Genomic DNA, 144,179 nt, shown 5'->3' on the forward strand with positions numbered 1-144,179 from the left:
AGCTGGTGCTGGAATAGTGTAAAAGAAAACAAAAACAAAAACAAAAAAACACTAATCTCCCTCTTCCTCTTCCTTCAGAGTGGCAGGAAAATCCCCATGGCCAAGTCTGAAGTGCAGTTCCACCGTGCCCCCTGCTGGGGGAAATGGTTGGGCCACTTTTTAAAATGAATTTTATTACAATTTCTTCATTTTGTATCTCAGCTGTAGACCCCTCTCTCGTCCCCTCCCAACCCCGCCCTCCCTCCCTCATCTCCTCTCAGGATCCTTCCCAGTCCACTGATAGGGGAGGTCCTCCTCCTCTTCCCTCTGACCCTAGCCTGTCAGGTCTCATCAGGACTGGCTGTATTGTCTTCCTCTGTGGTCTGGTACAGCTGCTCCCTGCTCAGAGGATGGTGGTCAAAGAGCCAGCCACTAAGTTCATGTCAGAGTCAGTCCCTGTGCCCCTTACTAGGGTACCCCCTTGGATACTGAACTTCCATGGGCTACATCTGTGCAGGGGTTCTAGGTTACTTCCGTGCATGTTCCTTGGTTGGAGTATCAATCTCAGAAAAGACCCTTGTGCCCAGAATTTTTTTTTTTTTTTTTTTTTTTTTTTTGGTTCTGTTGTTGTCCTTGAGCTCCTTGTGGAACTCCTGTCTCATCCAGGTCTTTCTATCTCCGCCTTCTTTCATAAGATTCCCTGCACTCTGCCCAAAGTTTGGCTATGAGTCTCAGCATCTGCTTTGATACCCTGCTGGGTAGAGTCTTTTAGAGGCCCTCTGTGGGAGACTCCTGCCCAGTTTCCTGCTTTTTCCCTCTTCCCATATCTATCTCATTTGCCTTGATGAATGTGGATTGGTCATCTTACCCAGGGTCCTCCTTCTTGCTTAGCTTCTTTAGGTGCATAGATTTTAGTATATTTATCTTATATATCCACTTATAAGTGAGTATATACCACGTGTGTCTTTCTGCTTCTGGATTACCTCACTCAGGATGATCTTTTCCTGTTCCCACCATTTGCCTGCAAATTTCATGACTTCCTTGTTTATAATAGCTGAATAGTATTCCATTGTGGAAATGTACCAGTTTCTTTATCCACTCAATGGTGCATGCACTGGGCCTTGAGAGCTGGCACTGGTTTGACTAGAAGCACATGAGGAGTCTTCAGATGGAGAAAGACAGTCAACGGGTGCATGCCTGATTCACGGAACTCACAATGACTTCTGTGCTGGAGGAAACTAGAAGTTTCCAAATTTATACTTTGGTTCTATTTTCACTACGAAATCTGCAGCCTTGAATCTGAATCTAGCAGGGTTTTAATATTCATCCTATCAATGACGAGGGTGGCTACAGCTAAGGACTTCCCTAAGAAGCTCATACTCTGGCTGCCTGTTCTGTTAAAGGTTCCTGGAATGGTTTTCACCTTCTTATCCCAATAGAACACATACCACCAAACACGCCCCCATGGACTACAAAACTGAAGCAAAGGACTCCATTCTAGGAAGTGTGTGTGTGTGTGTGTGTGTGTGTGCCATTCTTGTTTAGGTTAGCAGAAAACACACAAATAAAGGCATCATTTCTCTACCTGCAGGAAGTCACAGTAAGGGGACTCCATTGGGAATGATTAAGTGCTCTAAGAAGCTCTTTAGCAATCAAAAGCCAATAATTTAGCCATAGCACTGGCAGCTTTTGGTAAATGTCCTTCTTCTATATTAGCTTTAAAGCAGAGAAACTGTCAAGCCCTGAATTTTTGTCACTGATGCAATTTAAATGCCAACTTTGACTCAGATCCCTTCTTCGTATCTGAATGTCTAATTTATTCCAGCTTCTCGTTTCCCTTTGCAAAGGACAAGGACAGAGAATAGACAGGATTCTGAATGGAGGCAGGCAGTCTCTGGAAAGATAGGCGCTCAAAGATCCTCACCTGACCAGCATTCACTGTGCTCAGATAGAAGCACAGAGAGGGACATTTGTAGTCTTTTCAGGCAGCAGAGCAGGGACACACTGACAGTGGCTAATTCATTTCTCTACTTCAGGGCATGAGTTGGTGCTCAAATGGTGGCTTTTGAACCCTGCTAATTCTTTGCAATCAGGAGTCTGGTTATTGACCCCTGGGCAAGGATATTCCACTGACCACCAGCACCCTATAGAGATGCCCACCTCCCCAGGAGCAAAAAGACGTATCTTCCCAAACCAGACCTTAAGCCTATTTCTTCTCTCCTCTCTACTCCCTTTCGAGTTTCTGTCCCAAAATAGACAGTTCAATTACACCAACAGTCACTGAGATGAAGATGATAAGTGGAAGCGAAAATAAATGAAGATGGTCCTTGCTCCTCGAAGAGATCTGAAAGACAGTGAGTGGGCAGACCAGAAAATACTTGGCACAGTCTGATCGAATGATGTGCTACGAGAGGTCTGAACAAAGCATAGCAGAGCAGCCTCCCTGGAGGAAGTCCAACTCAAATGTCACCCCTTTTAAGAATCTATCCCTGTTTGCCCCAGACTGATAGGGCCATCTGTTCACCCAGTGGATGAGTACTGAGAGCACTATGTTGGGATCTAGGAAGACGCAAAAATCAACTGGTCCCCAATATTCTTACAGCCCATGAGAGCCAAACAAAGAAGAGGATAAGCAAGCAAGACATTTGAAAGCTATCATTGCTGTTGTGAATGAAGAAAAATAAAGAGGTCTGGGGTAGGACTAAGAAAGGGAGGCCCATTCTAGAGAGAGTAGGGAGTGGGAGAGAAAGGCCCTCTAGGAAATGGCATTGAAGATTAGCACCCCAAAAACTGCTCTAGAAGAAGGCATGAACTAGCTGTGGAATGGTAGGAGAACTATGAAAAGAAAGGATCTGGGAAGGAAAATGGGTAGGCAAGATGTAGGTACAGGAAGATCTGAAAGGTTAGAAGCTATGCACCCTCCAAAGAAAACAATGGCTATGGCCTGGGCTAATGCAATAGTCGTGGCAATGGAGGGAGAGGGCTTAAGAAACCTTTCCAAGAGAAGGACACACCCGATAAGTCAGCAGATCATAGCTGAGGGGAGAGAAAAGGCCAGGGGCACAGCTTGTATTTCTCACTTCAGTACGTAGGTATGTGGAAGCACACTCTTGGCTGAGATGGGGGTAGGAGTTTGAAAGGGAGCAGGGGTGGATCTGCAGGGGAAAATACCAACTTCTCCAGCATGCCCTGCACATATGCATTGCACAAACAGGAACACCAAGCAGGCCAGGAGATCTGTCAGTCTGGGGGGTAGAAAAAGACCCGAGAGAGTAACATTCTTCCGAAGACGCCAAGGGGACGGTGGTGTGGAAATGTTCCAGCAAACTGGTGAGCATTGGGTTCAGTAAGAGACTGCGCCAAAACATAAGGTGAAGAGTGGTAGTTGAAGATGTCTGATGACAACTTATGCCTCCACGTACACACTCAGGGACGTGAGCATTTACAGGTGTCTACAACACACACACACACACACACACACACACGAGCACGCACATGCACACACGCACACATGAGCACATGCACCAATAAGTCCAAGAAAGTCTACACAGATGTTACACAATGACCTGTGTCTAAGGGGAGAAAAAGGACCACTCCAGCTAAGGAGATATAAAAGGGCTTGTAAAAGGTGAGTGTAGAAAAAAATGTCATCCACTGCCCAATCAGGATATCCTACCCCAGATTCTGACAATGATGCTACAAAGGCAGGATGAATTGGCTGCCTGCATCTTCAGATCATTATGACAGACTACATGAATCTGGGCTATCTAGGTAGGTAGTATTTTCCCTCTCCCCTGAGTCATCCTCCCTGTGTATGCTTGCTAGTCTTCTGTCAATTTGACACATGCTAGAGGTATCTGAAAGGAGGGAACCAGAAAATACCTCCAGGAGATCCAGCTCTAAGACACTTTCTTAACTAGTGATTGCTGGAGGAGGTCCCAACCCACTATGGGTGATGCCATCCCTGGACTGGTAGTTCTGGATCCTGTAAGAAAGCAGGCTGACTAAGCTACAGATCAAGCCAGTAAGCAGCACCCCTCCAATGATCTCTGCATCAGCTCCTGCCTCCAGATTCCTGCCTTGTCTGAGTTCCTTCAGTGATGACGAGTGGTATGCAAGAGTAAGCCAAATAGGCCCCTTTCACCCCAACGTGCTTTTTGGTCATGGTGTTTCGTCACAGCAGTAGAAACCCTGACTGAGACACTCTACCACAGGACTTGTTAAACATGCTGTAGGAAGTCTGAACCAGGAATTCCCACAGACACCCTGCCCTCCCCTGCAGGAAGCCCAAAGCAAGCCATGAGCTGATTCCAGCTCTGATTCTTCGCTTCCACGCAATCTTCCACAAAGATTGATTTGAATGCCCTCACTGACCCGGCCTTTCCCTCAGCATACAAACAGGCTGCACTCACACACATCCTCAAACTAAGACAAAGAACCCAAGACGCAACTCTGCTGCCCTGCGCATCAAATTTCCTATCCACGTCATCTTCTTGGATTGCCGCTCAAAATGATGATGACAATAATAACTTCATGGTGGAGGGATGTCTCAAAGGTTAAGAGCATTTGCTGAACTTGCATAGGATCCAAGTTTAGTTCCCAGCATCCATGTTTGGCAGATCATAACCCCCTGTCACTTGAGCTCCAGAGGACCCAATGCACTCTTGTGTGGACACCTGAACATAAGTGAACACATACATCCCAATACACAAACATGAAAAAAAAAATCTTTCGTTCATTTTTGCTCTACCCATTCACAACCCACACCAGCACCATGACAGAGCCATCGCTTCACTAATTGAGGTCTGACAAAGGTGGCCTTAAAACTAGTTCATCTAATGGCAGCTTTGCAGAATTTGCGTTTTCAGTATGTCTATATCACAGGCGACATTGTCAGCCACTCTGAGACACCAGGTCCCTTTTGATCCCTCTCCTTACATCTCAGTATGCCACAGCTTTAATTACACTCATCTCCAACCTTTCCCAGACATTACCGCTCCCCAGAATTCTTCTCTGGCCCCATTTTTTCTTCAGTTCATGACCAATCAGGATGAGTTTGTCACCTCTTACCATGACAGTGTTGCTCCATAAAGACTGGAATTCTCAAATGAGCCTCTCCACCCAGTTTTCCACATATGTGAACATTTTAGTCTGGCTCATGAGATAAATTCTTTATCTTCTTCCTTTAAGATGTCATTCCTCCATGAATTTCTTCTCTACACATATCCTATCCCCTATTTGCTTAAACTAGAAACCTGAGAGCTGGCTTTCAGTTCTTCTTGTCTCCATAAACACTTGGCCATTGCGCACTCCTAACGGACCCAGAATGTTAACCCTTTGCCCTAATTCTTTCCATTATCTCCTTAACTTGTCCACCTAAACTGTCACTGTTACTTTCTCATGGGTCTCGATGACCCTGCCTCATGCTTCTACTCACTCAGATCCCACCAACATTATTATAATAATAAAGACTCAGCAGTAACCTACAGGTCTACAAAAGGACTGGTTAAATTGATTATTACATAACCGTGCTCTGATTATTAGGTATCAAAATACGTTTTATGTGTGGCACATATCACTATAAGTACAGGTATACATACATATTTACCACAAACGGATACACCTGAAAGTGTTGGGTGAATAAAAAAAATTAAAAAGCTAGCTACAATAGTCTGCATGGGTTGGCCCAGTTTGCATATTAAGGTTAAGATGTTTGCATAGAAAGTTTCAACTGTGAAGACAATTTCAGTGGAACAGGATCAGAGTGGGAGATAGGCTTTGCCTTTGTGTCCTCCTATAATATGTGAAGCTTTTATGTTTGTTTTTAAGGACCCCCATATTTTGTCTTATGGGGGAAATGCTTTGTTAAAAACCTTTTTTGACAGAGGCTACCAAGTCCTTCAGACCTATACATTGTTTCTATATGCAAAATATACTTAAGTGTGCACTGAATCTAATCTATGACCTCCTCACCCAAACAATGGAAATATATACTATCTCTATCTTCGATGGCAAATAGTGGGTGTTATTTATTAAAAACAGCTGTGAAAAATGAAAGTGATTTATAATGAAACTGGCCAGTTTGCTTTAGTTTCTGTTGCCCTACAGTTGAGCCCCCTTGAACTGAGTTGTACTGCTGAAAACACAAATACAGTCTCCACCAGCATCATGGACTCTCAACACAGATGAGAGACATGAAAAAATGAAGGGACACCTGCAGAATTATCATCTCAAGGACTTGGACTGTGTACGAAAGTGTCCCTCCCTCTCGAAACACATCTGACTATTCACCGACAGAACAGAGGTGGAAACACTCAGGCGGCTTTGCAGATGATGACTAAATGCCTTACTGGGGTCACCAGAACAGCAGAGCAATATTCCAGAAGGGGCTCGTCCAGTTTATTGCTCACTTTCCCCAGAATAAGGGCTCCAGGGATAACGCTGGCAGGGATAGAAAAACGTCGGCTGTCAACCCTGCAGGTATTCATAGCAGTTATGCTCTGGCCTCACGATGCTACTGCTTCTGGCCCACCTCATTAAACTCACCATTCCAGACAGGAGTAAGACAAATGTAAGTAGAGTTCATTTCTCTCTCTATGACTCTTCAGATAGAATCTTCCCACTGGGCTTGGGCATCCTCAGAAGGACTTGGGCTGACAGCTGTGTGGGTCATAGCTAAAACTGAGGAAGATGAAAACTTCTAACCTTCCCCATTTCCCTCAGAATGATTCACTCCCCCTTCCGTTTTCTCCCTACCACACCCTTTTAATGCTTGATGGATTGATTGACTTACTTTTAATTGTAAATTGGCAAATTGTTCTATGTAATTGTGGCATACCACGACGTTTCAATATGTGAAGATTATCAGATGACTAACTCAAGTTAGCACATTACTTGTTTTGTAGTATATGTTTTTTTTTGTTTTGTAGTAATAGCACTTAGACTATGGTCCTAGTAATTGTTAAATATACAATACATTGTTATTAGCTGTGGTTCCCATGTTGTAGTCTGGGAACTTGGGCAGGAGAGATGGCCCAGCAGATAAAGTGCTTGCCACACAATCATGCCGACAGGAGTCTGGACCCTCAGCACACACATAAATAAATGCAAAGCAGAGAACAAGTGTAGCAGCTATTTATAATCCAAAACTCAGTGGGCCTGGACAGGGGATCCTTGGGATAAACTGACTATCTAGAATATAGTTTATCTACAATTAGTGAATTTTAGGTTCAACTGAAGAGATACTGCTTCAATGTATGAAGTGGAGAGCAAATGAGGAGGCAGCAATTGTCCCAGCCTTGGGACAGCACACGCATGCAAACACACACACACACACAGACACACACAGACACACACACACACACGCACGCACGCACGCACGCACGCACGCGTGCGCGAACACACCTTTGAACTTCCTCGTTTCATCCTGCCTACCAGAAATTTTAGAAATTCTGTATTCGCTAACTGGCATAGCATATCCTTTTGCTGTAGGTGACAGCACTGGGCGGTCTGTCGTCCACTTCAGTACTCAGACTGAAGGCAGCTTCGATGTTTGTGTTGCTGTTTCTCAGCAACATTTACATGAGGGGAGAAGTGGCCACTGCAGTTCACTATCAAGATGCCCAGGCCTTCAGCTTCAGAAAAGAAGGGCTCATTGGCTTAGTTGTTAGAAGGGTTAAACTGACAGTGCTTGGCTATGGCTCTTTCCAAAACCTTGCCATGCCCCTGCCCTAGCACAGCTTCACTGAGTGTCTGGTTAACAGGAGAAGAAAACATGTAAGTTTCCTTAATCAGAGAGCACTCGGACGTGTCTTCCTCACTCCGGATCATCCTGAGGTGGGCTGAGGCCTTGACTGAGCGTCCAGCTCCACATGCCCATCGCTGTTTCCTTTACTCCAACCCCACAGACTTCCGATAAGACACATGCACGTCAGCCTCCAGCTGGGACTCTGCTGCCTACGTCCCACCAGCACCAATGTTCTGAACCCAACATGTGGGGAAAAAAATCAACACCTAAATGTTTAGCTCAGATGAACTCCAGCAATGACCTATGGCCATACCACCTTGAACACGCCTGATCTCGTCCGAAATGCTTATGGTCATGATCTTAAAATTGGCAGCTCAATTTTATGACTCCACAATGGTTTATAATGTTGGCTAATGGATGACTTTGAACTCCAAGAGAACACTGGGAATCAGTTTCGGTCTATAATTCCATCACCCTCAAAACCACTCTTATAAGTTAGTCCAGCTTTAATTCTTGACATTTGTTTTCTAGGCAACACGGCGCATATAAATATAAACAACAAGAGCCTGAAGCCATCTCCAATGTCATCCGTCCCTACGGAACGGAACGTCAGAAATGTACACTGTCAGCTGATACCCATCCATTTCAGCCCTAAGCAAGCACTTTGCTCAGAATGGCGTCCACCCATTTTTCTATATAATCTGACCATCAAATCCCAACGGGTCGTTAAAAGTAAAGACTGAGATAAAAACAAGCAAACAAACGGATCGCTAAGGTTTGGAAGGGCGACTTCCCCTGGGACTTAATAGGCGCTGCTTTCCTTCCTCCCTGTGTCATTTTTCCTTATCTCCCCTCAGCACTGCTAACCCTGTTTGAAATTCCTCTGGTTTGATGGCTACAAACTGGAATACGACAATAACTCGCCATTACCTAAGCTTCCTCTTACGTTGTTTTACACTGTCATTTTCTCTGGAGCATCCTCACTCAGAGATAAGCTAATTTCTTTCCTTCTTGTGCATACCCTGTGACATTTGTCATAATCTTGTTTCTCCAGGGGCACTCGCTTTCTCTTATCGAAATGACCAGGGACACAAAGGGCACACACTCACAGAAATTTTTTTAAAAAAGGAAGGAAGGTTTATTGAACTTGAAGGAAATGTGAGATAACTGTAAAACGTACAGAATGCTACAATTAGATGACAAAGGGTTGGAGCAGGAGGGCAGGGCTAGGAACCCAGTAACAAGCATTTAATCAAAACTTCTAAGTTTTAGTGTCTCCCTCTCTATAAAATGAGCATAATATTATGAGCTTTTTCAAAGATTAAATTAAAGTCACAGACATGCAGTCACATGAAGTTGACATCTTTCAGCACTTCAATATATGACAATTATCTCATTACTATCAGACTGTGTGTGTGTGGTGGAGAAACTCTATGTAACCAAAAGGGAATGGGGGAATGGGGTGCTGCGTTGTGACATGCTTTGCTGTGCTATGTATGTGTGCTATACTGTGCTGGACTGTGCTGTGCTATGCTATGTGCTGTGTGCTGTGCTATGCTGTGCTATGGGCTGTGCTGTGCTGTGGTGTTTTGTGTGCTGTGCTGTGCTGTGCTCTGCTGTTCTGTGTTATGTGCTGTGTGCTGTGCTATGCTGTGGTGTTCTGTGTGCTGTGCTGTGATGTGCTGTGCTATGTGCTGTGTGCTGTGCTATGCTGTGCCGTGTACTGTGTGCTGTGCTGTGGTGTTCTGTGTGCTGTTCTGTGCTGTGCTGTGGGACCTAAGAGTTCCTAAGGATAATAGGGTTTCCAAAGGGAGTCATTTTCAGGGACCATTACTGCTCCTTACTGCCTCCTGTGGGCTTGAAGGGGGATGGGGGGCAGGGGGCTAGAGAGATGGCAGAGTGGGTAAGATCACTTGCTGCTCTTTCAGAAGACCAGAGTTCAGATCCTAGTACCCATGCTGGGCAGCTCACATCAGCTTGTAACTCTATCCCCAGGAAATACAATGCCCTCTTCTGGTTTCCCCCAGCATGGGCACACATGTGGCAGACACCCAAACACACACAAATACAACAGATCCAACTTCTGAGTTCTTTGCCAATTCAGAAGGCGTCCTGAGGTCATCACTGTTTGCACTATAGCAAAATAAACAACATCAGGAGACTGAGTCAGTTAAATCATAGCCCTGAGTAACCACTCTGATGACTGCTAAAGGCTCAGCTACATTTGCCACAAAGAAGCATCAAGGCACAGCCCAGCAACTGGCCCACGTGATCATACCAAGGCTGTTTCAAGGCACTGTATAGAGATGAGACAAAGCCATTAGCTTTGTAGAAATCAATAATTATGGAGGAACCCTATTAAGTGCAACTTAGGGCAAAGTTAAAGGAACAACAAGAAGTGGTTAGGGGAAGAAGTGGTCACCAGTTAAAAAGAAAAAAATGTTGGGAGCTGAGGAGATGGCTCAGTGTTCTCAGCCTTTCTAATACCATTTCCTTTATGTTATGGTGACCCTTAACCATAAAATTATCTTTGTTGCTACTTCATAGCTGTAATTTTGCTACTGTTATGAATCGTACTGCAAATATTTTTGGAGACAGAGGTTTGTCAAATGGGTCATGACACACATGTTAAGAACCACTAGCTTAGAGGTTTCTGTTCTTGCGGCGAACCTGGGTTCTCTTCCCAGCACCTACATGGCCGTTGACAGCATCTCTATTTCCAGTTCCAGGAGGTCCAGCGACCTATTCCGACTTCTGTGGGTACCAAGCACACGTGTGACACACACACACACACACACACACACACACACACACACACAGAGGCAGGCATTTGTACACATGAAATAAGAACAAATAAATCATTTAGAGTTTCTTGATTTACACATTCTGACAAAGTCTTGCAAGCTCAGGCTGTAAAAGCACTTAGGCAATAGAACATAGTGACAATGTGCCCAGCTTGCACTCACGCAGCAAGCAGTTGCTCATGGAACATGAGTGACATGCCTCCCCAAGACTGTACCCAACCTGAGTGACACATGCTCTGTCACGGGGTTTCTGACAGTCCTCACCTCTGGCTAACCACTGCCACAGAGAGAAAGGAGTGTGGCCTACTATTGAAAGGCATGGCTCCATGACCCCAGGACCTCTAAGAAATAATTACTAAATTATTTTATGCCACAGTTGCTATATCTGGAAAAACAGGACTAATAATAATAATAATAATAATAATAATGTTATATCATATATTATAAGAATTAGGTAAATTTGCAGATGCAAAGTGCTTTAAAAATTGCTAAAGCTGTTGGGCCTGATGGGTGGCACAAGCTGTAATCCCAGGTTCTACAGGGGCTAAGGCAAGAGGGAGAGCAAGACCAACGCCTGCCTGGTCTGTGAGTGAGTTCAAAGCCAGCCTGAACAACTTACTGAAACCTTGTCTTAACCGTGGAGGGTGGGGTGCAGGTGTGAAAAGAGAGAATGGATAATTGTTCAAAAGTAGAATGCTTGCCTATCAGGTGAAATCTGAAGTACCACGTGAACATACCTACATGCATGAATACATACCTATACACGAATACACACACATAAACACACCCTCACATTCACACACACACACAGACACTGGCTTGTAATCACATCATAAATGTATTAAGATATAAAAGTGAGTTCCTTGTCACCAGATCTCCAATTTTCCAGAGAAGCTAAAGTCAGGAATTTGGGACTGGAGTGATGGCTCAATGGTTAAGAGAGCTGGCTGCTCTTCCAGAGGACACAGGTTTGAGTCCAAGCACCCACATGGCAACTCCCCACCACCTTTAACTACAGTTCCAGGGGATCTGAGACCCTCTTCTGGCCTCCATGGGTATCAAGCAGGCATGTAGCACACAGTCACACCTGCAGACAAAACACTCCAACACATACAATAGAACAAAAAAGAAGAATTCAACATTGGAAATTGTTTTCCAAGTAGGCAAATAATTTAAACATTTTCAAAATCCTCAGAGAGCCAAAATAAGAATACACATGGCCTGTAGTGTCCAGCACCTCATTTTCAAGGCTACAAAAAAAAAAAAAACCAAAAAACAAAAACAAAGCTAAGGTGGATAGAGGTGCTGATTCTGTCTCCAGTTCTATGACCCTGAGAGAAAGCAGAGGCTGCGGACCAGGAGGGGGAGCACAGAATTCAAAGTCCCGTGCTGATTAGGAACAGCACATGACAGATGGTCGTCCTGACCAATGTAACAAAAGAAAGTCCCTGCACTGGCCATTTAAATGAATCCCTTAATATACGTGACGCTTAGGGACAATATCTATATCTTTGTCCCCGAGGACTCCATGCAAGGACTTTGCCATCATCCATCCTAGAGGGGACGGGGGTTGACACAGATCAAGTCCAGCTGCCCAAGTGGAGTTCATTCCCTTCGTTCTCCTTTCAAAGGCCAGTCCTTGCTCAGTGAGTCTATAATCCAAAGGCAGCTGGCGACATCACCAAGGACTCCAGCTGACAGTTCAGCCGACAGTAGCCACATCTGCTTGTCTGAGACATTAAGTAAACAAATAGAAGAAAAGAATAAGAAAATATCAATGCCACCGAGAAACAATCTTGAAAACTGTGAGGAAACATTATGACAAAAAGGCACACCCTTTAAAAGGTTAGTATTCTACCTTTTACTCCCTGTCAATACAGCGGGGGCCCATTGTCTGGCTTCTCTGGTGTCATAACCAGGCAGGTTCACAGTGAGATATCAGTCGTTTTCTCTTCTCCCGACAAATATGCAGCCCATCTGCCTCCAATCAATAACGGAGCACGTGGAGACGGAGCCATGAGATATTTTTAAACACTCCCCCTAATTAATTCATTCTAAGGACTTGGCGCTTGGAACGCTGTAGGGTGAAGGGCAGGCAGAGGGAGGGGACAGCAATCCCACAACCTTGGTAAATAAAGAGATTTGCTGTAATCTGGATTCCAAACCCTTTCTACGAGGCATGCCTCCTGCCCACCACCCCCCTCCCACCTCCACCAAGCTGTTAAGGGCAGGGAAGAGACAACTATAAGCAAGCAGGCACTGCCTGACGTTTGTCGGGTGTATTGTTCAGACCGTGAGAACAAGTTCTTGAAATACAAACCTAAATAAGACGTTTTAATCCTGAGGACCGTGCTCCCGCCTACTCACGCTAGAGGATTTTAAGTTATCTATGTTTCATTACATTAAAGCAATGTAATTTGCCGGCGACTGAAATGGCAATTCAATTCATTCAAAGGGGCAAGTCAATCCAGTGAGGGAAACAATTCACTCTACAAAACAATTTGGCTTGCCTTTAAAGGGAGGAAACTGAGACACCTTTACAGCTGATACAGCCACGCGGAAGGTGCCCTGGGAATTGTCAATGAATTAACCTGTGTTGGGCTCCAAAGGGTGAAGAAGCCAGGAATGACCTATGGCACACTGACCCAGGGCACTGCTTGAGCGTTGCTTGTTTGTGTGGCCACAGTCTCATTTCTGATGGGACTCGCCAGGCCTGACACATCAGTGAGTGCAGAAGCCAAAGGAGAGGATGCCTCTTCATACAGCGGGGAAGGGAAACAAAGTGCTCAGACCTGCCATTTGCTTTGTAATAAAGCCGCCATTTCTGCTTTGCTCTCATTTGGATTTAGAAATGATTTCTGGAGAATTAGGCTTTCGACTGCTCACAAGAGATTGCCTTTAGTAAACACAGAATGGCTTTATCATAGCTCCACTCATATCCAGTTTACCCAAGAAAGACAATTTCTATAGTCTCGAAAACGAGAAATGAATTCCAATGGAGCCTGAGGCATGCAATATACAAGCCCCTCTAGATCCTATCTCCCCTACTCCCCAATTACCCCATAATAAGCCCACTCTCAAGCTCATAACGCCTGCTCTCTTCAATTTCATTCTCCGAGGGGGGTGGTGCAGTAGACAAGGCAAATGCTATGTTTAGCATCACGCATTGGGAATCGTAAATTCAGGGGTCTCCCTTGGCAGGGATTTTTTTTTCTGTCAGCAGTTTTCTGTTTCACTTGCTCTCTAAGTCAGACTGAAATCCAAGCCTTCCTGATTGGCGCAGCCCTGACCCCTTGGCTCCTGGGAGCTGATCAGAAGACAGATTGCCAGGAGTCTCTGATGTATGTGGAGACCTGGCCATCCCTAGCCCCTAGAAACATATTTCTAAAATGGTTGTCTCTTCAGCATCTGGCCACTCCACTTTGACCCAGTCAATAACAGACACTAGCCTGCCTGTCACCAGCGACTTATAATCTCTTTCCAATTTGGGTCAGGAACCTAAAAGCCATCTGAGTAATTCCAGCCATGCCTAGGACTCAGGAACAACAAAAACAGCAACAAACGATATTCAACTGTCAAACTGAATCTTGCTCTTATAGGAAAACACTTTCAGAACCTGGAAATCATAAGAGCCACGGCTGAGTTTTACAAAAGCTACAATGATCTTCTCAGTGTAACACAACCAGAAACTTTAGATAACAGAACAGTAGTAGATATGCTCTGTAAAACAGCAAAGATCAAACACAGAAGCTACAGAAATATTCTAAAAGGCAACTTGCTGGAGATGTATACTAAGACTTGAGAGAAAGCTGACAATAGGCCCCAGCCATGCCTCATGCACTCATAACTGACAACTGACATTTCCACACGATACAGATACAAAGCTCTGCCAAATCTCAGAATCTTCCTGGAAAGATGGCATTTTATTGTACACACTTTTGAGCTTTCAAAGTCTATTTTCACTGGATTGCCTACTTTATAGAGCTGTTGAAAGAAGTGAATGTAAAAAAATACAAATGAGCTTTGAGAAGAGCGCTGAGCAAATATATCTGTTGCCTCTAATCATTCTATAAAAAGTAGTAATTAGCATATTCTGTTGATGGCAACTTGAACACCAAATAAACATTCACCAGATCGATTGGCTTAATATACCACCCCATTCCCCCAGCATTCTGGAGCAGAATTGAGCTGAACATGTATAAACTGAAAGCATGTAATTACATTGCTATTTCGGCATTCTTCTAAGTAGTGTATATTTCAGAAAAAAAAAAAAAGCTTTAATATTGTTAGAAGACAAAGGCTAACAAAAGAGACCAGCCTGGGGCCGCTTCCTGAATTTCCTTTACAAGTTGCATTACCCAAAGATATCAGAAGGGGCAAACAGATCTCACCAACCCAGGAGAACAATTTATTGATAATAGTCCTTCACTGAGACAGCCTTCAGAAAGCCATTCTCCAAAGCTATTTGTGTCTCTTTATTTCCACCACAGTGCCTAGCAGGTGCATTCTGCCCAGCGGAGACTCTGCAAAGGCTTCTGGGAGAAGAGAAGGGTTTTGAGACTGTTTCCAGCTGACCAATCACTGCTCTTAAATAATGACATATTTTTCTACATTTGTTTCCCAGTTTTCAGATTTTTTTTTCAGTTCTTTCATTTCTTAAATACAAGCTCCTTTGACAACCATTTCCTAACCTTGCACTGTGGACTAAGATACCACTAACTGGGCTAGAAATGGTTTCATCTTGAAAATCACATCTGTTTTACTTGGAATGTCAAACCATTTGGCAGGTCTCGCTTAGGATGAGGGCAAAAGCAGTGGCACACTGAGTCTGGGGAGTTTTCTTGTTGCCTCTCCCTTTTCCTTTTTGGCTATCAGTTTAGAGACTGAGTTGAATGCAACATTTGGAAGATAATATTTTTTCAAAGATGTTTTCCAGCTGAGACTTGGAAGGCTGAAGTCATTCTGGAAGGAAGGGTTCTGGACATAGCCAGAAATACTTTTATACCTATTCTAAGATGAAAGCACTTTAAATCAGACACAGAGGAGTGCCGGTGTTAAACCATGTGGATCCTTAATATCTAATTCTAGAGGTTTGAGCACAAGATGCCACCTTCCTTGTACAACTGTAGAGCATCTTTTCAGATAGGTAATTATTTCAAAGGTCCACACTGGTAAATAAGGCAATGTGAAGAAATTTCATGCTAGACAAGATGCCAGACACCTTTGGAAGGACTCAGGGGGTGAGAGAAACGAATGGGTTCTTTCTTTTGGATGCACATAGACAGGCTTAGAAGTATTTTTGCTTGTCTAGGGTTGGAATCTAGAAGTCTAGCTTTGAACACCATCTAAGCAGGAGTCATCTAAGCAGGAGTGAAGACTCCTGATTAGAAATCCACCTGTCCACCACCTTATCAAAAGCTCCTGCTTAGATGTGGAGTTTGATTTCGATTAAAAATGCTCCAGAAAATTACAGAAGCAAGAACTCAAGTGTAGAGTCCCAAGAAGTCCCTGACACTTGTTTTGGATGTCACATGTAGTCCCAATGATCTCTCGCAAGCAGCTAGTGGCATTTTGTGAAATAACCCAAAATCAGGGGTCCCCAAACATTCTTTTTTTATTCCTTCCTAGGCTCTGGAAAGCCTGAAAAGCTTTTTATTGGGGGAGGGAGGGCAAGACCAGGATGCCTTGCACTGAGTATTCAAGGGACCCAGTTGCCCTTACATCCCCCTTGTTCCTCTTGCTAAATACAGTTGTGCTTCTATGTCACAGAAGCGATCACTATGCCAACTGAAGCCTCAAGAGGCAAGAGGCAACTCCAAGGCCACAGGCAAAATAAAGAAGCCAGTGCTAGTCCCAATAAAGTCTGCAAACTCTTGCCCTGCTCCAAGCTACAGGTTTTCTCCCGTCTTCTCGGGAAGCACCCAAATCTACTTCCACCCTTCCTTGCAGCTGGCTAGGGAGATTCCAACATCCAAGGGCAAAGAGCGCCTAGGCTGCAGCCTTACCTTAGCCCTTGGCCCCTGACCTGCTCCCAAAGCTAAGGCCCCTCCGCGCTGCTCTTCGCCCCGCCCCGGCCCTGGTCTTTGGTTCATTCATTCCAACCGGTCCCCACCTCGCAGCCCAAGCAATGTGTCCTGCTAGCACCATGGACAATCCTTTATTTTCTTTAAGTCTCTGAAGTAATCCCCAAAGGGCTTCTCTTCACACTTTCTCACACCGCCATGGCCCTTCGCCCCTTTCACTAGAACCAATCCTCTACCTCCTGCATCCTCAAAGGACAACTAGCCCACCAAAGAAATCAGCCTCCTTCCTCACCACCTCCAGCCTAGCGGTAGCTCTGGCAAGGGTTTCCGAGGTCAGAAGTCACTTTTTTCTGTCCCCATCTGGGATAGGGGCAGCACCACCCGGCGCGCGGCTCCCGCTTCCCGGCTGGTACCCAGAAAAAAAAAAACCTCTCACCCTTCCGTTGATGCCATGGCGTGGGGAACGCCCCCTCCTCCCGGGCACGGTCTGGCGACGGTGGCGGCGAGCTGGGTGAGCCCGGAGTGCGGCGGGGAGCGGTATTTAACGGGCAGCCTCTCCCCGCCCTCGCACCCCCCTCCCGAGTAAGCCCTTTAGCGCCTCGGCGCGCGCGGGAGGCTGCTGCCGGCGCTAATCCACGTCCCAGCTTTCCGCCGCGCGCGGCCCGCGTTCCCGAGCGCGGCTCGCGGCCAGCGCTCCGAGGGGCGCTGCGGGGATCCGGCACTGGCTCCTCCGAGGTCGCGCCGGCCGCTCCCGCGTCCCAGCCGCCACGCGAGTATGTGTGTGTGTCTGTGTGTGTGTGTGTGCTGTGCGCGCTTCGCCGCGGGGCAGACGGGTGCGGCGAGTGGTGAGCACCGAGGGGCACCGGGGGAAACCGGGAGTGCGGGTGCGGAGGAGGGTCTGCGTGCGTGCGCGTGTGCTGGTGTGTGCGCGCCCGGGGAGGCGGTGGAGGCCCCTGCGCCCTGGCTCCACGCCGGCCCGAGAGGGATTGCAAGGTTTAGCCCCGCCGGAGCTGGGGATTTGCAGGCGATCCCTCTCTATTTTTGTCCAGGGCTGACATCACCCGCGCCGCAGCCTGGGGCGACTTCTTTAACCGTCGCCCCTGCTCCCCCCACCCCCATCTTCAGACGCTGTCCCTCTTCTGTCGTCCCTCCCCCACCAGTCTCTAGTCAAAAATTAGCCAAAAAAAAAAAAAAAAAAAAAAAAAGTCCCGGTAGTCCGGGAACGCTTTGGACAGCCGGTGGCAGGATCCCAGGATCTAAGGAGTCGCTATTGTTTCCTCTCGAGTCCGACTGGCCCCGGGTCACCCTGTGCCCGGCCAAGCGCTGAGACCCGGAATGCCCCTCCGTCCCCAATCCTTGGAGAAACCTTGGCGCTCCCCATCACTCCCTGGACACCTGCTCAGGCTCACATCGCACAGGCGGGCACACCCACCCTCATCCTACCACTTCTGGGATGGGGAGTCCCACGGAATCTGAGCCTTAGGAACGCTCAGGTGGCCGGAAGGAACCCAGATGCAGGTCCTCCTTCGCTGAGGCCCGAATAAATCCCAGGTATTCAATTATTCATCTAGATTAATATTAATGTGCTTTCCCCGAGGGCAGGCAGGGTCTGAGGGAGGCCATAATTTCAGGGAAGGGGGTGCTTTCGAAACCGAAAGAGGTCTGCCTGGAGGGTGCAGGCTATGAAGGAGCAGAGAAACTGTCAGGACCAAGGGCTGGGGACGCGTCTCCACCCACCAGACTCAGTTCTCAGCAGGCCTCTGAGTCTAGGGGGCGGCGTGCAGAGACAGATGGGCTCCTGCAAAGCGAGAGTCCAAGCCTCCTGCCCAGCTTTGCATAATAATGACAAGTTCTACTCAGCTTTTATTATCTCAGCGGCTGGGACACGGCAGACACCTACAGCTCCGCCACCTGCTGACCCTGTGGCCACATAGGAGGCAAAGCCTTCCTTTCCTCTGCTGGACAATGGGACCCCGAAACAACTGCCTTTGCAGGGCAATGATGAGAATTAAACAGACTCTTCTGAGAGGTTTGCAAAGTGTAAACAAAAATGTCAAAAGGTGTGAGCCTGTCACTTGGGGCCTGCCAACCTCCTCTGAGGAGAGCTCCAACAACATAGTTTCTTTTCTCCTTGTGATCCCCTCCAGAATCCTATCCTGGATGCACTCCTCTCATCCACATCTTCCCCTTCCTTGCATGGAAGGCGAATTGGAGATTATCACCTTCTTTCTCAATGAGTAACTAAATGAAAGACATTCAAACAGTGTTCTGCTAAAACAAGTGTAGCGGTGTGTGCCTGCAACCCCAGTCCTCGAGTTCAAGGCCACTGTGGGCTACAGCCCTTGCCTCAGAAACCAAAAGAAGGTTCAGTTAATTTTAAAGACCCTTTAGAAGACTGTTTCTTGGACAAAAGATTCAAGAAAGACTAGGCAGATGAAAAAAATAAGGAGAAAAAGAACATGGGTGTGGGCCTAGTCTCTTTTCCTGTTTTTGTTTGTTTCTTTGTTTTGCCTTCCAATTACACTGACCAGATCTGTGTTCTGTTCAGCCTGAGAATATAAAGAATCTGACTCGGATTTGAAGAGATGGCTCTTGCAGAGGGCCTTGGTTAGATTCCCAGCACCCACACAGCAGCTCATAGCAGTCTGGAACTCCCTTTTCAGGTGATCTGACACCCTTTTCTGGCCTGCATGCTGCTCCCAGTGCACAGTCACGTAACATATAAATAAAAATTTAAAAGTTTTCTGATGAATCAGAACTAATCTTAACTTGTACTTTCTTTAAAGAATAAAAATAGTGGCTTGTCCCTTCATACCTGGGATTTAACTTTCATTTAAAAGAATATTGCATGTGTGTTAAAGTGGTGTTTTGAAATTTGGCAGTGAGCTTGACATCACCTTCTCAGAAGCCCTGTAGACTGTGACTAGGGATTTTCCTTGCTTTTCTGCTGAGGTAGCAGCCAGAGAACAAAGCCACAAGACGTCTCTCCCAGGCTGGATACTAAGAACCCCAGAAGCATTCCCTCTGTTCCCAGCATCCCGTTTAAGCTGAGCCTAAGTGAACTGCTATACAATGGCAAGCCCTCCTCATCCACACAGACCCAGAGGGCTCAGCTGCACCTTTCACTGGCACTCTGCTAGCACCAGGCTCCTGATGTCCCAAGCACAAAACAAGTTAAAGGATGTGAAAAGAAGGCAATGAAATCGTTTCTATTTTTTAAAAAAAGAAAAAACTCATTGAAAATTAGTGTTAATTATGTTTTCTGTGGTGAGGACCTTAGAGGATTCAGGTGAATGAATCATGAAGTATGCAGGATTAGATTAGGTATAAGTCACTCCTGCTTGCCACTTTCACTGCAAATGGCTGGATCTAGGTGCCCTGACATCGCCTGCTGTGTTAGAGAGACATTTGCATTCAGCTGTCTGGGGAATTAGGTCTATTAATCATGTGGACTATGTCACAGATTATTCTGGCTCAGAAGAAACTGGTTCTCTATTGACCCCACCCTGCACTCCCAAGGACCCATGAACATTCAATATGATTCCGGGAATGGGTGTGAAATAAGATATTCTGGTAGAGATTTAATGTCGTTTGGATTTGTTTAAGCTAGAAATATTCTGGCTGCCTTCTTGAGATTTTGGTTCTGTCAGTCTGGAAGATCTGATTTGGTATCCAACCCCTACCCCAGGTGAAAACTGAATATTCACATGTACTGAAGTAAATACAGATCTTTGTCTCCTACCTTATCCAAATCCACTCAAAATGGACCAGAGAAATTTGGTGCAGAACCTGAAAATGTTAAATTTCTGGAGGAAAACACTTCAAGATCTCGGCATATGCTTCTGAAAAAGACCCCAACATCACAGGAAGGAAGTAACAAGACCTGGCAGATAGGATTGCATGAAATTAAAAAGCTTCACAAAGTGAAGAAAAGCCTACAGAGTGGAAGAAAATCTTTGCCAATGAACACATCTGGCAGGGGAATATCTAGGATCTATAAAGAACTAGAAAATCAAACACCAAAAAGTTATGCAATGAATAAATGAAAAATGAATTGGTTAGTTTTCTAAAGAAGTATAGATAGCCAATAAATATGTGAAAAGGTATTGAACAGCTCACCCATTAGGAACACTCAAAACCACATTCACTCTACATCGCCTTAGTCAGAATGGCTATCATGAAGAAAACAAATGATAATCAATGCTGTTGGAGATGTGGGAGGAGAGAAACACTTACCCACTACTAAAGGGAATGCAAATTAAGTGTAATCACTATAGAGGTTGGTATGGGAGGTTCCTCAAAAAGTAAAAATAGAACAATCATGTGATCCCACTGTATCAATCCTGAATACATACATACGTACATCATACATACATATGCAAATAAATCTTAAGTCACCATATCACAGAGATAATACAGACTCATGCATATTGGTGTGCTACTTGAAAAAGCCAAGATATGGAATGAGCACAGATGTCAATCAGTAGGTGAACGGATAAAGGAGATGTGGCTTATATTCACAATGGAATTTTATTCAGCCACAAGAAAGAATGAAATCACATCATTGTCAGGAAATGATGTAACTTGAGATCATCAGGTTAAGTAAAATAAGCCCGACTCAGAAAGGCAAATATAGCATGATTTCTTTCATACACAGAATCTAGAATATATATGTGAATCAAGGGTAGCTATAACCTCAGCAATCCACTTTTACAGGCCAGGCTCTACTGTGTGGGTGCCCTCAGTCTTGCATAGAAAAACATGAGCCCGTAAGGAAAATTTTAGATTCAAACCAAAGCAGTACCAATGGCCGTCTCAGGCTGTCGTGAGAATTAGACAGGATGACGTGTAGGAGGATCTTAGCCTCATACATCAACAGGCCTCATGGACACATGCACAGGGATGCACACACTGAATTGTATTTACTATTTAGCTCACTTCTCCCCAACCCAAAGAATGAGCTTTTGTCTCCTCATGGCAACCCCTAATTCTCCAGTGGATGGAGCCTTGATTCTAAGAACACAACAAGGCCTACAGATCCTGGGGACATTTTGAATGTTTCTTTGGTCTAGCTCCTCAGGATTCCACACTGCACCAGTGGTAGGCTGCTCTGACATTTGCACAGAGATTTAGCTTCTTAGGTCAAGCTCGTGTATTTTCCAATATCAATGTAAAAACTATTCTCAGAACTGAATAAAAAAAATCAACTATATGCTCTCTGATAGGTGACTTGAGTTATTTTTTTAAGAAAAGGGGATTTTTTTTAAGCTTGTTTTATTGATTTGTGACTTAAAACCTAACCCAAACTGTAAGATGTTACTTAGAGTTGCATTAAGGTTGTGTTTGAATATCTTCCTGCTAGTTGTATAGCATTACCATAACATTTACCAAGAACTTACAATGCATGGAAAGACCGTCATATTCAATGCTTTGTTTATTCTCAAGATAATCTACAGAAGACACTAATGTACCCTATTTACAGAGGAGAAAATCAAGGCCAAAGATATTAAGGCAACTTAAAGTTACACAATTGTTGGTTGTCTGTGTCTGGATCCTAGATAGGAAATGATGGCATATTCAAATTAAACAAATGGTGCTGAGTTTAATTAAGAGACCATTTTGAAGTGTACAGGGAAAGTATGGAGACACTCTTAGTGCTAGGACAGATCTGTGCTAGTGACAATGTGGCACCATTAATCCATTCAGATCCTGATGAAAGATTACCTACCAGCACTAGGACCCAAAGAATATCCAGTCTGGAGAAGGCCACCTGACAGGATTTAAGGCCTTGTGGCTGTGGCAATCCACTGGAAGGGGCACACAGCTAAACACTTCTATCCTGCTTCCTTTCTTTCCATTCTTCTCTCCCCACAGGGTTTCCTAGTGGCTGGAAGTTAGAGGGTGAGGCCCAGAAACAGCTCATAGAAATTCCTTGTGTTTCCTCTTCCCAGAAAACAAGGGAGGAAAAGAAAGGTGCAGAGAGATCTCCAGGACAACAAAAGAGGCTGGAGTTTGAGTGCAAGCTATCTTTTTGCAGAACTTTGTCTTGACCCCTCTGTGCTGTGGTTCCTATTGTAGCAACAGTGTCATTCATGTTAGGACAGGCTGCCCCTATGATATTCAAGGTCACTCCGAATTTCTGGCGGAGAAACTGCTTTGGTTAGATAATTTGTTAGAGATCAGAAAAATGTTCATTTGTATCATAGGAGGACTCACCAAATGGCCCTAGACGGGCCAGGCCTAGGTTCCACAATTCTCTGAGGTCTTCTCCAGTGCTTTTGGCAGAGTGTCACCTTCCCATTGTATCTTCTGAAGGTTCTATTCCTATCTTGCTTTTTCTCCTAAGTGTTTGAAGCTAGTTCTTTTATCTCCATATGGAGGCCGGAGAGGTAGGCTTCCTGATACACGAAAGAAAACATCCTGCGTGGCTTTCCCATAATTGACTGATGAATTATACTGTTCTCTCTCATGGTGACAATAGAGGAGAAATGTTTTAAACTTCAAAGTTTAAAACACAAGAAAATGACCTAAAGAAAGAAGTAAGCACCAAGTGACCCCAACAGTATCCCCTATAGAAAGAATGTGGACTGTTCTCCCATAGACCTACATGTTTCCACACTTGGTTTGGGGCCAGTGTTGCTCTGGGGGAGGCTGTGGAGCCTCTATAGGGAGTGAGGCAGAGAAGGAGAAAGCTGGTAACTGGGGGTGAGCCTTGAGAGTTGTAGCTGTCCCTGCTTAGCTCTCTGCTTTCTGGACAGTGCCATCATATAACATGCAGTAGGCCCCTCCTTTCACCATGGTCAGGGCCTCTCGTGCTGTTCCCTCTGCGGTGGACTCCACTACCCTGAGCTGTGAGTCCAAATAAACCCTTCCTTTCTCTGCCAGGTAGTTAGCCACATTCACTAACACACTCTCTCAAAAGGGACGGTCATTTGTAATGTCTGAGAAGTAGGCATTCAAGTCTTCGCTCAATGCAATTACTGTTTCATCTGCCCTGTTCTTTCTGATGATTTATGCTCTCCAAAACTTATTAATGAGAAAACCGCCCACCAGCAGCTCACTAGGTAAAGCAATTGTGTTAGTGGATTTTTTTTGTTTTTTTGTTTTTTTTTTTCACATCGTCAGAACCACCCAGAGACCAAATTCACTCTTTCTTGGTGTCTAGGCGGGTTTTATTGGAAAGCAAGACTCATTCTATGTTTGAATCTCAACACCTCCAAAAATAACACCAAACATGATATTGAATAGATCACTGAGTCCTATACCTCTAAGGTCTGGTCTTTGTAATATAGAAGTTATTCATGTACCTTTAAAAGTTAGATCTGTAAAACAGCTATCATAGGGCCTGGCATATGCTGTGAACCCATTAAGCGTCTGTGCTCTGATCTCCAGACATACTTGAGGAATTATAAGTTCTGTCAGTCCTGTCTTTTAGACTTTGATGCAAGCTGAACAGGGTGGCACATCCCTGTAACATCAACACTCAGGAGGCTGAAGCAGAAAGATTGACACACTGAGTCACGTAGCATGATCCTCATCTCAAAGAACTAAAAACAAGCAAACAAACAAAAATGCCAAACAATAACTTAAAGCTGTAAGTCCAGACATTTGAAATGTTTAAAAAAATCAATAAAGCTTAAGTTTTTTTTCTTAAATGAATAGAAGTAAAAAGATCCGTGCAGGGCTCCTATTTTCAAGGAAAGATATGTTAAAGTGTTCTCTACAACACTGGCTCAGAAGCCAAGAGCACTCAAGACAGGAACTAGAAATGATTGAAACTAAAAGGTCTTAAATGGAGAAGGGTTTCTAGAGTAATAAAAGGCAAGAGGGGGGTTTCAGCTCCTGCTACCTGCTCATTCTAAGAAAAAGCATGGGCCCTGAAGCTGTAATATGATCTTCAGGGCTAAACCAGCCTCAGAACCATCCCTCCCAAGCATGTTTGGAGCCCTGAGATCCAAGCTGATTTCATCATCTTCTCTTTCCATTTTGAACGACCGTAAGTTACTTAATCTCTGGCCATCCATAAATACAGTAATGAACGAGACGTGTCACACAAAGCTCTTGGCGTAGCTCCAGGCACATGGCAGTAACAATTATCACCTTTATTACGCCAGCTTCCCTGGCGTCACTAGTTTGTCACTCAGAAAGTCAGGAGCAGTGCTTTGGATCCAGCCACACAGTGCCACTAGTAATGAGCCAGCCTGCAGCCTCGTCTTTCCACTGTGGCCACTGAAGAGAAAAGAAAGGAGATTATCCTGTCATGAATGTGTGGAACTTCAAGATACAATTTGAGTTCATTCACTTTTTTTTTCTTGTGAGCACACTTTAGCAAACGACAAATGAAAAGGTTCTATTTTCGTCTCCCTCTCTAAGCTAATGAGAAAAGAGATGCTACTTTAGCATAGCTTCAATTCAGACTGAAAGCTTGGTCTAAATATAATCTCTGCAGGCACGAACCCTCTCATTAAATACCCAGAAGCCCGAAACATTCCAGAGTTACGCTTATTGCCTAATGAATTCTAGTAGAAACAGTGAATTCACTCTTGCTTAGTACAGAGGAGGTGGGAGAGAAGACAATGCAGAAAGGTGAGTTGTGAGGTCTCTGCCTGTCATTCCCAAGTCAGTTTTTCTAGTACAAGATCCCTTGGGGCTCACTGTCAAGGTTAGCTCAGATTTGTTTGTGTGTACCCTAAAAACCATAGCGCTTTGAATTAGAGTGTCTGTCTCTTTCTTGGTAGGCTGATAGTGTATAAAATGGGGAGACTTTCTGAGCATGATTCGCGGTACTTGTATTTCTACACCCAGTTCCTCCCCAGTCTTGGTAAAGGTAGCCTCTCTCTTCCGCTGGGACATCATAATCTTCAGAAGTGATATCCTACCACACAACATGAGGAGAAAAGAGACATGCATTGTTTTCCAGGAGATTTGCTTGACACCAGTTCTTTGTGGTTACATGTTATACAAACTAGGAAAAGGACTGGACCAAAAACCTGGGACAGGTTCTGGTACTCCCAGAAAACAAAAACAAAACAAAACAAAAAGTTCTGTCTGCTCTATTTACTTCCTACAAAAAAATCTGAATAATTCTAAGAGAGGCTGGGTAGCAAATCTCAAAACATTTTTTTTTAAAGATGACTTCCGTTAAATAAGAGTGCTAGCTCTTCAGTATGATTCCAGATTCACAGCTCATGTTTTCACACTGGAGGCTTACGCTGTGCCTTGGCACACTCCAGGGAGCTGGAGCTTACCCCATTTCTCTTCAAAGCTCCATCATTCGCACCTGGACACTGTTTTGTTTATGACTGCATTTCCCCTTCAACTGCAAACAGACTTCCTGACTCCAACTAGGAGCATTCTTTCTCTCCTGTGTTAAATTACATTCCTAGAAACTGTGAGTACAAGGGCATAACTGGCTGGGTTTGTTTTTGTTTGTTTGTTTGTTTGTTTGTTTTTCTCAAAGAATTAAATCTGGAATTTTATTCTTCATTTGAGAATATTGATACCCAATTTGATGTACTAGTTTTGTTTGCTTGGTTGACAAAGGTCTCTCTCTCCCAAGCCTAGACCAAGCCTCTGGATAAACACTGAGTGAATTGGGTTACAAACGTGAAGTGAGCCCTTAAAAACTCAGCCATTGAGACAGTCTTCTTAAAATGCTGGGCCTCAACTGCACATCCGGGCAGAGCGCTGCCAGGGAAAGCAAGAGCCGCTGCCAAGAAAAGCAGAAACAGACCACAGATTGCTACCAAATCACTCCCAAATGTCCTCCTCTCCAACACTACAGAAAACATAAACTTCCCCAAGCCCCAGGGATCCAAAGGATTTCAATCAGAATTGTCACAGGATCCCAAAGAAGCAGAATCAGGTGGGAGTGAAACTGCTGGCCTTGTCTACCTAACTGTGCTTGTCTAGTTTTCCCCTTGAACTTATCTCTCTCGTGTACAATAATTCTGTGTTCGAAAAGCACAGAGTTGTGGCAGGGCTGAGTCTTAAGGTCTTTGTTCACACCCAGGCTAAACAACAGAAAAATCCAAAGCCAAGGGTTATGCCTGATTAAAGCCTCATTACTAATTCCTAGTGCACATTCTAGGAATTCATAGGATTTGATGAGTACAGAGCTCCCCACCCCACCCCGGCCCAGCAGTGTGCTCTAATCTGATCTTCACGGCTTCCAGTTCAGCCACGAGTTCTGTGACTCTGTCCCCACTCTGTCTCCAGTCTTACACTCTACCTCCCTTCTTCCTGTGCGTGCTTCTGAAGCCTTACTGGGGTTCCCAACACTCTGCTCAAAGATGCCAGGAGCCTACTTCAAGATCTCTCCATGTGTTCTTCCCTTCTTCTGGAATGCTCTCCCTCATTTCCCCTCCTTATTCTAGTACTCACATCCTCAACTCAGCTTCAGGAAGACAAAACTATTTTCCTCAGCTCTTCCAGATTAAATAAGAATCCTCATCCTCAAACTATACATCCTTAAAGCATGCTGTCTTTTCCTCCCCAATACTGACAGACATTGCTTACTTGTGCACACACACTCTCTCTCTCTCTCTTTCCCTCTCTGGAATTTCATGGCTTAGTAAATTTTTTTCAAACATTATATTTTGATCATGCTCTTTCTACTCTCCCAATTCCCCTCAGATTATCCCCGCCTCCCTATTTATCCAGCTTTTCATGTTCTTTCTCTTTCAAAAAAAAAAAAAAAGGCAAAATAAAAAAAAAGACAAAAACAAACATCAAACCAAAAGGAACAAACAAAAATCACACCAAAAATATGTAGTCTGTTTTGTGTTGGCCAACTACTTATGGCCATTCGGCCTGCCTGGGATGTGGCATATCAAATAATGTCACCACATTGGAGAAAACTGATTTTCTTCTCCCACCAGGTATAAATTGCAAATAGCTTCTTGGTTAGGGGTAGGACTTTATGCCATTTTCCCTTCTCTGTGCTGGGATCTTTGTCTGGTTTGGACTTGTGGGTTCTTGTGCATAGTGTTAGTTTCTGTGTGTTAATATCTGACCATGCTCTCTATTTCTGCATGTGTGTCTCAGCTGATATGCCTGTTTTTCCAACTTAAGTGTTTCCCCAGCCATTATAGAGGGCATGCAAAAGATTTTGGTTAAGGAATGAATGAAAGACAGGTAGAAATCTTTGTCTGAACTCAAGATGGAAGAGATTTTTATTGAGTAAGACCTTGATGTAGGCAGTAAATGTAGAAGGCCCACTGAGGGTTTTTGGTAGGTGACTGGATACCATGAAAATTTTTAAATCCCCAAACTGTCAAGATTCATATTCAAAGATTTATAATCAAAATCTATTTGCATAACTCCAGAGAATGGTGGGTCCTTTAGTTGGGGTTTTTATTGCTGTGAAGAGATACTATGACTATAGCAACTCTTATGTAGAAAAACATTAATTGGGGTTGGCTGACAGTTTCAAAGGTTTAGCCCATTATTGTCATGGCAGGAAACATGGTGGCACAGAGGCAGACATGGTACTGGAGAGGTAGCTGAGAGTTCTACATCTTGATCCACAGGCAACAGAATAAGGATTGTCACACTGGGTGTGGCTTGAGCATCTGAGACCTCAAAGCCCACCCTTTAGTGACAAGCCTCCTTCAACAAAGCCATGCCCACTCCAACCTATGGGGGCCATTTTTTTTCCTCCAAACCACCAAGCGAGTATTGTACTGTAACAAAGAGGATTTGGTGACTGCAAACTCTGACTGATCCAGCTGAGCCTAGTTCCTTTTACTAAGTCCAACATATATCACTCTTATCCGACCCCACTTCTGCACAGAGAGGAATGTGTTTTTAAAATCTCCACAAGCCCTGGCTCCTTCTCTCAAAAATGTCAACAGATGACTCTTACTGTCTAAGATCTTCCAACCCTTGGCCTCATGGGTTTCTGCTCATCCTTTCTCATGACTGACCCCACTCCAAACCTACTTGCATATGCTCAGACCTTAACTGCATTCTAAAACTTCTTTTCCTTTGCAAGCTCCCTTTCCTCCCCCTCTTAACACTTCTCATAAATTACTTCTTGAACTCCAGTGTGTTCCTTCTGGGAGACAGAAGAAAAACAACCACTGCTTTAATAGCAGAAAATATTTTTGGAGCACAATAGGCCAGGTACTGTTCACATCCTTAGTCCTTAGATGCATTGTCTCTTTGACTTAAAATCATGTCACTCCCATTACAGATGAGATACTACTGTGGGCTAGATAGAGACTGTGTCCTGTTCAGGGTCACACTGTGTAAATGACAGAGTTGGGACTAGAGCTCAGGCTGGCTCTTCTAACCTCAGTACACTAATGCCTTTCTAGAGCAGAGCTTCTGTCTTTTTACTCTTCTGACAAAATGTATTTGAGGAGATGGCTCAGTGACTAAAGTGCCTACATTGGAAGGATAGAGACTGAATTCAGATCCCAGAGCCCACCTGAGAAGCAGAGCAGGGTGTTGTAAACTGGGGAGGTGTAGACAGGAGAATCCCTGACACTAACTGGCCAGCTATTTTTACTGCACTGTGAGCTCCACATTTATTCCGAAGCCTTGCATCAAAACACAAGATGGAGGAGTTGGGAATGGTACATGCCTTTAATCCCAGCATTCCAGAGACAAAGGTAGGTGGATCTCTATGAGATTGAGGCCAATCTAGTCTATATAACTAGTTCCAGGCCTGTCTCAAAAAATGGTGTGATAAAAGAAGACACTTAATGCCAATGTCTGTTATTACATGAGATGCGGAGTGGTGTAGCTTGTATTGATCCACCAGAGTCACAGAATGATACTTCATGTTAATGCCATTCTTTGACATGATTTATCTTTAAAGGGGGAACACCATGGTCTTGCCAATAACGTTCCATTAACTGCAATACATGAAAGTCTAGCCAATAGAATATTGAATATAAGGTAATGCAAATGTATATAAGAATGAGCAACCAGCCTGTGAGATGGCTCAAATGATGAAGGCACTTGCTGCGAAGCCTGACAACCTAGATTCAACTCTGAACACCACGGGCTGAAAGAAGGATACTGACTTCTGCAAATTATCTCCAACCTTCACGTGAACATCACAGCATTGTGTGCACTTATACAGAGCATGCACACACATGCACACACACCCAATAATAAATAATAAATAAATGTTTAGAAAACAACAACAAAAGCAACTACTGCAAGAGAAATGAGGACCAAAGCATTGGAAATAAAACAGGGTTATCTTGGCCCTGCCCCCCAAGGTATCCTCAGTCAAGAGCCACTTTCCTGGCTCTAGCATTGTAGGACTTGTCATGGCTTCATGCAATGTCAACCTAAGAGAAGAACTGTGCTGCAAAGCTCTTTCCCTATATGGATCTAAATTAAAGTGAGCTTAAGAGCAACAGTGGAAAGAAGGAAGTCACAGCTATCGGTCACTATCTGTCACTATCAAAGTTGATATAGTACATGAGACACTGTGGCAGTTCACACTGCTTGTCATTGGCAGTTCATCTTGCAGGTGTACAAAAGTACTCAGGCCCCAGATCTTCTAGCACCTATTATAAACCTTCTTCTGGCTTCTGAGACTCTGGACCATGTGAGAGGTCCTGGATTCTCCAGCAGCCACTGATCGTAGTCAGCAAAGTACAAACAGGATTTTCATAAAACCCAGGATGTCTTTATTCTGCCAGATTCACATCATTTTCCTTCCCGAGTGCTGGCTCAATTGATTCAGATCCACCAGCAGGAGCAAAGGCAATGGCCTTGCCCCTACTGTCTCAGCAGCATCCGCTGTTGCATATGGACATTGCAATCTCTGATTTTCTGACTTTTAAGAGTTCCAGTTCTTAGAGAAGCTTCTAACTGGTGGAAACTCCAATTTTCCAGCTTAAAGAAAATCTCTCAGCTCTGGAGTGCTACTGGACAACTCCACACCAGAGATAGAGAGCATTCCAACAGGAGCTAGATATGGCCAAGGGACAGGCTTGTGTCTGAGTCTCACATCCTGACTTAGGTCTTGGCATGGTGGATGCAGAGACATAGCTGCTACCTCAAAGACAACAAGAGACAGTTTATTCTTAGGTCAAATATGAGTGACTGTGGCTGGGTACATGGATGAAGGTTGCTCCCAAAGACAATTCCTTTGTGGAAATTATTATGAGAGATTTTATTACTTACAGAACAAGAAAGTCATAAATGAAGGGCATTTCTCAAGTACATTGATGGGGCTCCTCCAAAGGTGGATCAGGGAAAGTCTGCTATAGGCTTAAGACGCTGTATGATGACATGCTTAGCTTTTGAATTGGTGGGAGATAATTGTTTGCTAAAAATACATTTCAAAGGTTCTGTCGGTCACAAGGCTGTTAGGTCAGACCCAGAGGTGGGCAGCAAATGGCTTTTAAAGGTACTAAAAATAGTCCAAAATCACTGGCTTTGGCCTGCAATAGCTAAACTCTATGATTGTTGATTTTCACTCATTTGGCCTTATAGAATATTTAATTAATGTTTGTCCTTTTTCTGGAAACTTCAGTTTGCAGTGAGAATGAGTACTTAGGTCTACAAGAGCAGTGCAAGAAAGAGAGATATGCTGGGGACTATGGCCATCAAACTATGGATCAAGTGCCGTGGAAGGTATTATGTGACTTAGTAGGAAAATGTGAACTAGTGACTATTCACCTCAGAAAGGGCCCTGGCGACAAACACAAGAAACTGCTCCACCATGTCTAGCCTAGTGAACCAGTGAGTTTACTGGGGTTACTTACAGGAGCGTAGGTGACTCAGGCAGCCCCATTAACAGAAAGTCCACTCCTACCTCAGATTAAACTATCTAAGTGAGAATAAATGGGTCTTCTTGTAAATCACCAAATGTCGGGTAATTTGTAATAAGTAATTAACACACTGCTTTTTGATTAAGCCAGAAGGAGAAGGGTTGTGTGAAGGGAGGAGGAAATGACTCATGGAAAGCCCCAGGAAAGTGTGATAAAAGAGAAAGCAGATGTAATTCTCTTCTGGCTCAGAGAAATGTATAGAGGCACAAAGGTGAAGAGGAAAACGTGATCACATATGTATCTTTACCTCCTGTCTTAGGGCTGACATCATTAAGGTCAAAGTTCACTGACACAGGGAGAGGCAAAATAAAGTTCCTGTTTGGATGGGTAGGAAACTAATGTCTTCCAGGCCTGGGTTCTCCTTTCTTATATGGAACAGGAAATACTTAGAAGTCCCCACAAGCTCCCCATGTAAGAAGAGGATATCACAGGGAATGTGGCTAGGCAGTCTCTAGAGACATTGACGCTGTGACCAGGAAGTTGTTACCACACCAGGGTCAAATAACAGTCAATAACAGAATGCCAGTCCCCACAAGGGCTGAGGAGAAGCCGGGTCAACAGGAAGGACTACAGAGCTACTTGGAAACCAGACAGACCCTCCACTAAATATTAGGAAAACACCGAGGAGTTGGAAAGACCCACCACGCACACCCAACAACCAGCATGAACTCAGGGGTTCCCCCATTATCTCAGTGCTCAGGGATGTGAGCCTCTAAGACACTCTCTTGTGGGCAAGAAAATGGAATATCATCCTTAGCCATGTAGCCCAGACCCAGAAAGACATGCATGGTGTATACTCACTTAAAAGTGGAGATTAGCAATAAAGTGCAGGATAACCTGTACATGCTACAATCCACAGATTGAAAAAAAAAAAAGCCAAGGAAGGCCAAGGGAGGATGTTTGAGTCTCATTCAGAAGAGGAAATAAAATAGACATCTGAAGTAGATTGAGGGAGGGAACTTGTTGAGAGAGGGGGAGGGGAGGATAATAGGAATGGGGATCAGGTGTTGGGAAAGCAGGGGTTGGGGGCAGGGGAGGAGAAAGAACTGAAATTGGTGTGTGGGGGGGCATCTCTGGGACAGGGGAGTCTATGCGGGTGACCCTATCCGAGACTCCTAGCAGTGGGATATATGGTGCCTGAAGTGGCCACCTCCTGTAACCAGGTATGACTTCCAGCGGACAGAGGGGTACACCAACCCACTCATAAAACCTTCCACTCAAAATCCATCTTGCCTACAAGAAGTGTAAAGGTTTAGGGAATGCCAAACCACTGACTGGTACAATTTCAGACCCACCCCATGGGAGAGAGCCAAGCCCTGACACTATTAATGATACTCCGCTATGCTTGCAGACAGCAGCCTAGCATAAGTGTCTTCTGAGTGGCTTCATCCAGCAGCTGATGGAAACAGATGCAGAGACCCACAGTCAAACAATAGGCCGAGCTTGGAGAGTCTTGTGGAAGAGTAGAAGGAAGGATTGAGGGAGCCAGAGGGTCTAGGACACCACAAGAAGACCTACAGAGTCAACTAACCTGGGCTCACAGAGACTGAACCACCAACCGAAGACCATGCAAGACCATGCATGTGTAGGTTGGTCCTAGACCTCCTACACATGTGTTGCAGATGTGCAGCTTAGTCATCATGTGGGTCCCCTAACAATGGAAGTAGGGGCTGTCTCTCACTCTGTTTCCTGCCTTTGGATTTCTTTCAACTATCTGGGCTGCTTGTTGAGCCTCAGGAAGAGAGGATGTGCTAAGTCCTGTTGAGACTTGAGGTGCCAGGGTAGATTGGTACCCCTTGGGGGACTTGCCTTCTCTGAGAAGAAGGCCTAGAGGAAAATGTGGGAGGGGGTCATGAGGGTGGGACTGGGAGGAGAGGAGGCAGGGGGCTGGGATCAGGATGTAAAGTGGTTAAATAAATAAATAAATAAATGAAAAAAAAAAACCTTGTGTTGAGAAAAGAAGGTAGAATGTTAGACGTATCAGTCGATCCCTAAGAGAGAATGTACTGAAAGGTTATAGAAGGTATTTATCAGATTGAATTTGCTTTGTCCTCTGTCCTAGTGGGAAGTGAGAGGGGTCTTCCATGGATGCTCACATAGTAAGAAACCTCAAAGCCTTGGGATCTTGACAGATCAAATCTGGTGTAAGCAAACATGTGATTCAAATTCAACTGCTTGGGAAACACAAACCTTTCTTTGGCTGCTTAGTGTATAATGGCAGCCTGATGATTTGAGTGTGTTCCCTGAGCCCATACAGTGGGGAAGAGAACTAACCCTGAAAATTGCCTTCTGGCTTCCACACTTGCACACACACTCACACACATACGCACACACGCTCACACTCACATGTGCACACACACAAAATAAATAAATACATAACTGTAATAAAAATGTTTAAATATTTATAGGGTTCAAAGCAGTTTTATACTAGGACTGACACAGAATCGCAGACACACTTGGAATCAGCTACTCTGCACTGAACTGTCTTGTTGCTATGACATGAGAGAAATAATTGAAGACGAAAGATTCTCTTTTGCGTCTCTTTTGCGTTTCACTTCATCATGATGGGAAGGAAATGGCGGAAGGGAGAAGCTTGCATCATGGCGGCAAGGAAACAGAGAGAAAATGCTGCACTGCCTGACTGTCTCCTTCTTCCCCTTTCTTTCACCTGAATTAATAGGTTGGAATATGGAAAGCTGAGATGTGCCGATCTAGGCAGCTCTCAGTCCAACTGAGATTACAGTCTAGATTAGCCAGCACATCACTAGTACTTTCCTTTCCATGTCTTATCTGACGTGGCCCATGACCCTCCAATGACTGGCATAGAAAAGACAGCATTTGACAGAAGCATTGGAAAATGATACCCTTTGGTACTATGTTAAGGGGCCCTCACCAAAAAATTGGTCCAAATCCATGTAAGTTATAAAAACAGCAAAAACGAGAGCAGGGCTTTTGTTTTGTAGGTCAGAAGTCAGACCTTGTTTTATTGAAATGTGTACAGAAGATCAGAAAGGAAGAGGATCAGAAAATCTTGGGACGATGTACACAGGAGCATGTGTCATATCCAAGCTCTTTTGACCTGGGCTGTCATGCAAGCTGTTCTTTGGAACTTAGAGTGAAGCTTGGTGCGGCCCAGACCTCCCCAGTTCAACCTTTTCAACCAAAATTGACTATGACACTCACACCCTTTTGAGGCAGACAAGGTCTGGGAGGTTCTCATTCTATTCACACAGTCTTCTTCGAAGAAATTCAGTTCTTGTAGGACCTGGCATCATCTCTTAGATGGTTTCCAAGCAATCAGGAAAACAGTTCCCTGCCAGAAAGTAAACTCTGCTCATCCTCTAGTGAGCTATTATCCCTGAAACCAGAAGCTTTTCAGCAGCCAAGGTCATGGGCAAACTCAGGCTTCAGGTCTGCGCCATGCTACACATCATATGAACAGATGGGCACTAGGAAAAGCATCTCAGTGGCCTTGCAGCTGGTTCATTTCATGTTTCTCTCAATCCAGTCTTTGAAAGGCAACACCTTTGTGAAGGCTGTGGATAGGCCATTGCTACATGTCTTGTCATAGCTCCAGCTGACCAGCCCCACCAGATGCCAACGTGGCTCAGGGGATGCTCGGCCTGGGAAGGACAAAGCAGCGATACCCCCCGTCTCTGCAGTGCAGATGTCGGAAAGGGTACTGGGGTCCTGGCTGGCACAGAACATGTTGTCAGTGACACTGACTGGAATGCCATGGTCTTCATGTTGTTCCTCACAGAGCAGTGAGTCTACCACCCTGACTGTTCCAGAACGTAGTGTGTCATTCTTAAAACCAGGGCTCCTCACATCTGCCAGGACGTTCCAGCCAGCCACAGTGATGTGGGACTCCTGAAAAGAGGTGCTGAGGTCCCGAGTGGTAGCCAAGCAGATGGGTTGGACACGGGTGCTGATGCGGGCCTTGTCTAGGAGCTTCAGAATGGCGATGTCAGTGTCAAGCAGGATGGGGTCATAGTTGGGGTGCAGAATGATAGCAGAAATCTACAAATGCAAGGAAGAGATACCAGTCATCAACAGCCAACTCCAGAGTGGGCAAGAAGAGGCCAGTTAAGGGCCAAATTATTGAGAGAAACTGTCTAACTGACAGCTATAGTTATTTGACAATATGATGTCCCAGGAATCATAGAAAGTAATTGCTGTATTTTCAGAGTTGTCAACTCAAATGTGTACTGGGACCTGGAAGGTGGCATTAAATAAGCGGAGTCTCCAAGAAAGGCTGAAGAAGTGGACATTCACATCTCCTCTAAAGTGGGCAGACAGTATTTTGTACCAAATGATCACTGATGTACAGAGATGTGACGAGCATTCTGATTTTACCAGAGAATGGACTCCAAGTCTTTCTCTGAAACATCTCAATTGTTTAATGTCCAATCAACTGATCTGTAAGGCCTACAAGTTTCTGGTTTACCATCCCTCGCCCACTGTAAGCATTTCATGTACCTTCAAGCCGGTAAGACAGAGCCATGTTTCTTAACAACATTCTCTTAGACTCTGTCCATAAGAATGTTCTCAGAAGATGACAATGCAGCCACTTCTGATGAGAACTGATAGACTAAGATCAGAAAGAAGGAGAGGAGGACCTCCCCTATCAGTGGACTTGGGGAGGGGCATGCATGCAGAAAGGGGAGGGAGAGTGGGATCGGGAGGGGAGGAGGGAGGGGCTTATGGGGGATACAAAATGAATAAAGTGTAAATAATAAAAGTTAAATAAAAAAACAACAAGAAAAGAATGTTCTCGGAATATTCTATAAGACTTTTCCACATGGTATTTCCTAAGTATTTCATATCTTGCTAGTTAATGTTTTTGACAGGAGCTTCTAAAAGCTCATTTTCCTATCTTTCAATTTTTAAATGTATAGTTCTATTACATGGCCTTATTTCCTAAAGGGTTTCTCTATGAAATACTTTCCATAATATTCTGGTCTCTCCCTTCCATTAGACTAGAGAAAATATACATGTTTTTTTTCTATATATATTTTCTATGGATTACATGTTGTAGGAGCTCAACAATGTATAGACAGATGGACAAACTGATGCACGATAGAAGGATATGTAAGAAGAATGGATGGACAGGTGGAAAGAAGGATAGGGTAGGACAGATGAAAAGGTGGAGGAATGGAAGAAGGGCACAGAACAAGGGAGAAGCATTTTGTAGTTAGAAGTATCTTGGATAAAACCTATGTCCTCAAAGCTTATTTGTGAGAATTCCCTATTCCAAGTATGACAGACAACTACTTCTCTTTTTTTTTTTTCATTTAAGAAACACCTATTATTCTATCTTGATATGGGTAGTTATGGTACAGTAACAAGTCACAACATCCTCCTGAAACAAATAATTTCAAACAGGGATATCCATTAAACAAATAGCTTAGAGCTGAGTGAGTTGGCATGTGCCTATAATTTTAACACTCTAGGAAGCAGAGGCAGGCAGATCTCTGGGAGTTTGAAGCCAGTCTGATCTTCAAAGCAAGGCTACACCGAGAAACCCTGTTTTGAAAACTCAAAAACAAACAAGCAAACAAACAAAAAACAAATAGCTTCATCAGTGTACAGTGTACTATAATTTACAGCATATGCTACTAGGTAAAGTAAATGTATATTTTACTGTGAGGTGAATGACTTTTGAAGACTACAGTAATAGTTGATACTTAGCTCTACTGTATTTTCAAAACCAGCAAAGGGGTGGAGGACAACTGATGGCATGCTATCAGAGTCTGTCAGTATGAAACTCTGAGCCTCTGTTGCATGCCAAGCTTTGGGGTGGACACTGACATGCTAAATTGATGTTCTCACAGGAGAACAGGGCTGAAAGAGAGCCTGTTCTCCTGTGCTCACAGCTGGTTGAGTCAAAGCTCGAGTTTCCAAGAAAGCCCCCTCTCACCCGTAAATTCTGGATGGTCTTCTCATCCCGATCATCATCCCTGTAGAATTTTCCCAAGACAACCTTGAGGTCTGCGGTCTTGATGATGGTGAGCTTCCCCAGGTCAGTCACACAGTGGGCAGCCACAACCACAGTACGCTCATTCACCAGGGCACCACTGCAGACCAAGAACCATGCGCCTTTGTGCAATCCATCATCATGTACGCCACTGGTCCTCCGGTAAATGGCTGCCTGCCATGGCCAGCGGGTCCCTTGGGTCTTTGGAGAAGCAACACTCTCAATTTTTCCACAGACTGGAAAGAAAACATCAGTTTAATAGGCTCAGCTCAGACCATTCCCATCTGAAGGCAAATGGATCACTCAACCAAGACAGTACAAATTTTAATGGGAGGACCCGATGGAGGTGACAGCCACTAAGTCAACCAACCTGGTTTTCTCTTTCTTTTGATGTAATTTAATGCATGTGCTGTATTTGTATGTATGCTTTTATGTGTGTACATGTGTGTGCTAGCCCACAGACACATGTGCATATACATATGAAGATCAGTAGTAGATGTTGGGTATTAATACCTTTCTCAGTTTCCCTCCACATTATACATTGAGACAGGGTCTCTCACTGAACCCTGGAGCTCACCAATTTGGCCCAACTGGCTAGCCAGGAAACCCTAGGGATCCTTCTGTCTCTGTCCCTCAGAGCTGGGATCGCAGGCACATGTCACTGTACCCAGTCCTCATGCAAGTACCTGTCACGCTAGTTCCTTAGCACCCATCCCTTCTGTCATAGTCAGCTCTCTTACATGTAGTTGGCTGTGAAATCTAGAGTTAAAGGGGGAAGGTTTGTAGTTCAATGAAACAATAGTAAGGCTTTGGACAGATCATTTGTTTCTTTGTCTAGAAAATGTACAGGGATATAATGATGACTTTAGGGGCTTTTTGAGAGCCCTGGTCCGATGATAACAGGCAAAATCCCATGACTGTCTCCATAAGCGTAACCACAACAAACTTAGCGCTACTATTCTCTTTTCACAAAAAGGATGAGAGAGGAGGGTGAGACTGTGTAAGCGTCTAATCCAGAACTTCCACATAATGTCTCACATTATCTATCACCCCGTTAGTTAATTCATGTTAGTTAGTTAATACCATTGGATATGAAGTGTGAAAGTGGAGCCTTGACAAGGCAGAAGTCTTCTCACAGCTTTAGCTTTATCTGTCCCCGCTTGGTATTTAATTATTGTTTTTCTTTTTCTAACTATTCCTCTAAGATTTAATGAGTCAGTTTCTTCTGGATAGTAAGTTTAAGCAAAAAGGAGAGGAACTCCCATTGTGGAATTCCAGACGTCACTAAAGTAGGAAAAGCAATGGAAGACTGTGCCCTTGTTCAATTAAACTTCCCATAAAAGCCTTCAACAATATAGGTTTGTTTTGTTTTGTTTTGTTTTGTTTTGTTTTGTTTTGTTTTGTTTTGTTTTGTTTCACAAATGGCTGTGGAAAAAGAAAGAGGCTCAAATTCAAAGATGAGCCTTGACTCACTTGGGACACAGGATGGGGCTCGCCCACTCCACTTTCCAGTTCTCAGGCAGGTCCTTCTGCTGCTTCCCAGGCGGCGGTAGAAGGGTGAGATACACTCGTACTGGAGCTGGGTGTGCAAATGTTGGTATCCAGGGGGCAGGTCTCCAAATGGAAGGGGTGGCTTTTTGGTGGAGGCATCATGCAGTTTCTGCTTGCTGAAGGCTGTGGAATAGAGTTGGTGTAGCGGTGTCTCCCTGGATCAAGGCACACAGGACCAGAGAAAGAACAAAGAGTAAGACTTTAGCATCCAATTCCCATGCTGACATTGGTTATAAGTTATAGGTTATAGGTTATAGGAAGCCACCAAGATCACAGAAGAGTCAAAGTGATGAGAGGAAACCACCTCTCATCTCCTATCCTGTTTCTTTCTCCCTGTCTTCTTCTACGCACGTTCTCTTTCTCATCCCTCTTGTTTATTCTTTCTCTCCTTCCCTCCTTCTTTCCTTTCCTTACTCTCTCTCCTTTTACTACTGAATAAATTCTCTTATGTCACTCAATATTGTATTCCTTTGTTCCTGGCATGCTTCCAAGTACCTAGAATTTTAACCAAACAGAATAAAGTCTGACATAATATTGCTATCCAAACGTTGTGCTGTTTTGTAGACACATACGGGTGGGGGAAGGGAAGGGGAGACACACACAGAGGGGAGAGAGGGAGAGAAAATGAGGGAGAAAACATTTAATCGCAAAATTAAACAGGAAAAGGAGTTAATTTGAATGAGAGAAAGCCAGGCACATTCTTTTCTCTAAACATTACCATAATGGGGCAATACTAGGAACTGACTTGAACTAAACTGTGTTGATACAGTAGCTTGATTTGACGATTAGCAAATGTAATTAGTTCACCTCAGAGACTAGAACTTTCTCTCAGGCGACACTGCTTGGGAGAAATACAAAACCTTTCATGTAAATGTGAAAGGGGCATTAAATGAGCCTTGAAGTCGAGGCCCCTAGAGATGCTCTTTGGGGAGAGAGGCACATATCCCACATCTTGTGGCTGCTTTCTGTTGGTGCGTAGTGGCTGTCAGTCGGCAGACTGAGGGTCATGGAGGAACTGATGTCTTCATCCCTGTGTAATAATGAATGGGGACATGAAGCCCAGAGAGGTACTTGGGGGGAAGAGTGGTTTGGGACACAGGAAAGGAAGATGACACCCAAGATAGCACTTAATAGTCACCATTTCCACCCTCGTGTCTCTATGATATTAATTTGATGTTTAAGATGAAATCTATTTCTTGTATCTCTGAAGTGTTTGTCTCAAGAAACATTCAGTCTACAGTGACTTCATTCAACAAATATTCATGCTCTGTTTATAGGCAGGTCTGGGAGCTTCTGAATGAGCGATTTGCTTATCTTTTGGTCACTGAAGCTACTATTTGTTTTGGAAAGCTGCAGAACATGAGAATATTCCCACCCCTTCATCAGCTTGTCTTTCAGGATGATGCCTAAACTAGATTTTAGGCTTTCTCTCCCAATTGCAGGAAAACTCCAGCACCTTGCTTCCTAATCTCCCACTCAAACTGCTGCAACATTAGGAAGCCCTATTGTCTCTTTGTGTAGCTCAGAATTCCTGTACAGGCAGCACCACATAAGCAGGGAAAGCTGCAGAGGTGCCTCCTTGCCAGCCAGGAGACTGCAGTTGGCAGAGTGCCCACCCCAGGGAAGCCACCAAGATCACAGAAGAGACAAAGTCTGCATTCTACTGCCATTGTTCCCAAGGGAACACCTTGCCGGAAGAAAGGCAAATATAGACGAGAACCTGAGCAGGGGTGAGATGTGGCTGGTGATTTTCACTGAAGAATAATCCAAGTCGGTTCTGCTTTAGAGGGACATCTTGTTCAGGCCTTTGAAGAAGCCACTTAACTCCTCTGAACCTCAGTTCCCTTTCACACATGCAAGGAAATGTTAACAAGATGCAAAGAATAATGAAAATACCCAGCTTCAGAGGTTACTGTGAGAACTAATAAACTAATCTATGCAAAATGACGAGAGCAACAGCTGGCACACAGCTTTCAGTGTCCGTTGTCAGTGCGGTTTTAATCCTCACAGCAGTCCTCAGGGACCATTATTACCCCCGTTTTTCAGAAGAGAAAATGAAGGCCCATTTAACTTCAGGAAATTTGTGTAAACATAACCAGTATTAAAGAGAGGCAGAAGCAGGATTTCAACCCTTGGCTCTCAGTAGAAGTTACTCATTCAACGACTATTTACTGAATGGCCTTAATGTAGTTTCTATATGGTTTCAGGCAGGAAAAATTGAGCATGAACAAAGCAAGCAATGTTGCTTTTACTTGTAAGTTGTGCATTTGAGGTGGCAGAGGAGAATAAGAATAAAAATAAGAAGAAGAAGAAGAAGAAGGAAGAGGAGGAGGAGGAGGAGGAGTAGACAGGAATGCCAAGATGAAATCAGAATCATGGTGAAGGCCAGAGAAAACCAGGTAATGGAAGCAAACTGATGTGGTGTCAAGACACATGTGATGTTGTTAGTTTTATTTAAAGTGACAACTGGGGGCTGGGGAGATGCCATAAAGTATTTATCTAACATGCATTAGGCTCTAGATTCATTCACCAATACCACAACAATATTTAAATAATCATAAAAGAACAGTCAGAGACAATCTCTCCACCAGGTGAAAAAGAACAGAGAACTGAAAGTGGGGAGGGGGAGCTAAGCCTCTGTGAGATCCAGTAGAAGCTGTTCCCAGACTGAAAGAGCCAGAAGTTTCTCAAACAGAATTATGCTTGGACTGGTAGAAGAAAACCAAAGATGTTCAATCCTCATTCAGCAGGACAAATGTGACAAACATCAGAAACAGGAGAAGACATGGAACAGGACAAGAGCCTACCACAGACAGCCTTTGAAAGATTCTACTGATCGAGGTATCAGAGAAGAGGCTGATACTCAGCCAAACTTTAGGCAGAATGCAAGGAATCTTATGAAAGAAGGGGGAGACAGAAAGACCTGGAGGGGACAGGAGCTCCAAAAGGAAACCAACAGAGCCAAAACAAACAAACAAACAAACAACAATAAAGAAAAACCCTGAGGGCCCTGAAGAGAATGATACCCAAACCAAGGGCAATACATGGAGAGGACCTAAAACCCTGGCTTAAATGTAGCCCATAGACTCAGTCTCCAAGTGGGTGTCCTAGTAAGGGGAACAAGGGCTGTCTCTGGCATGAACTCAGTGGCTGGTTCTCTGATCACTTCCCCCTGAGGGGTGCAGCCTTACCAGGCCACAGAGGAAGACAATGCAACCAGTCTTGAAGAAACCTAGGGTCAGATAGAAGGGGAGGAGGACCTCCCCTATCAGTGGACTAGGGGAGGGGCAGAGGGGAAGAAGAGGAAGGGTAGGTGGGACTGGGAGGAAATGAGAGAGGGAGCCACAGCTGGAACACAAATTGAATAAATTGTAATAAATGATAATAATTTTAAAAAGAAAACCAAAGAAACCTGTGCAACTGCAATAGAGAGGGTAAGACAGGATGTAGAGGGAAAGTAGAAATGGCCTCCTTTCTTGCTACCAGGTGGGCCTCATCTGTCTTCCCAAGAGGAACACTGGGTATGTGTTCATGCCTTTCTTATTGGTCATTTATCTCTGGCTCCTGGGCTCCATCAGTCTGCCTCATATGGTTGGTCATCATCAAGACCATCTTCCTAAACCCTAGCAGGCTGCTTGTCTTAGTAGAATTGCCAGCTCCTAGAAGCTGCTATAATAAAGAAGCAGTTATTTCAGGAATACTAAAGTATTAAAATCCAACTCCTCAAAGATCATCAGGAAAGCCTTGCTTCTTCTCCCCAGCCATCTGCTTTCCCACGATCCAATAAAACTTGTACTTCTTCCAATAGTAGCTACCTCTTGGCCAAAAGCAGCTGGCTAATGAGCCTCCATCTAACAAGCCCCATTCTTTCATGACCAGCTAGCACTAAATGTCCCTAAGAAATGCCAGGCCGTCTTTGGCCAAACGCAAGTGGAGAAGGGAAATAGCCATTAGCCTTGAAAGCAGAGTTCAGGTGCTTGGTCTTACCTTGACTGAACCTGCATCGAAAGGACTCTCCTTCTCACCAGGTCTGAGATCTTCGGTTCCCGGCATGCTACAAACAGATAAACCATGATATATGATCCTTCTCTATTTTCACTGTTCACATCATGCTATCTAGCATAACACCTGACTCCCACCCTTCCAAACACCACACATTCATTCCCCAGTCTCAAAGGCTGCATGGGTTGGAAAAGCTTCAAGAGTGCAATTAGCAAGATATCAGCTGCTTTTCATCCAACCTGAGAGCTACCTCTGTAAAACTCAGTAGTCCCTCTGGGGGAGGAGGGGGGAACACTCTGCAGTGATGACTTGGGACAGTGGCAGTTCATAGATTAAGGCCATCTGTTCATGGGAATGTTGTTGGCAAACTAGATCATAGAAGAATAAAACTCAAAGTGAAGGTTCCAAAATAGGTTCCCACAAAGGGAATTAGAAAGTCCTTGTTTAAAATCAGACCACAGTGTCAATTATGAATAAGTCTTGAGTAACCGACCATTCCTTGTCCTGTCTCTGCAATGAAGGTCCCTAGCAGTCACCAGAGGACAACTCAGAGCCCAGTTGCAATTCACTGAAATCGTTCTTTTTTTTTTCTTCCAGGGAAAACGAGTCCTTCCCATCTCACTTTCCCAATCTAGCAGCCAACATTTCTCTAATTAGCAACTTAGAGTACTTTGGTTGTATTAATTTGTAAGAGAAAAGTTGACAAAAAAAACATCCAAGGACATATGCAACACCGTTCCCATACTTAATGAAATAAAACACCAGGCCTTGTGCTGGGAGGATGAAAGTCGCTTCTGGCGAAAGTCTAAAGTGATTTATCCCTTTCACACTTAGCCCTTTTTTCTCTTTCATTCCTTTCCCCATGATTCAGGTTGTTGACAAACACCCAGCAGAGAGAGTGAAGGGTGGAAGCAATGGTCTTGACAATCTAGGACATGAACACTCTTTTCTTCTCTGTAAGGAAGGTGTCAGCCCCAAACAACTAATGGATAAAGTCAGGGAGTGACTGCATCTCCACTGTGGGGGGCTCCAGCCTTGTTACACAACAGTCAAGGGGTTTCTGCTTCCAACCTATGTTTTAAATGTTACTTCCTAGATGGCTTGCCTTGAGCTAAGCATAAGACAAATGCTTCCACTTCCGTCTTTTCTTTCTCCTCTCTTTCATCTGTAATATCATCCCAGCAAGTCCTAAATCCTTAAATCCCTCCTGACTGCTACCAATCCTATCTGCCTTACACCATCAGCTCTATTTCAGGAATACTGACCTCTCTTTTTTCTCAGAATTACTCATTTGTTCTTATAACCGCCCTTTGGATGTTTGAAAGTCTGCTATTTTTGTTTTTAGGCATCTACATGAGATAGCCTCTCCTCACATAGGTGGCAAGATACACATGTATATTGGCTCTTTGATTAGGGACACAACCAAGGTAGCTTACAAATTCTGTCCTTTGATTTACAAATATAAAACTCAGCCTTGCCATCTTTTGAAAACTGCTCTTCTCCATCACCTTAAGTAAGGTGAGAGTGAGGTCTTCTTGGGACCCAGGAAAGAAAGAAACAATGGTTTTAAAGGTTTCTCTCCAAGCCAAGAGTTACATATGGTTTGAGGGTGAGCCTACAAGAAAACATTATTCTAGGGACTTATAAAGTAGGCATGGGAGCTGCCAAAGAGTTACAACGACTCCATGCACATCTACAGAATCCAGCGGCATCCGTGAGTTACCTTTTATGCAGATGGGCTGCTTTCCCGACCACTCTCCATTCTGCTGGCAAGTCCTTTTCTCATTGCCACTAAGAACATATGAGCCATTACAAAAGAATGACACAACCGTGCCAATTTTTACATGGTGCCCATTGAGAAGCCCAGGGCCACCAGTGATTTTCTTATACCCATTCACTGGGCTCCCAAGGTCTGAGCAGTTTCTTTCTTCAAGGACTAGAAGTGGAAGAAGAAGAAGAAAAAAAAAGAACTGTTGAAAGTCTGAGTCATCCGATTTTAGAATAGATTCTTTTTACATTTCATTGAATTAAAAATACAGTGACACAGAGCCTGCTAACAGCAGTGCTTGAGAGAGTCTCCCAGAGGAACAGCATTGTGGAAAAGCATGTCTTCAGCGTGGCTTCCTCTTTTTCACGACTTATTCTTAACTCGAGAAATCATTCATTAGAAATATAATAAGCTTGACACTAAATAATAAGTTTGGCCCTAGATGATATCGTTCCATTTCTCTCTCAAACTGGGCAAGCCTGAACAACGTCAGTATGTCACCTAGATTTCTCAGTTATGTATGTGGTGGTTGTTATTTTTTGGTGGTGCTGTTTTATACATTTCATTTCCTAACACTTAGACAATTAACCCAGACTCTTCCGGTTTCCTACTAAGGTTGTGTGTTCAGAAAGCAGAATTGACTTAAAACAAACGTGCCTACCTAAATTGGGTTTAGACCTCTCCAGAAAGAAAATGGTTTTAGTTTTGTTTTAGTTAAAACAAAATTAAACAAAACAAAACAAAAAACTAGGGTGTGAGGGAAGTGCTGGAGAGATGGATGGCTCAGGAATTGAGAGCACTGGCTCCTCTTCCAGAGGACTAGGGTTGCCATCATTCATATGGTAGCTCACAACTGTCTATGACCCCAGTTCCAGGAGGACCTAACGCTCTCTCCTGGCTCTCAGGCACCAGGCACGTAAGTGGTTCACAGACTTAGATTTAGTCGAAGCACCCATATACACACAATAATATCAAACAAAATAACACTACATAGTTGTAGATCTAACAGATGTCCCTGATCTCCAAACAGACCTTTCCATCTGCATGCTTAACATTCATTACAAAGGAATTTCTATTCTTTCATTTCTGTCAGGCGGAGACTTAACAGCAGCAGCAGCTATTCTGAGCATTTCAGTTATGGCCTGGAAATATTCTATTGGATAAGGAGCATAATTGTCTGAAACAGATTAAGACACAGTGATGAACATGAGCAGTCTAGGGAAAGACAGTGAGACTCCTGAAGAATCCAACATTTAATTATTGAATTTGAAACCAATAGTGCTCTCAGCTATCCTTGTTTCTTTTTTAAGAAAATATTTATTTTATGTATAGGAGTGTTTGGCTTGCATGTATGTGTGCACCAAGGCTGTACCTGGTGCTCACAGAGGCCAGAAGAAGGGAATCAAACCCCTTGAACTAGATTGTTCTGCACCATTATGTAGGTGCTGGGAACAAAACCTGGGTTCTCTGCAAGAGCAACAAGTGAGCCATCTCTCCAGCACCTATCTCTGGTTTCTTTTCTGTCATTTCTTCCAAGACACAGACTCACTCCTCTGGAGCAGTCCCCAAGTACAGTCCCATGTACATTCAACAGGCCTTGGTCCCTAAAACTGCCCCAGTCACCTTCCCAGCAACTTAGTTACTCGCCCCCAAGAAAGAAGAGAAGTTCCCTTCAGACAATACCTCTAAAATATTCCAAAATTAAGAATAGATAAATCCTGTATCCCTTGAGAAGATTGCTAGAACTAGCCAAATAAGTGGCTTGACCTTATTTAAAGACTGTCCATGGGCCATATGGCAATAGCTCAGTCATAATCTGTATGCCTTGGGGTTATGTAATGTAAGCAACTCCTCTTGTGAGTGAATCCTAAACTCCTATTTTAAGTGTGAGAAAAGAGACCTCACTGAGCAAGCTGTTCAAAAATACCGAGATGGCAAAACAGGGAAGTGCAATTTTGGCACCTCAAGTGGACTCAGAAAACCCCAGTGCTATGTTTTCAAGGAGTATCTCTGGTGTGGGAAAAACAGGCAGAGGAAGCAGTAGATGCTGCTGCCTTTGCCCGGAACAGACACATTCAGTTCTGAACACACAGCCGAAAGGCCAGTGCTGGGACCCGGAGACGCTAATAAAAGTATAGTGTATCCCGCCTGCTTGTTTAAAACTGTGGAATTTAGATCCTCTCTATGCATTGTCCTTGGTTGGGGTATCATTTGTTTCAGAGCCCCCAGGGCTCAGATTTTTTGGCTCTGTTGGTCTCCCTGGCTCAGTTGTAGCCCATAGACTCATTCTCCAAGTGAGGTCTCTAGTTAGGGGAGCAGGAGCTTTCTCTGGCATGAACTCAGTGGCAGGCTCTCTGATCACCTCCCCTTGGGGTGCAGCCTTGCCAGGCCACAGAGGAAGACAATGCAGCCAGTCCTGATAAGACCTGATAGGCTAGGGTCAAACAGAAGGGGAGGAGGCCCTCCCCTATCGGTGGACTAGGGGAGAGTAATAGGGGAAGAAGAGGAAGGAAAGGTGGGATTGGGTGGAGATGAGGGAGGGGGCCACAGCTGGGATACAAAGTGAATAAATTATAATAAATGATAATGATAATAACAATAAACTGGTAAAACTGTGGAATTACTCATAACATAAACATTGGGAGATTTTAAGTGACTGGCCTTTAAAATGCTTCAGGACTGAAATTCTTGGATTTATGGTCCATATAGCAACAATCAGCTGGAGTCTAGCATTGATAAATAGCGCCTTGCCTACAATAGGCAGAGTTATTCACTTGGCCATGATCCTCCAACTAGACTGCCTAGCTCTGGCTTTTACTTAAATATATAGCAAATCAGTCAATGTAAGAACTGAAGTTTGTGTTATACAAGTGTTGTTCTTCATTTTGAGTTTTGCTCATGGCCTAGAGAAACTGGATGGTACTTAAGGCTCATCCTGAAATACTGAGAACTAAAGAACTAAACTGTAGCCACATCAGCTTTAGCAGAAGGTTAAAAAAAAATCCTTTCTGCTGAGGGTTTGGAGAGGTAAACCAGAGAGCTGGGTTTTTCTTTCCTTGGAAGGAGGCACTGTCCTAGTATGATAGACTGTCACACCCTCCTTGTCATAGGCTAGGCCCTTAGGGTGTGTATCTGCTACCTTTTCTGTGGGTTTGAAAACTGAGAAGTTCTTAAACCTTTGGGGAAAATAAAGATTTAGAATATTCAAGTCATTCACTTCTTTCACTGGGAAAGCTTTAAAATAAGAATGAAAGTGAAGCTAATTTGGAATATATCACCACCTCTACCTGGGATGTGACGATATGACTCTCTTCCCACAATTCTTCAATGTGCACATTTTACTATGTAAAATTAATCAAATCGGGTCATATGTAAACTTTTCATATGGGACATCTTACTTCTGAGTTAAGAAAAGCCACAGTTAAATCAAGAGAGCAGCAGAAACTTGGTGAGACCTTGGGACAGAAATTCTGAGAAGTCTTAGTATTATTTAAGATATTGTATATATGATGTCGCCAATATTGAGCATACTTCTAAATGAAGATCCAATGGAATATTCAATGGAGTGAATGCTTATGTCTCCCTCAAAACCCTTGTGTGAAAATTCTAATAACGCCAATAATCCAGTAGTGTGGCATTCAAAGGTAGAATGCTTGGGAAGCAATTAGATGATGACAATAGAGCCCTAATGAATGATATTCCTGCTTCTATAAAATGGAATCTAGACCTTTCTCTCCCCTGTCTTCTTTCATGTAAGAAGCCAACAAGATTGCACCATTTACGAACTAGAAAGTAGGTCTTTATTAGACAAGTCATCTTCTAGTGTTTTGAGCTTGAACTTCCTAGCCTCTCTATCTATGAGAAATAAACATCGTCACTCAATTTACACCATTCTGTTGCAGCAGCCTCCGATGACCAGATGGAAGGCAAAACCACATAACTCAGAATCAAGAGAAACACAGACAATAGAAAAAGATTCATTAAAGATCCAGATAATGTTGTTTTGTTATACCACTTTTAAAAAATAACTATGTTGAATATGCACAGGGAAAACAAAGACAAGATTGGTAACCTTAACAGAAAACTGTAAGCCTTGAAATATAACAGCAGGAAAAAAAAAATCTAAAATGGAAAAGTACAATGATAAAATGAAAAATTCAGTGGATAATTTAATAGGAAATCCAATGAGGCTGATCAGTATGAATAAGCTGAAAGAATACTTACAAGAAAAAAAAAAAACAACATAAGGAAGCCTAAATGGCCAAAAAAAAAAAAAAAGAAAGAAAAAGAAAGAAAGAAAGAAAGAAAAAGCAAAAATGTACAGGAAAATAAATAGGGATGTATGTAAATTGGTGTCCCTGAATGAGAAGGAAGGGAAAATGGAACAGCAGCAATGTGCTAAGAGATAGTAGCTGAAAAATGCCCTATAGATTCACATAGTCTCAAGTCCCCCAAAACATTTAGAACTCACATATATTTTCAAAGCAGTGGAGGGTGTGGGTGGAATGAGGAAAAATATACTTTAAAATAGTCATTATCTATGACATAACACTGAGACTAGTTTTTGCTTCTTTATGCCGTGTTTTCAAATCTTGCACTCCTTAAATGCTAACAGGCAAAAAGTTTTTTTTTTTTTTTATTTTTGTTACTCTTTCTATTATTAAGCTCTCAATGGTCCTGGATCCTCTCTGTTAAGTATCTAAAGCCAACATTTGGAATTCTGTGCCTTTGGTTAATGTACCATAGATTCTCCATCCCAAGGGGGGGAGGGGGAATCTATTTAAAAGGCCTTGCATAGTCATTGACTAATACAGGATTTTCCACGAAATCTCTTCAGCCACTGAGCACTGGTAGAGAACACTGGTCTTCTAGTATGAGAGTTCAAATAATCACAATTGCTCTCAGAGAGAGAACTGATTCGTTTTTCTTTGGACTGGACAATAATTGGATATTAATTCTCACCTGCGACGCATGACTCTAACATGTATGCACTTGGGCTGAATTGGGGGAGAAAATGAAAAAAAGTTTTATTTTCATATGTTTGTGTTTTAAAAGCAAATTTTCCAAATTTAAAATACTTTGCAAAACATCCCAAAGAGAAGCCTTAAAGGGCTATTATTAGACCCATCAGATCATAATGCAGTACTCTTCTGCATTCTGTGGGCTTTGGGTACCGTTTACCCAATGATGAGCTTCCAAACTCAAGTTGCCTCAGACTTTCGGGTACCACGTGCAGTGTCTGTACCCTCACATTTTTAATCCTGCATACTAAAACCTTAAACTTTTACTCCTGCATCAAACAGAACCTGGACATGGTCTCTCCTCTCCCATTCCCTGTATTTTCCATAGCTGCACAGCCACTTGTGGTGCTTTTGAAGAGAGCCTAAGATTTGGTCTGCCCACCGTTGTTTCTCCTCATTTAGACATCTCCCTGGTGGGTTCCCAGACAGTTGCATTTCATCAGAGGTCCTTCCCACAGGTTTGAAAGCAATCCCCAAGCCTCTGTGTGTTCTCTTTATAGAAACCTTTGTATCTCCCCATTGGACAGATCCATGATTATTTTCTGTTTGATTTTTTTTTTTCAAGAGCTTTATGTCTCATTTCACCTCAGCAGGACAGATACTTCAGACAAAGCCCATGGGGAATTTAAAATATCTCCATCTCCGGCCTAAAGGAGCTAGCAGCCTTGCTTTGCTAAGTAGAACATCCCATGATTAATAATAAATAGCACATTGCCTTGTTCCTTTTGATACTTAGCCCGAGGACATAAACATTAAATTAGGCATGTCCTAATATGCTAGAGAATGAATAAAACCGGCACCAGGGAACTTCTCTGGAATATTGTTTCAGATGAACATATAAAGGTCTTCTATATTCTTAGTCCCTCATCCCTGAAGGGCTCTGTATGCCGTGGTTTGTTATGCTTCCATTTACAGGGCACACATGTGATGACTTCAGAGCTGCTGTCATCTCGAATTCTACAAGAGCCTCCTCTAGGTTCCTCATATCTCTATATCAACACGAGGGCCTGCCCTGACCTTTCTCCAGGTGTGTCTTACCAACTTCAGCTGGCACTGGCATCCTTCAGTGGACCATTCTTGGGGATGAAAACTAGCTTGCCCAACTGAATGAAGAAAGCTGAAAATTACCTTGATGTTGTCTCACTGTTTACCCATCCAAAGATTGCCAATGAGATGGGCGTAGTCCTTGAACTTTCTAAAACCCCCGGTGGGATCAGGCTGCATTTGGGAATTCAACTCAATTCAATTCAATTCAAATGCTCTTGACTGATTTCTTCCCTTCTTGTCTCCTCCAGTTCCCTTCCTGGCTGATCCTGGGGAGTGGAGGCTTCCTTTAACAAAATCCTAGTCCCAAATGCTTGATCTAGGAGAAACTATCCTAAGATAACTCTGCTGTTTTCTTATCCCCAGCACCAGCACCTCTCATGCCTTCCCTTCTTGGTCTGAAGACAGAGCCATCGGCATAGCTAGGTAATGAGTTCTCAGAGAGAGAGAAAAATAAAGGGTAGACCCATAGAGAAGGGCTTCCAACCTCCATAAATGTTCTCATACTCCAAGCCAGATCCATCCCAGTCAACCCACTGTACTCGAAGGGCTAAGGCAGTGTAGACGATGGGAAGTTTTGGGATGTATAATGAAGACTTGCTCAGGACTTAATGATTTAATGCTGCCTACACAACATGCTTCTGTACAGCCTGTGGCAGGAAGAAGGTCCCTGCAGTGGCCAATACTGAACTCCCAATTATAGATCTGAGTGCTAGATTTAGAGTAAATAAAGTTATATTGTTTTTCTCCTTTCTGTTTGGTACCTGAAGAACCACTGCTGACATCTGGGATGACGAGGATCAGAGATCTATGAGAAGTAGACATGACGGCAGCATTATACCATACATCATGACCTTCTGACGTTGTCTTCAGGAACAGTGATTCTTTGCTGCACACTAATAACACTACTCTCCGGTGTCCTCTGACCAAATAAGTCACATTGACTATGACAGAAGGACGTTCATACTGGAACGGCCTCACCATTCCCTGATAGTTGGCAGACACGGGGGCAGAGCCCAGCCATGGAACACAACCACCCCTTTTCCCTTCCATCATTACCCAAACGATATCCCTGTCCACAAAGAAATATATGTTATGAATGAAATAGGCTTTTAATGTGATACACCAATCTTCTATGAAGATTTATCATTTTCCTTAGATCTCCAATCTGTAAGTTCACATGTGTAAAAACTACTTGAAAAGCTGCCGAAAACAAAGAACTAACTTACTTTGTCTTTCCAAAATCCATCATGTCACTTGTTGGAGGACTGAGGAGGTGCTAGCTGATCACTTCATATTTAAGAGCGACCCCTTCTCCAACCCATGCCGAGCATAAAAAGGCACTGGCAGATATTTTTATGTATCTTTTAGAAAACATTTTTAATTGTTTGAGAACTACATACATGAGTATGATGCATTTTGATCAACTATCCTCCATATTCTATCCCCTCCATTTCCTCCCTGTTCCCCACCCCCACCACTTTTCCCTACCACCTTTATGTGTTTTCTCTCCCTCTCTTTTTTAAACCTGGTCAGTGCTGCCCATATGTGAATGGGCATAGGACCACCTACTGGAGCATGGGTACTGCATTCCCAAAGAAAACTTAATCTCCCTCCTCCTACAGCCATTAGTTGCCAATAGTGTCTCAGCCAGGGGTGGAACTTCATGAGCCCTTTCCATGATCCATGCTGGAACTTCAGCTGGCTTGATTCCATGCAGGTCTTGTGAAAACTCTGTGAGTTCATGTGTGCAGACAGATTTTTTTTTTTCATTTCAAAACCAGAAACACAAGTGATGCGGTTCTGGCGTATTCTGCTAAAGGCACTTGTGTGCTCAGCCTCTCCTTGGCCCCACTCAGGCACTCACAAACAAAAGGTAATCATGGAATTCCATCAAGGTCTTTATTCTTCAGGTCTGATTTTTACCTAGCAGAATCTTTCTCAAAGAAGTGAATCCTTAGCCAGGCCTGGTATGATCTCAGGGACCCAGGAAGCTGAGCAGAGGAACAGCTTGGACTAGCTTGGACTACAGAATGGTTTAATGTCAGCCCAACCGTCTCAAAAGAAAAAGTGGAGAGAGGTCCGGGAATATGGCCGGGTAGCAGAGTGCTTCCCATGCGCATGAGAGATCCTACATTAAACCCCTAGTCCAAGAGACAGACAGAGAACTTAGCAGTTCAATTAGATTGTTAAGGAATGTCGCTGTAAGAAAGTTTAATTTCTTTAGGCTGACTGACTCAACTCATTCTGACAGAGAAAAATAAGACACATTCTGACGGGTGTGGGAATAATTACACACACCTTTTTCATTAGCATCAGCTTTCCTGTGACTAATACCTTTATTCTAAAATCACATCAAAAGATAGCATGCTAACGAAGGAATAAGTAAGGTAACCATGGGGGCTTCCTGTGAATTTGAACAAGGTGTGAAAGGCCTCAGCAAACACCAGCGAACAGCAGAAGCTCAAGGTAGTCTGGGCGCAACAAAGATTCCATGAGGTTGAAGTTGCTGGAAATGTCTTGATACCACTCAGCCAGCTATGTGGTCTGAAAGACACCCTCTGAATCTGCAGGTACAAAGCCCAGTGAAATGGACCCAGAGTCTAAGTTATACATTCTGCTCAAAATGACTACTGGGGACTTGTAATTAGGTTTCCCAGTTTTATCATATTTGTGCCATCTCTAAAGCACTAGACAGCGTCTGCCACTTAGCCAGGGCACGTGTTATAGTCAGTACAGCTCAAAAATGCTTCCTTCTGATGGGAGCAGCTCTGTACCACACTGTCTGCAAAATGCTAGGCGACAGTTTCGATGAATTTTTAAGATGATATCAGGTCCCTTGTGAGACAATCTCCCCACAAGTATTGCTGTGTTCTCTACTCATTCCCATGACCTCATGTGTATCTGTCTATCTATCTATCTATCTATCTATCTATCTATCTATCTATCTATCTATGTGTACACATGTGTGTGTGCACTCACATAAAATAAAAATTTCAAAGTCTAACAGATTTTTCAAAAATCATTAATACAGATGTTTCATATTTTGAGTACCCTTCAAATAATGAAACCCAATACATGCTACTTAATCTTAATTAAAAGCTTATCCAATATTTTAGAAATACAAGCAGATGATGAGCTAATTACTTAACCATCACAAGTCCATCCCTTGCCAACTTGACACTCAAACCTATCACTTTTAAGCCATATCATGTCACCACCTGCTCCCAAAAGGTTCATGTGCATCTCATAATGCAAAATAAATTCGGTTCATTCCTTAAGTCCCAATAATCTCTACAGCCTATCACTACTGTTCAAAATCTCAAAGCATTTCCTGAGACACATAGCAAACTCTTAGACATATCAGCCACTGTGAAATCAAAAGCTTCCGTACTTCCAGTACTGGCATAAAGTAAATATTGTCATAGAAAGAAGGATGGGACTAGAGCAAGACCAAAGCCCAGCACAGCAGAAGCCAAACAGTTTCATGCCTAGCACCTATGGAATGTGCTGTCCTCTAGGAGCTCCAAGCGGCTCGGAGGGCCCTGGCCCTGTAGCCTTCTGTTTTACACCTCACATGGCCACATCCTGGCTCCCTGAACTTCAGACTCCGTCACCAGATTCTCTGAGTCTCTACAGAGAGCAGATGGCGGGGCTTTCAGCTGCATAGTCATAATCACATAATCATAGTCATAAAGTTGTATGCACAGACACACACAAACACATATACAGGAAATATAGAAAAGAGAGGAGCTTGGGTCAGAATAAAATAAATGTTCGTGCCTCCAGAAAAAAATTGTTGTGACTTTTGGCTAACCTCACCACTCTCCTTTGTTTTTATTGTCCTTATTCTGCTTCTTGTTTTAAATTAATTATTATCACTTATATCCTTCTTGATTTCACAAATGGTCTATAGTGAATCACTGGGTGATGAATGAAGTACATTTGCCTTTGGCAAATTTTAGACATGAAATATTCGTGAAAGGCAGGTTGCCTGCTGAGGAAAAGTGAGGGTTGTTATTCTCCCTCTATGAGAGTTCCTGGGCGTTATAACAAAGGACCCAGGCCCAATGTCAATAGAAGCTACTGCCCTGTGATCTAGCTTTGGCAGAAGCTGGGATGGAGAGGTATTAGTTTCAATTCTTAGCACACTCTTCACATTCTCCCCCCCCCCATCTCACTCATCACCAAAATCAAGGAAAAAAAAAAACCCATAACAGTTTGGGTTCTGTTTGCAAAAGGCATTAACTTTCTCACTGAGGCGTCATTAGTTCAGAAACTCAACTTCACACAAAGCCAATGCTCAGAGACAAGTGGGTGATGGCTGGCCCCTTTTCTCTTCCATGCTTTTTCTTGTTGGGTTCATGTCTGAATTTGGTATTTCTGGTCTAAAGCACACACGTTTGACTCCCTTGAAGGTCATCACAGACCAGAAATAATAACACCAGCTAAAAAAAGAGGCTTCACCAACATCTCTTTTTATCCCTTTCCAGTCAATAGCCTTCTGCCTCTCTGATGGTTTCCAGCCCTCTGTGGGTGTGAATGAGGTGCTACCCATGTGAAGTTATGCTTGGATGGCACACACTGCCATTTATTCAACTGGCAGCAATTTGGAGACTGGGCTTAATTGGCTATTTGATCTTAATCAGTATTATCTTGGGCCTCTGGTACACTGTGTCTTTCAAACACCACTTTCCGGTGCTTGGATGGCCTATTTAAAACTGCCCGTGTCCAAGAGACGGTCAACATTAACAATTTCTCAGAAAGTCTGAGCTGTTTAATTTCTTGTTCCAAATCAACCTGTGATAGAGTAAGTAGGCCACTTATGTGATCTGATAAGCTCACATAAGAGAGCGGTTGCTGGATCTCCTTGGCAGTAATAACCTTTTTTGGTTTTCCCCAAATTTCAGGAGCTTTGGGGCCATTGTCAAGATGAACACAGGACTGGAGAAACAGCTCAGTGAGTTAAAGTGCTTGCCATGCAAGCCTGAGGACCTAAGTCTGAGCCCCAGAACATGCATAGAAAAGGTATGTGGCCCATGCTTGTATTTCCAGCCCTGGGGAAGAAAGGACACGGGAACACTGGCGCTTTCTAATCGGTAACACTAGCCAAATTTGCAAACCCAGGTCAGTGAGAGACAGTCAATGAAAAACAGGACAGATAGCACCTGGAAAAGACACCCACAGTTGACCTCTGGCCTCTATATGTATACCTGGACATGTGCAAATGTACTCACACACATGCACACACACACACACACACACACACACACACACACACACACACACTAACTCTAAATTACTTGGTGAAATAACTCCCTGTGGTTACCAGAGTCAACTTTTAGAAGTATAAAAATGCTCACTATCCCTGGGCAATGCTGTTGCTTAGCTTAGAGAGTGATGAGAGTTCCCTTGCGATAGAGTCCTGAGATGCCAAGCACATTCAGTCCTTGGAGCTTCCACCCAGTGCCTGGCATATAAGAAGCATTCAGTGTCCAATGTGGTGCAGTTTTATAATATAAGCACTGGGGAATCTGAGGTGGGAGGATCGCGAGTTCAAGGCCAGCCTGGGCTACCTAGTGAGACTCTTCATTGATTAATCCTCATCACCACTACCAAAGTTCTTACTTGTGAAGGTCCTTGTCAGGAAATCTACCACGTGACCCTCTCTTCTGTACTAGGAAAGGGCAAAGTTAAGAGTGTTTTATGGAGACGCTGCACATCATGTACGTCTGCTTTATCACTATCAGTATTGAAGGGGCGCTCAAAAATATTTCTAGATTAATCTGTAATGTGAAGGTGATCCAAGTATCTATTGTGCTGTAAAGTTGATAAAATTGAGCTGGTAACAGTACAGGAAGCACAGAGGCTGGGCTATATTAAGAATAGACTAGCTTAGTCCAGAATGGCTTACATCAGCTGGGCATGGTGGTACACACCTATAATCCCGGCACTCAGGGAGGCAGAGGCAGTCACGGGTCTCTGTGAGTTCGAGGCCAGCCTGGTCTACAAAGAGAGTCCAGGACAGCTAAGGCTACCCAGAGAAAGCCTGTCTTGAAAAGCAAGCAAGCAGACAAACAAACCAAGATTACTTACAGAAGGGCTTGCATCTATAGTGCCAGTACTTGGGAGGCTGAGGTAGGACATCTGAGAGTTACACATTAGCCTGGCCTATGTAGTGAGTTCTAGGGTCAGCCTGGGCTACAGAGTGAAATCTGTCTCAAAAAAATATATACAGAATCTTTTAAAAAAGTATAGAGAAACTGGGGAGCTGGGGAGCTAGCTCAGTCAGCTCACGAGCCTGCCACACATGCATACAGACCCGAGTTTGGATCCCCAGCACCCGCCTCCTGTCTGAATGTGGTGGTGCGCTTTATAAGCTCAGTACTTAGTGAGTGGAGAAAGGCAGGTCCCCAAAAGCTCACTGGCCAGTGAACTTTTTTTCCATGACACAATCTGCCTTAAAAAGATAAGGTGGAAAGGGATTGAAAAAGGCACCAGATGTTGACCTCTGGACTTCACAGATGTATGCAATTGTACATGTGCACCTGTGCACATGAGCACGCGCAGACACACACACACACACACACACACACACACACAGAGAGAGAGAGAGAGAGAGAGAGAGAGAGAGAGAGAGAGGAGCTGGGCACAATGGTGCATGCCTGGAATCTCAGGACTTACAGCTCAAGGCAGGAGGATTGTGAGTTTGAGGTCAGCCTGGGTGACATAGTGAGACCCTGTTTCAAGAAAAAAACATTGTTCTAGCACATGAACACCAACAAGGATGCCTGGGAATTTACAAAGATGACGCTTTCACCTTCTGAAGTTGGTGGGGATCAAGCAAGGAACATTCGAGAAGGCAGGCCTTTAAGAAAGACAGGAGTTTTGTGGCCTACGTCTGGGGCTGGAGTTCATCGAGGGCTGGGGCTGCAGGAATGTTTGTTTCCATTTCAGGTTAATTCTTTGGTGCCCCCACTCTCGATGGGCACACAGCCCACCCCAGCTCTAATGGACTACCTCTTTACCCAGGACCTACATAAAATTTGCCTCCTGCATTAAGTCCTGCCTCAGTGACCTCATCTGCCAAAACAAAAGCCAAGAGGGCAGGCAGATGGACACAGAGCCTGAGCAGCCGTCCAGCAGGTGGGCCTTCTCACATGGTCTGCTCCATCCCATGTTAGTGGGAGCTGTTTAGCTAGTAAGTAATTTCTATGTCTTCACCTATTTCTTCATTATTTGAGGGAGCACTGTTTGCTAACTTGTAGCCGGCAAAACACTTTTCCCCATTACATGAAATTTCCAGAACTTTACCCTATATGAAACAAAAGACAAAAGAGAGGAAGAAAAGGGTTGAAGAATACATGGGAATGTTCAATGAATGCTATATGTATGAATAGAAATATGTCATAAAGGTCCATTCATTATATAATAAGAGGGAGGAGAAACTGTGGTAGGGGTGTATTATATGAAAGACGAATCTATTTTCAATTAAAAAAAATTAAAAATCTTTTAGCTATATAGGCAAAAAGAAAATGTGATTTAATAATAAAATGAAATTAGGCTATTATAAAATGAAAAGAGAAAGGTCAAAAAATATAGTCCTGTGCTGTATCTTAGTAGGATTCTATCCTAATGTATCATTTACATTACTGTCATTATTCATTGTTATAAAATAATGTGGAATATTTTAGTGATTTCTTCACTTCAGTTTTATAAATTCTAATTGGCATTTATTTTAAAATGAGGTATCAATGATCATAATTTAAATTAATAGCTCCTAACGCTCAACACTGCCTCACATGGATCACTAAACTGCTTCCCCACAAACACCATGAGAATTGTTCTGGCATCCTAGACACTTTTATTAAATTCAGATAGAAATTCACGAATATCTAACTGGGAAAATGGAGGCTCATACAAGTTAAGTCACTCATTCAAGGCTGGGAAATGCAGACTCACAGTTAATCCAGAGTCATTCCTCTTACACTACCAAGACCTCACCCTGCTGCACAACACCTCCCATTATACAAAGATGCACCTGTTTGCCAGACATTCAGGATAAGAGAAGTCTTTGGAATTGAGAAGAAAAGTTGGTGATTCCATTTTTTAAAATGCCTCACCTGACAGGTCTCAGGACAGCTAGTATCAATCCCACGACCTTTCATTTACCCCTCTATGGCAGGAGACATGGCTGCTGCCCACCAGGGATCTCCTACATGCTCTTTGCATCAGCATTCGTGTTTCTGTGGACCCTCCCAAAGTTTCCAGTGGCTCATTCTGATGAGAAACTCGGGCTGCTGCTTTGAAGCTCAAGAATAAAGTGTGCCTCTCATCCTGCTCTTTCTCCCTGGACCTTGGGACAGACCAGTGGGAAACCTTCTAAGACTCCAAAAACCCCAATGAGTCCAGATCCACCGTTTTACTTTAATTGGTGAGGACTGATTTGTTTTGTTCCAAGGAGCGTCAGAGCCTGCAGTGTGAACACTGTGACTGGAGATTTAGCCCATTTCATCAGCCTTCATTAGGATGCAGGGGGAGAGCCCAGCTCTGTCAACTGGGCCAGGGGAACAAAGGCAACATGGAAATTGGAGCAGGCTATGAATCTCTCACTCTCCACTCTTTCAAAACAATTCGGACCATTTACTAGAAGACTCGCTTTGTCCTTGTGCTCCATACAATGAAACAGGAACCCTCAGAGGAAAGAAAGGGCTCCGTTTTCTCACATGGTGGCCCAGGGATCCTGGAGGTCGCTGAGGGTGTTGGCAGGAGGCTAGCTGAGCCTGAGGGCTAAGGAGGAGCCAGTCCCCCTAGTTAGGTCTCTGAGAAGGTCACTAGAGAGCAGGGGAAAGATTTCTACCTTGGGAAAAGATTTAGGGAAGGTGAGGCTGAGAGCATAACATCTGCAGGCTCTCTGTTGGGGGCTTTGACTTCCTCCTGACCACTGGAGTGAAGTCAGACCTCATGAATCTAACCAGGAATGCTTTCCTCAGAGTGATGGTTTCCTTTGGGTTTCAATCCATTTCCAGTTTTAAGACAATAGCTCCTGGTTTCTGAACCACGGGTCCCAGTTCTTATTTTGAAGAGAGTTGGTTGAACCAAGGATCATCCTGTAGATTTGATGCCGCAGTGGTGAAGGCCCACTAAGGGGAAACTAGTTACTTATGGTCAGGGCAATCAAATATCAGGCCAGGGGGAGCCTCAACGTTCCCAGCTACCCCAAGTATAAAGGAATTAATCCCAATGGATCTGTCAATCACCTGGCCAGGACCATCCTTCTGGAAGGCAGGACCACTCCTGGAGGCAGGCTCACTTGAAACCATGCTAAAGAAATAGAAGAATTATCCCTTTAAAAAAGTGTCTGAATTTTTCCTTCCCAGAACTCCTGCCCTCTAATATGCACAGTCTGCCTTCTTTTCTGAATCGCTCAGAAACGCCTAACCTTTTCTTTTTTTCAATGCCTTTTCTATCCACGCTATTCCTAACACACAGGGCTTTACTCTTCCTGTAAAGCCCGATCCACACCATGTGTCTGGTGCTACGTGGCTGCCCCGCATGCTGGCGTAACTCAAATGGTATGGTTCCTTTTCCTTTCTTTCTCTTCTCCATTCTCCTCTGGACAGCTGCTGAGAGTTACATCTTTTCCGGTCTGGATTTTTTTTTCCCTTTTAAACTCTAATAAAATTGTCCTCCTTGAATAAACATTGGGATTTCTTGACTTTCAAACTTTTCCTCCCTTTTAATAGTTTAATCAGCAGAGAAAAGAAGCCCTAGATGGTATCAGATTGGATAAAAGCAAATCTTCTAGCGCCCTTTCAGCAATGGCTCTCAAAAATATAATTATGTCTGCTCTCTGAGCAAACAGTTCAGCATCAGTGAATTTAGTTTACATGTGAACAACAAAATAGTGTAAGGATACAGCCCTCTTCATAACAAATAAGCAAAACAAACAACAAAATATTTAAAGCAATATTAAGTCCATCTTAGAAATTAGATGAATGCGTAATTTTCATATTCACCATAGAATAGTCAACAACCATTTTGTCTTCAATGACAAAATGCCTATGTCATTGTCATTGACAACATACTGAAAATTTGTATGTGTGCCTTAGTCTACATTTGTTTGAAATATGGTCTCCCCACTGTCAGGGACAACATGGTTGCAGAAGCAGCTGCTTGACACAAATCTGGCCGTTGGAGCACCGTCGCTCTGGAGAAAACATCTCTGGATTACCAGTCCACAAACGGTGTTGCTTTTTCCTATATGTTTGCCTGCTTTGTTTCTTACTGTGACTCCATCTTTTTCCCCTAATTCAACTCTAGTCAATGCAACTGGTAAGATTTTGAGGGGGACTGGAATAGAAGGAAATGGCTCAGAAACAACCACTATGAAGGAAGCGTTCCTCCTGGCTGGAAAGGCAGTGAACCCTGAATTATCTGAACAAGAAATTGAATTTATAGAGGGCTTTTGTGTTAATTGTTCTCTGAAAAACTTTAGTCAGTTCATGGGTATCAAACAATATCAGGAATTGTTTGAATATACACACTCAGCCCCCAGACTGCTGCAGTCAGAAAGACCCGAGAGAAGCTACTGGACTCATACGAACTTCCTTTTCTAGAAAGACTTGGTCATATGGACATGATCCTTGGGATAGGATAGGGAGATTACAGGAGATTATCGTTTATGAGGAAGAGGCTAGAGATTCTCTGAAAAGGTCACTCCTATAACAAAAGATGCTTAGAAAAAGCTCAGAACGTGCACAGCTACAAACAGCAGCTAAGAATTAAGAACAGTCAAGTTTGTTCAGCACTTCTTTGTCCTTATGTTACTTATTGTAACTGCAAGATTTTGCCCAGATGACCTATGATGTAAAGGTTTACCTGAGAAAAGCATTGAGTTAATGACTAAATATGCTTACTTGCTTCCAATGGAACCACTGTACCGTGTATGTAGAGGACAGCTTGCTATATTCTGTTCTGTGAGTTCTTGGGTACAATCACTGTACCATGTATGTAGAGTACAGCTTGCTATATTCTGTTTATTCTCATTCATGGGTGTTGGGGAGAAGCCAATATTTTGGGGAAAGACAAAAAGAGTTTTGATTCATGTAGAAAAAAATGTATAAGGAAATGATTTAACAATAGAAGACTGGGATTGACTCTCTGCTCTAAGAAAGAAATAAAGGAAGAAGGAGAGAAAGAGAGAACAGAAAAAAAAAAGAGAGAGAATATGAGCAGACAGCAGAGAGACTGCCTCCCAAGAACAGACTCTTGAAATGAGTTATCTGTCAGGTTATACCTGCCCCCGCCCCGCACCTGTGTGTGAAGTGATTTTCTTTCACGCCAATCCATTCCTCCCAATCTTGAGACCCAAAATTGGCTGAGGCTGGTCCCCGCACCCCATCATGTTACTGCTGGCACTGGGCCCAGATAGCAGCAGCATCCCTCTGCCCACAGGATGCACCATCACTCAATCTGCATCCAAGTCACCATCTTCCAGCATTGCCAAATGCCCTGTATGTGTGGACATGGAGGGCAAAGTTAACCCAGTTGAGAATCACGGGCTTAAAGTGTGATTTACATAACTAATTTAACTTTGCATGGCTTAGAAAAAGTCTGAGAAAGATAGACCCAGTGTTCAGCAAAGCGGTTCCTCTGAAAAACACACAGGTCAGGAAAAATATTTCACTTTTATTGTATATGCCTAATACTGTTTGACTTCTTAAAAATAAGCGTGTGTTTGATGTATGCATGTATTTGTGTATATTAATGTTGGTATGCAAAGGTTAGGGGCACATGTGAAGACTGAGGACAACCTCCAGTATTCGCCCTTGTCTTCCACCTTTGAGGCAAGGATTCTCCATCCACCACCACCTCCTTCCCCACCCCCTGCCACACACACACACACACACACACACACACACACACACACACACACTGCATACACCAGGCTCACCAGCTTCCAGGAATTCTTCTGTCTCTACCTTCCATTTCCCCTCAGGAGCATGGAGATTACAGAAGCATCCACTAAGGCATCTGGATCTATGTGTGTTCTGGGCGAGGGGGTGGGGGGGGTTGAAGTGAACTCCTCACACTTGTGTGTAGCAAACCCTTGACCCATGGAGCAACCCTCCTCCCTCAAGCCCCCATTTGACTTTCTAAATATATGTTTCTTCTGAAGTTACATGAAAAATCTATTCTTATTCCACTCCCATTCGTGGCCATGAGATATGAAGAGAACCACTCAAGTCAAGCACAGTGTTTGGAAACGGGGGTGGGGGGCAGATGAACCTCATTTAGGGGAAAGGGCTCAGTGTTGATCAGAGGTCATCAATCACCTGGACTCTCGCCGTGCTGCATCGTAAGATCTGCATCCGAGATGCCACAAAATATGTGAGGAATGTTCAATTCTGACCCCTGGCTCTGAATTTGCTGGGGACCAGGTTTAAAGGCACGTCAGTAAAGTATAGGACTCTCATGAGTGCTGCCTTTGGTGCTCTTGAAGCTGCCTTTAAAATCAAGATCCAGGTCCAATTTGGATAATTTGGAGTTTGGAGATTCACCAAATGCTTGCCTGCATTTCCTGTTAATTTTGAGAGAATTTCCTCTGGGGAGATTGGTCCAGCCCATTGATACCCTCAGAGGGAAATAAATATAATCCCCATCAGTTTTGCCCTCCTTGTGGACATACTTCCATGGACAATGGCTAATTAGTTCAGAAATAACAAGGTAAATGGCCACGGCTGGGTTTTTGTTATGTCTCCCTAATGGAGTTAGTTAAAATTCATCCTGAACTTCCCATCAAGAAAAACAAAGCTGGATCTTACAGAAAAATGATAAAAATTTAATTTCCCATATTGATGTTAGCAAATGACTGATGAGGTGTTCACACTCAACTTTTCACCCAGCTACAACTACACAGCACTGGGATGGGAGTATCACAGTTTTTGGACTGTATTTTAAAAACTGGAAATGGAGAATTAATATATACATTAACATATATAGAGAGATGGTCAAGAAAATTACTATGTATTATATATGTATATAAATATATATTATTACATATTATATCATGTTGATATATATTATACATTATACATCCTATATCATGTTATATATTATATAATACATATATATATATATTTACATTATAGAGGCTCACTCTGACCATGAAGAAACATTCTTTAAAGCTTTGACGATGGGTGCTGAGTAGGAATGGCCAAGCAAGTGTCTACAATGACTTTCTTGAAGTATATTTTCCTCTTACAGAATATCTCTCTCTCTCTCTCTCTCTCTCTCTCTCTCTCTCTCTCTCTCTCTCTCTTTCTCTCTTTCTTTGCATGTCCACCTGCATGCCAGAAGAGGGCATTAGATGATATTATAGATGGCTCTGAGCTGCCATCTAGTTGCTGGGAATTGAACTCTGGACTGCTGGAAGAGCAGCCAGTGCTCTTAACCACTGAGCCATCTCTCCAGCCCTGTTTGCTTGTTTTTATTTATTTGTGGCTTTGTTGTTGTTTGCAGGGCTGGGGATTCATCCCCAGGCCTTGCATATACTAGATAAATCACAGAGCTACATGCCAGTCTTGCCTGGTATTTACAGTGATTTGAGACCATTTATGAATCAAGTTACAATCCATATGCCTTTTGCTACATTACTTTTTCACGATGCTTGTTTTCCTTTTGATAGAATAACTTTACTGAGAAATCCAGTTTTGACTCACAAGCTACCCATGCATAGTTAGGTCATAACTTCTGGAACAACTCAATCTTCTCTCCTGATTTGAAACAGTTCTCAAAGGCATCTGGACTGTGTGGTCATGTTTTGCTTTTTCCTGGTTTTACCTCTGTTTATCAAAACTGTGGCTGGACACTCAGAAATGAAGCCTTCTTCTTCTTGATTTCCCCTCCTGAATCTTGCTTTGTTGTTGTTGAAAATCTAGACCGATATACAAATCCTTAAAGCAAGGGAGAAGCCACACTCCTCTCGTCTGCCCTATATACAACACAGAAGCCGCAAATGAGGGCGGGTCCATGAATCCCAGCATCATTTCTAAGCCTCTTACACAGTGACATTCAGGCCAGTTGAGCCAAACCAGGCGTTTTAGCAGAATACAGCGGCATACTCAGAGACCCACTGTTGAACCTGTAACTCCCACCTGCGCTATTTGGAAGGACTGCTAGGGAACATATACCCGAAAAATCCATTAACTTTCGAGACAGCAGAAGAGCACAGAACAGGTGTGCTGGTTAGGAATGACCGCAGAAGACACTGTTGGTCATTCATTCTCTGCCCTTGGAGCCCTTCTTCTAGATCCTGTGTTCCCCCTTTCCTCCCCCCATTGAATTGTGTAGCCTCTATGATTTCAGGAAACTGATCCTTGGTTCCTGGAACCACGTTGAACATCTGCTCAGGAAGCTAGGCATATGTTCTAGTTTCCTTTCTGCTGCTGAGATAAAGTGCTCTGGCCAAAAATAACCTAGGGAGGAAAGGGTTTGTCCCTCTTACACTTTCTGGTCACAGTGTACCACAGAGGAAAGCCAAGACAGGAACTCAAGTCAGGAACGTGAAAGCAGGGCTGCCTGCTGTTCTGCACAGCATCACCTCCAACCAGGGAACTCATTTGCAGCCAAGGAAGTGCATCACAAACCATGGAAGGAGGCTACCTCCTAGCTCATTTGCAGGCTCATGCTTAGCTACCTTTCCTATAATGCCCAGAAACACCAGCCCAGAGAATGGTGCCAAGCACAGAAGGCTGGGACCTGCTGCATCCATTAATAATGAAGACAGTGCCCCACAGACAAGCCCAAAGGCCTATCTGATCTTGGTAATCCATCAACTGAGACTCCCTCCTCAGGTGATTCTAGGCTGCATCAAGCTAACTAAGACAGCATGCCAGAATTCACATTGCCCTAGGGTAGCTTGGCTGGTGACTAACTGCTATGTGGATAGAAGAGCCCGGTTCCCTTGTTATGCTTCACTGGCATTCCTTATTTCACTACCACCAATCAGTGGGCTTGAGATTTTTCTTGAAAAATTGTCTCTTGACTTCTCTCCAATTCTAAGTCAGTCCTCCCAAGCCATAAGAGCGCCTCTGAGGAGCTTGTCCTTACAGCCTTACTTGCGCACAACCTTTCTCTGGATCTGTTTTGAGGGGCCCTGCCTAGGACTCCTCTTCTTGTTGTCCTCTGCTTGTCCTCAAACCTTCAGTCTTGCTCTTCACATTCAGTACGGTTTGGTTTTTCATCTCAGGGTGATAGCTGTAGACAGTGGCACTAATTTTAGGTCTCAAATTCCTGCTTGAACACACGTTATACATACCATCTCAGTTACCAGACACCATAATAAATGATTTCCGGTCATGACAGTGAATTGCCTCTTTGCCAATGGCATGGTTCTGAGCACCACACAGCAGGACTGGGCAGTTGTGTTACCATAGTATACCCATGATACTTCCCAAGACCAAAGGATACGGCCTGTTAGATGTATGCTTAAACTCAGTGAGTTCAAGTTTCTCTCTCCTCTGGCAAAGGCTCAACTCTAGTATCAGAAGAGAATTATATCCTGCCTTTTTGTTTGTTTGCTTGGTTGGTTGTTTTGGTGTGGATTATTTGTTGGTGTTGGTTTCCCCCGGTTTCTACTGTTTGGAGGGCCCCAGGCTCCTGAGTTCTGTTATTACTCTGCTTTTGGCTATCCATAAGAACCAAAGAGCTAGTGATTTAACAGGAGAGCCAAGACATGACACAGGACTAAAGTTATAGCTCAGCAGAAAGGTGTGCGCTTAGCTTGCATGAAACCCTACCACTCAAACCAAGAAGGAGGCAGAAGAAGAGAGAGGGGAGAAAAAGAGATTATATCTTGGGGGACTGGAGAGATAGCTCCATGAGTAAATTGCTTGCCCTGCAGGCATGATGACATGAAATACATTCTCAGCATCCATTTATTAAAAAAGTCATCATGACAATACACATCTGCAGTCCCAGCCAGACTAGCCAATCAGTGAATCCCAGATTCAGTGGAGAAAAATAAGTAGGGGAGCATTAGAAGAAAATACCCAAGATCAAACTCTGGCCTCTACAGGTTTTTAACTCTCTCTCTCCCTCACCCCCTCCCACTCTGCCTCCCCACCCCTCACACACCCACACACACATAATGGAGACAGCAACAATAACAACAACTACAACTCATGTGCCCATACGGTGTGCCATCTCCAACAGACCACTGGAGACACCAAGAAACTACAGTGCTGTGAGCCCCCAAGTCCCTCTGTACTAAAAAAAAAGTTCACTAACACCTTAAATTCCACCGGTAGGCATACTCACGGTTTTCACAGCGCTGCCCAGTGTAGCCAGCCAGGCAAGCACACCTGTAAGACCCAGTTGCATCAAGGAGGCATGTGCCATCGTGGAGACAAGGGGACGAGGAACACGCTGAAAGAGAAAGGCAGCCACCCTTCAGTGTCAATGCCAATTGTGCATCCACCATCTCAAGTCTGTGACATGAACCAACATGTTTTCCCCAGCCTTTTACTGAACTCATGCTGCTGTGATTCAAGAATGCAGAAAACACGTAGCTATGAAACCCCAAGCAATGCTGATACTGTTTGAAATGTCTCAAGCACCCAAGGTGCGCTCAAGATACCCACAAGTGGTCTGAGAAACATAAGTCAGACACATGGGAGCATCACACCAATGAGAGCCACGTCATGCAGTATCTCTCCCACACGGACTAGCAGGATCCTCCTCCCAATTCTACAAACAGCCAACAGCTGGAGAAAAAGAAAATCTCAGTGGTGTAGCTGCCTGCAAATTGCACAGGCAGCTTCAGCGATGCAGCCTTTGGGAACCATCACCCATGCTGGCATATGCTTCCGGAGTGGCACATCTCCTGTAAGGAACCCCTCGCCCATGTTACTGCAAGAAACCCTAATAAACTCACTACTTTACTAAGCTAGATCCGAATGGGATTTACCTTAGACTTCCCAAGACTCAACAGGTAATGGCTCAGATTTTTTTTTTTTTTTTTTACTGCAGAACTTCTTAGTTCAGTGGCCTAGTGTGCAGATGAAGTTTTAAGAACACATAATATTCAGTCTCTCCTAATCTTACCAAAGCTCAGGATCCGTGATTTACTGAGCATCTTAGTGACTCTTTTTTTTTTTTTAATCTACAAAAGCCAATGGGAAATTTTAGTGCATGTTAGCCATCATTTCTAAATTCATTTATGCTTATGTAGAAGAACTTTATCCTTTGACTCAGTTAAGTGAAATAGTACTGAGGGCCCTGGAGAGGTACAGAGACGCACAGGACTTCTATACTAGATCAAGCCTACATGAAAGAGAGTACAATGACTTTAACCCAAAAGCATAATGTAGTTAGCTTATGTAGACAAAAGAAGTACAGCAGGGAAGTCAACAAAGGGCCAAAGACATAGTCCAATGGAGAAAGAGAAAAGTAGCAGAGAAGACAGATGTGATACGGGAGCCACAGGATAGATAGATGCTGAAGTACAGGTTTGGGACAGGTGACCTTTGCTAGAGGGAATTACTGAAGGGTAAGCAGACGGTTGGGAGTATTTGAGGGGCAGGAGGTGGTACCACCTGCTGTTTACCAGTGGTCCTCAGAGGAGGAATATGTTTCTTCAGTCACAGGGCTACAAGCTAATGTGTCCACCCTGGCCTCCTTGATAGCGAGCTCTGGCTGCTTGTTCCAAACCTCCACGAATGTTTCTTACTGCAACGTCTCAGTCTAGCCTCCAGGTGCAGCCACAGAATGAGTGTCTGGGTGCAGGCTGACCACACTCCAAAAGCAAAGGATCTTTCCCTGCACTGCACCAGGAGACACAGCACGAGAGGGGACCAGACACTCAGACAATCAGGAGTATCTGTGCAGAGCTGCTGTGAGTACCATCTTCAAAGAGGGAAGACGAGGCAGCCAGGGTGCTGTTCTTGCTGAAAGGGCACTGCTCAAGGAACCCTGATTCTGTGACCTCTTCCTTCTTCCCTGAAACTCTCACATGAGATCTTCCCAGGGCCTTCTTGGTAACTAGATTGCCACTGCGCATTTACTCTTCTCCCCCACTAACTCTTACTTGGTAGCTTTAAAAATTGATATCAAAGCAGAATCTTGATGTGTAAAACATGAGAAATCCAGATTTACAAGAAGAGCTGATGTGATTCCTTAGGTTCAGGGTTTTGTCCAGAAGGTCAAATCCTACCTCCAGATAGGACAGGATTGAAGTTGAGCTTGCAATAATCAAGTAAATGACATTTAGTACTGTCGTTTGAATATATATATCTATATATATATTTTTTTTTCTGGGCCTGGAGAGATGGCTCAGAAGTTAAGAGCACTGGCTGCTCTTCCAGAGAACACAGGTTCAATGCCTAGCACCCACATGGCAGCTCACAAGTGTAACTCTAGTCCCAGATGACCTGATGCCCTCTTCTGGCTTCTGTGGGCATGCACATTGCACACAGGCTTACAGGCAGACCAAACACTTACACACATAAAATAAATATTTTTAACCCTTATTTTCTGACAGTTCTGCACATGGATATAGTTTGATCATTTTCACACCTCATCGGCCTTTCACGCTACCCTCTTAGGTACTAAACCCATTCCTACTTGCATGTCTTTTGTTTTTGTTGTGTCTGTGATTAATTAAGGTTGCTTGCCTGAACACAAGTGGGAGTGATTACTGGAACATGGGCTTGTCCTTAAGGCTTTTGATATCTGCTTACAGGCTCCTGGCTTAGGCAGTTATTGAGTATTTAGATTATGTGAGTTTCTTTATGGGTTTCTTTATGTGTCTGCCTATCTTTTCTTTCTTTTATTACTTCTTAGAAAACTGAGGCTCACAAAGGCAGAGGGATCTTTCCAAAGTCACACAGGATTCTTAACCATGAGTGGCCTCTTCACGTGATTGTTATAGTCAAAAACTTTAATAAAAACTCTAGGTTCCACCATCAATGCATGATGCAGCCTCTCTGCTCTTCAGCCACCTCCTCTAGGGGGCATAATTCCTAGTTCTAGTTTTGGATGAGCTTTGCTAAAAGGAAAAAAAAGAAATGTCTTCATCATTCCTCTTTTCCCCCTCACTGTGTAGGCTGTTTCTGAGAGCTGGGCATCCTGATTTTAGATAAAGAGTAACATAGAAAGGTGCTTCTATGAGGCAAGCCATTGATTCACCACTGCTCTTTACCTGTGATCTCCTCAAAGACAGCGTGGAAGCCATCGAAGTTCTTGGAGCCATCAGAGTGGAAAAGGACGTGGAGTGAAGAACCCGTGCTTCTGATGGGAGCTGGCCGCTCATTACCACAGAAACGCTTGATAATGGGGCTGTCACTGTTGTCCCCATCACGAACCTCAACGTAGTCATATTGGCACATGTAGTCAAACTCCAGGCTCAACATGCCAAACCTGCACGGGGGGAGGGGGACAGAAGGAGCAGATGGGCCCAGGTCTATCCTGGTGTGAATTCAAGGTCAGATGATGACATCCTGGAGACACTCTAATATAGGAAACAGATAATAAAGAAAGAGGCATGTGACAGGTGCCAAATAAAACAAGTAGGAAACTCAAATGGAGAAAAAAAAATGTCTACTGTCAAGTAAGACCTCTCTGAGAGCCTGACATCTAAGCCAAGATTTAAATAATGCAACGGAGTCAGACTCGTGAAGGTCATGGATGAATGTGGCCTGAGAAACAGCATCTGGAAGTGCAGATGTCCTAGTGGCAGTAATGAGCATGGCGTTTATGGGGACCTCACTGCAAGGCTGTGAGTGAAGGCAGGAACACTGACAGCTAAGGCCAGCAAACGAGAGCCAGAGTTCTGTCCTGTATTCTGGGGAGTTCTGATTTTATTGTGTCTATAGTTGGCCACTGGCAGGTTTCAGCAAGGGGGTGATGGTTGGATTTTCAATATACAAAGATCACAGTAGTCACTCTAGATGGGAGAGATGGTAGCAGTGGTCAAAGCAGAGGCAGGAAGACTAGGCAGGATCCAGGAATCCGGTGATACTTGTGGTAAATTGAGGGAGGCCTTGAGATTATTTCACAGGCAGGAAGACAGATTTGCATACAGTGTGGCTGTGGTAGGAGCTGTGAATAGAACACCGGGGATGACCATAGAGCTTTGGGCAGAACAGTCCACATATGCCTCCAAACATTTCCACCATTTCAGTTGTCCCTGGCCAGGAGGCCCATGTTTAAATAAGTGGAACGAAATCCCATGTTTCTGTGCTTCTCTGAGACTCTTGAATAGCTGACATTTTCTAGAACTTCCATTTTATTTTAGGAGAGGTTTATTTTTGTGCCCTGTGTCTTGGACACACTCTCAGAGGCTCTGAAATAACCATTCGTCTTTGTCTCAACTACTGAAATATTAACTTGTAGCATTTAGCACCTGCTTTCTCATCCCCAGAGACCCAGCCCAGAGCCCATTAAAGCAGGAAGACTATGGCCCCTCAATGGCTCCTTGGACCAGATTCCCTCTAGAGAAGCCCAAGCCCAGTTTCGGGGGACACCAGATATCAAGTACCTAGTTTTAGGAAGGACTTAGGGAAGGATCTAGTTTGCTTCTCCCTTTCAGCTTCGGTACCATGTTGCTCCTCTTGAGGGACAGGAAGCCATTTAAGAAGCCAAATGGCATGTGGCAACATTGGCATGAATTGGTTCACTCAGAAAATACTTACTGAAAGCTTGTAACCCAGAGGACCAGGGTGTCAATTACCTCCACCTTCAGCACTGCATAGAGAAGTTTTCCCCAGAAACCTTATGAATGATGGAATCATTCCACTCTTTCAGAAAGGGAAAGAAGGAGTGATTCTAAGAGACAAAACTATGTTATAGTCTGTGGTGTCAGTGTTTCTTCCCTGGTCACCATGACACAGGACCCTCCTCCCATCTGTTTCCTTATAGGCCCATGTGCTTTATATCTGGACCAAGATCCTTACCTCAGCTGGATGATAAACCCAGGTCTGGCATGAATGGTCCATTCACAGTGAGCATTTAAGGGGTAGCTCTCCAATAGGATCTGACCCTTCGAAGCTCGAAGAACCTGGCCGCATCCTGAAAAGAGAAGAAAAAACTGAGACACAGAGAATGGGGTCAACAGAAGAGATATGGGAGAAAACAGCTTTTTAAAGATTTATTTATTTATTTATTGTGTATACACTGTTCTGTCTGTGTGTACACCTGCTCGCCAGAAAACGGCATCCAATCTCATTATAGACCATTGTGAACCACCATGTGGTTGCTGGGAATTGAACTCAGGACGTCTGGAAGAGCAGCCACTGCTCTTAACCCCTGAGCCATCTCTGTAGCTCCAAGAAATTTGCTTTGGTTACATCTTAAAGGACAAAATAAAAGAACAAAAGAAAACGGGTGTTTCTAGGGAATTTGTGTAACTTAATTCATTTATTCCACTCAGTCATCTGGTACCATCCCAGTTTTCCAGTCTTGTCACTGGGAGGCTGAGGCTGGCCTATGCCTTATGTTAATGTCCAGAACATCCTATCACCTGCTTCTCTGTGTCTCCATTCATCCTCCTGCTACCTCCTGCAGAAGGCTGACTCTCACATCTCTCTCCTTCCCATCTGGTCAAACAATGTATATGTTACCCTGTTCTGTGACCAGGTGTGGATTTGCTCTGTGACTAACTATGTAATAAATTCTTCCTTAGTGTACGACACTAGAAAAGACAAATGGCCTCCATCAGGTGAACTAGACTAATGGTATTCACATTTTTTTCCTTACCCCCAAGTTCCCTGGTTCAAGCTCTCATTAAGTCTGTCAACTAAAATGGCAAACTGTCTATAAAAGACAAGTTTCTGGCTAAAGCAGAAGCAAGAGCCAGAAGCATTCCACTTCCTGCTTCCCTGGTCCCATAAAGTGTTTCCAAAGGCAACCCTAAGACTTGGAAGTCCATAACAGGAGAGTTCTTTGAATTGTATGGTAAGGTACATTTCTGAAAAATTGTGGTAAATATTTTCAGTTGATTTTATTTAAAATATCATGGGAGTAATGTAAACAAATAGTTTCCTTCACCTGGTTACAAATTATAACCCAGGGAGCTAAAATGGAGCCTATTCCCTGTTGCTGTAAATGACGTTTCGTTGGGCTGGGTGTGGTGGTGCACACCTGTAATCCCGGTACCCAGGGAGGCTGAAGCAAGAAGAGGCTTAAGGATATCCCAGGTTACAGAGCAGGACACTATTAAAAAACAGCAACAAAAACACAATGTTCTTGCCTACGGCCATGCACATCCAGTGGTTAGTACACTGTATTTCAGCCAAATTCACCATAGTAAATAATAGCTGAGTAGTCACAGGAGACAGTCAGATCTCAACAAATGAAAATACTTACCATCTACAGCATCATAGGGGAAAATGATCTACCCCAGTTCTATACAGAAATCGAGATACATCAACTATAGACATACAGTAGTAACATTTCAGAGCCAACCTTCTGAAAAGCTAACTCCAACGCTAATAAGAGAAATGGAAATGTCAGTAGGTTCTCATCCATGACAATATGACAGTAGAAATAAGAATATGGCCATAAGAAAAGAGCCTACACCCTACTTTTGACATGGGTTAGGCCCAAAGCTTTTGTTAATGGCTAAGATGTGTAATTTGTTTTTTTGCCGAGATGTGTGGCTGCTGCCTTACTCTGCCATGAAAAGCATCATCCACTGCTGTCCACTGTGGAGCCCTGTGAAGACATAGCCTCCTCCAAGTTGTCCCGCGTGCATCCTTAACACCCAGCATTTTATTCCCCACACAAGTGCCAAACCTGTCTTTTTTTTTTCTTAAATCAGATGGCACACTCTTTATATAACTTCACCAACGTTTATCCCCTCTGCGAGCACCTTCCCATGTATTATATAGCTATTCCCTCTGCTTTGAAACATTCCTTTTGGAGGAGGTTGGTAAAACTAATGAAGTAGAGGAATCTTGCAAGATGAAACTTACAAGACTCAGGATGTTACAGAAATTTACAAGGTTCAAAAGGCTCCTTCCCCAATGTTATAAAAGTACTAACGATTGCTGTGGAGAGAAGAGCCTCTGATGGGTTAAGCTGCCTATAATTTGTGCAGCACACAGTCACCTATTCTAGGTACTTTATTTATTTTATATTATATTTTATTTTCGTGATGCAGCTGTCTTTGGGTCATCCACACTCCTAGAATTAACTCTGCACATGTACTCCTTCTGTAAGTAACCCAGGAAAACTCACTGACTCATCTTTGCTCTGTCTGGAGTAGACAGACATTTGTTCACATCTCCCCAGGGAAAGTCACACAACATGAGGACATTCACAGCCTTGCCTTGTTGACTACGAGACATTACCGCTTGATTCCCTTACTGATCCCACCCATCTGCCTGCCCATTCTGCTCCAGCCACATCAGCCTTCCTAACACCAGGCTTGCTTGAGCTTGCTTCAGGTTCAACCTAGGAAGCTCATTGGCTCTGTTCCTCTGTCAAACTAAGCTTAGCTGCCACTTATTCACAGAGCCCTTCCTCAGCCATCTGTGGAAATGCCCCCACCCCCATACTGCTTCTAAGGTATAACTTCATCATGTTTTGTCTTCTTTATAACACATGCCGCAAAGTTGAAATTATTTTATTTTACTTCCTTAGCTACTTTGGTAGAGCTGGGGTCCTTTGCTAGCTTGTAAGCTAGAATAGTACCTGGAATGTTTGAGGAAGGAAGGAGAGAGGAAGGAAGGAAGGAAGTAGAAGGATAAAGCTGTTATAAGTCAGTCTCTGGCTTGAAGCTGTACCAGGCTCATCTTATTTAACTCTCTTGATAAACATGGAAAATAATATCCATCTTCCCATTGCCTGGGAATAAGGGAGTGATGCGCTCAAGCTCAATGTCCAACAGAAGACCCTGCAAGTCCCTGAGCAAGCACAGAAACGTCAAGGTCTAACTGTCCTTTGGGGCTCAGGTTCAGCGTCACTAGCTGTGCAGCTTTGGACAGGTGACTTCCCCTCTCTAAACCTCCATCAACCTCAGCCCAATGTGAATAGAGCAGTATGTAGGCCATATGGTTTGTGAAGCTTCAGACAGATTGTGTATGGAAGTGGTAACAGAAAAATCAGTGAAAATCAGCCATTGCTACTGTGTGGCAGAGCAGGAATTTGAACATGGATCTGTCTAGCTCAGGTAGTGAATCTTAAATGATGCATTGTACCTTAGGAACTTTCTGATCTCTTCCACTGCATTAGGAATCCGCAAGAGCTTTCCTCAGCTTCCAGAGTACCACCGGTGAAGTGTCCCCCACCGGAAGCACACATTCTTCCTGCACACCTCACTCTTTCTCTCGCCCACATCTGCCCATCTGCTGCAAGGCTTAGGAAGTGCTACGTGCTACATTGGGTGTGAGAGACAAAAAAAGAAGCTTCCCCGCACAGCCCCAGCCCTTCAGAGCCTGGCAGCTTCCCAGCCTGCAAGGTGTTAAAATCCCAGCTCCCCTACAAATCTCCTGCCCGGAGCCCCAAGTTAGAAGCAGCTTGAAGGCTGCCAGACTGCTTCCGGTTGCATCCCTTCCTCATTGGGGAAGATGGAATCAGACAGTCAGTGTCTGTTGGCCCTCCCCATCCCAGTCTCCTTGGTGAAGCTAGGACAGCTAGAGGGTTTCATGCAGCCCTGGAGGGATTGGAGCCCCAGTTCCACCCAGGTTAGGCTGGACCACTTATGCCTGCCCTAGAGCTGTTCTCTAGAGGCAGCCGGAGTTGCAAAGCATATGCAGGGGCTGGGCTCTTCACTGTGTTGTTCTGAAGAGGAGGGAATATTTGGCTCCAAGGGGAGGAAGTTTCCAGCCAACCGAAGACAATGAGGCCACTTTCTGGAAATGTGCTTGGAGAGGAGGCACTGGGCAGAAAGGAAAAGAAGGGAACCCACTCCTTCCCCTATTAGGGGCTACCTCAGCTCCCTTCTCACTTCTGCCTCTCCTCTGGGGCTGGCTGATCTGGGTGCAGAAACAACTAATACACCTCTCTGCCCAGGATGGAGCAGTGAATACAGCCAGAGCCTCTGCCAAGGAAGTGCCACTGGCCAACCAGGCAGGTGGTCCTGAGTTAAAAGACCAGAGCAGGCTCAGGGCCCAGAAGGCGTGCTTAGGTTCCCTAATGATGCCTTACTGTGTGTAAGCATGCCCGATTGTGTGTGTGTGTGTGTGTGTGTGTGTGTGTGTGTGAGATGTATCATCAGACCATCCCCCAAAGCTTACAAACCCTGAACTCACCACTGTTACAGCCCATCATGGATGGGATGGACTGACCTTGCTTCCACTCACAGAATAGAAAGGAAGTCTTCCTTAATTTCTAAACTAGTAAGAGAACTGGAAGGTTCCCCACAGAAATGAACACCCCAACATTCACAGAAGGTTCAGTTTCTCCAGCATTAGGCCGGGGGAGGAGGTGGCAAGAGAGAAGTGGTTTGATTTTGTTTTTCTTTAATCTTCCCTCTGAGAGGAAAAAGGACTTAGAGAAACTGTTCAGACAGCAGGGCACTGGTGCTGTCTTTCCTCTTTCAAAGATGACTCCAAGTAGAACTTGGTCCATGAAAACAGCTTGGGGGGGGGCTGGAGAGATGGCTCAGCGGTTAAGAGCACTGGCTGCTCTTCCAGAGGTTCTGAGTTCAGTTCCCAGCAACCACATGGTGGCTCACAACCATCTATAATGAGGTCTAGTGCCCTCTTCCAGCATGCAGGTGTACATGCAAGCAGGACATTGTATACATAATAAATAAATAAATCTTTAAAAAAAAAAAAAAGAAAGAAAGAAAACAGCTTGGGCTTGAACCCTTGATGAGTTCACTATTGTCTAAGCCAGTGTTTGTCATTTGGAGGTGAAAAGAACAGTAGTACCTGATGTCATGACATCTCTTATTTCCTTGTTTGAAGGATTAAATCTGATTTTTTTTTTTGAGACAGATTCTCATGTAGTCCATGCTATTGTTGACCTTGTTAGCTGAGGCTGAGGTTGGCCTTGAACTTCTGATCCTTCTCTTCCCACTCGCCAAGTAAGAGCTTTCCACAGGTACATCTTCTTCATGCCTATTTCATATGTATTTCTGGGGATCAAACCTAGGTCCACTTGTGCTGGGCAGGTAGTCTACCAAGTAAGTTCTGACTCCATCCCAGGTTGTCAGCATTGTACCTGCTTATTAAAGATGCTCTGTATATACAACCATTTAATTCTTTCTATGGAATCCTATCTGGACCATAAGATAACATAACTTAACATAAGATTCCCAGGGAGAGCTCAGGCTCTGCCCTATCCTCCAGATCTTATGTGAGCCACGTGGTGACATTGGCTAGAACCCAGCAGACCCAGCAGGTACACAGTTGGCAGAGACAAGGCCTAATGGTGACATATTAATCTGCCAGCCCACTAGGCTGGGGGCAGAAAGGAAGCCTGAACTTCATATGTGCCTCCAGCTATCCAACCATCACCTTGCAAGTCCTCAGACAGGCCCTCAGAGCCAGGACCTGAGCTGTTCCTGTTCTCCAGGGGTGGTTCAGTAGCGATGAGAGACAGGTTCTGCTGCCAAGCTTCTGGGTCCCTATCTTGGCCTAATCACTTCCAGCCACGTGACAATACCTCTTTACTCCATCCCTTCTTGGCCTGCATGCAATAGCGTCCTTGTCTATAAAATGGCTCTGATGAGGACTGCAGTGAAGTCTAAATGAGACTGTGCATGGGGGTATTTAGGACAATGCCTAGTTCACAGTAAGTGACGAGCAAAGGCTTTGCTTTGATTGGGACTCTTATCTCCATCAGCAACGCTAGAAGTCCACTAGTGACTTTCCAAGCTGTGATTTGGCCTAAAACCCCAGCCAGCCTGTCACTTTATGAAGACTGCTGATTGAATTATTTCTATACTTAATAGCACATCTGTGCGGGAGCTCAGTGTCCGCCCTGTACCCTATAGCATTGTCTTGTTCACCTCTTTATAAGTATCGAGCTGGTGCCCAATGAATTGTTAACCGAAAGGCAGACTACATCAACTAATTCAGCAGCTCCCTGCCCAATCAAAGCACTTCAAAGCCCCCTCCCCCTAACCCACACGTGTTATGACTTCAGTTAAAATGCCTGTTTAGCAAGAAAATTATGTACCACTCTGAGCGAGGAGATATTTCCTGATGGGCTCATCTCCAAAAATGCACACTATGTCACCTTGGCAATCCGGTGAACAAGACAGGAACTGGAGGGGGCTAAAAAAGAAAACTAGACTGATTGCCTTCAGACCCCATTACTCTCTTTTGCCCTCCCCCACCAGACCCCCCCCATAAACTTGTTACAGTGAAAACCAGTCATTTATACAATTAACGTACACTAATAAAAAAGTAACTTTGAGGACTTTGTGTGGATTATTTTTGGGCTGCAGTTTGGCTGATTTTTGTTGACCCAGTTTTAGTTCTCTGATTCTTCCTACTCCTTGGTTCCCTTCAACTGATATTTTTTGTTGTTATTTATTTCAAATGCTGCGCTTGTAGTTCTTAGATGCTCGCTTTGTTCTCTTAGTTTTCTGGCGTTTCTCTTATGTTAGTTCATTAAGAGCCATATTTTCTTATAGATCCCTTAGTATAATTATTTTAAAAGTATTCAAAGTTCTGGTCTGAATGTTCCACTATTTGATCATCTAGAAACTGCTTCGCTTGGCTAATTGTTCTCCTTACTGTAGTTTTGTTCGTTTTACAATGGGAAATTACAAGCAATGCATCACCTGTATGGATTAGGAGTGCCCTCTCTTTTGTTAGCCATGTAAAATGAAGGTTGCCCAGTTTGACTCAGTCAGGTCAGGAGTTAGCATTTGGGATGACACTGAGGCATTAGTCCCACCAGAAGGCATTTGAAACCCAAGCACCAGAAGCCCTATAAAATCTTGATTTCTTCCAAGTCCTCCTCTCTCCAACTTTCACCACTTTCCAGACTAGGGCTTATGAGGCTTTAAGACCACAGGCTTGTGAATTTGCACATATCCTCCAGAGATCTGCTGTCTAACCTAACCCTGCTCAATTAACAAAACTTCTTTTCAGGAAGCAGTAGGTGGAGATTGTGTTTTCTTTAGGTTTCTGCTCCAACATGCTGGCTCATAAGATGACCAAAAGCCTGGTTTCTGCTTTTCCTCTGGCAGACACAGCCTTCCTCTGTACCCTGCCTTCTGCCAGCGTCAGCAGCCAGCTCCAGAGACCAAGCATATCAGAAAAGTCACAATGGCAGGAGCAAGGGGCAGCTATGCTCATCCACAGACAAGAACAGAGAACAGTGATGCATGCATGCATGCTTTCTCGCGTGCTTGCTTGCATGCTTGCTTGCTAGCTTTCTCGTCTCTTATATTGTTCCAGACTCACTGCTTAGGGAATGGTGCCACCCACAATGGGCTGAGTCTTCCTACACCATTTAACAATTAAGACAGTCCTCTGCAGATGTGCCTACAGGCCAACCTGATCTTGATAAATTCTCATCAAGACTTTGTTCCTTGGGGATTCTAAGTCGTATCAAGCTGAGAGTCAAAACGAGCCAGTATAAGCATTAACTGTTTATGAGTACTTATTTCTCAGACTAAGGGATTTATAGACAGTTCTTTATTTAACTGTTATACACACACACACACACACACACGCACACACAAAGGACCATTGTTGTCTCTATTCATAAAAAAACAAAAAACTGTGATTAGCAAATTTGTCCACTTCATGTCCAGATTGCTAAACACTTTATGATCCCCTCCTCACTGTAGACCCAACTGTGTATTGTCCCTTCCTTGGAAAAGGCAGAACACAGAAAACCATAGAAAGATGATCTGGTTTTCAAAAAGTGATCCCCTGTCTCTGTCCCTGACCCCCACCTCACCTTTCTGTGTTCCTCTGATCCTTCCCCTCTCAAATTTTCTCTTAATCATTTCTGGTTATGGCTCACGAATTATCCTGCATACAAATCATCTCAGATGTTCTCGCCCTCAAACATTTTGGGGCATGGCTCACAGCCAGTTCCTCTGCTCCTCTGCCTCTGTCCAAAACATAAGTAAGAAGATAAACGTATTAGGGGGCCATAATCTCTCCCCATAAATCCTCTCATCTGGGTTGCTTTCCTAACCTTCTTAGATCCCCAATATCCTTCAGGGGTTGAAGCATTGGGATCCCTGTGGTATTGGCTACAATATCACATAATAACATCCTTACAGCTCCAGGTTCTCTTGTGGCTCCTATGGGTGCGTGAGCAAGGAGCAGCCTGAGGGCCAAGTTAAAAAGATACCATTCTAATATGAAACGGGATCCCTACCTTTCATCCTGTATAAAAAGCAACTCCGAATGGATCTAAGATCTTAATGTAAGGCTTGAAACTCTGAACCTGTTAAGGAAGTAGGAAAATGATTCAGGATACAAGAATAGGCAAAGACTTTCTGAAGAAGACTTAAGTCACTCAGAAAATAATGCCAACAATTAAAAAGTTTCTGCATAGCAACGGAAATAGATAATCAAGTGGGGGGGGGGAAGTCTACAAATGGTAAGAAATCGTCACAAGCTATCTGTCTGAGATAGGAATAATATCTAGAATACACAAAGAACTCAAAAAACTAAATAATAAGAAACCAAACAACTCAAACCATGTGAAGATTCCATCACCTCCCAGTTAGAATGGCAGTCACTAAGAAAATGAATCACAACAAATATCAGCAAGAACGTAGTCAAGATGAAATCTTTATACACTGCTGAAAGGGAAATAAATGATGTTATGAATGTTATGACATTTCCTCAAAGGAAAAAAAAAGCTGAAGCTAGAACCATATGACCCAGTTCTATCACTCCTGGTTGTTCAACTGGAGGACTCCAAGCCAACACATGACAGAGACACTTGCACCCTGATGAGCGCTGTAGTGTTAGTCCCAATGCCTAAGCTATGGAACCAACTTTGTGTCCAACCACGTGGCAATGGATAAAGACACATGGCCCATATACACACTCAGAATTTTTCAGCCACAAAGAAGGCCGAAGTTGTTACTTGCAAGAAAATGGATTCAGAAAGAAAGAAACAAAGAAAGAAACCAGATACAACGGGAGACATCATGGTAAGCAAATTAAGCCAGTCTTAGAAAGACAAATATCATATGCTTCTCTAAAATGTGGTTCCTGTATTTTATATAAATATATAAAAAATATGTATGTTTATATGACATGGACATAGAAGTGAACAGGGGCTAACAGAAAATTGGGAGTGAGAAAGAAGGGGTGGGGCTATGGAGAAAATATGTTCAATGTACACTATTTACTGTGTAAAATTGTCCTTAGGTAACACCGTGCCGTGTACAGTGAATATGAAATGAAATATGCTATGAAAATTAAATTAAAAAGAGAATCAAAACATCTGCTCTCCTGCCACAGAAGTGCCATTCCAGAAGCCAACCCTGGAGGTCAGCAGAGTGGTTCCACTTAAGCCAACTTCCACTACGATGAATGAATGTGCAAGGGAGACTGGGGAGAGCTGGGAGAGCAGAGCAGTGCATGCACTGTGGAGAGAGGCAGAACTGAAGAGGTGATGACAGTGATGGGTGTGAGAGAGAGCTGAGGTCAAGAGTGGAGCAGATCATTGCCCAGTGGGGCCAGCAGGATAGTGTGCAACAGCCTGGAGCTGATGCAGGCTCAGGCGCAGAACGTGCCGCCACTCCACCCTGGCTCTAAGCAATGATAGAGGTCAAAGATGAGGAACGGTTCACTTTCTGGATTAGACCTCCTCAAAGGACCACCACAGTCCATGATGCCACTGAGGACCATCTGTGGGTCCACGGTCCTACTGCAGCTAGGGCCCAGTTCATGGTCTGTGCTGTCACCAGAAACCATGACGAGGCCATGATCTGAGCTCCAGGACAAAGAGCAAGGAAGCTACTCTGACAGTGATATCGATGACCACAGAGATACGACTGGGTCAGAGAAACATGGAAGGTGACTGTGACAACCCCAACTCCCATCCCAATCCCCTCCTAAAAGAATAACAGCCTAAAAAAGAAAGCCATCAAACGGAACTCTTTAAAATGTGATAAAAATGCTGAAGAATCGCTCCCCACAATCAATGGCTTCTATGGGGGGCAGGGAGGAGTGCAGGTGGAGAAGGACTCAGATTTCTTTAGTGGGATGGCCACTGGGGGGTTGCCCATGCTCCAGTAAGTATACAGACAACACAAATTGTACTTGTTTGTTTTGTGTTGCTGTTGCTGCCGCTGCTGCTGCTGCAGCTGGGGGTGTTGGAGGTCACATTGTGGGGTGGACATGGAAGGACTGGGAAGTGAGTGTGACCAGGGAATATGATGTGAAAATCCTAAAGAATCAATAAAAACACTATTTTCAAAAAGAAGGAGGAGGAGGAAGAGAAGAAGAAGAAGAAAAGGAAAAAGTAGAAGAGAAAGAAGCCAGCTTTCCAGTCTAAGGCGCTCTGATGACAACCTTGCTATTAATTTTAGACACTAGCCCCTCAAATAGCCAGCACTTAGTCACAGCCCTGAGTGCTTCACTGAAAGAAACCCAAAGTCACAGAGAAGTGGCTGGTTTCAGGACCTGGGAGAGAAACACAAGTGAACTTGAATTATGGGAACTGAAAAGGGGAGGGGATGCTCAAAAAACAAGTGGAGATATTTTTTTTTAAAATATTTACTGGCAATTGGGAGGCAGAGGCAGGCAGAGCTCAAGGCCAGCCTGGTCTACAGAGTGAGTTCTAGGACAGCCAATGCTACACAGAGAAACCCTGTCTCAAAAAATCAAACCAAACCAAACCAAAAACAAACAAATTATCTTCACTGGCCAAATCTGAGGTTCAGAAATAAAAACTAGTCAGGCATCAGGAAATACAGCTGTCATCCAAGCACTTGTAAGGATAAAGTGGGAAGACAGAGGTTTACAGGCCATCCCATGCTATATCCTAAGACCTTGTCTCAAAAATAAAACAAAGGGAGGGAAGGTTATTCCAATATTACAAAACATAAACTATTAACATTTGTAGTATAGAAAAAGAGAAGTAATGTCACATTTTAGAAAATGATAATTGGTGAGTCCAGGTAAACAATATAGACTCAGAGAGTTTTTTCAACTCTGTAGACTTGAAATTAGTCTAACCTAAAAGGAGAGAAAGAACAAAGACCTTTCTTTTAATAATATTGCACCCCTGGCTCCCAGCATGGATAGTTTGAGACCACCAACCTGTCTTTCTTGAACAGGAAAATTAAAATGAGAGAGCTATCTGTGCCCAGGCACCAGACATTCTCCTGGAGACTAGAATCTGACTGTAGCAAGGGATAAAACGACCACATGCTGAGTTTTAAGACTGTTATGAGGTAGGCTAATATTATCATCAATAGGGACAGTTAACAAGTTAAGGTGCCATTCCGTCTCTCCAGTGCTAAATGCTCTAATGCTTTCATATGACCTGATGCCTTTCAGTGTTGACTTGCCTTTCCCCTTTCTTGTGAAGGCTGTCTATCATATACAGGAAGGTAAATGGTACCCTACAGGAAAGAAGCCCTCCTCTTTCAGAATAAAGGACAAACGGAAAGGATTGTTTGAGCGCCATCTACTGGGAAAATTCTGATACTGCCTCGTAGCTCCTGTATTGTGCCCCAGTCAGAACCCAAGAGTCCAGTCCCTTCTTCACAGAAGGCAGCATAATGCCCAAGTCCAGTTAAGACAGTCAGCAGAAAGACATATGAATCACTTCTCCTCTTTTGTTTGCTTCGAATCTGTGCAGTGACAGAATGGAACATCGGCGAAAAGAACCTGAGAACACAAAACCTGTGTCTTCTTGGGTTTGACTTTCCTTCTACAGATGGAATTTGCCTTTCTTGAGGACTCAACTGTAACACTCCATTTTGTGCTTGTGACTGTGGTGACATACACCGTGTGGAACGAGGCTTTCAAAACAGGCAGAATGCAATCACACCTTCCATGTGTCCAACACAGAATCAGATGCAGAGAGAAATCTGGCCCTTCTTCTGTTTGTTTAATTCACAGAATGAGCTGCCTTCCATGTTTGTTTTTACTTCTTGTTGTTTTTATCTTCCTTCGCTGACTGGCAGGTTCTACAATGGAAGAGACCATGTCTGTCTGCTTCTCGTTATGTGCCCAGCACCCCAAGAGCATTCTTTGGAAGGAATCTTCCCATTGATGATTAAAAAAAAAAAAAAAAAAATCACAAACTTCCTGCTTAGCCTGTCTGGTGGGATGGCTATCTGCCCTAAGCCAGGCCTGTGGTCCTTCAGGAAGCCTGACCCCTGGAGCAGTGCCATCAGCAAGCCAGCCAGAGCAGCCGGCTGTCATTCTGAGGCTCCACCCAACATGCAGCCAACACAGACTTTAGGAAAGGCCACTCATGGGATTTCTCTGGGTACCTGCTTTTCAGACAAACTTGAGGTCCCTCATTACTCTTCCATTGCGCCCACGTGTGGCATCTTGCCCCTTAAGCTCCTCTCGTAACTTGCTCTCTTTCCTCGCCACCCAGCCACTGAGTTAGCACTCTAACTCAGTGACTAATAGTCTGTACATGGTGCTACTCCGCTACATGGGCCTTAAAAGATTTTGCTAGAATTATACCTGTCGGGGGTCACTTTTCTGACCGGGTGGGTTAGTTTTTGCCAACTTGGCAGAAACTAAAGCCACCTGGAAGGGGGAGCGTTAATTAAGAAATTGCCTCTCTCAAACTGGGCTGTGGACTTACTGCTGTGAGAAAGCTCACTGTGGGTGGTACCATCCCTGGGAAGGTGAGCCTGGATGTAGAAGAAAGACAACTGAGTAAGCCAGGGAGAGCAGGCCAGTAGGCGGCATTCTTCCATGATCTCTGCTCCAGTTCTTGCCTGTGATTCCCTCAGCAATGAATGGAATAAGCCCTCCTCCTCTATCCTGAGGTTGATTTTGGTTATAGTCTTTTTTCACAGCAACAGAAGGGAGAGTAATATGCCCATCAGACCAGCGATATACCAAGAATCCTCCAAATGGAGTTCAAAGGCTGAGCTCTACCACACGAGGCCCTCTACAGTTTGATCTGGCCTACTTTTCCTCTCACCTCTCAGCACTCCTCAGTACCATCACATCCATCCATCCATACCGGAAATCACTGCTTGACTGAAGATGCTCTGCATTTTTATACCCCGACCTTTCCATTCCCTCTGCCCAGAGCACTGTCCTATTTTTCTAACCCCTGAGCAAGGCCATCAGTCAACCATCACTTGTCAGAAAAGTCCCTTATTTTTGCTACAGACAGAGACCACTGGGCGGGGGGGGGGGGGAAACACAACCAGTCAGTCAGCATACAATTCCAATAAATGAATCTACAGGACATTAAGGAGTGGAGGGCAAAATGATTATAAGAGCCAGAGGAGTTTGCTCTGAAATTGTGTCTCCTAATGTCAGAAGTTACAGCTGTTAAGTCTCACCACATGACTGCACAAGGATGACACCGATGAACATGCCAAACTGGACAGAGAAAACCCCACAAGGCCTCAACCATATACAAGAACTGTAGACTGGAGTGGGAGAGGTGGCCTTCCCCAGGGAAGGTCACACCAGTTGGCTGTCTAATGCCAAATGGTCAGCCCTGAAACAATACACACAAGTGCCATCATACAGACTGAACAGGTTATGTTTAGAAACATATATGTATATACATATATGTATGAAATAATAATTAGTTTTTTTAAAAGAGTCCAAAGATTTGAAGAGGAGCAGGGAAGAGTGTATGGGAGAGTTTGGGGGAAGGAAAGGGAAGGGGAAAATGTTGCAATTAAATTAAAATTTCAATGACGTGCCCGATATGACTCTATGTCTGTGTAATTGTCTACTTCACTGTGGTCTCAGAGCACTAAGTCCAACTCAAGCTCATAGCTCATCCATGACTCCCCACTGCACCTGAATAGCATCTAAACTCTTTACCTGACTTACCTGCAGGGCCACACACCATTGAATCTCTGCTTTCCATTTCACCCACACATAGTCCCAATATAATCCAAAGCAAGCGCGAACCCCAAAGTTGTCTTATTTACAGCAAACTCCAACATGAAATCTGAAGGCATGCATGGCATTTCTCTGTGTGTGTGCATGTGTGTGCGTGTGTGTACATGCTCATGTATCTGCATGTGTGTCGATATCAGAGGAGCTTGGCTGTCCTTTCTCAGATACTCTTCACCTTTGTTTGTTTGTTTGTTTTAGTCTATGGGTGACCTGACACTCACCAAGTCGATTAAGCTTGGCCATCTGCTATCTCCAGCGACCCACCTGTCTCCAACTCCCCCAAACAACCATTCCCAGCATTTTACATGGGTGCTAGAGACTAACCGTGGGTCCTCATGCTTATATGGCAAGCGCTTCACTGGCTGAGCCGTCTCTCCAGGGCCCGGGGCCTTTCCTAATCTAGGACCGAAAGCAGCTTCGTATTGGCCTTCTCACCATCCTACCGATTAGAGGCGTGTGGAAAACAAGTCAGTCTATTATCATGTGCATGGCATGGGACTTTCACTCCACGTGTACTTATCTCACTCAACCAGCACTGCAAGATAAACAGTGTTCCGTCCTGTTTAAAGAGACGGCAGCACAGTGACTGAGGCTAAGTGACTCGCCCAATGTCATAGGTAGTTACAGGCAATCATTACTTCGGCCCAGTTTTGTGTCATTGTTTCCCCACACCATCTCACGGAACTGCCGCCAAGGTGAAGTTGGGTGATATCCTGCAGCTGACCTGGGGGGGGGGGAATCTACAAAGCCCCAGATTAAATTTCCTAGAACCCAATTAAAGTGGCACGGACATTTTAAATCGGCAGAAGAGACCAGCACTTTATAATTTATTTACCCACCTTCCATACCTGCCACCCTGGAATACAGACAAACCCCCTCTCCTCCTCTGGCTGTGGTGGAGTCTTAAAACAACCAGCATTTGGCTACTAATTGCATCCAGCGGTTGGGGTCAGCATCCCTCCGAAGCATCTCTGTAAACTAGGAATGTCACTCATAGACGTGAGGCGGATCGTCCCAACTACTTATGTTACACTAAGAAACAAATAAAGCAGGCCTGCTGGAGCCACACCACATGGGCATTGCTGCGGAGGCAGGCTCTCAGAGGACATTCGAGGCCAGCCGGGAGGAACAGCCTGGACTGAGAGAGGTGCTGGGTTTCCATTCTACTTTCAAAGAGCTTTGAAGTCCAGAGAAGAATAACAATGACTAATACTCTGAAGTCAAGTACTTCCCAGAAGAATTCCCTTCCTGGGTAAAGTGGTGTGCTGGCAGTTTGCTGTGTTTTCAAGAACTTAACTCAGGAGTTGAGAAATCAGTCGGAGAAATTCCTGGTTTAAAATACACTATAAGTGACAGCAGTCTATTTCACTGTCTGCTGACCTAAGCCACCTCGCAAGTTCCCCCGGCGTGGACATCTGTCATGTCATGTGTGGAACATTTCGGCTTCATTTGAACAAAAGGCGAGCTTGAGGACCAGATAAGGAAGCTCCTGGAAGCAACAATCCCGAACGCATGCCCACAACCCACCCTCAACAGAACGGAAACGCATCTTTGTTTTGCTAGGCCTACCTACAAAGCCCTCTAGCCACTAGCCTTCCAAAACTCAGATTCCAACAAGATAAACCTCAGTTGTATTCTAAGCAGGGACTGAAAAGTGGAACCAAGATGGAGTTCTGCGTGTGTGCAGGGGCCTGTCACGCTGCGTCGACACAGTCGACACAGGATCTACTTACGCATACAGTCTCCTCCGTACCAGCCTGCTCTGCACTCGGCGCAGTAGAATCCCTTGACGTAGAAGTCATCCAGAGTCCCGCCCCAGGAGCCGTTCCGGCAGCTCTTGCAGTTTTCAAAGATGGTACAACCTGAAACATCCCAAAATATTAGTCTACACGTTTGCAGATTGAGTTTTCCTCAGGAGACAAACTATGCCTCTACGCAGCCCCATCTCTGCCCGGGGCAGCCAGACCTGGAAAGATAGCAAAGATCTTAGGAGAACTGTTCATCCCAAGGAAGAGGAGAGTCACCGGGATCCGGGCAAGGGGTGTGGGAGGGAATTTAAGCGTTGATTAGCGGTGGTTATTTCATAGAGAGTAATACAAAAGAGCTTGTCGTGCTGGGTGGAACCGGCTAGTGTGAAAAACTTTCTGTTCTTTACAAATCTATTTCATGTTTGCTGTATAATAGAAAACAAAAATTATTTTTTTAAAGGTATCACTTGGAGGTTTTTGTTAACACTCTGGAGGCTGGGAAGACAATCCAGACTTGAGTTCAATCCCCAGTACCCAGGTTAAAAACAAACAAACAAACAAACAAACAAACAAAAAACTAGAAATAATGGCATGAATTGTGATCCCAGTTTTGCAGAGGTGAAACCTCAGGCAGAATCATGGGGCTCCCTGGCCAGCCAGCCTAAACTACTTCTCAAGTTCTAGGCCAGTGAGAGACCATGCCTCAAAAACCAAGATAGGCCATGTCTGCGGAATGACAGTCAATGTTGTCTTCTGGTCTCCACACACATGTGCATGCATGGACACATGTACACACACACACACACACACACACAAACCCACACACACAGAAATTAGGCTTCTGCTATACACTCTGCATTTTGTTTTAATAACTCATTTTTATTTACTAATAGCAAGTGCCTTTCTATTAACAAAAGCACAGCATGGCCTCGGCACCAGGTACTGTCTTGCTCTGGAACGATCAGGCACGCAAAGCACGCCTGTAAGAACCGCCTGTTGTTCAGGTGTGGCTCATCTCAAAAGCAAGGTCTCTTGAAAGGTTGAGGGAGAACAAGATAAAGGTAGAAATAATTTCTTCCCGGTTTCTCAAAACACAAACCTAAGCCGGCTAATGCCCTCACCTGTCAAGAGGTGATTAAATTGTTTCCACCTCTCAGAACTGTTTGAAAACACATTAAACATGTGTAAAATGGTAGTTAGTGCTCTCTGATTGTGAACTATTATTGTTTTACTTTCCCATAATTCCACCTGACTTATCCTTACCATTGTATACTCTAGGCCTAAGGTTACCTGCTTAGGTCACCTTAAATTCCCAAAACCAACAATAGTGCTGAATAAAAATTATCCTAGAGAATGAATGACTGAGGAACTGCTGGAGCTAGATGACCACTGTTTGCTTGGGTCAACAGCATGCGACTTTGTGTGTGTGTGTGTGTGTGTGTGTGTGTGTGTGTTTTCTATAGCAGTGGGACTCAACTCAGCCCTCTTTCTATTCTGTCTGACTTTACTTTCCCTCCTACCAGAGAAGCTGAGTTGCTGATCTGATTAATGTGGTCAGCAGTGGGCTTCCTCAAGCCTTGCGAAGACCAACCTCACTCATGTGTGACTGAGGAGGCAAATGGACTCAGAGCCTGTCCTCAACAGCCCTGCAAATCTTTTCCTTGGAGCAGCCACAAAACCCGGCCTGGAGATGAAGGTGGGCGAGGCTTTGCAGGGAACACACTGGGAAGCTCGCGGGTTGCTGGTTGCCAAAGGAGCTATTGCAGATCCCATTTGCTTTTACCTCCAGAGCTCAGGGGTTGATTGCAGAGCACCACACCGAGCTTATGCAGTGCTGGGGACCAAATCCAGGACGTGCACTCAAACCAGTTGAGCTACATTCACACACACACACCAAAGTAAGACTGTCATGTTCTTACATGACAGTCATGTAAACTGAAGCCATAATGGCATTCAATTGTCTACCTATGGGTTGATAAAAAATACAGATGACGTTATGTTACACTGGTTGACAAAATAATACCCTCATAGACCCTCAGCATGAAGTGACTGCTAAGTACATAGCAAAGAATTACACAAAAAACTAGAAAAAAAAATATGTGCCTCCCTTTGACCCCTGACCCCACTTTTAGGAGTATACCTCAAAGGTAAGCTGCCAAAAATCTAATTGATATTTGCTTAGGAGTATTAGGAGTATTCACTGTAGTGTTGTCAGAATAGGTTGGACATGCCTAATCTGAGATTTTTAAAATTCAAAATAGAGTCTGTGTGTGTGTGTGTGTGTGAGAGAGAGAGAGAGAGAGAGAGAGAGAGAGAGAGAGAGAGAGAGAGGACATATACCATAACTAGAAAATTACATAGATGGCCTTATGTGGCAGATAATAACCAAAACAAAGGTATATGAAAAATACTGCCTAAAATTTACCTCAAACTATGAGTAAAGTTTTCTAAGAAATAAGGGACTTCATGTTTAGCCTTAGGTGCCCCCTGTAAGACATTTCATTGCTTATAAATGCAAAATTTCCTAAAAGCTAAAATCCAAAATATGTTGGGTCCCAGGCACTGTGGATAGGAAATATTAAACTTATAATAGCAAAGGGTTGGAAGCAACCCAATGACAGTTAACTATAGTAATCCACACAATGCGGTCATATGCAACTGTAAAACGAAATGAAGAAGATGGATCTTTCTGATATGAAATATCCCCAGCGCATTTTGCCAAGCAAAAATCCTGCAAGATAGTTGGTAATGTTTGTGGTTTTGTTGTCTTTTGTGTGGAGCGGGGAAAGAGAAATAAATGCATGTGCCTATTCTCTTGCATTTGCAGATATAGAAGACAATTAACCTATCTAGATATTAGATAGGTGGCATAACACCAAAAAGGAAGCCACATCCATTGATTTTACAGTATAACATTTTGATTTTACACATCCACCAGCATGTATTCTAAAGCTAATGGTAACCATAAAGAATCATAACTGTATGCAGTAGGATTATTGGTGGCACAGATAAGGCTATTGTTATTTTCGCTCATTTATAGTATGCTATACGATGAGGCAAATAAGGAATTACATTAGTATTAATAGGAAATGGTTTTTTTGGCATCAGAGGAAAAAAAATCAAAGAAGCAAATAACCTTGTACTGTTATGTATGGATTTGAGTATTAGTGTACATTCTTTTTCTTCTTCTTCTTTAAAAAGGAGTAGATAGAGATTAGATAATAGGGAATGAATCAGAGATAGATAGATAGATAGACCATACCTTTAATGCCAGCATTCAAGAAGCAGAGCCAGAAAGATTTTAAGTTCAAGAACAGCCTGAGCTACACAGAACTATCTTGTCTCAAAAGCATCAGAATGTATGCATGTGTGTGTGTGTGTGTGTGTGTGTGTGTTAACATGTATCACACAAATAAAGAAACCAAAAATCAATTGCCTGTCAACAATGGCAATCCAAAAGCCAGGAATACCCCTAGTACCCAGACTGTGCTCTTAGGATAAGAGTTTGTTGGAGAAATGGCTGATTACAGATCTGGGGTTGAAAGCGCATATGAAATCTGGAAGACTTGTTGAGGATAGAAACCCAAGAAATCTTCCAAAACCCATGTGAGCACTCCAGTGGATCAGAAGGACTAAAGGCCATGAAGGCTCTTTCAGTGTATGCGATCATGTATATTACATGCTAAAGCAGCTCCCAATGACACACGGAGACTTGCTGGGTTTCCAGTGCTGGCTGCTAGTGCATCAGCTCACTGCTCTAGAAGGAGTGCCAAAGCAGCCCTTTGCCCATGCGTTGCCTGCCTTGCAGGGTAGCAGAAGATTGGTATGACACAGCCCTCCACTCCCCAGAGCCAATCATCACTCCAAGCACCCCTGAAGGAGAAATCGCAGATCCAGGCTGGGACTGGTAGGTTGTACCTTTCTTGCCTATCACGTGACTGACTGACCCCCACATCACTTTATCATAGCTGAGGCTACCCTATGACTACTTAACAGTAAATGTACATCTCCCCCGAACTCAAAATCATGCAGACTAGTGTCCCTAAGGGCTAATGTCCTTCTCCACCAGCACAGTCTTGATCTTTCACTCTTCAGTTCCAGAAAGCTCACTGGGCAGTCTCTGTGTCCCCCATCTGACCTGTCCTAGAGGGACAAGATGAGCCTCCTGGGGGCGAGAGAATCAGTATCCATCATCTCTGATTTCCACTCCCTTCACTCTCCTCCTCCAGCCCAATCCCAAACCATGCCCAATTCCACTCCCGATGACTCTTAGGCTGTCACCTAATTCTGCCCACCAGGCTCCTGACCTTCATCCCAGTCCCCATTAATTCCCTCCTGCCAACCATCCTGCCCTCCTCCAGGTCCTCTCCCCATCTGTAGCTGAAGAGAAATTACTTTTAACCTTTTACCAAACCAAAAGATCTCCAAAAGCCTGAATCTCATAGCAGGGTTTGGAAAAAGTTCCTAATTTGGCTCCTGTTCCTTCCTTCAAACTGCTCTTGCTTAATGTCTCTTGCCCGTCTCCCTCTCCTCACATCTCACAGCATAAATTTGCTTTTCCTGGCAGAAATGACCTCCTTGGAATTCTCAACACTGCATGCTTCCTCTTGACACAGGTCCTGTGCACACTATCAACAGCTGAGCCCCTCTAGTCCCCTGGACCCTCTTTGGTCTGTTGCTTCCATTGTCAGTACACAGGTCACATCACCTGGCTTAAGAAGTCTTCATTGATCTTTCCTCTGCCCCTCCCTACTCCCATCCCTGTTACCATGACACCCCGTGCATCTCTATCACAGCACTTACATAGCACCTATCATGGCTACCTGTCTCCTCCTCCGCTACCAGGCTGTATGCTCGGGCAATGTTGGGAATGTGTCTTTAAACAAAAAGGCTGGAGAGACGGCTCAGTGCATGAGAATGTATACTGCTCTTGCTGAGTTAGGGTCTGCCACTCACGTCAGGCAGCTTACATGCCATACTGCCTCTAACTCTAGCTCTGAAAGATAGATGCTTTCTTCTGACTTGTTCAGAAGCATGCGTGCGCACACACACAAAAAAAAATATTAAAAATCTTAAAAAAAAAACAAACACCACATTATCCTCCCCATAACTGCCTAAGAGCTATTCTGTTTGCTTGCTTCTTGAACGAATGAGTGGGCAAATTCTCAGATTTACAACTTGATCACAGAAAAGAATCCTAATTCCCCCGATTCCTTTTTCCTGCAGTCAGACTTGGGTGAGTTGTGTCACTCTTAATCACCTTGGCACCACAGCCCTGGATGGCTGCCTGCTGGAATCCATACATTCACCCTGTGCCTGTTCGATAGCTCAGATAACGAAAGAGCAGCGCGTGGTGTCCCGTGGCACACTCACCTGGGTGGATGAGACAGGAGTCACATTCGTTGTCCTCATTCCTGCAGCACGGGATGGTGTAGCCCACCACTTCCTTCTTTCCTGGGCAGACGCACTCAATTTGATCATATTCGCAACATTCCCTACACATGATGTTCCACTCGGCTCCGGGGCAGGCTTCATTAATGACCGTGTATTCTGCAACGGAAAACCAGCAGGTGAGGCTGGGGCCTGGCGGCATGGGAGGAAAAACCCACCAACGCTCCACCGTTAGGAAGTTACCTTGCCCTACCAGAGTGTCGTCCTTTCTGAATGAGAGGCACGGGTGTGACCTCTTCCCAGGCCAGTACCTCCAAAGCGAGGTGGCCTACCCCAAGGGGTCTCCAAAGCCATTCATTGAAATACAGATAAAATTCGTTCTGTTTCTCGTCTTATTTTTGACCTTTGAAGAATCATGCTCCAAGAGCCATGGGATTTAGCTTACTTGTTGGAGTACTTGCCAAACTAGTCTGCATGAAGCTGTGGTTTTATCCTCTTTCCCACATAAACTGGGTGTGGCAGTGTACACTTGCAATCTCCAGTGTTTGGGATATGGAGGCAAGAGGATCATGAGTTCTTGGTCTATATAGCAAGTTCTAGGCCACTCTGAACTACAGGAAACTTTTTCTCAAATACATACATAAATACATGTGCACATACATACATGCATACATTTTTAAACATGCTTCGCTAAATACAAGCAGACAAGCAGTTGAATGCCTTTATAATCAATACACCAACACAAATTTCTTATGTTCAGTGTTTGTTTTAGCTCTGTTGGGGATTGAAACCAAAGCACTCATCACCAACTGTAGCCCCTCCTCAGTCCTCATTTCCATCTTTCTTGAGTTAAGTGTGGTCACTGTTTATAGCTGCATGCATTGCTCACTGCACCTCACCATGAGAGACCACTCAACTGTGGGACGGCCCACAATGGGGCCCATCAGAAAATCCCAGAGACCACTGTCTAGATGAACCCATTCAAATGCAAGGTTGGTGGCCAAGTGGAGACTATGTCATTGCTTCCAAGCTTGGCTCTTCAGTGTTGTACCATGTCATAGTCATAGTATCGTCAAAGATAAAACCAACAGAGAAACAAAAGTACCTTCATGAGTATGTTTGGGAGAATGTCAAGGGTGGACCCATTATCCCAGCTTGATACAACCAGGAATTCTTTTCCAGGAGAAAAAGTGTTTGTTTGTGGGCAGGATATTCTTCCTTTCATTCTTTTTTTTTCCATTTCCTTTTCATATATCCAAAAATATACCTTAAGTAAAAAAGAAAACCATCTGGCAAAATCTATAAGAGGAATCAGCTGGAGGCTGCACAGAGAAACTCAGCCTAAAAAAACAGACTTGCTAGCTTGTATTTAGTCTTCTTGTTTTTCTTTTCCCTCCACTTTCCATTTCTAAAAATTGTTGCATAAGATGATGAAAGCAGAAGTGGGTCAGGTATTTGCGGAAGAAAGTGTATCTATCTGGGCAAGGTCCCGGGAAGCCTTCCCTAGAAACTCTTTAGAAATCCCAGCATGCATCATGCCTAGCATCTGGGATGGCTTGAAGACCTTTCAGTTTCATAGTTTAGCTCTCTGTTTCCCTCCCTCACATCTGTAAATTCCAACACAAGGTTGGTCGCTATTAGTTTATCAAATAGAACCATGAAAAAAAAAATCACCATCCTCTCTCAGACTCAGGTTAAAAGAACATTCTAGAACCATGCAAAGAACTGCTTGCATATTATGGGATACTTCATTAAATCAGATAAGTTTAGTATTATGAAAACTAACTTGCTTTCATCCTTTTGTACAAATGCCAATGGACCAGCAATGACTCTTGCCTTGGTGTCAGATTGGAAAGAGGTTTTGTTTCGGGAGCTCTAAGCTTTGTACACAGCCCTGCCTCCATGCTGTTAGCCCAACTTCTGAAATCTGGATGGGGATGGAAGAGGATAATACACAGCGCCAAAGCATATGACTCTGGATTCAGCAATGAACATCATCATCATCATCATCATCATCATCATCATTATAGATGTCATGCCATATAGTTTTATAATACTCTTTCCTGTCCCCCAACTCTTCCCAAACCCTCCCCCTCTCTACCCATCCACCTTCATGTTCTTTCTCTGTCTTTAAAAAGAAAAAGAGAAAAAAGAAAGAGATCGAGAGAAAAAGAGGAAGGAAGAAAAGAGAAAGAGAGAGAGAGAGAGAAAGAAGGAAGGAAGGAAGGAAGGAAGGAAGGAAGGAAGGAAGGAAGGAAGGAAGGAAGGAAGGAAAGAGAGAAAGAAAAGAGCCACTAAAAACCACAGAGTCCAATTTGTGTTGGCCAGCTACTCCTGAGCAGGGCCTGTCCTGGGTGATATACCCAGTGCCACTCCACTGAAGAAAACAGATTTTTCACTTTCCCAGCAGGTATCAATTATAAATAACTTCTTGGCTAGGTGTGAGACTTTGTATCTACTTCCCCTTCTTCCTGCTGGGATTTTGTCTGGTTTAAAATTGTGTGGGTCTGTGTATGATGTCAAAGTCTCTGTGAGCCCATATGTGTACCTGCCCTGTTATGTCTGGAAACATGATTTTCTTAAAATCATTCGCCACCTCTGGGTCTCACAACCTTTCTGCCCTCTCATACACATGGATTCCTGAGCACTGAAGGGAGGGGCAGGATGAGAACACCCCATTCAGGGATGAGCACTCCAAAGCCTCTCATTTCCTGTACATTGTGAAGTTGTGGGTCCCTGTTAATTTACCATCTACTGCAAGAAGCTTCTCTAATGAGGACTGAACAAAGCACTGATCTATGAGTATAGAAATATATCATTAGAAGTCTTTTGTTTTAAAAAATATTATTTACGTAATTTTTATCTACAGAGTATTACTACCTTCTTTAGAACAAGAAAATTTACAAATGAGTGACAATGCTTTTCTTTTGTCAAAAACTGTTTCAAATAGGAGAGCATACATCGTCATTTGCATTTAGGGTAATATGGTGGTAAACAGTGGATATCAATATCTTTATCTGTGCTTTAATAGTTTATCAACAATTAAATTTTTTAATTATTTTTAATTTATTTATTTTATTTATTTTTATTAGTTACAGTTTCTTCACTTTGTATCCCCCCATAAGGCCCTCATTGGCCAGCTATTAAGATGTAAGTGATCGAGAGGAAAAAAATCAAGAAAAAGAAAGACTTATAATCATGTCTCTATGAAGATTTATAAAACAAATTCTCTGCAACATTTTTACAGCATCATAGTTCTTCCCACCTTCTAAGCTAAGTACACTGGTTATGAATCTTTTTTTCCAACATATGTTTTAAGTCTACAACAGTAAGACAATTGGTTGACTAATTTGATCCATTTGTACAATGGATGCCCTTCTATTTTTATGCGACAAATTATATCTTCCATAAAATTGGTTTATTACAGACAAACAAGAGACAGAGGTTTAAAAAATAAATATTATACAGGGATAAATAATAGTTTACCCAGTCACAGTAGTCTAACCCAAGTAACATTTAAAAAAAATCTTTCAGAACATAAATTTTTTTAATTTTCAAAATGGCATTGAAATAGCAATGTGAATTATTCCCATGACATTGTGACTTCAGTCACATGAAATAGATGCATACTTTTGAGAATTCCTATCTAATTTATAGATTTTTTTCCATCATAACAAAGACATTAAACCATAAATTTTACTCCAAGCCACAGAATGAGAAATGCACTCACAGCAAGTTTCAATGAATTAGCATCACTCTGAGGCTCACTGGGCCTGTCCTTTTTACCCTAGGAACTTGAAAAATGGCCACCATTTTGTTAATATACTAAAATGAAAATTACCTACATGTAAAAATATTTTTCCAGTTGAAATACATACAGAGTGATGTTAAGAGGAAAGTTCATAGCACTAAGTGCCTACATTTAAAGATAAATGGAGAGCTCTCACACTAGCACCTTATTAACAGCACACTTGAAAGCTCTAGAGAAAAAAGAAGTAAACACATCCAAGAGGACTATATTGAAAGAAATAATTAAACTGAGGGCTAAAAATCAACAAAATAGAAACAAAAATACAATATTAAAAATCTATGAAACAAAGAGTTCTTTGAGAAAATCGACAACAAAGACAAACCTTAGCCTAAAAGATGGGGAGAGAATAACAAATTAACAAACCCAGAAATGAAAAGGAGGATATAATGGACACCAGTGTAATCCAGAGAATCATAAGGACATATTTTAAAAACTTGTACTCCACCAAATTGGAAAATCTAAAAGAAATGGGTACTTTTTTTTGCAGGTTGGTGTGGGAACCTAGTACAGTGAAAACTACCTAAAATCTATGGAAGTGATCCCAATGAAGTCTCCTAATAATGGGGATACAGAGTCCCAACTTCCCATGTCTTGTCACCAAAGAAGACTTCCACTACTGAGAATGAGTTGTGTTCAGTTGAGCTGTTGGATGAAAAGTTCCCATGGAAATCCTCAAACAACCAAGGCTGTTGCTAAGACAATGGGTTGCTCTTCACAAACTGACAGCAGGCCCCCACTGCTGAGGACAACATTCACACAACTCAATGAACATGGAGAAGTCAAGCTGAAGCCCACATGGAGCCTTCATCCCTACAGTCTATTGCCTTTGGTGCATGAAGGTACTCTACAGGCTACCAAAAGAGAAACATAAGCACCAACCCAGCCACAAAACCTTTGGCCTACAATCTGTCCTGTGTGCTAGATATACTAAGGCAAAATGGTGGCACAGTTATGTGAGTAGCCAATGTTTTATTTGATGTAAAGCCCCACTCCACAAGACTGAACCCATACCCCAACACTGTTTGTGTGAACAAGAACCAGAGACCTAATGGAAAACCAAACACTACTGGTCTAAAAAAATCAATAAATTGACTGTTAATGATATTCTGCTATACTCATATCAGTGCCTTATTCACCCATCATCAGGGAAGATTCCTCCTGCAGCAGGAGGAAATGCAGAGACCTTCAGGCAGTCATTAAATGTAGCAAGAATCCTTGGGAAACACAGCTCTAAACAGAATGTCTCCATCAAATCTCTCCCCTCAGAGCTCAGAGGAACCCTGAAGAAGAAGAGGTAAAAAAGAGTATAAGATCCAGAAGAGATGGAGGACCCCAGAAGAACGAGGCCCTCTGTATCAACTCTACAAGGCTCATATGAACTCACAGAGACTGAAGCGGCAAGCACAGAGCCAAGATATGTCAGCAGCAGGTAGGTCCTCTAAATATATATTATAGCGTTCAGCTTAGTATCTATGAGTGTGTGAACAAGTGGGTCTCTGTCTTTTGACTGCTCTTGGGACTCTTTTCCTCCTATTGAGTTGCCTCATCCAGTCTCAATGTGATCGATTTTGTTTTATCTTATTATATTTTATTTTGTCATGTTTGGTTGTTTTCTCTTAGAAGCCCATTCTTCTCTAATGAGAGACAAAAATAGAGTGGATCTGGAGGAAAGAGGAAGTGGGAAGGAATTGGGAGGAGTAGAAGGAGGGGAAACTGTTGTCATAATATAAGAAAAGAATCTATTCTCAGTGCTAGAAATGTTTTAAAGTGTACTGGAGAAAGTGCACAGTGCTACACAAAGACTGCAATTTTATGTGAGAGATTTGAGCATATGTGGATTTTGCATAACCACAGGGGTTCTTGAACCTCTCCATGGATACCATGGCAGGGTGACTGTCCTTGTTTATCTCCTGTCTCCTTTTCATGACCCAAACCACTAAGGAACTGCAGCTAACTCAGTAGCAGCTGCCAGCCAGATTCACAAGCAATGGCAGAGGAAGCAGCTGTTGACTGAAGCTCATCAAATTCTAGAACTAGCTTCCCCTCACTATTCAAATCCATGGGACCCAGCTTGGAGCTCTGAGACAGGACAGTGGGCTTTGCTTAAGAGACCAAAGATTTAAAAAATAGGTTCTGGGGGTATTGGTTTAAAGTTTAAAGCACAAGCCTGAACAAAGGCCATCCAGGTGGAGACATGTCCACCACCTGTGGGGAAGAACCAACCTCACTGCATTCTTTTCCTGCCCATTAGAGATACAGTTGCTAGGAAACCAGCCCCTCTCCCCTAGGACAGCCAAACAAGGTAAGCCAGACCATTAGTGGTTTGGGGGCCTTCCTGTAGCCAATCAGTTCAAAATGTAATATCCCCTTTTAAATTTAGACCAATAGACACTCACCAGGCAGGTATCCCCTTGCTTTGGGCTCGCTGGGAAGGACCAGAATCTTTAAATCAATCACCTAACCTGAGCAAGAAGCTCTCAAACACTACAGTGGTGAGGGTGTGTAAGCCCGAGCTATAGCTTATAATAAATAGATCCTCATGCATGTGTTTTGCAACGGACTCCATTCCTGGTGGTCTTTTGTGGTCTTGCAAATCTGACACAACATGCTCTATTGGAGGTATCCATGCTGGCACATGCTCCTCCCCTTGGGGAAGGACCTAGAAAAGCTGGCCCAGGTTATCTTCTCTATGGGCCTGTCTTCTCCCAATACTGTGCCTGCCATGACAGACTGCATGTTTTCTGTACTTTCTGAAGAGCAAATGTGCTGACAAGATGTGGACTCATGTCTTAACAGTCTCCATCTCTCCACCCTAGAGCATTATCTCCTCCCAGGGTTTCTAAAATTTCTAGATCTTGGTAATTCCTTGAAGGAGGTCACTGCACGGTTGAAACTCACTTGCAAGTTTTTTAATTAATTTCTAAGACTTTGTATTTTGACATGGAAAGCCAAATAAGGTTTGTTCTACTTTCGTAGCTGCTAAATCCTATTCTCCAGGCAGCAGATTGGTTCATTTCCAGCCTGGATGCCTCCATTTTCTCCAAGAATTAATTCCCTGAAGTAATTTCACCAGCATGTCTCTACTTCAGTGAGCAAGCCCAGCTCTGCTCTGCTAGCCATTTCTATTAATACAGCCATCTCAGGCCCAGAGAATGACCCCAGGGGAACCTGGCAGAAGGGACTTTTTTGCAGATGCTACTTATTTAAAAATCCTGGGATGGGAAAAAGGTATTGGGTTGTCTGGGTGTGACCAGTATAACTACGAGGAGAGCATAAGAAGGATGTAGGAGGGTGAGTCAGCAAAGAAGGTGTGCTGATTGAAGCAGAGTTTGGAGTAGTGAGGGTCTTGAAAATGGGGGGGGCAGCTCATGTGGCAAGTGAGAGGAAGGATTTCTAGAAACCAGAAAGGAGAGAGCAATGGATCTAATTCCCTGGTTTTGCCTGTAAGATTCATTTCAAATTTAGCTGACTTCCAAAAGTAGAGGGTGATCAATGTGGGCTATTTAAAGCCACTAAGTTTGTAGTAATCTTCTGGCAAATAAATAAGGAATACGGGGTCCACTCAGAGATAGACTAACCCACAGCAAGCCACATGGTTACCCTGTGCCCCATTCCCCCACTGGGCTCAGTACCAAAAAAAGCATAGATAAAATCAAGAATTAAGTCTATTATTTCCACAAGCAATTTTTGAGTGTCAGACATGTCCCTGGAAGAAGGCTGGCTGCTGAACAAAACAGAGAACAATACATACCATTCCTGACCTCAGTGAGAGCACAGTTCAGTAGAGGGATAGATGTTGGTCAGATGACCCCACAGGATCATATACTGTGATAGAAGAACTTGTGAAAAGTAGTCATGACGGGTCCTTTAAATAAAATAGCTGGGTCATGTAAATAAAACCATAGAAAGGAACTGATCTATTTGTAAAGATGAGACCATTTCCAAGAAGATGGGGCATGGCAGCTAGACGTCATTTGTTGTTGTTGTTTTTTCCATTTTTATTAGATTATTATTTACAATAATAATTAATAAATAAATAAATTGCTTCGTATCCCAGCTGTAGCCCCCTCCCTCTTCTCTTCCCAATCCTATCTTTCCTACCTCTTTCCTACCTATATCCCTTCTCTAGTCCACTGATTGGGAGGTCCTTCTTCCCTATTTTTTCCCTGTTTTTTTTGTGGGGGGGCAATAAACACTTTTTATATTAATTACAGTTTATTCACTTTGTATCCCAGCTGTAGCCCCCTCCTTCATTCCCTCCATCTGACCCTAGTTTATCAGGTCTCATCAGGACTGGCTGCATTGTCCTCCTCTGTCGTCGTTTAAAGCTCTTTTTCTCCTGAACTAAGTCTGTGGCCCTCCTTTGTTCTCTCAGCTTGAAAGATACAGCAATGTGGCAGCTGTTATAGACATGTAAAAAATAAGCAGATAGAGGAATGGACAGATGGCTCATCTGTTAAAAGCACTTGCTACTCTTGCATAGGACATGAGTTAGGTTCCCAACATCCATATCATGGGACTCGCAAGCACCTATAACTCTAGCTTCAGGAGACCCAGTACCACTCCCAGCTTTACACATCTGTGCACTGGTCTGCATGCAGACACACAGACGAATACACACATACACATAAAAAAAAGACCCCACATAATTGAAAAGAAAATAAATCATAAAAAAAAATAAGTAGAGACACGAAATAGCTTATGATGGCTTGAGTTGACAAGGAGATTTGAAGGTGTAATACGTAGACAAGAGCAAGGTCTTGGAATTTTTCTCAATGTATTAGAATGACATTTGCAGGAAGAGCACCCTGATTACCTGACTTCAGCTATACAAATTCGAGGGGTTTCAAAATGATACCTAGGGCCAGCAGAAACAGCAGAAACTGCAACATCAGTAGATATTTGGGGTGTTTTCTCTACGTTTGTTAAGGCACATTAGCATTTCCATAGCTTTGAAAGCAAGGCCTTCCTCAAGTGATCTAGTGAGGTTAAGTCAGAATCATTTACTGTAGGCTTCACTTGACCTGGTAGGACAGGGGCTGAAGGGAGAAACTTAGTTACCTTATTTATGGAAGCACAGAGAAATACCCAAGCATCTTTTCTAGGGAATTGATTCTAAAAAGCAAAACATTCCTGGGCAGGCAGAAGGTAAACAAGCTTGCTGCTAATGGGGAAGCCAGCTCCAGGAATAGGGCCAGCTTTACTTTGTATCTGCTTCATGTTTAAAAATAATCTTCTCAACACTTCAGGTATGTTTAAGGGTTTGTGGGTATGAGGTTGCCTGTGCCTTCATATGGAAGCCAGAGGAAAAATTCAGGTGTCTTGATGTATCGCTGAGCACCTTATTGCCTTGAGACGGGGGCTCTCATTAAACCAAAAGCTCAGCATTTTGTCTAAGTTTAGCTGGCCACAAAACCCTGGAGATCCCCTTCTCTCTCTGCACTCCCCGGTTGCTGGGGTAGGAGGCAAGAATAACCGTACCTGGCTTTTGACATGCATGTTGAGGATTCGAACTTTGGTCCTTGCACTCGCTGAGCAAGCACCCTTCCCCCACTGGCTCATCTCCCCTGCCCCCGGATTCTCTACATGTGCATTCATTACTTGCTTTTTTTCACTGGACATAATAATTTTGTTTTCCAAAATAATTTTTAAGAGTTCTTATTTTTAGAGCCATTTTAGGTTCATAAGACGATTTGGAGCCGTAATAAGACATAGAGGTTGGCCACCCCTGCCTGCGTGGTGTTTCCCCACTGAGAACAGCCCCCTCCAGAGCGACAACGTGTAGCAGTCCCCTAATTATCACCCAGTCCGATTTTATACTCTGTTCCCTTCTTGTGATTGCGCATCTCTTCTCACCTCCTCATTTCCTCACAAAATAGCACATGTGTCAGTACAAAAGAAAGCGGGGGTGGGGAGAGGGGGGATATCCTTGTGAAAGCTTTGAGAAGTGAAGAAAATTGTCGATAGAACTTAGTGAGTATTCAGAAATAGCCTCAACATTTTGGTGACCACCTTTCCCGCCATGCTTTTGCTACCCACACAGACCCGCGTGTCGCAGTGTTGATTGTTGTGTAACCGCATAGGCTTCTGGCCTCTCGAAACTGATGACATATGTTGTTTCAGAAACTTTCTTGCTTGCTTCTACCCTAATGTTTTTCTTTTACATAGAAAAGCCAAGGGTCATTTGAAATCGCCGCATAATTATTGTATATGCAAGGTTTTTCTAGGCCTGCTTTAAAAAAAAAAAAAAATGAGAGTTAACCAATGGTCGCTTAACATCTTCGTTCTGACTTATCGAGAGGATGCCAAGGCAATCTACATAAGACTGCTCTGTCAGTACAGCGTCCATGCATTCCATGAGACAAATGAGCAAGACAGGAAAGACAGCTGGTGGCTGTCCTCATTGTCACCATGCTATTCTCCACTCAATTTCGCTGTCCTGGAATGCGCTGGCAGTTTGCTTTAGGGTTATCTGGCCCTGGTCTCTTTCTGTTGCTGATGAGCTGGAGAAAGAATTCCTCCAGCAGTTTGTGCTTATGCAGGCAGAGGGCCGGAGAGGAATTACATCTCCTTAAAAGAAGCTTAAAGCACAGCGTTTTCAGCATAATGGAACATATAGGTGGACATGATGGGCATTAAGGTCCATCTGAAGACTAGAGCCTCTGTGTGAAAACAGGACTCTATCTGTTGAAGCACCACATCATTTGTTGTAGCAGAGGTCCTGGCCATGTGGCAAGGAAAGGCATTTTTACCAGATGCAGGCATATCCTACTAGCTGTCAGAGTTTGCCTTCGAGTCCACCAAAACCTTTATAGCCATCCTATCTAGCCTCGTTTGATTAAAATTTCTGAGGCTTCTTTCTTAAACAATATTTCATTTTATAAACGTTCTGGGACAAAAAGGGTGGGGGAAATGCAGGAATCAGTGAGATACACAATTAGGCAGCTTGAGTACCTCACTCACGGGACCTCTCCACAGTAGCTGTCTGCCTCCCCATATTGCTACTTTACCCCACATAACCTCCTTCCCTGCTGGAAGGTCTGGTCAACAGCTGGAGCCCAGGGTAGAAGAATAAGGTTAAGTTGACAGAATGCTTCCTCGGTGAGTCCACCACTCCTCTGGAGACTTGAGGAAAATTCTGTCACCCAGCAGTCCTCATTGCTAGCATACTGAATCTCACATCCAGTGAGTGACTCAGGTTTCCTCTCTCTCCGCTCTTCTTTTGTTAGTAATATCATGACAGCTACAAAGCCAAGTCCTTTTACTACCACACTTTTCATACCATGATGTTGCTGAATGAATTCTTTAGAACCCAATATTTGGAGTCATGGATGCTTGGGAAGCAGAGAGAGAAAGAATTACATTTATCACTTGCTTTTCCTTCCTCACTTTATTAGCACACAATTCCATGCATCAATCCCCCATTTAAGTCCCACCACACATTGTGGCTGGCTCTGAGTCCTTGAGACTCACAGCTCATCAGTCCATATAATTGCCATTCAAAGGGGGTGTTGTCTTCTTCATTTCACAGGAAAGGAAACAGACAGTAAACACAAGCCTGGTATTGTTTGTTTGTTTAGGTAGAAGACAGATCAGAACCCTACTCTTACTGGGGCCAGCACTTCTCTTACCAATGTGATAAATTGGTTCTCCAGAGTTAAACCTCTGACTCTACCATTTAAGAAGAAAACGAAGGGCTGGGGAGATAAATCAGCAAATAAAGTGCTTGGCATACAAAGTGTGAGGATCAGAGTTCTAATCCTCAGCCCCCACATAGCAGCCCACCTGTGATCCCAGTGCTTGGAAGGCAGAAACGGGGATCCCTAGGAAGAGCTGACTAGCTAGATTATCCAGATCAATGCATTCCAGGGTCAAAAAGAAACCCTGCCTCGGCAAATAAAATGGAGGGTGATCAAGGAAGACTCGTGATGTCAACCTCAGGCCCAAACACATGTGTACACAAACATGTGTAGTGATATGCATACAAACATATAAAGAAGCATACACACCATTCACACATAAACACAAAAATGTATGAAAAAAATTGTTAAGAAGGCATCAGCATTATTGGTAAAAATAGAAACAGTTGAGACTCAGACTGTAAAATTTTGACTCAAATTTTATTCTTGGCTCCATCTGTTTATATGTGGCTTTGGATAGATCATCAACTTTCTTGTGCCTCAATTTCCTCGTCTGTGCAATGTAAGTACTGATAATACTTCGGGGTTATGAGAGAGAATACAAGAAATGTAAAAATAAAGTGACAGGCAGAGGACCCAGGAAACACTCTGTCTTATCTTCAAGATGAAGATCAGCAGTCTGGGTCTGAGTCTTACCAGTCGCCCATCCAAAAGAGAGCCTTGCTTCAAATAATGGCAAAGGCAAGCTCAGGGAAGGTACTGTTATACTCCCTGTTATACTCCAAGAGCACTATAAATGATTGGCAAGTACCCTGTTTACTATTATAGTATCATTTAGACCCAACCAGTTTTAAGTCACTCACATATATTAGCTCGTTCAGCCCTCACAACAATCCACTCACATCAATGTCACTATAGTCGAAGGCAACAGTGACCACGAAGGACTCTAGAAGAAACACCCCATTTTATAGATGTGAGCCTGGAGTCACATAAGTAGGAACTATCAGATATTGGGTTCAAATACAGGTAGCCTGTTTCTAGAGTCAGAGCCCTTAACCAACATGCTCGTCTAACTCACAGACATTACTCCTGATTCTGAATGGCAGCATCAACCTTAATAAATATTGGAGCTTGTTCTAAGCTGGGCACAGTGCAAACTGCTCCCCTTGTGTTTTTATGTGTTAATTCATTCTCAGTGACATGATGGTCTCACATTTTGTGGTTGAAGAAATTGAGGCAACAAAAGATCAAGTACCTTGGCCAAAGAATCATAGTAGTTGGCAGGGCTGAGACTCTATCTGTATGCATCAGAAGATATTTTTCTCATCAACACCAGCACCTGTGTTAAAAACACTTTCATGTCTGGATCCCAATTCAGACCCATTCTATTAACATCACCAGAGATAAAGTCTAGACTTCTGCCTTTCAAACAAAACAAACACTTCTTGAAGAATTGCATGCTGCTTTAGCCAGCCTCCTTCCCATCCATGAGAAGTTAGATTTATATGGGTTCTCCCTTCCCACTCACCTAAAAATCCAGGATGATGTTCCTGGCTCCTCAGTGAAGAGAACCTTGAAAGGAAGACTGCACTTTCGATCCATAGGCATAGAATCTGATAGACAACCATAGACAGGATGTCTTGCCACAGCCTTTTCCCAAAGCCCCAAAGGGGTGGGGGTGGGGGAGATTAAAGATGTCATTACACTCAAAGATCACAATTACCATGGACGATTTTGAAAGAAGAATTACACAATTTTTTGGACTTATACCATTATTCTCTTTGTAATGTTTCTTTTTTGAATACCATCTTTGTTTAAATTGTAGAGAATAAAGAGGGGGAGAAATGGTGTGTTCTCCATGGGTTCACATACACAGCACTTCAAGCAATTTCTTTACGATTATTTGAACCACTTTTGGTTTTTCCCTCCTGCCTTTATATCTTATTCTCTCTCCTCTAACACTTCCTAAGTCTGATTTTTTTTTTTTGTTGCCATAACAAATCACACAAGTCTGTGTGCTTTATAGAGTATAGCTTTATTTACTTCATGTTCTGGATTCTGAAAAGTCTAAGGACAGAAAGCTGGGACTTTCTCAGCTTCTATTGAGGGTCTTTGCTGGGAGCCAAAGCTATCTATTGAAGCCAAAGTCAAAGCTATCTAGTGGAGCCAAAGCTATCTACTGAAGCCTAAGTCAATTAGTGAGTCAAAGCTATCTAGTGGAGACAAAAGGTGTTTACTAGGCCAAAGCCAAATAGTGAGCAAAGGTCATTTAGTGGAGACCTAAAGCTATTTAGTGAAAGTTATCTAGGACCCTAACTCATGGGTGATAGACTGTGAGGACATCCGTTTGTTAGAGCATCTGTGAGAAAACATCCCTATGGTATCTTGCAGGTACCCTATTTAACACATGAAAGCACTCTTCCTGTCTCTTGCAGCAGCTAATTACCTTCCCCCTTTCCTGCCTTCTCCCTATATAAGTTGGGTAAAAATTTCTAATAAATGGAAGCCTTGATCAGACAAAGAGACTTGGCTTTCTTCCTTGTGCTTCTCGTCCCCCCCCCCATTCCTTCCATTCTCCTCCCTTAGGAATCCACGTTCAAGCCCTGCTGGTTGGGGCAGGTCTTCTTTCTAGATAACATGGTGGAGGCTTCATGGGATGAGGCAGTGCAAGCAAACTAGAGGAAAAATCACTTTTATATAACAAAGCCACTGCCTCCAAAACCCAAAACCTAATCTATCCATTAATAGACTCAACCACCCTCCAAAGGCCCCACCCCTACTTAACATATGAGCTTGGGGATTAAATTCCCTACATACAGAACTGGGAGACACATTTAAACCACAGTGCTTCTCATTTATATGTGGCTTTTAATAGGGCATACATCACTTCCTGCTGCCTCTCTTAAGACATGAAAATTCCACTCCCACAGCCAAGGAGAACTCAAGGCCTACAGCCTTAGAGAAACTGTTCAGTTGCCTTTATCCTTAACAACTGTGGTGCAGAAGACCTTGAAGGACAGCTAGCTGCTCCTGGGCTATTTTGAATTTGAGAATATAAGAAGAACAGATCTTCTTCTTTTATATCAGCACTTGTTACTGGGGGGAAATGTTGAGGGCTAGAAAGATGGCACAGTGGTTAAGAGCACTATCTGTTGGTTCTTCCAGAGGGCAGTTTCCAGCACCCATTAACAAAGGTCTAGAACACCAGCTCCAGGGGATCTGAAACCTCTGACCTCTGTGGGCATCTCCACTCACGTGCATATGCCTATGCACAGACATACACCTACACATAATTAAAAGCAATAAGAAAATCTTAAAACAAGTTGTATCATGCACCTAAATGCACTTGGCAATAAAATCCAGCAAAAATTATATCAACTGAAGAATTCAAATGTCTCTGTTAAAGAGGATGAAATTTAAGGTGTGCCTTTAACATCCAATCTGGATTTCTCTATACCCAGGTATCTTGGTCTTCCACAGACTACAATCAGATATGTCCAACCCACAGTGCACCCGAAGACAGCTATGAATGCAACCCAACACAATACCATAAAAGTGCTTAAGCATTATGTTTTGGTATTTTTTTTTTTAGTAATGCTACTGGGCCATTTTTTGAGGTGAACTTTGTATACCACAACAATGTGTTCTAATGCCAAAAGGCTGGACATGTCTGGACTCACTACGTCATTGCCAGGAGATAGGGTTACTGATCCACAGCCATGCTTACCAATGCTGGTAAAAGCCAGATTCTCCTACTAAAGGCAGCTGACTAATAATAGATATCAAGTGCAGGGTGACAAGAAAGAACTGGTTTGCAATTACAATGTGTGTTCCATCAGTTGCTGACCCCTGGGATTCATAGCAATCCAGGTAGGCTAGCCCTTTCTATAGTAATCTCCCCCGCTCTTCGAGCTATAACAAGATGAAGGGAACTTCTCACTGAGGTTGTCTGGCTAGTCTGAAGTGCATAGACACCGGCAGCACCTCATTTTCAGACTATGAAGGGACCCTCCGTATTTGCACTACAACATCATAACTGTCCCAGAATCATCTTTTCTGCTGAACACTGTCTCCTGGATCCCTGCAAAATCTTGCCATTGGCCCTATTTCAGACAAAGAGACCTTAAGGCACAGCATATGAAAAACATCTTCACTAAGACTGGGGAATACAGCTAGCCATGCATTCCCATGCAAAACCAAGGGAAGAGAACAAGTTTCATGAGATAAATATATGTTGAATGTTAGGGGGAATTTTTTTTCTGACAGGGTCACAAGTGAATAGAATGGAACTAAGGACTGATGAAATGAGCCATATATAAGTTCCATCCTACCACAGATGAAGAAACCAGTTATTGCTACTTCTTCGTTCTCTGCTGTGAAATTCATGCTCCTGAGGCAAGCAGGACTGGGATAGGACAAAGGACCACAAAACACCATTATCTAGACTCAGAACAATCGATGCTATCATTAACGAACACAACTGTGGTTACCAGTCCTGCTAATAGTCAATTAAGGAAGGGTAGGGGCTCACAAGGCAATTGGCTGGCAAAAGATCTGGATGAGGGGAAATCACCATCTCTAGTTGTTCACCCTCTACTGAGTTTACCAGGCTCTGATGGATACTTCAAACCTGTGGTCACACAGATGGCTATGGTAAATCTTGGGTTACAAAACAAATTGAACTGACGTGAACATGAGAGGAAGATTTGTGGGGAGGTGGATGGGGTGTTAGGGAGAGGGAAGTGAGAATGGCCAGTATATATGGAATACATTGAGTATTTTTTAAAAGAAAGAAGTGGGTAGGAGGTTTTAAGCTCCCAAATATTCCCTATCTAGCAGGCAATGTACTAACTCCTTTAAGTGGTTTCACTTAAAATTTTCAATAAGCCTGGACTGGGGCCCTCATTCTCCTTAGTCTACAGATTAGAAGGTGATATTAGAAGGTGATACCCAAGAGAAGTAAAAACAAGAAAAGAGAAAAATAGGCGACAGGTCTGAGATTGATCCCAGCTTGTGTTTTAAATCGTAACATACAATATCCATGAGCACATATGTCACACCTATCCATGAATAGGTAAGCATTCAATTCTATACTTTTATTTCTCTGTGGACACCCACAAATGAGTGTGGATCTTCTCATATCAAGGCATCTACATCAAAGATGAACCTCATATTCATGGTGAGTGAGAGCTGAGTCCTTACTGAGAAGGCCGTGTGTTCCCGGATCCACTTAGACAAGATGCCTTTTATGAGAGCAGCTGCTTTTGTTCCTTACCCTCGGCCACTGTTGTCATTGCCTCCGAAACAAGTCTGGGCAGAGAGAGGAGGCAGGCATTGTGAGGGCCAAGACAGAAAATGTGTTGCATGACAACAAGAGCAATATTTTGTAAAGGCAGAACAGAAGGTCACAGAAACAGCAGACAGAGGCTCAGAGAGCGACTGTAACGCATGTGCTATCTCCAAGGAATATGTCCCAAGTGCAAGCAGCCATGCTGCTTCTGGGCTGTACAAATAAGTCATTGTGTGTGAACAATTCCGGAAGAGAGGAGGAAATAGCCTGAGACTGGAGACAAGGAGAATAGGGGTGCATCTTATTTCTGTGTGTGAGTGTGTGTCAGGGGAGTTGGGGGCGGTGGTCAGTGTAGGCCTTGGACCCGCTGTTCCCAAGAATTCCAAGGATGCTCAATTTTTCCTGTTGTTCCTGAAAGGAAGATGCATCTAATTGGGAAGTCACAAGGCTTATCACTCCTTGGAAGTATCACACCACTCTGAGTGTTCATCAGTCAGACTCCCACCCCACAGAGCCCAACGATCCCCAGCCAATCATATTGCTTAAAGCAACTTGATTGCAGGAAATGAATTTTCTCCATGAGCCACTCAGCTCAGTGCTACCCAGGATTTTCTTCCAGTACCATGGATACATTTTCCCCTGTAGGGGCTTTTCAGCATCTTGGCAAGTACTAGTGGCAACAACATCAGATTCTGCGCATACCTCTAAAAAGTCTTAAAAGAGGCCCATAATTTTTTGGACTTTAAAATGCCCTTTTTGCTCTTTCTTCTGTAGTGGTAAGGTATTCTTCAATGTTGTGCTAGAGACTAGAATATTTACAGCTATATTTCATGGAGCACTCACTCTATCCGGAAGAATAAGTATTAGACCAAGGAAGCCTCTGTGCCCAGACAACTTTCTGATACACTAATGATGGCTTTCTTTGTTGCTGAACTCTGCAAATATATAATGTACCTCGCATATCCTTATTCTCTACTTCCCCATAGCCTCCTGGATTCTCTCTTCTGTTATTAAATATTTACCTGGACTTGCAATTGTCTGAAGCAAAAGGTCTTTTTCTTATTATCATGATAGCCGAGCACCTAGAAACATTCCTGTTGCCTGAGGCAGGAGTAGCTCCTGGAGTGAAGGCCATTTGTGACAAAGACAAATGTTAGACTTTTCTTTTGCTATATTTCCATCTTTATTGTGGAGTCTGGTGATCCATCACATTCATCAATCATCTGTTGAAGTTTGTGTCACTTCTCTATAAGGCTTGTGACACTTGCTACCCTGTTCTGACACATGAGCCAAGGGAACCAAGCTTACCCAGAAGAGATACTAGGCACCATTTTGGAAGAGGGCAGTGCACCATAGAGGCAGAAAGGCCAGGCCAAGAAGTCCTGGATAAAGATGCATTGCTGCTACCTTCCCTTGTGGTTAAATTCAGGTTAGGCAAGGGTGTGTTGGAAACATGAGAGTGAAAGATCCCAGCCATCATCTAAGCTAGGGTGCCACATCTTAACATGCCTAAGACATTCCCAGCTTTATTGTTAACTCTGGAAGAGAGATCATGTAGTCAAGGGGATTCTCTGGTCACTTTTAGTGAACTCTTTTGAAGTAATGGGAAGGTAAAGTGGGCTTGAAAATACCAGTACTTTAGTTCCTCAGAGTCCTCAAACAACTTAATCAATTGAAGTAGATTGGTCTGAAGTCCCTCCATCCACTCCATCCACATTAAAGTGGCTGGGATTTTTTTAAGCCAAAGTACAGGGTTTGAAGAATATCACTGAATCTCCCTGTGAGCTACAGTTGGCTGAGTATGTTCCTCACTCCATTTTGGCAACAGCAGTAGCCATGGTTTTCCAATCGCAAAACCAGCTGACCAGACATCTACTTAGATAGACACACACTGCCAAACCACTAACCCAGACCTCTGAGACAGCCAGAACCTCTCTGAGGGCAGCAATGAAAACACCAAGCCTGCAGGTTTAAAGCAGCTACGTAGCCCACCCCGAAGGCTGGAGGGTGACAGAACTAGGTGTCTTAGGTCTATGTGGCCCACAACCCAGGACGATGGTGTCTTACAGACACTGGATTCTCGAGGTTAAAATGACTTGGTTAAAAGGCATCCTGGTATTTACAGGAAAGTATCAATTCTCGTCTCCTGCAATATCCATCAACTTCGTTATGCCAAAAAAGAGAAAAGACCCTCCCAGACTTGCTCCGCCTATCTCACTGCTTACAAGTGAGAACCCGACAGAACAAATCCATAAAAAAAGGCAGAAATACAGTGTCAGGGCCATCCTTGCAGTCTGCCTCCTGCTCAGCTCTCTTCCCCTGCAAACACACACATGATTCAGACTATAAAGGCTGACCATGGGACAAAGCCATTCCCACTTCTCATGTCCAGTCAGTGTTGGATACACGACATTGTGGACAGCCATCCGTGAACCTGGTTGGGTTTTCAGTCTGCTTAGCAGTTGCTTAGTCCGTGGGATGGCTCCCCTCAGGATCCGTATGGTACCACCGAGGCTACTCCTTTCTCTGTTCCTCTCCACATCCCCCTTCACAGAGGTGAGCGGATGCCTTCATTTGGGCCAGGCTGAGCAGGGGTAGCATTGAAGGTCCAGTCAGACTTCTGCTTCCTGTGGTGGTGTTATGTACCACCCTAGAACATGCCTTCCGCAGCCAGACTGTCTGCACTCAAGACAGACCCTCAGTGTTCAACCTGAGCGAAGACCTAAAATCTGCCTAAGTTCTTCCACGTGTGAACTCTGTCACAATCCTATTTCTTTTTATGTTTGATGTGAGCACCGAGTAAAGAAAAAGCATGTATTCATAAACTGGGTCAGTTATTGGGGTAACCAAACCTAGAATTAAATCCCTCGGGTGTGGTATAATGTGACAGAAGCTCCTTCAAAGTTGTCCTCAGTTTTGGTATTTCACCAACAGTGGAAGCTTTGATGTGTAACCCTACTTATTCTACTCTGAGTCTATCTCACAGGTCATTGCAACCTGGAAAAATGAAAGGAATGGAGTAGGGTGTGATAAACAGAAGGTTACCTTGGTTCAGAGCCTGGAACATTCTAGCCAACTTTAATTTTCTACCTTCTTGAGAGCTGTTGTTTGCAGATCTGAGGCTTTGCTTGCCATACTTAAAAAACAAGAAAAAAAAAACCCAAAAACCTCTTTTTTAATTTTCTCTCCATTATAAATGCACAGCCTTCACTCAGATCTTACAATGACTGACTAATAGAATTCCTTCAACAGGGAGCAGGCTTGGAACCTGGTGGGCTTTCCATCGCTGATCTGGTACCTTTTGGTGTTCTAGCTGGCTTCTAAGTTCTTGATTCTGGAATCTGGGAACTAGAACATGAAACATTTTACTTCCATTGAAAACAAAAGAGGAGGAGCAGAGTCCAGATGTTTATATCACTAAAACATCCATGGATTGAGGCTGGCAGTCCTCTCCTCATGTTGAGGAAAAGGTCACAACCTTCCTCATTTATCATGGAAATGGCACTTTTTACAGCATGCATAAACCTCTAATCAGTTCCAGTGTCTAGAGCTGGCCCTGGGGGAGGCAGATTGAGAAATTTTCTTTCGAATCAGGATTCTCTTTCTCCTAATGGAGTAGATGGAAAAAACTTTCTAACTTAAGGCCAGTCATAGGTCCCTTAGACACCATGGTCTCTGCCAATTTGATCTCTCCAGTGTAACACAGATGTAGGCAAGACTGAGTCAAAACTCATGCTCTATGCCAGTGACATTACAAGGCTTCCCCAAGACTTATGAGTAGTCACAAGGGCCTTACATGTCCCGTGACACTTCCACTTCTGAAATTCCATGCTCCAAAGTATTTCATCCAGTTTATGATCAGGCGTAAACCCAGCCTCACCCTCAGTTTCCACCACAAGCTCATGCTGAAGGGTATTCATGCGAGTTAAATACTGTACCAAAGGGTAAGGAGGTCAAAGAGAGAAGCAAGATCAGGTTCTATAAAATATGTAGGTTGAAACATAGTTAAGGGCTATACAGATATAGAGAAGATGCTTTTAAAACTCCTATTAGCCAACCAATAAGTCCTTAACAGTTTTATACACTTTATACACTTGTACTTCTCTGAACTGTGTCCAGCCTTCCATGTTCTGTCCTGCCCCTACCCTTTCTTCTGACGCTGTCTCTTCAAGACAGTAGATCAGAAACTCAACTGCTGGCAGGCAGTATCACACACAACAATTAGGGATATGCCAACTTCAGAGAGGAGCCAGCATCCCTCAACATTCAGCTTTGTGTTTCTAACCCTGGATACTTCAGGTCATGTGGTCACTGGGTGATCAGTTTACAGTCCTTGGATCAGCACCTCAGCTACCCAAGACAGTGAAATAGTACCTTCTTCTCTGTATCGTGTGCCTTAAACCTTGCCAAGGTTAGATGTGCTACATGAAAGGTTATAAGGTAATGGGATCTTGAAAATCATGCAGCCAGGGTTTACCTAAGGCTCCACTAATTTATGTCTATAGATATTTGGTGTTTTTTTTTTAATTTTGAGAAGGGGAGAGGGGGTCTCGTGATGTAGCCTAGGCTAGCCTGCAATCCTCCTGCCAAGTGCTAGGATTATAGGCACAAACCACTTTTCATGTCCTGAAAGTACTTTTTTATTGTAGGAAAATACATATTTATCTTTATAACTCAGTAAGCACATGCTTACACATGCACATAGTTTGTTATCATCAACATTCACATTGTTGATGTCACATGGTCACCAACTTGTACTGCCAAAACCTTTTCATCAGATCAAGCCACGGCTCTGTATTCATTAAACAATAACTTCCGATTACTTCGTGCAGGTCCTGGCAACTGACGCTTTCATTTTCATCTTAATAGTGGTGGCTTGAATGACAATGGCTCCCATAGGCTCGTGAATTTGAATACTTGGTCTCCAGTTGGTGGCACTGTGGGAGGAGCTGTGTCACTGGGGGAGGACTTTGAGGTTACAGAAGACTAGTGGTTCAAGATCTGAGCTCTCAGTTGCTGCTCCAGCCACCTACCTCCACGCCCTTTCTCTGCCATCCTGAACTGTAAACCACTAGTACTGTGAGCCCAGTTAAACTATTTCTCCTATTAGTAGCCTTGCTCATGGTGTTTTATCACAGCAATAGAAGAGTAACTATGACACTCATAAATGAAATCAGACCGTGCTTCCCCTCATGCTGAACAGGTCTCAAGTCCAATTAGAGAGCTTTTGGTTACTACCAATTTATGTGTGCCACTACTGCACCTTTAGGGTTATTGTGCCATGCTCAACATTGTGGCTCGTTGGTATCCTACAAGGGTAGGACTCCTGGCTGTTACCCTCCTTTGGAAGTTTGCATGGTGCCCTTTGGTACCATTTTAGAGCTGGTCCTCGGGGAGGAAGTTTTCAGATCAGATTCAGCTCAGGGGTCTCCAGGTTCTGCGTCGGAAGTGAATGCACCATGAAACTATCTTCCTGTTGGGGTGCCAGGCGTTCTCAGAGTAGATGTTAGGGGAACACCCTCTTCATGCTCCTCATACAACTCCACCCCTGCCAAGAAGAGCAATTTCCATAGCTCTCCTAGGAATGTGCTAATGTATCCGTTATAAAGAACCTCTAATTTTTTTTTCTGGCCACTCCTTCTCCCTTGCTTACTCTCTGCATTCCCTTTCTCAGCTGGCTGCCCTGCTCACTGAATGTCTGGGCTTCTACTTATCTTCCCCACTTGCATTTGTGTGCATTCCCTACAAGCTAAACGTCTGTTGGAAGCGACACTTGTGAAGTGATCCGTATTAAGATCTCATTTCCCCAGAGGCCCATATTTTCAGTGAGGTTTTCCTCTTAGGCAGAGCCCCGCTGGCAGCCCTGCTGCTGTCTGGTGGAGTCAGCGGAGTTGGGTTTCCCCCTCGACGTGCTGTTTATGTTAGGTTTATCACTTGGACCCATGTTTAGTTTCTCCTCCTCCTCCAATATGAATCACATGTTCATGAACAACAACAACTTCCCGGACCAACCCATGGGGTGTTTACATACCAGATACTCTTTTTAGAAAAGTGATTAAAGGAAATGCACTTCCAAGCTTTTCTTGACAGGCCCGGGGAGCGGGCTCATTCCCTGCAGGGAGAAATAGTTTCCTTCTCCACTCTGCCTTCTGCCTTGGGCTCAACAATGGATAATCGCACTAAACACATAAAGCTGCTGTTTGGTTCAGCCAGCAGCTTGGCTGACAGCTCACCTCACACCCTCCTCTGAGCTTTTCCATAGCAAAAGGTAAAAGACCTATTCTTAGGTCAACAAGAAATGAGTTTTTCAGCCCCTGGGCAAGTTGGGCTGTTTCCTAACTTGTATAGAGTGATGCTGCCTAACTTGCCACAGCATAGAAATGAAGCAGGGGACAGCTCAGCTCGTGCCATGCTGGGGGGCTGGAACACTGTACCCTAGAAACGAGAGGAAACAGGATCCTCTAGGGTGGGTCTAGGCCACCCAGCATACCCTAGTGATTTGTTTCCAAAAGGTACACATCCAAGTGAGGAATGAGCCTTAATGCAGAGTCCTCAAGTCACCCCAAGTTTTGAGGCTTTTGGGTTGTAAACCCTCCTCAGTACTTTATCTAGGCTGTACAAGAACAGTGAAGTGAAATTTGGATGAGACAAGCTAACCATCTTTAGGCAAGCTCTGTGCCACTGAGATATACAGCCTCACCATTTGGGCAGTAAATCATTAAAGGGGATTTAGCTGAACACAGGCAGGCTCCTGTACATTATTAATCAAACATGGGAAGGGAGGTCTCGTGTTTCTAGGCTCTGTGTTGACATAAAGAGAAGCCTCTGAAGGCTGTGTTCTCTCTTCTGCAGCAGGCCATTGCACTCAGCAACATTCCACTTCTGTGTCTTTCTCAGGCACTTGCCAGCCACCTGCTAGAGCAAAGTGTCCTCCTTTTGTATGGAGCACAGGCTGCAGCCAGCACAGAAAGGCTAGAGAAAGGGCTCACAGGTGCCCTTCCCCCAACCATAGTTTCCCCTCCCAAGCAAATCTCAGCTGTGCTCACCTGGTGAAGTCTTACCTTCTCTCCTCACGCCTCACTTCTCCATCTCCACACTTGTGTACTCCAAGCCTCACACCTGTACCCTCCAGCCTTGCTTCCTTGCACATCAACCCTCCTGCCTGACATCTCAGTCCTCTTCACACTTCACGGTTCACCCTTCTGGCTCCATTCACCACTCCAGCCTCACCTCCTCACACCTCACCTTTGCAGCCACCCAAGATGGATGCAGACAGAAGTCCACCTACTAGGACCCTCCTCTGAGACCTGCTGTTCCCTCGCTTCTCCTCGCTGACCTGTCAATAGGCTGCCAGAAGCCCTGCCATGTCCCAACTTCTTATGCCCCTAGAAGCCCATCTCCTGGGAACTGTGGGTCAGAAATACAACACGTGAGAAACAAAGGAGCCAGGACTCTTTCAAAACAAACAACTGTCCTCCCTCCCCCCCCAAAAAAAAAACTGATTGCCCATTTTCTCCAAGCTTCTGCTTCACGATTCCCAGGATGTGTGCTATTTTCTGAATGAACACAGCTCCTGTGCCAGGGGTCTGCTCTAAAGAGTTCTCACCTTGAGACTTTACCAAGCAAGCAGGGTTCATTGGAGAAATGCTCACCCAATCCCTGCTCTTCACCCCTGAGGGAGTGCTTTCCCAGGAAACTTTAATTTTGCAAATGAGAGCCAGTAACTAACAGGGAATAAACTTTCCCAGGGCAATGTGGTGCTTTAAAAAGATGATGGATGGATGGATAGATAGATAGATAGATAGATAGATAGATAGATAGATAGATAGATAGATAGATAGCACAGGAGCTCTGTTCTTTCCAGACATACACAATTAGGGATAAAACATTATCCTGTTCTTAGGGCAGACAACAGGAGCATCGGAGCCACCAGCCAGGCACCCCAGATTATCACTGGAGCAACCACCAATCCTGTCCAGCTCCCCATCAGCCCCCCGGAGAGCTTCCAATCACTAACAGTACCTCTTGGCAAGGACGAGATGAGAAGGAGCTGCAAGAACACGAGCCCCAACTGCGCCCAGCGGTCCAGCTCCATCTTTCCCGCTGCTGCGCGGTGACTGGTGTGAAGATGCCTGAGTGAGAGCAGGGCAGCAGGCTTGCTCTTGCCGGGACCTCCTCAAGCCCCAGCTGAGCCAGAGCTCGGGTTTCAGCCCGCTGGGCTCTCCCACCCTCAGCTAGGGGAACCACCTTCGGCCAGAGCGACGTCAGCCCAGAGCTCTCCTCTTAACCCTTGCAAGGCTCGGGAAACCGTGGCCACGCCTGGAGGCCGGTGCACTGCGCCCCATGGGAAAGCAGCAGGACACCAGGGCCAGCTCCGTTTCGCTAGACTTCCGTCGTCGTCAGCCTTTGATGAGGGTAAAAGTAAAGATGTGTGGTGAGGAGCACCTGGCCGGGAACAGAAGTAGGAATGGTTGTGGGACCTCTCAGATGAGGCTAGACACAATATTCGCTCTAACATCCCACGCCACCGCAAACCTTAAGCTACAGAGCTGAGCTGAGAAGCTAGGGCTGGAGGCTGGCATAGGAGGTTACCATGGGGCTGGGCTGGGAGGCTGAGAGGGTGAGATGGGACTAGAACCTGGTTATGGAAAGCTGAGAAAGATGGCATGGAAGGCTGGAATGGGGGTCTGGGACAGATGTTGGTTGTACATTCCCTGGACCAGCCAGATTAGAAGACTGGTCTGGAGGCTAGCAAGACAGCAGAACTGTGTGCTGTTCAAATGCTAGGACCAGAGTTTAATCCCTGAAATTCACAGAAGAAAAGAAGCCTAAAATTTGTGCCTCCCCTTCCCCACGCCCACCTCCATATGAAGCTATGTCCTCTCCCCCAGCAGGTGACGGAAGAATAAAGGAAACCCACCTGAAATCCCCTCTCAGTACTCCTCTACCTCCAAGCTCTCTTTCCCCTTTTCTGCTCCGAACAATTGCAGTTTAGAAACCAGGTCATTTCCATACACAGGCTACTGGGAAATCCTGATCTGAGTTCATGAGCAGGTAGGACCTTGGTGCCTCTTCCCCAAAAACGGGGAAAATGAGCTCTCGAGAGTTAACTCATCTAAGGTCACACAAGTAAGTGTGGCTACGCTAAGATTTGAATCTATGACTCTTAGAACCACTAGCTGTAGTCCAAACCATTATGCTATATGGCTTCAAAGGTAATACTCATATAAAAGTAGGTTTAACCATTAGAGTCAAGATGTACAATTAGTAGCATTTTCTGCAGATTCCAGAAGCAGAAAGACAGATTCAGATTTTAGGTGACTTGCATAAGATCAGCGGGCTACAAGTGGCTAAGCATGATATACTAGAGTCTATACGGAACTAGGGCTGTGGGCTAAGCCATTACTAGTTTGTGATGTTAGACTAAAACCCCAAATTATGAGACATGAATGATTCTTCAGACCAGGACTAGTAAGAAATAAAAAAAGCAGGATCTCTACCCATGGAAGAGAGCATTGAGAACTCTATAGAAGAAAGGCTGACCTGACTGGTGACATTAAGAAACAATGTGTATATATGAGTTAATCCCTAAATTTATAATTATTAATTTCCCCCCAAAGTATCTATGACAAGGTTAACCAATAAAATGCACTTTAAATGGCTTAGATAGATGACAGAGAGATGAATGGGTGGGTGGGTGGGTGGGTGGATGGATGGATGGATGGATGGATAGGTAGATGCACATATATAAATAATATAAATATAAAGTGATGATAGATAATTGACAGATTGATGACATGTATGTGTGTGCATGTGTGTATACAGAGAGAGAGACTAGGTAACAGCCCACTGAAGGGCAAGGGTTGGATGCGACACTGAGCAAGAACGTAGTGAGTATGTCGGGGTGTCTAAATTTTGCCCTCTAGTTGTTGGGGGGTCTTGATGATTTAGGCACTGGGGCTAAGGAAGAGTCCCAAGAAGACAGTCACCCTGGACCATCCACAAAAGCTGAAGCACATAGCAAATCAGGAATTGGAAGGGAGGAAATGACATAGACTACTTGAGGGAGGGTGAACGCCTGACCTCAGGACAGTGTTAAGAGTTGCAGCTCCACTTTCTGTGCTCAGGGAGCTATGGCACTTTCTGTGGGCTGGGGCTAGAGAGAAGGGAAGACTCCTCATCCATGGAGGGGAATGAGTAGGAGCACTGAAGGAACTGGAAGGACTCAGTATTCAATGACCTGTGTCCAAATCCTTGCTTCACTTTCTAACTTCATGACATTGACAGAGCTAACCGTCTCTCTTAACTTGTCTTTAGTATATAATGGGTGTAATGATCAAACTTGTTTTAGAGACTCTTAGAAAAGTGGAATGAGATTATACATGCAAGAATACTGCACTGTTAGCACACACTGACTGTTATAAATAAATATCATTTAAATATAAATACATTTATCATCATTGTCTACCCTGAGACTGGCCTTGAGGAAACACATGGTGTGGGCTGTCTTCCTCATTGTCAAGTTCTCTGTCCAGGAGACATTTATATAAACAAGCATCAAGAATGGCATTAAAGCTGGGCAGTGGTGGTAAACACCTTTAATCCCAGCACTCCTGAGGCAGAGGCAGGCAAGATCTCTGGTCTATTGAGCAAGTTCCAGGACAGCCAAGGCCACACAGAGAAACCCTGTCTTGAAGAAAAACAAAACAAAACAAAAACAAACAAACAAAAATAAAGAATGGTATTAAAGAGAAAAATGCAAACAGCAGGATATCTGAAAGAGTGCAAAGCAGAGACTAGAGAAAGAAAGTTTGCTCTGTTGCAAGGGAACCATTCTTGGTCCTTCGGTAATGGCAATGGGACAGGGGCAGCTTTGTTTCTAAATACCTGTGGCTGTTAGGTCCTTTCAAGGCCACTAACAGCTGACAGGGACATCTATTCATTTATTCATTCATTCATCCATTTCCTCTACCTCCCTCCCCAAGCCTCTCTGCACCAATACTCAGCAACCTATTCTCTACTGAAGCTGTACCCCAGACAGATTGGGCTCTGAGCGATGATGAGCCTGAAGCAGAACATACTGCTCAAACATGCTCCTGTGGCAAAAACACCGAGGTGAAGGCAAGTGAGAAGAAGCTAATGTAAGAAGAACCATGGGCCCCTTCCATTTGAAAAAAAAAAATCGCATTTATAAAGGAGTCTCAATTTCCTGTCTGTATGAGGAAAGGCAGGAGTTAGTCACTGAACCCCTATGAGCTGGGAGGAATTGCTGTAGAAACAAGACACTATCTAGTGCTTAGCCCTCCCTCATATATTTATGTCTTCTCACAATTGTGTCTCTGGAAACTCGTTGTGCCACTTCTCCGCAAAGGTATTGCTCTGTTAAGATGCTCTGTAAACCCTAGGTGTAGCGGTGCCCTCTCCTAATGCAGCTCCAGAGAGACCTCCTTGGTTTGTTGGCCAGCCAGCCTTGCCTAATGGGTGAGCTCCTGGTCATGGAGAGATCCAAATCAAAGAAGCTGGATAGCATTCCAGAGAAGGGGAGCCGGAGGCTGTCCTCCAGGCTCTCTACACAAGCGCACATACATGTATGCCTACTGTACATACATGTGCGCATGAGTACATTCAAACACGTGTACTTCCAGGTGTACAGAGGGTACATATATTTGATTTTCTGTTTCCTACTAGTCATTGACCCCAGTCAATGATCACAAGATGGTTAGAGGAAAAAAAAAAGTATTTTCCCCTCCTTTATAAACCTGATTGGCTGCATTCTAAGGGAGTTTCTGCTTGGGAGTCTTTGCCTCCTTGGAGCGAAGAACTGAAAACACTGCCCCTTCTGTTTCTGGAATCCCCACAGGGGTTTGCAACCTAGTTTGAGCCACTAATTTGACTTTGCTGGTTTCCTTAGACAAGGGAACTTGGAAACCATTCTGAAAAAAAACTCTGCTGTACAAAGGAGTGTGAACATTTATGTGGCTGATTGAAAGCAGCGATCATCAGATAATATTCTGTTAATCTTCACAGGAGCTGCTGGGCTGGGAGAGGACCAGAGAAGCTGTGACAGTCTGGGCAAGTCAGTCGTTTGCCTGAGGCTGTGTGGCTCTGCTGAAATCTCTGCTTTCTGAGATGTCCCATTGACATCAGAGCCATTTTTAACATACTTAGAGTTTAGTGTGGTTCTAAATCAGGTCTTCTAACCAGAGGAGTCTCATGGAGAAAGGGGATTTTAGGGGAGCTCTGAATGTCTCAAAATACAGTACTTTGTCCATCATTTTTTGGAGGAAGAAGGAGCCATAGCCTTCTTTGACATCTAGCCTATAAACTTTCATTGATATTGATGTTGATGAGATTCATTAAATTTTTGACTAAATATTATCTTCTAAATTTAGGAAAAATAGTTCTGTACATCTAAGCGATTGTTGATCCCAGGCTATAAACAACAAGATATTTGCAAGGATTGTACTCCAAGCTTGTATTCTCAAGATTGTATTCTTGAGAATGTAGGGATGGGTCAGGGGTTATGTTGTTGTTGTAAAGGATCTGGGTTCTGATCCAGCACCCACGAAGGGGGTCTCACAACTACCAGTAACCTCAGATCCAGAGGATCCAACGCCCTCTCCTCTCTCGGTACCCTCACACACATGGCATGCACATAGACACACACATAGACATGTAGATTTAAAACAAAACCTGAGAGAAAATGATAGTCTTGATTCAGCACTCTTGACTTAGATAATGCTCCCTAACGTTGGTTCTCCTGACTGACCCCTTGTGATCAGTCTTACTTTCCCCATTTGTTAAATGGGAAAAATAATGGCACCATCTCCCGTAAGACTGGAACAGACTCAAAACAGTGCCTAAAATCCAATACTTACTTGATGTATAGTAATGATATCTGTTATTCTTTTTAAAATTTTCTGCAGTTATTTACCTGTTTACTCGTGTGTGAGTGTGTGTGTGTGTGTGTGTGTGTGTGTGTGTGTGTGTGTGTTTAGGTAAGAGGACAGTCTGGGAGTTGGTTCTCTCCTTCCAACATGGAGGACCAAACAGAAGTCCTCGGCCTTGGCAGCAAGTGCCTATCCACACCAACCTATTTTGCCCACATACATGCTTCGTATCCAATGCTCCAGGGAAGAATAAATTTCAAGTAAGAGGCTATGTATGCAAAAGGCAGAGTGACCTGTCAGGAGGTGGGAATGACAGGCAGGATGAAGAGTCATCTCCTGCTCAGTGTGGGAGCACATAGCTCTAATCCCAGCACTCAGGAGGCAGATACAGAAGGACCTCTGTAAATTCAAGTTCAGCTTTGTCTACATGGTAAATTCCTGGACAATCAGAGCTACATAATAAGACTCTGTCTAGGGGGGGCAGGGAGGCGAATTAAAAAGGAAAGGAAAAGAAAAGAAAACAAACTCCGAAGTATTACCTCCTTATAACACTCAGAATTCAACATTGAGCTACAGTAGATAGACTCAAGCCAAACATAAAAATCCACCAACTGTACAAGAAAGAATGAGATGCTCCAACAAAACCTTACCCTTTTTAGTACCTCCAGGCTGCATATACACTATACACTGGGAGCACCAGAGTACAGAGACAGTTGGCTCTCTTTATGAATGCCAATAGTTTGTCATTCTCTAGTCTGTAAGTGTCTGCAGGCCAACTACATACTGGACAAGCCAGAAAGAGGACAGAAGAAAGTGGTCTGTGAAGGGAGCGGAGCTTCTATGACTTCTTGTAATTGAGCTTGGTTTTCATCAGCATCCCAAACACCATGTTCAAGTCAACCGGGAAGAGAGAAGAAAAGGGAAGCACTATAGAGAGGAAAAGGGCCTTAGGCCGGAGCCTGCTGCCTGGCCCCACCATGGGAGCCTCCAGAGTTAATGAATCCCTGCTGTTCTCCTTTACAGCAAACGGCCATGTTTCTGCCCCTAGCACTGGCTCAGCTCCCACTCCCTTCCCGCTGGGAGTCAGTCAAGGAGAAGGTGGCTCTGTGGTTCTTCCCTGGCCACATTCTTCTGGTTCTATGTCATTCATGCAGATCGCTGAAAGCCAGCAAGCCTCTCTGCTTCAGAGTCAATGTGCTCCTGCAACACCTGGGGAGACCCGGCCTTGACTTCCATGTGTGTATATATAAACTTCAACTGAAAAGAGTTGGCTGCTGCATACGGCTTTACAAAACCACTGGTGAATGTCTGGCCGTGATCCAAGTGGCTAGCTGACGAGTTAATAATGGGTGAGCCATTTGAGGTGTGAACACAAAATAAAGTCATTTCATGAGAAGGCAGCAGAGGGTGGAGGTAGGTATGACCTCAATGCACAAGAAGGACATTGCATGCAGCAGACCCCCGTATGTACCAAGGATCTCCTACTGACTGGGTGTATGGACTTAGAAAGGTTCATTGACTCTCTGAGTCTCAGTTTCCACATCTTTAGAAGCAAAATAGGGGACTAGTGAGACAGCTCAGTGGCAAGAGAGACACTTGCATACAAGTCTGGTGATCTGAGTTTGATCCCTGGGACCCACATACTAGAAGGGAAACTGATTCCCACAACTTATCCTCTCACCTTTGTAGAACACGCGCGCGCGTGCGCGCACACACACACACACACACACACACACACACTATAAATAAATAAATAACAAAATTTAAATGCCAATAGTAGCAACCTTGTAAATTTGCTAAAAATTTCTAAATGAGTCTAGTAATGCACATAATAAAAACTAATATTTGCCATCACTGTACCTATTTATAAAGCCCCACTGTAGCTCTTTCAAAAACAATAATCCATTCAAACTATTAGCTGAAATTAAAAAGTGGGTACTGTTCTCCTCGGATCTGTAATTTAAGCTACATTACATTGCTATTGATTCAAGACAAAAGCACATTTACAACTGTATTTTCTTATACAAGTATGTTCTAGGGGTAGAATGTGCATTCGATGAAAGACAAAAAAATGAGAGGCTTATTTTAATTGCATCCTGCCCAGGTCCCAGAAACATTGCTGCTAGGCGCTTGCCTTTGAATATCTGGTTCAATCTCATCACATTGTTACTAGGTTAAGAAGATTTTTGTATATAAATCAAGCTGTTTCTGTTGGAGGAAATAAATGTCATACAACAAACTCTAAATAAACAGTCTTAATTCACTCACTCATCACAAGTTATTGTATGTTTGTTATGTTCGTCATCGTAGATCCCAGCATGATAGCTGTGAAAGAAGCCTGTGTGAGCTCCCACTCTCCAGATACATAGAACATACATGTGTGAGACACTGATTAACTGTGGTGAGCACCACAGCAAGCAAAGACAGCCTATCCCTGAAGCTAATAACAAGGAACTCAATCTTCCTTTCGTGTCGGGAAACCTTCATGAGGGAGTGACATTGAACTTCAGACCTAAAAAAAAAAAAGAAAAGAAAAGAAAAAGAAGGGGGGGGGGCAGGCAGAGGATGGAAGATCAGAATGGACCATTTAATAAGGAGACAAGCCCTTGAAAACAATGAACTTTATTCCAAGGACTATGAAAAACAATTTGAAAGCAAGACAGTTACTGGGTCATATTGAACCTCAGAACAGCTCTTTGTACCCTGCATTCAATTGGGTGGAAAGAAGTGACTTGATGGAAGAGGCAATAAGGAGGTCAGAAAGATGGGACCTGTGATTGATGGTGTGTGGAGGATTGAAAGAGAAGCCACAGACATTTCCTCATTCAAGGGCTGTATATATATATTGCCTTGTGCATGGTAAAATTCTAAAGGAACCCCTATATTCTCATGCTCAAAAGAGATAAGAGAAGAATGGGGGGAGGAGGAGGAGAAGGCAAATGCCATCCATTGCCCTATTGTTTCCACAGTCAATAAATATTGGTGGTAGGTATTGCTGCCTTCTTCAGGAGTGAACTTGAAAGAAAGTCTATACCATGGGCAAGGGTTTGAGTGCCACTCCTAGTCATCTGAGCTATGAAAGGAAAAGTAGTCTGATGTGAGCATGCATACACATACAGGCTTAAGATATGGCTGATGAGGAGTCTGAATGGCTGGAAAGGTCTCCAGCAGAGACAAGGAAACAGGTAAATATAGTGAACACCAAGTGGGACTGTAAAATGGGACTGTAGTGGATGAGAAAGCAGCCACCGAGAAGGGCCACAGGACAGCAAAGTAATGACAGTCCCTGAGTTACACAGGATTAGCTTAAGATTGTTTTACTTGAAGATGGTGAAGTGATACTGAACTGAGATCTTTCCTCTGGGCTGGTGATGAGCAGGACAATACTTACAGGAGATGCAGATCAGAATCGGTGAGCTACAGCTCGTAAGTGGCTGAAGGATCACATGGGGTAACAATGGATGCTCCACCCTGTGCTGTGTTGCCAAACTATTGTGTTCAGAAGGTTGTCTGCAAGAACACATTTTCCATCATCAGCTTATGATGGGGTTATCACGATGTCTCCCATAATAAGCCAAAGAATTCTACAGGCACAACCTGCTCAGCCTATTAACAACAGCCAGAGTGGGGCACCAGCCCCTGACATCTGACATGTATGCATGAACTGATGCCCTGGTGGCTGGGACAGAGGTTAACCAAGGCACAGCAGCCTGGGCTGGAGCTTCCAGAAACCAATCTGACTATTAGAACTTCTGCATGTGCCAATGTCAGCAATGGGGCCCAGTTGCTGAGTTTGGATGAGTAAGACTGGGACAGAGACCAGAGACTGTATTTTTAACAAAGTCCCAATGATGCTAATGGAGGTCCATGGACTGCCACTTGCACAGTGAGAACTGTATGCACAAATGTCACCTCATCTAAAGTCACAAAGGAAAGCTCTTCTAACTCTATAGGAGTCATGAACAGGGGAAGGTAGCATCAGAAGACCCTGACCCTGGGAGCTGACACCTCAGGCTTCGTCTAAAAGGACTGAGATGGTTTCCAGGCATGCTTCTGAGAATGAAGGGATTTCTACTCTTTCTTACCAAGGTTCAGTTATGAACTGTGTTTCGTCTTGAAAGACGTAAGACTGGCAGTCTCTCTCTCTCTCTCTCTCTCTCTCTCATATTTGTGTGTATATTCGTGTGTATGTATTCGTGTGTATTCAGGTGCATATGTGTGAATTGAGGCTAGAAAAGATTATTGGTTCTCCATTTTGGTTTTTGACAGGTCCTCTTACTCTGGAATTCCTCAGAGAAATCAAGCTCCTGCCCAGCAAGCTCCAGGGATCTTCCTGACTCCCCACCACTCTCATGGTGTTTCAAGCCCCCAACACCTTGCCTGCCTCTCTTTAATAGGAGTTCTGGGAATTGAGCTCAGGACTAAGCCATCTCCCTAGCCCAAGATTTATGGTGTCTATTGTCTCCACCATGCTAGCCTGACTGTGGACATTAAACCTTCACTCTTGAGTTTCTATGGCCTGCCACAGAATTGCCATCAAGAGACATCCCTTGATGCTGCTGTCCAAAAGCTAAGAGGTCAGAAGGCATCTGGCAGGGGCCCTGATAAATCCCAGCCTGTGCATACCTCCTTTGGTCTCTACAAACCTTCTCCCGCTTCTTCCCAGTGGGCCTTCCTCAGCCCCAGGACAGCCATCAGTCAGGCTGGACCAGGGCCATGTCAACACCAGGCTCTGCTTGAATGTCCCTCTGTTCAACTGGGACCATTTACCTGATTTGGCTCTGGACGCTTTTCCTTATCGTATTTCATTGGAAAATCTGATCTCATTTGAGGTTAGTTTCCAGTTCTGCTTTTGGACCAGTAACCAGTGGAAGGCAGCCAGAGAAATGTAAACAGGTAATGAAATGTAACAGGGTCCACACTTTCAGTGATATTTCATGCCTCCAACAAGTCTGGCTTCCTCCACTGTATAACCTGCATCCTTTCTCCCTCACCATGGCAAGTGCTTCAGAAACGTAGATATCTGCAATTATTAGAAAGTCAGGTCCACCTGCTGGAGCAAGTTCAGGAAGGAGGGTGAGTCCGGGTCAGCCTGTAGGTGGCGGATGGGGTGAGAGTCTGGCCCGGAGCCCAGAGGGACCCATGAATCACAGATTTCCAGAGGCAAGGCACTCTCCTTCGAGTCAGGTGAGAGCCCCACCTGCAGCTGGATGGCTGGATGCTATTAAACAGTGGCCCAGTGGGGATTCAGGCAAGTGTGCTGGATTCCTTACGCCCTGGGAACAACCTACTGCCCTTGTCTGCTCTTTCTCCTTCTGGATCTCCGTGATGCCTCTCTCTTTTTCCACACACCCGTTTGTTTCTCTCTCTCTCTCTCTCTCACTCTCTGTACACATGTCTTTCTGCCCCTCCTCTATTCTTCTTCCCCCTTTCTTTTCTTTATTTCTTTTAGCTCCCATTCACTTCTCTCCCCTTTTCCTTCCAACAGGAAGACAAGGCCATACGTTACTATGAGGTCATGCTGGAACATTCCTGCCTGGGGGAGGGAGACTCTAAGCACAGGACTGATGGCCCGCAGAGCATTTGGAAGCAGTGAATACTGCCTGGAGAAGTCAGTATCTTCCACTCATATTCCCCTTTTTAGCTCCTGCTCAAGCTTTCTGACACCCCCAGAGACACCACCCCTACAAATCTCACCCAGTCTTACGATAGCTCAGATCTGAAGGCATTTCTGCCTGTGCTGCAGCCATTACTTCATACCTCACTGGCTCTCACCAGCTCACACAAGGAATCCAGAACCCTGAGGGTTGTCTTTCATTACTGGAATAACTGCTGCTCTGTCGATGGAGCTGGGGAGATGGCTCAGTGGGCAACACGCTTGATAGGCATTTGTGAGACTGGCGTTTGGATCTCTTGCACCCACATGAATTCTAGGCAGTCATGACAACATATCTCTGTAATCCTCGCACTCAAGAGAAAAGATAGTCCCCATCGGAACCTAGCTGGCTAGAATGAGCAAACTGACGGACTCTGGGTTCAAGTGAGAGAACTGCTTTAATATATAAGGTGGAAAGTCATCAAGGAAGACACCTGATGTCAGCTCAGGTCTCTACATGCACACACACACACACACACACACACACACACACACACACACAATGCACCTTTGCCAAATACACAGCTTCAGACAGAAAGATAATCCTGTTGAAGCATGCCTCTAGTCAAGGGTACTCCATCAGCACTGAGGCTGGGTGGCTTTCTTCCATTCTAATCACACTGTGTGAAGTCACACAACCTAGCACTCTGCTTATGTCTTAACGTCAGTCCATTCTCCAGGACTCAGTGGTGTGAAGGAAACATTAGGGCTACTCAGAGTTCAGACCCTGTTCTAGCTGCCACCACTGAGGAAACTAGCCTTTTTCTCTAGGATTCAGCTTCCTCCTGTCAGGTGAGGTGTTAGGTGACTCATCACAAAGTCCTGGAAGCCTCTCTCATCAATGAACTTGCTCCCTATATAAACCTGTGCTGCATGGTTTTCTCTGACCTATGGCTAGAAACCTGTCACTTCCCACAAGCCATTCCACACATTACTGGCTCTTTCGTAGGATGCTACAGAAAACCTTGTGTATTCTTGGTCTCTTGTCTCCTGGCATCCCAGGAGGGGGTCTCCCAGGTACTTACCAACTCTTCAATCGCCACAGACACAAAACAGCTACTTGGTTTTCATCTTCTCCTACTCCACTTAAGCTGCCCACATCTAAGACCCCAAGCACTCTCAATGTGAGCTTCCAGCTGCGGCTACCGGCAGTCACAGGAAAGGTGCTACCCACTCATCCCCACAACTGTTGGGTCTCCAGACACCCACAAGCTGTTCTGATCTCTTCAAAAGGGGGTAAATAGTCTCTTTCCACAACACAGGCTCATCCCGACCTGCAAATGGCCCCGCTGTGCCCACAAATGTTACAGAGTCTATCTTGTAATGCGAATACTTTCTCATTCTTGTCCTTATACACTTACTCTCAAAGTACTCAAAGTGCAAGGTATATGCTGCAAAAATGGGCTCTTCCTCATTTCTTCCAGCTTTGAGTGAAAGACCCTGCCCACAAATCACCTTCTGGGGGGGGGCTCCCCACCTCTTTTGCTGATGTGGATTCCACTGTCAATTCAAACTAAGACTTTCCACACCCCAACATATATATACGTGTGTGTGTGTGTGTGTGTGTGTGTGTGTGTGTGTGTGCTCATTAAAAGAGGACTGGGGAGCTTATGGATATAGCATAGTTGGTAGCTGGACCTATAGCTCAGGGAACACTGCAGTTTCCATCCCTGCTACTGTACAAAACTCGAGTGTCTATAATCCATAATCCTGACACTTAAAAGGTCGAGATAGGAACATAAGAAGTTCAAGGTCATTGCAGGGAAGCCTGGGACACATGAAACGCTGTCTCAAAGTTAAAGGAGTGACGTGGGGTCAGAGGAGAGATGAGGAAAAAAGAAAGAGAGTCTGGCATGAAAACAGTACTGTAAGCAGCTCACTCAGTATGCCAAGCCATAAAACCAAGCCAAACTAAGAATTCTTTCTTTCAAGTCCTTCACCCCATGTGTTCTGGAAGCAGGTCTTCATTTCCAAAGAAAACCTGTGACAGGTAGGGCTGTTGATGATATTTAAAATCCTTTATTCTGTATTCACTGACAAAGAAAAGAGTCAAATTGGTGAGGAAATACAACACTGTATTGTAAAGAAAGCACTTTCTTTCTGATGGTCAATGTAGGGGGCTTGAAAGGAAAGCTACAGGCTGGATGATCAGTCTGGAAAATATGCATTGTTCTATTTTTAGAACTAATGAAAAGAGCCTTCTATAGGAAGAAAGCATAATAACAGCCATTTTTTTTTCCTCTAGGAAAGAGGAGTAAAAAGTGGTTACCAGGGTGTACCCAGAATGCACCTGGAATCTAAGACCTTGCTCTCTGCTCTGTCCTGGGCATCTGGAGAGAATAAGCCAGAGTATAAATGCCTGGAAGGGAAAAACACATTTGATAGTTGACCACCCTGTCCTTGTTAATAGCACACATGAAAAATAGAAAACCAGACTGTACGTTCAGGAATCAGGAAGGCTTCCTGGAAGAAATACTGGCAGAGACAGCTTTATAGGATGAAGAACAGACAAGACACTAGAGTGATGCATGAATGTCCTCCGCTAGGAGTGAGGGAGGAGAGATGGCTGGACAGCACCTGGAGAAGAACCAGAAGCTTGAGACCTGTGGGGAATCACTGCTGAGGCAGCTGGAGAAGGGAAGCAGGCCTTTGGATGTGCTAGGACTTTGTCTTTACTTAAGAGGGTGTAGCCACTGACCTCATAGGTGGTGCCCCATAATTTCTGCACCCTGTCAGTCATGGTGTTTCATGGTCCCCTCTCACCATGAAGAGTGGGTCCATGTGTCTCTGTCTGCCATCTTTCTTGTTGCTATGACAAAATGCCCACCACGTGGGACATAAAAGGAGGAAAGGTTTATTTTGCTCATAGTTCCAGGAGTCTTGATCCATAATAATGGGGAGGTCTTGGTGCAGCACTGAATACTGTGGTGGACAGAAAACAGAGTAGAGCAACAATAGGAAGGGATTGGGGCAAGAAACAGCCCTCAACCACATGACACCAATGACACCCTTCCTCCTATTTCACCTTCCTCAGTTCTACCACCTCCCAATAATCTACTGGCTAACCTTTCATCAGATCAGGATGCTCATGATCTAATCAGTTCTGGAAATGTCCTCATCATGCTGTGTGCTTTTCTAATTTCCTGGATCTCTCAATCAGGTCAAGTTCACAGGATTCACAATCAGGGAGACCAAAAACTGGTGAGAGAAGTGAAAACATGGCACTTCTCTGATTAGACTGCAAAAGACACGACGGCTTCCATGCATCCCACTTCTCTCAGATTGCCCTCCGAGGGACATCATGTCCCCAGGCCTTGTGGTGACAACTCATGTGGAGAGGCGCAGAAGCTTCCTGACAACAGCTGTGATAGTCACCTGGAGGGGAAAAGGATGATTCTTCCAGGTCTAGGTTACTTTGCTGGAGCCCCACAGATTAGTTCAATAGAGAAATGAACAAGAAAATAATCAGAGGTGATTTATGTATGCACAGAGCACACACTGGCAGACCCAGTAATGAGGGATCCTCAGAGGTAGTGAGGTCGTCGCCTTACAGAGCATCTTAACAGAAGTCCAGTGCCGCTGTAGCAAAGTGCTGAAATGACGACCAGGGACTTTGAGCTCCCAGAGCAGCAAATGGGGAAGGCAAACAAATGGGGAGTCAGTGGGAGATAAGAGCCAGAAAGTGAGGTTTGCTGACTATCTGGGTTTGTCTCTTGGGAGTAGGTTCTCTCTCTCTCCTTGGTAGGGAGGAAAGAGGCATCTTTATGGATTTAGATCCTGCTTTTTGGCAAACGGGCAGGAGAAAGAGCTTTACATGTTTCTGCTTCTTCTCAGCAGTCCTCAGCTATCAATAATCTCATGCCAGGCTGGCACATCCAAGGTGGCGTGTTCAGTATCCTTCAGAGCCATGTTGGAATGAGTCCATCTGTGTCACTCAAGGCTTCAGAAGCCACAGCTTTAGGCAACCTTGACTGAACATTCGAGAGAGTCTCTGAACAAGAATTTGACGTACAAGCCATCCCCAGATCCCTGGCCCTTACAATCCTCAAAATAAAAGATAGTTATTTTAAAATTCTATGCTATTCAGGGTGAGTTTTCATACAGTAATAGAGAGCTAAAATATAAAAGTAGCAAAGAACTAAGTTGGCTAATTGTGTGAGTTCAAGCAAGTGACCCAACCTGAGCATCAGTTGTTTTTTTTTTTTTGTTTGTTTGGTTGGTTGGTTAGTTTGGTTTGGTTTTGTTGTTGTTGTTGTTGTTTTCTATAAAATAAGAGGGATGGTCTTGGGTGATAGAACATTAGTTCAGAAGGAAGTTAGTGATAGTCTTAGTGGGTCATAAATCCCTGAAGGCAGAACTGTGAGTGTTGATGCAGACCAAGAGTGGAAGTAGCTGGGAGCAAGACAATGAAGACAAGAAGCCGTCACTACTGCTCACTGCCCTGTGACTGACGCCACGTACACACTACTGCATGGAGTTCTCCCATCCAAACTGAGGAGACACTAGACTGCTTCCATTTCACACAGTGAATGTGAGGCCCACAGACATTAAATCCACAACAGTTCCATACTGTCATGCTTCCGAAAGGTTGTTTTGGTCCAGACATGACTTCTACAAAAGGAAGGTCATAATCAGTTTTGATTATCTGCCTTGTCACTTCACTGTCCCAACTCACCATCAACTAAAATCCCCACAAAATGGCTCCAAAGTTGTACCGGCTGGGTACAAATCCTACATTTCTAACCACAGTAAACCTAGGAGTGGAAACCAGAAATGCCAATGGGATTTGGTAATGTGGCAGAAGGGGCCAAACAGCAGTCTGCAAAGTGCCTTCCAAGCACACACATCCGGACAAAGCCCCAACAACAAGATCACTGAATGTTCCTTTGGTCTCAGCAGAAGGCCGGGACTTCTTACCCGTGTCTGGAAGCATGCCAGCTGCTTATTCCGGGACAGGCTCTGTGAAAATATCCGTGGACGCCTTCTTTTATTTTTTTGGCACAAGCATAGCTAAGTGCTTCTTCATTTTTCAGTTTTTAAGCCTTACTGTTCAGAGACACTAAATCAACTGTAAAAGTATGTTATGAAAACCAAGTTGGCAAGCCAGGTCTCCTGGAAAGGAGCAGGGGTGGCTTTATTTTCCATGATCTCAGAGTAAAACAAGTAGATTTATCCTCAGATGGTGTTGCTATAAGGTCATCAAGAGCACGGCCGTTTAAACCACGGCCTTGGCCCTGCTCAAGTGCTGAGCATGACCTAATCAGGCCTCAGATTCTCAAAGAAACAAAGAAAGAAGAAGGGGTGCTGGCCTAGATCTGAGGATTTCAAAGTTATCTCAGTGCAAGGAAGTTTTCTTTTTTCTGTGAAGCCTCCTGGGGAGCTTCCAAAGGAAGCTTATCATGCCCATCCTCTGAAGCTTCTTTTGCTCTGTGAAATGAGCAAGGTGAACTCTGAGCAGACCAAGCCTTTTTCTTTTCAAACACAGACCTTTCGGGGCTACATGGCTTGCCCAGAGTAGTAGCTGCTGGGGAGTGACCTTGCACAGGGGTTTAAACCTGCCTGAGTGTTTCCTCATTGGTAAGGACGCAGCCTGGACACCTTCAGAAATTAGTTTGTTTGGTTGGATGGGTGTGATGGCTCTGAGGCTAAAAATCACTTTTCATACAAACTTGGGATGGCCCAAGTTTAATCTTTAAAATTCACATGGTGGGATGAGAAAACCAACTTGCATCAAACCTGATGATTCAGGTTTGATGGAGGAAAGAGATCATGAACACCTTCAAGTTGTCTTCTGACTTACACACACACATAGAGACATAGACACACAGTAAATAAAATGTAATAAAAATTCTTACAAAGGAATTCTGATGTCCTTATGAAAATTAAACAAGGTACGTGATGCTAAGTGTTTTGCACATTGCTAGTTATTCCATAGAAAGGCAGTTGAGTGATCAAGAGTATAGGCACCACAGTTGGAAATGCCATGTTTGAATCTTGCCTCCATCATTTACTAGCTACAGGCAAGTATTCGATAACTCAAAGCCATTGTTTTTTAATTTTTTATTTAACTTTTATTAATTACACTTTATTCATTTTGTATCTCCCCATAAGCCCCTCCCTCCTCCCCTCCCGATCCCACCCTCCCTCACCTTTCTGCATGCATGCCCCTCCCCAAGTCCACTGATAGGGGAGGTCCTCCTCTCCTTCTTTCTGATCTTAGTCTATCAGTTCTCATCAGAAGTGGCTGCATTGTCATCTTCTGTGGCCTGGTAAGGCTGCTCCCCGCTCAGGGGGAGGTGATCAAAGAGCAGGCCAATCAGATTATGTCAGAGGTAGTCATTGTTTTTTAATCTTCAAAGTAGGTGTCAATGGTACAAGTCTTGTACCTTAAAGGGTTGTTAGAAGAATGTCATGAGCTTCTGTTTAGAATATGCTCCAAACATAAAAGCAATAACATTATGACAGTGACTTTGAAAAATGACAGTAACAATCACAGTCATTTTTACTGTCACGTTCCAAGTATTGTTGGAAGTTCTTAGGTTAGTAAGCAGCAAATCACCTTTGTTCCACGTACATCATTCCTTTGTTTCACTTAGGAAAAAGAGAAGACAATGTATTGAGTGTCTCTGAGATCAATAACAGAATCCAAGGATGAGCTGAATGGCCACACTGCTCACAGTAGCAGGAAAGCCAGGACATATCGGTGATGGGAGGGAAGGATGTTATCATCAATATGCTGCTATCAGGACAAATGAGGTACATCTGAGTAACAACTCTCAGTCTCTCTTCAGAGGAAGGTGTATGCTTTGACATATGTTAGAGCCAAGGGGGAAGAGAGTAGTTATTGAAAATGTAGCTGTTAGCAAAATCAGGGGGCTGCAAGCAGAATCAATGGATGTCAACAATAACTAAAGCTTTTGGTACTGGTGATCACAGGGACGGTCTCACTCAGGAAAGTACCTGCTGCACAAGCTTAAAGACCCAAGTTCAAGTCCCAGAACCCATCACATAGGCATCAACCTGTAATCCCAGCACTGGAGAAGCAGAGACAGGCAGATGCTAGGGCTTGCTGGCCAGCCAGCCAACTGGATCAGTGAGCTCCAGGTCAACTTATGAGAGACCCTGTCTCAAAACCCAAGGTGGACAGCAACTAAGGAATGATACCCAAGGTTGACCTCTCACCTCAACAAGCCCATACACACATGTGCACCCATAGAAACACACCCACGTACATCATTCATAGACTCACAAAGTGGGAGTAAAATACCATCACCATCACAGTACTTGTAGAAGCAGATATTAAGATTAATTCTATTATTATAATATTCAAGGAAGGATAAAAAGCAATCAAAAATAACAGTGCCAGTGGGTATGGTGGCACACACCCGTGATCACAGAGAGAGGCTGTGGCAGGAAGAACAGCCTGGGCTACAAAGCAACTTCAAGTCCAGTCTGGAGTACATATAGAGATCAAACCACCCGACAAACACTCACTGTCAGTTTGTACCTAAATGTGAACTTCATGGTTATTGGTATAATCAGAAGAATGGTCACTGTTCGAGCAGTATTCTTATCCTCTCTTTGAAAAATGTTCTGCTTCCCCCCCCCCCAGTATTTTTGCCTTTGTGGGAAATTAAAATCTCACCATTACAAAATGAAGACCATCTTTTCTTGTCCGCACTCTCAGCGTTTGACACTGTGCTAAGCACTTGATGCCTTTTGCTTCACTCACTGTATTACTGCCAGGTTGGGTCAGGAAAAAATGATTAGCCACTGTAAAATAAAGTTTAATGGAAACAATAAAATGAATGTTGAAGTCATAATATTTTTATAATTGTTAATAATTAATACCAAGCTATTATCTTTTTTTTTCATTTGGCAATAAAGCTTCTTTATATGGTGAATTGCTCATTCGTTTCACCAGAACACACCGTTAAATTTCATGTGGTTACTTTCCCCAGTTGATTCATGCTGCATGAGGTTGCCTGGGTGTGAGGTATTCAATCACCAATCAATGCCTACAGTTTGGGGGGTCTGCCCTCTAAAGTGTTAGTGGTAAAGAGGGATAAATAGATGCTGATTGGAACCACTGATGTCTGCTGAACTGAGCGAGTCAACACATAGAATTTCCAGGTGCTCCCACTGCATTTTAAAAGTTTTGGGGATAATTGCACCACAGCTCAAAATGGCATTCCTGGTGAGAACTTGAACTGCTGTGGGGCTCTTTGGCGTTCTGCATTCATTGCTCCTCTGTGACATGGTTGTTTGTGTTTCAACTTCAGCAGAGACCTGAGTCCTAGGAAAAGGGGATGTGAGAGCCTTTGGGTTGGAACTGTATCACCACTGAAGTGAGAATTCAGGCTTCTCCCATCACTAGTCGGTCCTTGGGCCCTCTCTGTGGACTGTGCTTCACCCTGTTTCTTTAAATACTTTGAGAGAGACACATCATTCTTCTCATTATGAGTGCTTGGTGAGAATGGGAATGAGTTTTCTACTCTCTGACACCATTCTTCTGTGCCCTGCACATCAGCTTTGCGGTATCAGGGATAGAGGACAGAGTTCTCTGCCGAGCTGACTGGGACTGGGAGGACTCATGTCCTGGCCATGCTAGATGACATCAGCCCTTTTACTCACATTCACAGGAGGTGAGGAGAGCGAGAGCGGTGGTGACAGAGAGGTTTTGCAGGCAAAGACCACCCAGGCTGTTGGAAACATTGTTCTGCCAGAGAGCAAAGTACACACAACAGCGGGAGCGCTGTGGAAAGTCTTATTTCATAATGGTACTGAAGATTGTTATGGAAGGAAAGTTTTCCAGAATAATTCTCCCTCCATCTTCCTAGACCACATGCTTGGTGCTGAAGCACTTCGCCTGGCCTAAAATCCTGCCTATAAAACTGAGGCTCAGGGACATGAAATGTAAATGGGGGCCCCTGGACACAAACTTGTTCTGTCTGATCATCTTGTTTTAGCCCAGTACCTTCATCCTCTTTCCATATGTCTCTTCTGAGAGTCTAATTCATGCCAAAGTAAACTACATTTCAAAGGCAGAGGGAGAGAGCAATACCACCGTAAAAGTATAAGAAGGGCTGGAGAGATGGTTCAGCACTGCTCTTCCAGAGGTCCCGAGTTCAAATCTCAGCAACTATATGGTGGCTCACAACCATCTATCATGAGATCTGATGCCCTCTTCTGGAGTGGAGGTGTACATGCAAAAATAACATTGTATACATAATAAATAAATCTTTTTTTAAAAAGGTGTAAGAAGATAAGATAAAGAAGAAAAAAGAAGATAAACAAAAACAGTTGGTGCTCGTGGTGGACAGTGTGTTAATCAGCTTTCTGTTACTGTCACAAACACTCAAATAATCAGCTTATAATCAGGTTTATTTTGGTTTGTGGCTTCAAAGGTTTCAATCTACGTATCTCAATTTTTTTATCTGTTGCTATGATGAAAAACATCATGATAAGAACAACTTTAGGATAAAGGTGTATGTCAGTTCTCAGTCTAAGTTAGAGTCTACCATGGGAGGGGAGTCAGGGTGACAGGTGCCTGACATGGCTGGTCACATCCCCGAAAGCAGAAAGCAAGGATACATGGGCACTGCAGCCCAGCTCCCTTTCTTAATCAGTCCATGTTTCCAGTCAGGCTGGAAGGCTCTTCCCACCTCAGCTAACGTAATCAAGATAATCTCTCACAGACATGACTAGATCTGGCAAGTGACTCTACGTTGTGTGGAGTTGGCAATTATCGCTAACCATCATACCATGGTCACCTGGCCCTGTTGTATCTTCATAAGTTGGTAGATTATGGTGGGAGAAACACACTTATCTCTTAACTAGGAGCAAAAAGAGAGCTGGGTAGGAGCCGGGGAGGTTCCACTATAGCCTCTAAAGGCATGCCCTAAAATCTGTAGGCCTCATTTGAAGGTTTCCGCAGCCTCTCAATAGAACCAAGCGGGGACCAAGCTTCTAACACGCAGGCATTGAGGGATGCTGTGGACCCAAACCAAACCAAGCATCATACGCCTGGCATCTTAGCTATCTCCAGGAGTGGTGCATTTAACTTCCTGATTTTACAAAAGAGGAAATGGATAAAGCTCGAAGAAGCTCTGATTTGTCCAAAGTTAATCCTGGAAAAGCCTGCAGGAGCCAAGGTCTTTTGTCGGCCTGATGTTAACAACTGGTACATTCATCTACCAGCACAACCTTCAATATTATGGAAGCTTAGATTTTTTTCCCCATGGCAATTAAATAAAATTTTTATGGGGAGGAACAAGTATTAAAATCATCACCATCGTCTTCACAGCCCCAGCAGCTGACAAGATGAGTCATTGTTTGAAGGTATCTATCTACCAAGCCTGATTATTGAGTTCCACCAGGACTCACATGGTGGAAGGAGAAAACTGACTCCTTGCAAATTGTCCAGTGACCCTCACATACACATTTATACACATGCACACACACCCCACACACACACACACAAGAGCGAGCATATATATACTTTTTAAAACAATAAAGCATAATCTTCCAAGGTGACCACGTGTACAACTAAGGTCAAGTGAAAACTAAGGAAACAGGGAACCTTCCAGAAGGAAGGGTAGACCACACTTTTCTCTTTCTTGCTTTAGGTTACAAGTCTTTCCACAGCCAGAACACCTCAGCCCTAGTCTAGGCCAAGGGGAAAATGCTGCCTTTGCCCTGCTGGGTTCAGGGATTGTGTCAGTGTTGAGCCAATGCCAGACAGAAGTCTTGGCTCACCAGCCAAGAAGTCACAGATTTATCTCTGCAGCCTGAAGAAGAGGTCAGGAGCAGGTCAGAGGTGAGTCATGGAGAAATGAAAGGGCACGGGCTGAAACTTGTGCAGGTGAGCCTGGAAGCCAATGGAACAGAAAGGGCGACTGGCGGATGCTCAGTGTCTGGCGGTTCTTCAAACTCACATTCAACCAAACTCAAGTCAAATACTACTGTCTGGGGGCGATCTGTGCTGAACATGTATAGATCACGTTTCTATCAGTGTGTCCTAAGCAACACACTATAACAATTTATATAGCACTTACATTGGATTAGACATTACAAACACTCTGGGAGTGAGCTGAAATATAGAAGAGGACATGCATGCCTAGGCTCTACTCAATTGTAGGACATTTTGGGAAGGGGATCTGGGAACCAATACCCTGGGAATGTGAGAGGCAAGGATGCTGGAAAAAGGCAAGGAAGCTCTGAGCCGAGCCTTGCTCTGAGAGCCATTATGACTGGGTTGTCTCTACTTTCTTCTCCCTAGGCTAGAGAGCTCTTTTTTTCTCAGTAGCAGCTTCATCTTCCCATCAAAATCCATCCTTCCAGCCCCTCTATTGTTCCTGGTTCATGTCCTAATGTATGAATGTGGCTAAAATACTCAGTGGGATTTCTTCCCCAGGCTTTCTGTTCTGCCCTTGGGCTGGCTTTGACTTGATCTGTGCTCCTGCACGGACCGTTCCTTCCATCAGGAACTTCCCACTCCACTCCACCCTCAAAGCAGAATGATGGAGACAATGCTTCCTCTGAGAAGTTTGATCTCTTCCTGTACTAGATTGTAAATATTGTTTTCAGCCTGCTTCCCTTTCAACAAGGTGATACTACCAAGCTATTTCCAGCATCGAACAGTCCCCTGAAGGGAAAACATTCTTTCAGGATAGAAAAGATACTTACAAATAGTAGATTGAGAATAGCCAGCCCAAGTGTACATCCACTAGTGACAGGAGGAGTGCTTTAAACAGCTTTCCAAAGCCAGAAGTCCTCTTGGTACCTTGTGAGGAGATCGTAAAAACAAACAAACAAACAAACAAAAAACATAGAAAATCAAGGGAGGCAAGATGGGAAATATACCTAAGTTGGTAGAGTACATGTTTACCATGCACAAAGCTCTAGGTTTGATCCCTCGCCCTGTACAAATGGGATTTGGTCACATACATCTCTCATCCCAACATGTAAGAGATGGAAGCGGAAGGATCAGAAGTTGAAGATCACTTTTTCTTTGCTACATAGTTAAAGGTCAGCCTGGTGTATTAATTACTAGTCTTGTTGCATACATAAAATACCCTATAAAAGCAAGTTAGGGTGGAAGGCTTATTTCAGCTTACAGCCCGTGGTGGCCAGGAAGACATGGAAGCAGGACCAGGAGGCTGCTGGTCATGCTGTTCCAGTTAGGAAGTAGAGTTGTGAATGCTGGAGCTCACCCTATTGCGTGCAGTCCTCTTGTTTCAACTCCAGGACCTCAGCCCATAGGACAGCACTGCCCATGTTTAGGGTGGGTCTTCCCACCTCAGTTACCCCAGCCTCATAATCTCTCTCTCTCTCTCTATATATATATATATATAGAGAGAGAGAGAGAGAATATATATATTCCTAAGTATCATGGCAACTCAAATATCAATTTAATAACCAATATAGATGGGCTACAAAAGACATCATCTCAGAAGGCTGAAAGAAGAAAAATAAGAGTGGAAACTTTGAATAGATTTCATGAGCTCAAAAATATAAACTCAGGGTTGGTGAGAAGGATCATTGGGTAAAGGTAGTCTTTGCCCAAGCCTGACCACTTGAAATGGAACTTGAGTCCCATTTCTGAATTCATATTCACATAAAGGTGAAGATAAAAATGACTCCACATAGTTGTCTTCTGTATGCTACACAAATAGTATTACTAATATCAATAATACAATAAAGTAAAAAAAAAAAAACCAAAAAACTAGGCTCAGAATTCTGTGAGATGCACCTCTAACCCTATAAGACCCCAAACACTGCAGTACTGCAGTTTAGATTTTGCAATGATGACCACATCTTGGCCAATTTCTCCTCCAACCTCTGTAAAACCAGGCGAGGCAGTGGCTCTATCCTGGCTTTCTTTGATACCAGAATCCTCATCGCAGTTCCCAACAGCCTGTCAATCATCTCTGCTCAACTTCCAGCAAGATCTCCTGGCCCTCAGTGGAGCAAATACTTCCATCCTCCACCTCCATACATTCAGGTGCTGCTGCAAAGCCCTGTGCAAAAGCCACACAATTTACTCCCCAAACCTGACCCTTTGTCTATTCCAAGGGCTTTACACATCCTGAAAGCACCTGCTTCATAGTCCCAAGTCACTATATCTATCTCATCATCTGCCTAAAATTCTCTCTCCTGTAAATAACCAAGGAAGAACTATCTCTCACTGAAGAAACAGCTACATCAAAGCAAAAGGTCCCTATGGAATCATAGGAAGCTTAGTTGTCAACCTTAGCAGTTTCTAGCCTCTGAGTCTTGATTCTGAGCCTGATTCCTCAAGTGTGACCCCACCCAAGTCAAGTCACCTTTATATTTAAACACTTTTGAGTCAGAGGACACCAAACCACTGGAACATTGAACCATGTATTACCAGAGCTACATAACATTGGATACTTCACAACACTGAACCTCAGTCTCTGGGTCTGTGTGGTAGAATTGAACTTCCCCATATGACTGTTGTAGAAATATAGATTTCATGACATGAAAAGCTCCCATGGTGCCAAATATATCTGGGTAGTTTGTGTACTGTATTCAGGTTCCCAGATTATGGGACAAGTGGAGACTAGAAGCCAACATGGCGTCTACTGACCTATCTATAAATCCACAGATGTATTTCTCTAAAGAGGCTTAAATAGATGTGCCCTACGAATAAAAAACTTATCCTAAAAAATAGGTCTTAGAAATCATTACTTAGTAATTATTATCCACCCAAATAGAAAATCATAACTATTGTTGCTGAAATAGCAAAATTTGAAAACATTTCCCCAGGCTGACAATATTGCAGGATAGTTAAAAGTAAAAGCTTTGATGTTGTGAAGTTTGAGCTCCAAATTCTGCCACTCACTATGCTGAATGATCATAAGCGAGATGTGTAATCTCTCTGAGTTTCAGTTTCGCCATCTGTGAAAGGGGAATAATTTGGAAGGATTAATGGTGACTTGGTAATTACTGTCTTCGGCATACCTCATGTTTCAACTGTTCCGGGACCTAGCTTTATGGGGAAGTAGACCCCAGATCACCAGAGGTAATCAAACACTCATTACTATAATTGGTATTTATTAAAGTTCTAATGTGTTCTAGGCTCTGGAGAGCTTATTCCATCTATTGAGAATTTCCTGTTTGCCAGATAATGTGCTAAGCACTTTATATACATGATCTCATTTGTGCTCACGAACACCTACCTCACAGGGTAACCTCTATTCGGATCTGCTTGAGGTGAAGTTGCAAACTATTTTTTAAAAAGCAGTGAGCTAATAATACTTGACAACACTTAAGAAAACATTAACCATGTAAGGACAAATCGCATTTTGGAATAAGACAACTGCAAGCTTGTACTTTGAGTGGTGTGCTATCTAGGAATTGGAGTTCCCTGTTAGAGGCAATCTAGTTGCCTATTTCTTGAGGGGCTTACCTTAATTGGTATTGAAATAATACACAGCAGTCAGGTGAGATGATTTATGTCTAGGAATTGCAATAGACCTCAAAATTAGCATTAAATAACAAAAATTAAGCAACAAGGTAAGATTTATAGCTTTGGAAATTTAAAATGGAATATGTCCAGGTGAAAGTGGGCATTGCAGAGCTTCGTTCTCTGTGAGGGATTCTCAGTACTATGAGCAGATGGGTATCACAAGGCAACTTCAGAACCATGCATTAATTCTGTATATGACCACCTCCATGTACCAAGAAAGATGGTAAGAAAATCCTGCCCCCAAATTGTCAGAGCCCAGAGTGTGTGCCCTGACTGAAACGGTTCTGCTGGCAAATCCTCCTTACTTCATGTGATCTCCACACCCACACATTTCCCTTGGGCTTTGCAGATTTTTTTCTCTCACCCATATGTGCCCTTATAAAGGAGAAGAGGAAAAGGCCCGGCCAACGTGGGAATGATTATCAGCTTGCTAGTTACTCAAATAATGCTGTCCTTAATAACTTCTGCCCTGTTGTGCTTGGTGGATTAAATGTGGAATGCACAGGGTAAAAACACAATAGGCTCTCGTGGTGATGGCATTTGCCTTTAATCCCAGCACTCAGGAGGCAGAGGCAGGTGGATTTCTGTAAGTTCAATATCAGCCTGGTCTACAGAGCGAGTTCCAGAATACCCAAGGCTACACAGAGAAACCCTATCTCAGAAAACAAAAACAAACAACAAACAACACAATAGGCCGATACCAAGCATCTGTATCACCTCTGGCTCAATGTAAGCCCCAAACAGTGAAGCCTGGGTTTTTGGAAAGGTTAGCATATGTTGGGCCAGGAAATGAAGGCCAAAACCTCCCCAGGCACCTGTCTGGTTCTAAAGACCTGTAACTACTACCAGCGTACACTTGATTTTCACACTCCTTACCTCTCAGCTTACTTGGGACAGATGCATTCTCGGTAGCCCCAGAACCCATCATATATATGGTCCTCCTCCAAGTGTTCAGCCAGTTTGAAAGGGCCACCATTTCCATCATTTTTTCACAGAACTGACTGTTGTTAGCCTTTCTGAGCTAAATATCTCTTAATGGCTTTTTACCGCTCTTCAAAGTTTGTAAGACAGGAAAACAAAGACAAGTACTTAGGTGTATAGCAGCTGTCCAATGCCATCTCTGTTGGGATAGTTGGGGCTGAAAGAGTAGATGTGACTGTGTTTGGAAGTGAACAAAGCAGGGTGAAAATTTTGCCTTTGAACACCCTGACCTTCCAGTGTGGATGAGGGGGAGGTCATTATGGTCTCTGAGCACTCGCAAGGAATAGAAAGATTGTTGGATTATATAGGAACCCGGAAATGGGGGAACTACCCTGAATGCATTATGACAGAACTCACCTTCTCCCACAAAGTCATGTTTTGCACACTGTCTTTAGATCTCTAGAAAGCCAAAGATAAAAGAACAAGTCATTCTACCAACTGTACCCCGTTTTTCAGATGATAACACAGTCCTAGGGAGAGACAATGACTTGCTCAAGACCATGAGTACCTGAAGCTCTGAGAGAAGATGACATCTCCCTTTACTTGGCTCTTCCT

At 43.9% G+C, this 144,179-nt stretch overlaps 2 protein-coding genes and 1 long non-coding RNA gene across 5 annotated transcripts in view; 1 reads left to right on the forward strand and 2 right to left on the reverse strand.

Annotated features, from left to right (window-relative positions):
* Slc1a2 (solute carrier family 1 member 2) overlaps window positions 1–17,672 on the reverse strand; it is a 140,533-nt gene extending 122,861 nt beyond the window's left edge. The window contains exon 1 of one of the 2 annotated variants that reach the window (XM_021629276.2): window positions 16,990–17,672. In XM_021629276.2, coding sequence (XP_021484951.1) covers window positions 16,990–17,006 — 17 coding nt within the window. In that variant the 5' untranslated portion in view covers window positions 17,007–17,672. Of the gene's footprint in view, window positions 1–16,845; window positions 16,944–16,989 lie in introns of those variants that run through there. The other variant, XM_060371425.1, reaches the window with a different exon arrangement.
* Window positions 17,673–34,304: 16,632 nt separating this feature from the next.
* Pamr1 (peptidase domain containing associated with muscle regeneration 1) lies at window positions 34,305–118,044 on the reverse strand. 2 transcript variants are annotated; one of them, XM_021629429.2, is made up of 11 exons: window positions 117,626–118,044; window positions 92,845–93,021; window positions 87,457–87,585; window positions 71,675–71,789; window positions 69,922–70,139; window positions 67,041–67,148; window positions 44,608–44,820; window positions 42,870–42,936; window positions 38,805–39,037; window positions 37,275–37,567; window positions 34,305–35,374 (listed from the first exon to the last, which is right to left on the reverse strand). In XM_021629429.2, the coding sequence occupies exons 1-11, from the start codon at window positions 117,696–117,698 to the stop codon at window positions 34,838–34,840; spliced, it is 2,163 nt and encodes a 720-aa protein (XP_021485104.1). In that variant the 5' UTR covers window positions 117,699–118,044; the 3' UTR covers window positions 34,305–34,837. The 2 variants fall into 2 exon arrangements, with proteins under 2 accessions (XP_021485104.1, XP_060227422.1); XM_060371439.1 differs by lacking the exon at window positions 117,626–118,044 and adding an exon at window positions 93,968–94,093.
* LOC132648921 (uncharacterized) lies at window positions 55,454–57,955 on the forward strand. The gene is made up of 3 exons (XR_009587307.1): window positions 55,454–55,527; window positions 55,628–55,745; window positions 57,750–57,955. It is a non-coding gene; the product is annotated as an uncharacterized LOC132648921 (long non-coding RNA).
* Window positions 118,045–144,179: the final 26,135 nt, after the last annotated feature.

Source organism: Meriones unguiculatus, chromosome 18 (assembly GCF_030254825.1).
Source record: "Meriones unguiculatus strain TT.TT164.6M chromosome 18, Bangor_MerUng_6.1, whole genome shotgun sequence".
Lineage (NCBI taxonomy): Eukaryota > Metazoa > Chordata > Mammalia > Rodentia > Muridae > Meriones > Meriones unguiculatus.

Coding starts and splice junctions, on each gene's coding strand:
- Pamr1 (XM_021629429.2), bottom strand. CDS start 117,698: ATGGAGCTGGACCGCTGGGCGCAGTTGGGGCTCGTGTTCTTGCAGCTC. Junction 93,022..117,625: donor CATCTCGTCCTTGCCAAGAG/GTACTGTTAGTG, acceptor TTTCCGTTGCAG/AATACACGGTCATTAATGAA. Junction 70,140..71,674: donor GGGTTTATCATCCAGCTGAG/GTAAGGATCTTG, acceptor CCCCCCGTGCAG/GTTTGGCATGTTGAGCCTGG.